Source organism: Pelodiscus sinensis, chromosome 6 (assembly GCF_049634645.1).
Source record: "Pelodiscus sinensis isolate JC-2024 chromosome 6, ASM4963464v1, whole genome shotgun sequence".
Classification (NCBI taxonomy): Eukaryota; Metazoa; Chordata; order Testudines; family Trionychidae; genus Pelodiscus; species Pelodiscus sinensis.
Window position 1 is genome coordinate 58,916,426 of NC_134716.1, and position 121,004 is coordinate 59,037,429.

The 121,004-nt window shown below is 45.2% G+C and overlaps 1 protein-coding gene and 1 long non-coding RNA gene across 2 annotated transcripts; one reads left to right on the top strand and one right to left on the bottom strand.

Moving 5' to 3' along the window:
* Window positions 1-1,073: 1,073 nt before the first annotated feature.
* On the bottom strand, window positions 1,074-72,490 carry LVRN (laeverin). The gene is made up of 20 exons (XM_014579229.3): window positions 71,537-72,490; window positions 53,627-53,769; window positions 51,134-51,273; window positions 43,677-43,803; window positions 38,701-38,855; window positions 36,898-37,011; window positions 33,224-33,367; window positions 32,103-32,168; window positions 31,910-31,975; window positions 29,842-30,008; window positions 29,101-29,177; window positions 25,045-25,184; window positions 22,602-22,657; window positions 20,327-20,480; window positions 18,177-18,268; window positions 15,820-15,927; window positions 10,990-11,160; window positions 7,040-7,174; window positions 6,222-6,291; window positions 1,074-3,110 (listed from the first exon to the last, which is right to left on the bottom strand). Exons 1-20 carry the CDS (start codon window positions 72,187-72,189, stop codon window positions 2,964-2,966), a joined length of 2,925 nt encoding a protein of 974 aa, XP_014434715.1. The 5' UTR covers window positions 72,190-72,490; the 3' UTR covers window positions 1,074-2,963.
* A 3,810-nt stretch (window positions 72,491-76,300) lies between these two features.
* Window positions 76,301-120,260, top strand: LOC142829879 (uncharacterized). The gene is made up of 3 exons (XR_012904763.1): window positions 76,301-76,433; window positions 83,467-84,116; window positions 119,675-120,260. It is a non-coding gene; the product is annotated as an uncharacterized LOC142829879 (long non-coding RNA).
* Window positions 120,261-121,004: the final 744 nt, after the last annotated feature.

Here is a 121,004-nt window from a genome sequence, read left to right on the forward strand (position 1 = left end):
GCCCTCGGCTAGCCTGAGGCAGCAGCTCCACGCTCTAAGTCCTAACCTGATGCTCTGCCGGCACTGGTTCCGGTCAGCCTTAACTTCGGTTCAGGGTCTACTCAATGTGGACATGCTAGTTCAAATTAGCAAAACACTAATTAGAACTAGTTTTTAGGTCTAGATGCACGAGTTCGAATTAGCTTAGTTCGAATTAACTAATTCGAATTAAGTTAGTTCGAATTAGTGCTGTAGTGTAGACATACCCTGAGACACTGAGAAGAAAGCAGCAGCTTAGTAGTCTACATTTGTAAAACAATACTGCAGTAAAATCTGAGAAATGGACTAGATGCAAAAAGTTGAGTTTGGGACAACTATAAAGAGCAAGTAAGCATGCCTGGGTCCATAATGGAATCAGTAATTTAGGTTTCTCTTTGCTTCATAGAAGATATTGGTTATGGCAGAAGGCTGAAAGGGCAGGGCTAGTATTAGAGAGACCATATTGTTATTTTAATCTTTGAACAAATATAAGTAATTCTCTCCCTGCTATTGTGCCTCTACAGTTATTTCAAACAAAGTTAGCTGGAAAAGGGATACATTCTTAAGACATGTTTTTGACTATCTATTCTCAGGGTAAGTCTAGACTGCAGAGACTGCTTTTCCCAGAAAAATTTCAGAAAAGCAGATGCGTTTTTTCAGCAACCCTGTAAATCTCATTCTACAAGGAAGAAGAGATGTTCTGAAAGAGGCATTTTCTCCAACATTTGGCCCAGTGTAGACGGTCCAATAGTTGGAAATGCCTCTTTCAGAAGAAAAGTGGAAAAAGATACACAAATTACGCTTTGCAATTTGCGTACCTTTTTCCAATAGAGCTTTATAGTCTCTAGGCATAGGCTCAAGCAAGAAGAAGCAGAACCAAGAGGTAAAAGTTTCGCCTTCCCTTTCTTTGAGTGGCTGTCAACATTAGGCACCAGATACTTTAGAGTCTTCCGGCTGTTTAGACTCAGGTATAAATCCTAGGAAAATCAATCACTATATTGTTGCTGTAAGGATATAAAGAATATGTTATTAAAGAAGCACACAAGTAATCAATAGTGATTTTTAAATATTTTCTTATTTACAATTGTTTTGTAAATATTTACACATTGATAATTTTAATTAAATATTTTATTCAGTAAAAAACCTAACATTTCTGTAAACAAGAAAAGGGGAGAATGGTTACAAATTGCTAGGAAAGACAATGGTTTGGATATAGTGAGTGTTGTAAGTTAGGTATATAAATCCTGAAATGAGATTGTGGAGATGGTGGTATACATGTCATGCCATTATCTTTCCATTTCATGTCAATCATGCAGGCTCTTGGGGGCCAAATCAGTCCCTGCATCCATCTGAAGTATCCCTAAGTCACGCCAGAAAGAAGCTGCTTTGCTGTTCATCATCAATGTAACAGATTGCACACCATTCCCAATCCCTCCCCATCCTGGAATGAGTGCTGGGGAAACCAGCATGTGTCTAGCATACAGGAGGGCTAGAACAATTTTTATAGTAGGGATGTTGAGGCCTATTGAACTAAACTGGAAACCCTATATATAATGGAAACCACTTCAAGCCAGGCGATGCCGCAGCTCCCCCACTCCCTTAGTTCCAGCACCTATGCTAGCACAGTGCAGGCTGCATCAGTAAATATGTCTCTCTCCCCCCCCCCCTTCCCCCCCTGCACTGTTGACAGACTCTCCCAGTACTGCCTGACAGCAGTTTTAATTACACTTTGTACCACTGGAGATGTGCAGAGGGGATTAAGGATCTTTGAGCTGGGGGTCTGATTCCCAGCTCCAGGAGACACTCCTGCACTAGTTCTGATCCAGTTAGTGTACTAAAAATAGAGTGTAGCCCCAGCCGTGGGGGAGGAGCTACCCACCCTGAGTATATACCCAAGACCAACAGGTACACACTCAGGCTGGGAACTGAACCCCAAGCTCCAAGTTTAGACATAGGCCTTCATTGAAGCTAAGCCTGTCAGTTTCCTTGTATATGCAGTTAGAACTCAACAAAGAATTTTCCAGTTTGGAAACTCTGATTTTGAAATCCTAGATATTGCTCTGTTTTGTGCTCTTTATTTCCTTTATAACATTGCCTGTTACTTCCTCAATGCGTTTCCCTAGGGTAATATAATATACTTTCTCTGACTACTGGAAAGGTGGTGCAACTTCATTTTTTCATAATGTATGTATTGTGCAAATGAACAAACTGTATGGTCTGAGGAGTTCATATTTGCTAAACCCACAAACTAATACATTTTAGCCAAAAAGCTAATATACTTGCTTTAAAGTTAATGGCCTCAGTTTAACTTGGCTATAGGTCATCTCTATTATACCTAATAATAGGCAGGAATAAAGCGAAACTTCTACAAATTCTTTAATGAAGAATTAAGTGTAGCTGAAAAAGCACCCAATATGTAATAAGTTTTTGATTCCTGTAGTGCTTTCCCTCTGAGGACCAAAAAGCATTTCACAAACATTCATGAATTTAAATTCCATAACACTGCTTTAAATTAAGTATTATTTCCTATTCTTATTTCAGAAATACAAAAACTGATGCTCAGTGTGATCAAATGACTTGCCTAAAGTCACACCACAAGCCAGAGGCAGAACAGAGAATAAAACCCAACTCTTCTAATTCTCAGGCCTGTGTTTTAACCATACAGCTGATTCCTCCAATGTTTCTGTAGATTTTTCTTGACTTTATTTAAGAATAAGTCTTTCAAGCATCATGACAATTGGAAAAAAGATAGATGCAATATGCAAATAGTTGTATTGCATCTTTTCTGTAGAATTTTCTCCTTCCATTGTGAATCACGTCAGCCTGGCTTCATGGCTAGAATCTTTGGTTTAGAAATCAAATGTTTAAATTCTTTATTAAATCATGAAACAGAATTAAAATGCTAGCAAGACATTCTAATACAGGTAAGAAACAGATTTCAGAAGTCAGTCATCTATATTTTTTCGTAACCAATCAGCAAATCGGGCTATGACTTTTCTCCTTTCCTTATTTGTAAACTTTGCAAACTGCAACATTTCAGTAGCAGAAATCCTTAGATCCTCGTGCAGTGTAGTATTATAAAAAAGCTGCAACTAAAAAAAAAAAAAAAAAAACCACATAAAAGTTAGTCTACCGCATACATTGAGTGGAAAAATGTAATGCACTTTCTACAGATGTCTTAGACAGAAATGTCTAGAAAAGAGCTTGTTTTTTTAGATTTGGGTTTAAATTTACATTTAGGCTACGTCTAAACTGGCATGATTTTCCGCAAATGCTTTTAACGGAAAACTTTTCCGTTAAAAGCATTTACGGAAAAGAGCGTCTAGATTGGCACGGACACTTTTCCGCAAAAGCACTTTTTGCGGAAAAGCGTCCGTGCCTATCTAGACGCGCTTTTCCGCAAAAAAGCCCCGATCGCCATTTTTGCAATTGGGGCTTTTTTGTGCAAAACAAATCTGAGCTGTCTACACTGGCCCTTTTGCCCAAATGGGAGCAGCGTAGTATTTCCGCAAGAAGCACTGATTTCAGACAGTAGGAAGTGAGTATTCTTGCAGAAATTCAAGCGGGCAGTGTGGACAGCTGGCAAGTTTTTCCGCAAAAGCAGCTGCTTTTGAAGAAAAACTTGCCAGTCTAGACACAGCCTTAGGGTGTAATCCTGATATCTCTGAACTCAATGGGAGTTTTGCCTTTGACTTCAATGGAGTCAGAATTTGACCTTAAAACGTGAGCTTAGGAAGGTGCTTGCTCTGCAAAGCTCTTATACTGTGTCCTAAGTGTTCAAAAGTGAAAAGAGTTTTTGAGGGCTCAGATTGGGATACCTTAAAGAGAATGATTTTCAGAATGGGAATGCCCACCACTGCTGAAAACTGAGTCACTTAAAGACAGAAGCAGGAAGAGCTGCATATCTCAGATTGACTTTCTTCCCTCATGTAGATCTAGCCTTAGAGACAGTACAGTTCTGGGGTGAGAGTCTGTGTTGTACAGCTAAGATGGCTTTAAAGCACTTTGGTACTCACCTGATCTTGGGAAAGTCTGTGGGTTGGTAAGGCACCCAGTGTAACTTATAGGCTTGCCAAAAGAGGTGTCATTTTACTACAGGATAACTAATGCATGTCAGCTCTTCTGCTATAAAATCCTAGTGCAGACAAGGCACTGTAGTCTTACTAGTTGGTAAACTAGGCAAAATTCACCAGAGACGGGGTGTAGTGCTGACATTGCCTAGTTCCTCATGGTAAACATTTAAGTGCCTTGCATCAAGGAAGATTTTACACTGGGCTAGCTAAAGAGCAAGTCATCCTACTATAACTCCCTCCCCCCTCCCACCACACACACAGCTTTGTTGCAGGGAAGACATAGCCTAGGTTATAGTAAAAGACAGTTACCTGTTCTTGTAACTGGTGTTCTTCAAGATGTGTCATTCATGTCCATTCCAATCAGGTGTATGTGCGCCATGTGCATGAGTGTCAGAAACTTCCCCCCCAACAGCTCCCGTAGGGTCAGCTGTGGAGACCCCTAGAGTGGCGCTGCTGTATCAACGCATATCAACGCATATCTACCACAGTCAACCCTACCCTCTCTCAGTTCCTTCTTGCCAGCTACTCTGACAGTGGGGATGAAGGGTAGGTATTGGAATGGACGTGAACAACAGGTAACTGTCTTTTCTTCTTGGAGTGCTTGTTCACGTCAATTCTAATCAGGTGACTTCCAAGCTGCTACGTCATGGCAGGTGGGGTTGGAGTTCAGAATCATTGATTGCAGCACTGCACTACCAACAGCTATGTCTTCCCTGGAGAATTCATTGATCGCATAGTGGTCGGTGCTGCTTGAGGCCCCTGTGCTGGTCCCTGTGCCAGTGCTGACTCCAGTGTTGGTGCATGGGAAAGGGTGGGGCTACTGCTGGTGCTGAGGATAGAGGCAGTGCCACACCCAGGACTAGGGTCGAGGCTACTGGCATCGGGGCAGGGCCATGGGGCCCTCTTGCTTCCAGAGCTGGGGCACGAGGTACCAAGGCCTCAGGGTGGTGCCGTCAAGATCCTCACTCTGTGGCCAGGTCTGGTGCCGAGGTCAGGGAAGAGGTTAACTTCATCAAATATCTTGCTGCCTCAAAGGTATCTGGAGTGGAAGGCTCCAGGAAGATCCCCACCAGGCTGATGTGTCGGCGCAGACTAGAGTGGTGCCAATCTGAGCATTCTGGTCTGGGTGCCATGCCCATCGGTGCTGTGTGCCCTACTTGAGGGCACATGCCTCAAGGGATACCTGCCCCTGCTTCTTCTGGGACACTGGGGACTGCGTCCGGTGCCGAGGCCTGTGTGGTGCTAGGGAGGCACGCGAGTGGCTGGGTGCTTCCCGCACCAAAGCCAGTGTGCTCTGGGTTGCCAGTGCCGGATCAGATGCCGGTGTCTGGAGTAAGGCTGCCTCCATCATGATAATCTTCAAGCGAGACTCCCTTTCCCACTTGGTAGGCAGCTTAAAGGCCTTGCAGATCTAACAGGCCTCAGACAAGTGGGCCTCTGCAAGGCACTTAAGGCAGGCTGCATGAGGGTCCCTGCAGCACATAGGCTTCTAGCACTTCTTGCAGGGCTTGAAGCCTTGAGGCCCGGACATGCCCTGCCGAACGCACAGGGAAAGTGAAGCTAGCCCCATGCCTGGGTGCTTAAGTAACACTAAATACAATGCTTAACAGCTACTAAAAACCTAGATAAGAACAATGAACTACTAAAACAGCAAGAAGAACTGCTAAGAAGTGCTTGCAGAGGCAGGATCTACAAGCAGTAAGAAGGAACTGAGGAGATGGAGGGCCAGCAGAGGTATATATTAGCTCCAGGGGGCTCCCCTGCTGGCCCAATGGGTATTGCTAAGGGAAAAAATTTCCGATGATGCATGTGCATGCACCTACATGGAATGGACATGAGCAATCACTCGGAAGAAAAAACAGCTTTCCGGCCATCTTCGCAGTGTTTGTTCTGGGGGGAAATTTCCCCCAGGCTGGAACCAGAACTTTAAGGGTTTGTCCACATTGCATGTGGGAGTAAGCCCCTCAGTATGTAGATACACTTAGGTTGAGTTAGTGCTCTAAAAAAAAATAGCAAAATAGATATTGAAGCTTGGAGCCTGTGGGTCTGAGCTCAGAAGGCTAGCTCTGGTCTCCACTGAAATCACAACATCCACACTGCTATTTAGCCGATGGTATATAAGAGACTTACCTCTTGGATTTGTAAATCTGTATTGACAAAATTTTCCATACTTTTCAATAGCTGCAGCAATATTCTATTTCTGTAGAGTAATATAATGCAAGAGAAGCATTTTGATTATGCTGGTAAATATACCATCTATTATTATCCTGAAATTATTGTCTAAACGGAAATTTAATAGTCTTTGTGTTCTCTCCCTCCACCATCCTTATTTAAAGAAATATTCTGAGTAAAAATTAGTGAGGCAGATTTTTATGCAGAATGAACAGTGTAGTTTATAAGTAATTCTCCTGTAAAATATTTCTCTATGGCAGTGGTTCTCAAACTTTTTGGCACATGGCCTACCTGATCAATACAAACCTATCTAAGGACCACCAGCCAACCACCCATGATGACAAAATGGGTGCAGGAGGCAGGGGTGCAAGGTAGGGTACAGGAGCAGTCTGGAGGTGGGGGGTTTGGGTGGAAGGTTGGTAAGGCACCCAGTGTAACTTACAGGTGCAGGAATGGACTGAGAGTGGGAAGTCTGGGTGAGAGGTAGGGTGCAGGAGTGGGCTGAGGGTGGAGGTGTCTGGCTCTGAGCCTCCCACCACTTCTGTTGGGCTCTTTAAAAACACAACCACTTATTTTGGTGCCTTAACTGAAGCTGAGTCTCTGATCATTCTAGCCTTTGTATATAGAAGTCATTTAAACCACAATGGAAATGCTGGTGCCTCTGAAGTGGAACATCTGCAATAGTGCTCTACAACTCAAACTTAAGGTACAGAAGAGAATCAGAAAAACAGCTACAGAAATAAAGATGAATGACACCATTTGATTACTTGCCATACCTTTCATTTAAAAGTAGCCAGTTTTCTGTTACAAATTCCCATGCAATGCGGTGGCCAATTGCAGTAGCGGCTACATTTGAAATGATTATGACTGTGGTATTCGAAAATGAATTGTTAAGGGAGTACTGCAAATATCTGTTGGAAAAATACATTAAAACTGTTTAGAACATATACAGACATTGACCTTTTGAGCTGTCAGAATGTTATAAGGTCGTGTTAAATATAAATGTTGACTGTCTCTTACTTATTGGGTTTACATTCTCAGTGTAGAAAGAGCATTGCACAGGATAAGGACATATTCATGTTCCTTATGTTTACACTACTCAGAAAATATTAGGGACAAATTATCCTTTCCCCCATGAAAAAATATCTTAAATTCTATGGATTCATCCTGTCAGGAGCATGGTTGTCATCTGCCCTTCCGGCGAGGGAGTAGCTTTTATGCTACAGTGAGGAATGTCAAGATATCCTGTAGATCTGTGGCATTTCTGTGAAATCACTTGAGTTTAAGGAGTGCTTCCCTCCCTCCAGGACAACATGGCTACCAAAGCAACTGTGTTCTCAGAGGCTGCCCACTGGTAGCTGCCACATGCATAAGGCAGATGCAAGTCACCTGAATTTTCTCTGGATGCATGCCACAGATAGGGTTGTTAACTAATTTCTAATTGCAGAATGTTTAGTTTGAGAGACAGAGAAGGCCCATTTTGACATTCTTCTAAGTGACTTTGTAGACTGACATTTCGAAAAATGCATTGGCTTCTTGCTCTCTAAGGGTATGTCTACACTACCCCACTAGTTCGAACTAGCGGAGTAATGTAGGCATACCGCAATTGCAAATGAAGCCCGGGATTTGAATTTCCCGGGCTTCATTTGCATAAGAGGGCACCGCCATTTTTAAATCCCCGCTCGTTCGAACCCCGTGCCGCGCGGCTACACGCAGCACGAACTAGGTAGTTCAAACTAGGAAGCCTACACGCGGCACAGGGTTCAAACGAGCGGGGATTTAAAAATGGCGGTGCCCCGCTTATGCAAATGAAGCCCGGGAAATTCAAATCCCGGGCTTCATTTGCAATTGCGGTATGCCTACATTACTCCGCTAGTTCGAACTAGCGGGGTAGTATAGACATACCCTTAGATACAGGAAGGAGAGGAGTAGAGATGTAGCTGTGTTAGTCTGGTTTTGTTGAAACAAAAGACAGGACTATGCAGCACCTTAAAGACTAACAAGATAGTTTTAGGTGATGAGCTTTTGTGGGCCAGACCCACTTCCTCAGATCAAATTATGGAAGAAAATTGGCATGACCATATATACCAAAGGGATACAATCAAAAAAATGAACACATATAAAATAGACAAATCAGATTTTAGAACAGAGGGGGGATGAGCCAGGGATGTTAATGTCTATGAGGTGATAATTGGGGAAGCTATCTTTGTAATGGGTGAAATAATTAGCATCTTTGTTAAGGCCCATTTGTAAAATGTCAAATTTAAACATGACAGTTCAGAGGCTTCTTTGAAATCTTGTGTTAAAGCCTCGTTGAAGCAGGATGCAGGTAGTAAGGTCGCCACCCGCGTCCTCCGGGGCGAGAAAAGCTTCTCCCGGTCTCCCTAGCGGCGGCTTTGCTCTGGTGTCCCTGGTCTGCTGGGGGTGTCCAGTGGCTTTGCTGGACCCCCCCAGCAGACCACGGGGACAGGAGCAAAGCCGTGGAGCATGCCCGCAGTGGGACAGCCCGGGCGCGCTTGGGCTGTCCCGCTGCGGGCGTGCTCCGCGGATTTGCTCCTGTCCCCCTGGTCTGCTGGGGGGGGGGGGGAGGGTTCAGCTAGTGCCCCCCCCCCAGCAGACCAGGCTTTTTTTGCCTACCCCTGGGGTAGAGCAGCTGGGGGCTGCCGGGTTGGTCCCGCAGCACCGCTCCAGACCAACCTGGCAGCACCCCAGCTGCTCTGCCCCAGGCGTCCTGATTCAGCCGCTGCTGGTCAGTTTCAGCAGCGGCTGAATCAGGACGCCTGGGGCAGAGCAGCTGGGGTGCTGCTGGGTTGCTCCAGTAGCGCCGAGGAGCCGCGCTACTGGAGCAACCCAGCAGCACCCCGGCTGCTCTGCCACAGGCATCCCCAAGTCAGCCGCTGCTGAAACTGACCAGCGGCTGACTACAGGAAGTCCGAGGCTGAGTAGCTCTGCCCCAGGCTTCCTGGAATCAGCTGCTGATCAGTTTCAGCAGCAGCTGACTTGGGGACGCCTGGGTTTCTTAAGTTGAATCTATATGTAAGTCAGAACTGGCATCCAGATTCAGCCGCGGTTGAAACTGATCAGTTTCAGCAGCGGCTGACGCCAGTTCCGACTTACATACAGATTCAACTTAAGAACAAACCTACAGTCCCTATCTTGTACGTAACCCGGGGACTGCCTGTACTCTGCTGACACCATCATTGGGCCTAACCATGTCAGTTACAAGATCAAGAACACGTATTCCTGCTCCTCCAGAAATATAACTTATGCCATCATGTGCCAACAGTGTCCGTGCATCAGACACTTTGCCAAAGAATCAATACACATAAAACAGACAGTTTCACAAAGAAAAAACAGTTTCTTGCCATTTCAATCAGCCTGGGCATTGTCTCAATGACCTGACTACCTGCAACCTGCTTCAAAGAGGCTTTAACACAAGATTTCAAAGAGAAGCCTCTGAACTGTCATGTTTAAATTTGACATTTTACGAATGGGCCTTAACAAAGATGCTAATTATCTCACCCATTACAAAGATAGCTTCCCCAATTATCACCTCTAATATCATTACCTCATAGACATTAACCCCCCTCTCCGCCCCCTTCTCCCCCATCTCCTCTCTGTTCTAAAATCAGATTTGTCTTTTTGATTGTATCCCTTTGGTATATATGGTCGTACCAATTTTCTTCCACTATTTGATCTAAAGAAGTGGGTCTGGCCCATAAAAGCTCATCACCTAATAAACCATCTTGTTAGTCTTTAAAGTGCTGCATAGTCCTGTCTTGTGTTTCAGGAAGGAGAGGGACACCAGGGAGGCAGGGGAAGCACCCAGAACACATGCTGCCTGAGCAGGTTAGAGCTGGTGAGGACAAACTCTATAAAAGTGTCAATGTCCTTAAATGACCACAGAATAGTGGAACAGCAGCCCATGAGTGCTCTGTTCTATCATGTCTTTTCTGTTCCCACTCTACCCTCTCCTACAATATACCCCTCCATCTCCTGACATGCCCCTTTGCCAGAGGAGTAGCTGCCACAGGAGGTAGCTATACAGCCTCTGCAAGCTTTATACCAGTGGTCCCCAACGCGGTGCCCGCCGACAACCCGGGCTGGCCCCGCCCCCCCGGCGCGCGGCGCACTGGAGGCGCCGGCCCCAGGCGCGTGACACGCACTGGCGCCTGGTGCGTGGCGCTCGGGCGGCCCCAGCCCCGGGGCACATGCGGGCGCGCGGCGCCGGTGCCGGACCCAAGCGCGTAGCTCGGGCGGCGGCGCCAGCCCCGGGCCCACGGCACAAGGGGCTTGGGCGTCCCCGGCCCTGGCGTGCCCCAGGATGCGCGGCCCCGCCCCCGGGCGCCCGGCGCGTGAGTGGCCCCGCCCCTGGGCGCCCGGGAGCCCATAAAGGTTGGGGACCACTGCTTTATACCAATGAAGTTTACACTAATAAAAGGGAGAGGCTCTGCTTGCATGTCTACCTTGTACTTCTTAGTGGTGCAAAATGGACATAACAGATCACAGAATCCAGCCTCGCTATAATTTTAATGAGAAGCTGCACAGATTTTTTTGACGCCATTGAGAAATAGTAATTATGGGGATTATGGACTCAGTGATGCAGTGTTTATAAAACCATTTTTAAGACTAGGAATTGTGGAATTAACATCTATTTTTGCCCTTGATGTGAGAAATTCTTGATTTACTATTAAATGCATTAAAAATATAATTTGACCAAAGTCACCTTCGAAGCAACCATGACTCTCTGGTGCATCTCAGGGCAGAGAGCATTATGTTCTTATCTAGTTCTGTGGAATTATTATGATTATACATCTTCCATGCAAACTCCCATTCTCTCTCACTTCCCATTGCAACACCATAACAACAGATAGTTCTTTTAATAGTGAGAGGAATCCTGTAAAATAAAACAGTAAATTGATACCATATTGCTCTCAAATGAAAACAAGTAGCTAAATTATGGCAGAAAATTATAACATTCACCAATTACAATTTAAAATAATCACAAAAGATCACTCAACAGAACAAAAATCTGAAAAGCAACCAGATTTGAGGACAGCGCTTTTAGATTTATTGTTCAAACAATACCACAACAGAGATGCTTGAAGGTGAACTGAATGGCTTTTTAAATATGATTGGGCAAACAGTTCATATTCACCAAAATAATCCTTATGTCAAGTGATGTCACATATTTGCATGAAAACACCACCTCAGAAAAGCCTTCTGGAAGCCTATCCCCACAATGGAGGTGATCAGAAAGCACAATCAACCTCAAGGAAAGAGCTGTATGGTTCAAGAAAGCAAGATGAGGAAAGAGAATGGTCACCTATCTACACAGCAGATTCTTTCCCTCTACTCACACTTTCATTTTTTGATGATGAATTTTGCAACAAAACCCAAATCCTAAACACCTTCAGGCTCACCTACTGCTACATTTTACATGCTGAGAGAAGAGTGAAAATATTTGTTTCTTCTGCAACAGTCAAAAGTATCACTAAAACAGCACAGAGTGTCAAGTCTTTTTGGTGTTAGCAATATCAACTATTCTAGTGAAATATTTAATACATATGAGGATCTCTATGCACTTTACCAGCACTTCGAATCAACTGGATTTTTGGTTGATTCCCTATGTCAGGAAGGAGCCCACTTCTATAAGACTCTGAACATTTTAATTTCCTAATGTCTTTGTGTTAAATTACTTACCATTAAAACTAGCATATGCTTTTTTTTATTTCATTCCTTGTTCTAAAGGAATAGGACTAAATGGAAAAAAGAAACACTATGGACAGGAAAATATCTGAGGAGAAACAAGGGGGCAGGCAACCAACTTTAGACACGATAGAATTGTATTATAATGAATAAGACCTTTCTTTCTTTGCACCAAGTTAACTCACAAGACTGCTGGTCTTTAACACTTCATATGTGGTCAGTCCTCGGTAAAGAATGGCTGTCATCTGGGGTATTTGAAAAACAAGTGCTATTATGAAGCTATAAGTGATTCAAGGGTGTTAGTAAATTTTAAAGAGAGCAAATAAAGGGGGCAAGAAGACTCCCTAAATTTCAACCAATGGATTTTTAACTCCAGATTGATTAACATCTATTGGGAGGTACAACCATTCCTTACTGAAGACTGGCCACCTATGAAGAGGACTAAAGGTAAGAGGTTGGGGAAGGGATGCAGGGTTTGGGCAGGAGTTAGGATGTAGGCATGGGCCACAGGGCTGGGATGTGGAATCAGGGAGGGAGTCAGGGTGCTATTTTTTCCTCCTTAAAATTTAATGGTGAACATATCTAAATCTTCACTTATAGATTCATTATATCACTTGTTTCTCAAATGCAGATGACAGCCATTCCTTACTCAGGACTGGCCACATGTAAAGTTTTAAAAACTAGATGTCCTGTAAGTTAACTGTGCAAAAAAAGATCTTATTCATTATGACATCAGAGCAAGTATATTTTTACTTTACCTTACTCAAAAATAGAAATTCAGGTTTTTAAAAAAATGTGATTTTGAACTTAAGACTATGCATGGAAAGTTTCAGACTGGAAGATGAATATTTATAAAACAGTAATAAGAAATAGATTCTGTCATACTGATGATAGAAATAATTAATTTGAATAAAGCCTGTGAAATTTTAGCAATTGCTATTAAAACAGATTTGATTACCGCCCTCACTTCTAGCTGAGTGACATTGTGACCTGATGTATGGGTTTCAGTGCCGCTAGGTTTGACCTATCCAATTCTTGTCTTCAGCTATAGAAGGGCCAAGTCTGAATAGCGTTGTAAGCCAGTGCACCAGATCACAATGTCTGAAATGGGAGGCAGGCTCAACCCAGAGACTGGGAGTTCCATTGTAGGTTGATAGTAAGGTGGTCTCACTCGGAAATGTACCCTCAACCCTTAGTCTCACCTTTAATAACTAGAAGATTTACCCAGTGTTTCTTATCTCAATTAATTTGTTTTTTGGAAAAATAAAATGAAAATGTGCATGTTTCATTTAAATTATTTCTCTGGAGTGAGGCTAAGAATGAGGGTTCAGTATGTAGGCTGCCCCAGGGAGAGAGGACTAACCCAGCCCTTTCTAATGATAGCCAGCATGAAGCCAAGTCTCTACATAGCCACTGCAGCTCCAGCAGGCACAGCTGTGGGAGGAGTACATGTCCCCCAGCTGGAACAAGTCCAGGTTCATCTACCTCCTGTGTTCCCCAGCCAAGAGGAATGCAGCAAACAGTGCACTTCCCCCTCAATTCCTAAAGAAGGGGAACAGCCAACAATATTCCTATATGAATGGGGGTGGGGAAGAAGCTTCAGCACTCACCTCCCACTCTAATGGGGCCTGGAGGTGAGGTGCTCAGGGTCAGAGCAGTCAATGAAAAGAGACAGCATCCACCAACCAACCCCTTTCACTTGTGTGGCAAGTGTCTCTTTTTTTGAATGGTTTTATGAGAAACAGTCCCATTCCAGTCACATCCCATTTTCCTGACACAGCCAACCCCACCTTGTTTCAAATTATAATAAAATGAATCGGTTTACCGAATCTGACAGTCTTAGCTCTTACCGTTTAGGAGTTTTTGACAAGACAAACTCTCAGCTATACAGTAGACTATAGCTGCTTTTGCTACTTAAAAGCTTTTGTGTGGGTGGATATAGCAAGAAGTAGGTTACTCAGTGATAGGTTACTCAGAAGAGTTATTCCTCTCCCCACGAGGAATAAGCCCTCTTACACAAGAACTCTTCCACAAGAGGGCAGTGTAGACAGGCAACAAGAATTTCTTACACAAGAAGCCCCTATGGTTAAAATGGCCATCAGAGCTTTTTTGTGCAAGAGAGCAACCACACTGCCATGGATGCTCTTGCGCAAAAGCACATCTCTTGCGGAAAAGCACATGCCAGTGTAGACGTGCTCTTGTGGAAGACTTTTTGCACAAGAACTCTTCCACAAAACAGTTCTTGTGCAAGAAGCTGTCAGTGTAGACGTAGCCCTCTGGTGTGAAATGTAGTAAAAATGTCTGTGCCAAAATCAGCCTTAATTAGGAACTGGAAAAAGAATGAAGAAAATCTTGCATCCTTAACTGAAGTACTTGAAACTGTCATTATACAATAAGAATATTCCATTTTGGATACAAAATAGTGTTTAACGTTTTAAAGCTTTTCAGTTTACTTTTAAAATAAATGTTTTGTGGTTAGTCATTAGAAAGCTGACCCTAACCCTAACCCTAACCCTAACCCTAGCTCCCTCCCCTGAACTTTAGTATAAATATTATAGGCTCAGCTGACTTAGCCACTGATTTGTAGGAACATATATTCAAATAGCCAACATTTTTGTTCACATTTCATAACTATACTAGAACAGATAAAATACAAATATAAAAGTGATAATAAACAGAACAGAGACTCACCAGTGCCAAAACTATCACAATTGTATAGAAAAATAAGAAAAGAGAGAAGGAAAGAGAAGTGAGAATTAACATATGCCATATGGGCTTTTCTGCAATGGAAAATTCTAACATGCTTTTGTTGACAAATATAGGAGATATTTAATTACATAAAAGTTCAACATTCGTTTTTTATTTCCATTTGTGAAATCCATTTAGGTTGCTTCTCGGTATGTTCTAACTATAGATTTATTTCTTTAACATTATCTACAGTCTTAATAAAAACCTACTAAAAATAAAACATTGTAACTGTCAAGTTTCCCCGCACAGCAATGCCATCTGCAATTGTAAAATTTCCCACGATGCCATATGTAACAGTTTACATTACTGCTGAAGCCATGAAAGTCATATTGTACCTTATGCAGTGTAACGGGGTTAATGTCCCTGTGGAAACCCTCTTTTTTAATTCCTTGCCTTTTATTCATTTACATTCTCAACCGTAACATTGTAGAAGGGAATGGATGTCATGGCAGAATGGAAGTTCTACACTGCTTATTACAATTTTGCCTGCAGACAGCAACCATATGCTGCTTACACACCTTCTTAGAGAGCCATTAAAATCAATGTGATGACTCCAATTTAGGATAACCCTTTGCCCAATCAGATCCTAGGTCAGTAATAGCAGAAAACTGTTAATTGTTAAGTAGCACATATGAATTGTTTTGGTATGGGCAAGTGCCTGTGTCACAGGTGAGTATTGAGGCAATACTGTCTGGTGCTTAAACAGTTTCCAGAACAGACAATCTTCATCCTTCATGAAAGTCAAGTTTAGGTTTTTACAATTTAGGTCTTACCAATTTGTATAGGAAAAAAGTGCACAAGGAGCCTCCCTACACTACCTGCCCCATGTAATATTAATATATGGAGATGTACCTCTCTCATAGAACTGGAAGGGACCTTGCAAGGTCATCAGGTTCAGTCCCCTGCCCTTATGACAGGACTAAGTACCATCCCTGACAGATTTGCCCCAGATCCCTAAATGGCCTCCTCAATGATTGAACTCAACTTTGGGTTTAGCAAGCTAATGCTCAAACACTGAGCTTATCCCTCCCCCCTTCAAATGGCCTATTTGATTTAAATCCTACATAAACACATCTATAATATTATAGTTAATTCTTACTCATTGTCAGGGTTCTCCATCCACTTAGTGTAAAGTTCAGAAGATAGGTTTAAGCAGTCTTGGAGACCCAGCCAACATGCTGTATTGATAAGTTTTTCCAAATATATTCTTGAAGGGGAATAAAGAAAAAGAGACACATTTTCCATTATACCAGTGAATAATTTTTAACTGTAACTTGATTTTATCAAATGGCATGATTTTCCGGAAATGCTTTTAACGGAAAAGTTTTCCGTTAAAAGCATTTTCGGAAAAACGTGTCTAGATTGGCATGGACGCTTTTCCGCAAAAGCACTTTTTGCGGAAAAGCGTCCGTGGCCAATATAGACGCGCTTTTACGCAAAAAAGCCCCGATCACCATTTTCGCAATCAGGGATTTTTTGCGCAAAACAAATCTCAGCTGTCTACACTGGCCCTTTTGCGCAAAAGTTTTGCCCAAAGGGACTTTTGCCCGAAGGGGAGCAGCATAGTATTTCTGCAAAAAGCATTGATTTCTTACAGTAGGAAATCAGTGCTTTTGCGGAAATTCAAGCAGCCAGTGTAGACAGCTGGCAAGTCTTTCCGGAAAAGCGGCTGATTTTCCGGAAAAACTCGCCAGTCTAGACACAGCCATGATGTATCTCAGGAAACAGCAAATAAAATAATAAAGATATAACCAAACAGCAGTTATGGTACAGAAATGTTTAAATGTACTCTAGTCCCACCACAAACCTATCTGTCTATTGTGGCAAGAGTCCCTTTTTCCCTGGGCAGCAGCCTTCCCCTGTTGCCAGAGGTTGGGGATTACAGCTGGTTTCTGGGATAGGGATCCCAGTCATTACTTCTGGGACTCCCTCCCCTGCTGTTTCTAGCTCTAGAACTGCTATAGCAGTGTCTGTCTCTTTTTTTATTTTATTCTCCCATTGGGAAGACTTTTAAAGGCCTCCAGCAGGTCTCTGACAGGCCTAAAGTGGAGTCAGCTGGCCCCAATCTGCTGGGCCAGCTCCCTGCCAGCTGCTCCTAATTGCCCTGAAGCCCTCCGCCCCTAATTAGCTGGCTTTTTAGCTTTTATGGACTCCCTTTTCCCCATTCTGTAGGGCTATGTCTACACTGGCGTGATCTTGCACCAGAGCTATGCAAATGAGGCTAAGCATGGAATATCGCTAAGCATGGAGCTTCATTTGCATATATGAGCCACCATTTTGTGGAAGAGGCTCTTGCGCAAGAAGGAGCTATCTACACTGCCCCTTCTTGCACAAGAAAAACCCTCTTGCGCAATGCCGCTACTCTGATTATTTTCAGGAATAACAGCATTATGCAAGAGGGTTTTTCTTGTGCAAGAAGGGGTAGTGTAGACAGCTCATATATGCAAAGGAGGCTTGGCAATATTCTACACTTAGCCTCATTTGCATAGCTCTGGCGCAAGATCGTGCCAGTGTAGACATAGCCTAGTAGTCCTCTGGCCTGACCTTGTCATACCATGTATACATATGCCACTTGCCACTGTGAGAGCTGATCTCTATCACCATAAGGCTGTGTCTACACTGGCGCAATCTCATGCAAAAATGGCCGCTCTTGAGCAAAAACTTGCTCCCTGTCTACACTGGCCGTGTGTTCTTGCACAAGTAAACTGACGTTCTAATGTATAAAATCAGGGCTTCTTGCATGAGAACTCTGATGCTTCCGCTCAGGAATAAGCCCTCTTGCACAAGAGCTCTTCCAGAAAAGGCCAGTGTAGACAGGCAACATGAATTTCTTGCGCAAGAAAGCCCTATGGTTAAAATGGCCATCAGAGCTTTCTTGCGCAAGAGAGTGTCTGAACTGGCATGGATGCTCTTGCACAAAAGAACATCTCTAGCGCAAAAGCACATGCCAGTATAGACGCTCTCTTCTGCAAAGACTCTTCCAGAAGAACTCTTCCACAAAAGAGTTTTTGCGCAAGATCGCGCCAGTGTAGACGTAGCCTAACAGTCATGTCTCAGCAGAGATGTTACAGTTGACTGGCCTTGCAAACTGAACTACACACTGATCTTTAAAAGTGGTCTGGTCAGGTTTGAGGCACAAAGAAGTAGAAGGACCTTCTTGACCTGATGCAAAAGTTCTATGAACAAATCAGAGATTTACAATGCTACAGGGCTGTTAAATCACTATCATTCTTTAGTATTAAATTTACCAAAAAACCCCAATTCTGAAAACAGAGTCAGCTCATCTTGCTGCTATTTCATTTAAAAATTCCCATATCATGCACATTTATAGTACTGTATTACAGGCTGGACCTCCCTGGTTCAGCGCCCGAGGGACTTGAGGGGTCCCAATCCAGAGAGTTTGCAATATAGTCCTTATCAAATCAAATAACTTCAAATTATATTAAAAATACTTACTGATCAAACTCATCTGCCAAAGCACTAAAATTTTGACGAATAATATTTGCATAATAATGGTATATCGGCAACATTCTCCTTAACAGATATTTCTTTTAAAAGAAGAGAAAAATAAATTACTTTCATTTAGATATGATATTGCTGTATTCATTCATTCATTCATTTATTCAGATGATTTTAAAACTGGAACTCTAGGAACATACAAAAAATGTAAATAAAACATGAAAACTGGAGTCAGTGTCCAAAATACAAAATTTTCACAGAACCGCTCACACAGTACAGGCAGTCCCCGATTTACGCGGATCCGACTTATGTCGGATCCGCAGTTACGAATGGGGCTGTCCCGGAGTACACGGGCGGCGGGACCTCGCGGACCCGCCGCCCGTGTACTCCGGGCGAGAAAAGCTGCTCCGCGTCTCCCTGGTCTGCAGACCAGGAAGACGCGGAGCAAAAAAGCTGCCCGAGGTCCGTCCCCCCCCCCCCCCCGCGGCTTTGCAAAGCCTCGGGGAAGCCGGCAGCGGAGCAGTCCAGGCGCGCCTGGGTTGCCCCGCTGCCCGAGCCCCCCCCCCCCCCCGCGGCTTTGCAAAGCGGCAGGGGGGCTCGGGCAGCGAGGCAGCCCAGGCGCACCTGGGCTGCTCCGCTGCCGGCTTCCCCAGGCTTTGCCCGAGCCCCCCCCCTGCGGCTTTGCAAAGCCTGGGGAAGCCGGCAGCGGAGCAGCCCAGGTGCGCCTGGGCTGCCTCGCTGCCTGAGCCCCCCTGCCGCTTTGCAAAGCCGCGGGGGGGGGGGGGGGGGCTCGGGCAGCGGGGCAACCCAGGCGCGCCTGGACTGCTCCGCTGCCGGCTTCCCCGAGGCTTTGCAAAGCCGCGGGGAAAGCCGGCAGCGGGACAGCCCAGACGCCCCGCGGCTTTGCTCCCTGTCTTCCTGGTCTGCTGGTCTCCAGCAAAGCCACGGAGGACCCAGGCGGCGGGACCGCAGTGCGTCTCGGTCCGCCGCCCGCGTCTTCCTGGTCTGCTGGGGTGGGGGGGGTGCAGCTAGTACGCCCCCCCCCCCCCCCCTCAGCAGACTAGGCTTTTCTCCGGACGCCTGTGGCAGAGCAGCTGGGGCGCTGCCGGTTGGTCCCGTAGCGCCGCTCTGGGCGCTACTGGACCAACCCAGCAGCACCCCAGCTGCTCTGGTCCTGATTTAGCCGCTGCTGAAACTGACCAGCGCTGACTACAGGAAGCCCGAGGCAGAGTTGCTCTGCCCCGGGCTTCCTGGAATCAGCTGCTGATCAGTTTCAGCACCAGCTGACCTGGGGACTGTAGGTTTGTTCTTAAGTTGAATCTGTATGTAAGTCAGAACTGGCGGTCAGTTTCAGCAGCAGCTGAATCTGGACGCCAGTTCCGATTTACATACAGATTCAACTTAAGAACAAACCTACAGTCCCTATCTTGTACGTAACCCGGGGACTGCTTGTGTTCTCATTACAGCTCCCTTAGTCCTAGAAGACAAGATAGATTTTGGAACTTGATAAGAAGGTTAAATTCAGATGCTGGAAGAACAAATAAGAAAGCAAGTCCCAGAAAGGAGAACTTTGGAAAAATTCCCTGCCTCCTCCATATTAAACATTCAGCAAGGTACTTAAACACATTTATCTTTAAACAAGTAAGTTGTCCCATTGAAGTCAATGGCATTAGTCAAGAGTTTAATGTTATGCATATACTTAAGTACTTGCTGAACTGTGGACTATATAAGGGAACCGTTAGCTTGATTTCCTCAAATAATCTCACCAGGTTACCGTGCAAGGAAAGTGGCAATGTGAAGTATTTTGTACCTAAACTATATAGGACATGATCGTTAAAACAAGCTGGAAGCTATTACAGATCACACGTGTAAGGTGTTCTCTAGAAGCACTGCTATGCAAGTCAATATTTCCATTCTATACTACTGGTGGTGGTTGTTGCTGCATGGATTTAGGCCCCCATTTTGTAAAAGTGATGCATGTGCATATACTTTTGACTGATCAATATACCAAAAAAAGGCTGAATAAAATTTCAATGGAAATGTGATGCACCTCATGGTACATAGTTGAGCTCTTATAAAGGACTCATGTTGGATCTTGTCATTTAAACATCCTGGAGTCTTCAATATTAGGAAAACAAAGATGATACCTTTAAAAATGGATATATTCCATACTTGTTCACAATATTTTCCAGTGGTTCAGGTATTAGGTATGACAATGCCGTATACCACACAAACAGTTGATCTTCTTTGGCAAGGTACTTTGTTAGTCCAAATGCAGACTCAATCTCAATATATCCAGCCCTATTTTTTTTAAAAAATACAGAACTGAACATATGTATTCAGATTAAGCCCGTTTGAACTGCAGTCTATTTAGATAACTGATTAAAAACATCCAGATACTATGGGATCTAGGAAAGAAGACAGCTAATGAGAATAAATATAATACAACAGTGACCAGTTTAAGAGTCTAATCCTGCAAACACATAGGCTATGTCTACACTTGCAGCTTCTTGCGCGAGTAATATGCAAATGAGGCTAACCATGGAATATTACCGAGCCTCATTTGCATACCTAATGAGCCACCATTTTTTTCAGAAGAGGCTCTTGCGCAAGAAGGAGCTGTCTACGCTGCCCCTTCTTGTGCAAGAAAAACCCTCTTGCGCAATGCCGTTACACCTATTACCTTTCAGGAAGAACGGCATTGTGCAAGAGGGTTTTTCTTGAGCAAGAAGGGGCAGTGTAGACGCTCCTTCTTGCGCAAGAGCCTCTTCTGAAAAAAAATGGTGTCTCATTAGATATGCAAATGAGGCTCGGCGATATTCCACACAGCCTCATTTGCATATTACTCAAAGAAGCCGCGAGTGTAGACAAAGCCATACTGTGGAGCCAAGGGCTTTTACTAAGAATCAATGAGACTACAAATGACATTAAGCACACTATACTAAATTGTGCTGGCAGGATGAGGCCCACATCCACTACCACCACGTAACATCCTCATAAAATAAAGTGAAGATTTCCTCTATATTTTGCAGGTAATAGCATTTTAGAGATACGGTACATTTACTGACTTTTTGAAATAATCTAACAACAGCTTTTCATTATAAACTGCTTTGGAGTAATAAACATTACCCAGAATGCATATAAACAATTAAATAGTAATTCAGGAATATTTTCAAATTGTTATTAATTACTGTAGCGTGGCACCAGTATATACTAGGATAAACTTCACTCTTTTGCAGACTGCCCACCTAAGGCCTTCCATGGGAAGCTCTGCCTTAATAACCCATATGTGAAAAGCACCATTCCACATAATTATAGTTAAATTCCTTATTATAGGTCGGACTGAGCCCTCTGGTGGGAACCATACAGAAAGTGGTAGGGGAGAGGAAAACGCTATGGTTCCCCTCACAGAGTTCCGTCTGTGTTGTTGGGGTGCTTTGATTTAAGTATCTGTGGGAAGCGCATGGACAACCAAGGACTCCTGGGCTCCCTGCTGTTTTTCTTAGCTCCCTGGCAACATGGCTCCAGTGACACTTATGCCCCCACCTGCAGCAGGACTTGGATATCCAAAGAAGTTTTCCTGTGGGGCTGGTGTGGTTAGGGAGCTGTGCAGGTAACTTAAGTCATACTATGTTTTTCTGCAGAATTCCAGCACTTGTCAATGCAAACCATCCCTCTGAGCTGTCTCTGTCCATGTCAGTAAGGAAGGAGGGAAATGATAACCATCTACAGGCAGTTGGAAGCTTAATTATCAGGAACTGAAAGGAACTGTTGAATTCAAGAGGCTATAGCTTGCAACAATGGGATGAAGTAGGAAAAAGAAAATGTAGGCTTAACATCAAGAAATGTTCCTATTGGGGAGTCTTAAGTGGTGAACACTCACCACCAGCACTCGAATCAGCGCCTCACCCTCCCTCACAGAGCTTCCTGCCTTCTGCAAATCAGCTGTTCTGCAGCATGCAGGAGGCTCTGGGAAGGTGTGAGGGCAAGGTGTACTCAGGGGAGGGAAGAGATGGAGCAGAGTGAGAAGAGGCAGGGGGTGGAGGGGTGAGAACCTTGGAGGAAGGGGTGGAGCAATGGTACGGCCTGGGGCAAAGCTGGAGATTGAGCACTCCCTGGCACACTAGAGGTGGGTGCCTCTTTGGGGAGTTTTAGAAAAATCTGCCGATGGAAGTTGTTGAAACATTTAATATGAACTGGGAAAAGTGTTAGAAAAGATACAGAAAGGAACTATTCTGCCAGGGGATGGACTAGATGACCTACTGGTTATTAAGCTGTCCTACAGTCCCCTACTGAGATCTGTCTTCTTCACAGGGTATTTGTGGAGACAAAGGAGCAAAGTCAAAATAGGAATGTGAAATATAGCAGTGTAATATCAAAGTACATTAATAATTTTCTATAAGAGATTAAAACTATACTCACTCTGCCAATGTAAAAGCATCATCTAGCAAATGCAATCTGTTGATGACTGGAATCGCCTGCAGAAAGCACTCATGTGGTGTTAGTAGATCAAACATATTTTGAGGAAAAGCATTTTTAATTACGTTTTGAAAGTCTGGGACAAAACCTGAAGTCTTCTCAAGCCAAACTTCAGAGGAAGCTTTTCCTGAGTGAGGATGACAGGATTTGGTTCTATATGTTGAGCTGAAATAATTTATTCAATGTAACTTTAAGAGTAATTATTTCTGTGTACATGGACTTAACACAAGTACTGGTACTCATTTGCAACAGCTAATGAACTGCTGAGCTTACAAAATCTTCTTAAGCATGTACAATACTGCAAATTAAAATAAAGAAGCTCTACAGTATCTAAAATCCATCCTAATTTCTTCAGCTTGACATGGATTCTTTTTTCCTTTTCAGATTCCAATTCAGAATCAAGGACTCATACTAATCTAGACTATGGTGCCTTATATTTGTTCTTAATTCTGAGTCATTCTGGCTACAAGAAATCATAGGCAGAACTCCAGTTAGTAATTTTGGTCTCCCTGGAATTAATCTACAGTCTGACCCTGCACTGGATTATATAGAGTGCAAATATTATTTATGTTGTAATCAGAATGTGTAAAAATAACTATAGGCTCCTAGTACAAAACAGACTATGCACCCAGCAGCTGTAGAAAATGCACCTATCCTTCCATCATATATGCATATTATGCAAATTCTGCACATAGAAGGCAGAGTAGGAGTACAGCTTGCCCACCCTCTTACTATATGATTCTCCACTACACTAGTATTTTTCCTCCCCATTTCTAACTACCAGAGTAGCTTCCGGATGTTTAAAGTCTATAATATCTCTTAGCATAAACTTCATCGGGCAATTTTGTGGGTTAAACCTGTGTAATGGAATTAAATTGCAAATTTCTTTTACACTGTTCCTTTGGCAGAGTTTCTCCAACAACCTCAGAAGAACGTGTGTGGAGGTGGGGGGTTGGTCAAAGGAATCTGTGGATTCCCGACAAAGCAGGTGAATCTAACATTAACCAGAGTCAAGGTCTATTTGTCTCAAACCCCAATCCTTTAGTCTGACTTCTGGCCTCTGCTTCTCTCTCTCCTGCTGCCTGCATAGCAGTATGACTTTCAAGTTCCCAGAGATTCTCTCACTGACAAAAGCCAGTGGAGAATTCAAAGCATGGACTGGGAGCCCACATAAATTTATGCTGACATTCAGAATTTACTTGTTCCGAAAATCCATTCATGTTTGAAGGAAAGGAAAATAATGCAGCTTAGAGAGGCTGTGCTCTCAATTCTGCTGTTTCCATGCTTGCCACACCCATGGATTGCAATTCTTACAGAGCAGTTTCCATAAAGTCAATAAAACAATACCAATAGGAGACATTTCCCCTTTCCATGCCTCTCCATTCCTCTAGCATTGTTGGCCATTATTTCCTTTACTTTGTAGCAGAATTTGTTTATTTGGCCATTTTAAACCATTTTAAGTGGCCTTGGTCTTTACATTTTCTAAACTTTGTAATTAAAAAGCACTCCATTTGGGTCCGACTACATCATGCAACTCAACTGAGGCAGAAGGTAAAGGTGCCTTAAAGTTCATCTCTATGCTCCCTTTCTCCTGAGCCTATGTTGTGCTCTGCCAGTTTCCTATGTTGTAAGTTAGAACACCATGAGGCAGTTCTAAGTTATATTGATGTGAATTGTCTCAAGATGCTAAAATGACAACCAGGAATTTGCAGAACATTGGTGGAGGTCACTGAAAATTGGAAATTTCCTCTGCAAAAAACCTGAAATTTTTCATGGAAGGAAAAATTCTGAACATAATTCCATTTTGAAGGAACCTCAATGAAAACTTTTTCAGCTTGTTTGTGGCTAACTCACTCCCAGGCTACTGCCTCTTGAGGCTGCCCTAGTCCCCAGAGAACTAAGCAGACTCAGGAGTCCACTACCCAAGGAATCAGGGAAATTTTTGTCAGAAATTTTGATGAAATCAACACATTCCGGTGGAATAAAAAAATTTCTGTCAGAATGTCTTCCATCAGCTGGAAGTGCAGGTAATCCCCAGCAACACCCACACACTTGTACGGTTTTGCAATGGCTTGAAGTCATGGAACAACCTCCTTACATGGAGAGATCCTTCCACAGTGGCACAATGGTTTTATAGGTAGAATGTGCTCCTAACTTAATGTAATGTTTTCAGTACACACTTGAAAAGAAAAGCTATTTTAGTCCCACTTTTATTCCTACTAAACTCAAAGTGAATTTTGTAAATAACTTTAATGGTCACAGATCTGGCCGATTTGCATGTAATGCACTAGCTTTCAATTATCAATTAAAGTAACTACTAGTAATGATTGCAATAAGAAATTGATTGTATAGAATTTATTTATATCATTGATAAACAAGTTCTCACCTTTGGGTCTCTTTCAAGCAGTTGTGCTAATCTCTTCAAATATAATGGATCATAATTAACTCTATAGTACCCAATCGTATTCATATTTAACAAGATCCAGTCATGTCCTGAATCTGATATTTGCATTTCAGGAAACATTTCTGTGGGGACATTTGAAAATGGGAAGGCTGTATCATATTAGCAATCACTAATGCAAATATGCAAAATGTAATACTCTGCTATGAAATATAGGCTCAGTTTTAATCTGAGATACATGCATGTGCATCATCACTTCATTAAATATATTGCTATTTACAACTATGCATGAGACAAAAAAGCTGAGCCAATTTCTCAAGATTTTATAAGCTGCAAGATCACAACTGAGGCCAGATTGTGCCTGATCCAGTGCACTGGGAGGACACAAGAAGAGCCCCAAACACAGCGTGACAATTGCACTCTTTGGGTGCATCTAACACAGCACCCTAAACTTGAAATAAGATGCAATTTGCATTACACAAATAGCTTATTTATCCACACAGCACCAAATTTCAAAATAGCGTGCTATTTCGAGCCATCCCTTATCCCAGGTTTACCGGGATGGCGAAATAGCATGCCCATTATTTAGAAAAATATTTTAAAAAAACGTGTGGCTTGTGTAGACGCAGGGTGGCTATTTTGGGATACCGGAGATATCCCAAAATAGCCGTGCAGTGTAGATGTATCCTTTATGTGCTACAGAATGCAAAAACGTATCCCACTTCCTAAAGGAGGCAGGTGGAAGGCTCCTGCACTGACCAAGGAGCAGGCTGGCAGGTGGTATAGTGGAATGAATGATTCATCCTCCTAATGGATGGAGACTTGCCTGTGTGTCAAAAATCTCTGGGAGAAACTATGTCCATGTGAGGATCAATACACCCTGGATTTTTCACTGGAGAGTATGCTTTTATATTGCCCCACTGTGGGTCTCTATCCTTAAGCCATAATACGGCCCGCAGTAATCTTAGATTAGAATTGCCTCCCTGCCAGTGTTTAAATAATTCTAAGCAATTGTTTGGGACAGTTTATGCAACAGTAGCAAACATCCAACTAAATTCCTTTGTTGTAAATACAAAGCCCACTCCGTTCTGTCCTTATGCAGTCTGATCACTCATCAAGGGTCTGATTCTGTCATTGTTACTCCCCTGGCATGTCCAGACTAGGAAAAAAAGTGTGATTTTAAAATTGAGTTACCAAACTCTACTTAGCTAGCCAGAGTCTAGGGTAGACCCTGAGTAGCTAAAACAATTTTAAAGGTATTAAAACTGCACCTACACAAGGTGCTTAAAGTGTTTCAACTACAGTTAAACTAACCTGATTAAAAGAAACAACAAAAACAACAATAAAATCCAATCTAGAGAAGACCATGGAGTAATACATATACAAGTAGTATCACAGTAAGTGCTATGCCCCGGGAATAAGGACTGCAGAATCAGGTTTTAATGGGTGTTTTGGATGAGAGGGAACTACAGGGCTGGAGGCGTGGGCTGGAGGACACAGGAGAAACATGGGGGGGGGGGGGGGGGTTGCTCAGACAGCAGCTGGAGTGAAGCAGTAGTTCCCCCTTCAAAGTGCCACTTCTCTCCACCCAGCTGCGCAGCCACCTTCTGCCTATTCTCCAGCCTATGCTCATGCTGCTCACCGCTCCCTGTGTCTTCTGCTTGCTCCCGAGGCTACAGGTGGGACCAACTGACTGGACAAGATGGCCAGACACCAATGCAGCAAATGGCTTCTGGGAGAGGTAGCAGCCCTAGCTCTTTCCTATTCTGCCCCTACATGCAGTTGCTCCACCCACCTACTCCCACAGTGAAGCAGGATGGGGCGCTGGAGCTGGGCAGCATAGGACACCAGCATTGTTAATGATGGGATAGCTGGGCCAAATATGGGTATTGTTGGGGGCAGCACACACAAGTGTTCCCTAGGACTGCAGATTGTACTGAGCGGCCTCTGTCTAAACTGTTCCCAAAACCACTTTTGAGCTGAAATTTTTATCATTGGTCCCACCCAGAAGTGATTTCTATTTTAGGAGAATGAGTGCAGGAGCAATTAACGAAAATTAATTTAGCTATTTGAGTCATCTGTGCAAAAAATGGGTTTTTTAAGAAAATATTCAGTTGCCTTTTTTTGGACTTGGGTAGAACAAATCAGAATGAGCTTTGTTTTGAAACTTCAGACTTCATGCGTAAGTAGCCTTGAATGAGGCCTACTGACAAATTAGAAGGCGTATTTTTTTAAATACAAGGTTACAATATTTGTATATTGTACTCAATATGTGCAGTATTTTTTTTTTCCAGACAGATGCTCCAAATGCCAGTACAAGGGGATTTTTCATCGTTCTAAGGGCTGCACATGTGAGTGTGGGTAACAGGGTGGGGGAAGGATTGAAGCCTTTCTTTAATCCTACAAGTTTAGTCTGTAGCACTGAACTCAGTATAGCTCCCTCAATGTGAGCACTGCTTAACACCCTTGTCCTGCAACAGCCCTGATCTGCTAACCTGTCACTCATGCGGTGGCTAATTGAATTTTAAATAAAAAAGTACAAGTGTATTCTGGGGTCAATGACCATTCTATTTATTTGCTTCTTCTACCCACATGTGGTGAGATGGTCACTTTGATAGCTCTATCTCTTGTTATGCAAAATAAATGTAACAACTTTTGACTTTGCCATGCCCACTCCAAAGAGAGGACAAAGGAGAACTGACATATTTATACAGAGAATTGACATATTTATACAGAGTATTATACCATCATTATTATGTACTGAAAAAAGTATTTGAAGACATATGTGATGGCCTCATATTGAGAGTAAATAGTGGGACTGAGTACAGCATAGCATAAAGACTCTTTCCAGAACCTTAACTCAAAACTTCCAAACTTTCAAATTTTTAGGTTTTCAGAACTGCAGTTATCTAATAGCTTATTTTAGTTTAAAGCAGTGGTGATTATAGCTTTATCTCTGTCTAAGGGTACGTCTAGACTACATGCCTCTGTCACCAGAGGCATGTAGATTAGGCTACCAGACATAGTAAAATGTAGCGGCAATTTAAATAATCGCTGCTTCATTTAAATTTACATGGCTGCCGCGCTGAGCCGACAAACAGCTGATCAGCTGTTTGTCGGCTCAGCGCGATAGTCTGGACATGCGGGTGTCGACATCAAAGGTATTTGTCGACCACCCAGGTATACCTCATCCCAGGAGGCACACCTGGGTGGTCGACAAATACCTTTGATGTCGACCCCCGTGCGTCCAGACTATCGCGCTGAGCCGACAAACAGCTGATCAGCTGTTTGTCGGCTCAGCGCTGCAGCCATGTAAATTTAAATGAAGCAGCGATTATTTAAATTGCCGCTTCATTTTACTATGTCTGGTAGCCTAATCTACATGCCTCTGGCGACAGAGGCATGTAGTCTAGACGTACCCTAAATGACTTTGTTTATTGGAGAATAGTTAAATGAGAAGGAACTGCACCTTTTTATGACTGAGGATGCATGTGCACATTTTAACATTAATTTTAATTCTGCTCCTTCAAATTTATAAGAACAAATTAAATTATGCATTATTGAAACGGCACTTTTTCCGTTTCCTTAGATGTACGAAGGTGTTATTTTCAGTTACTCTGTATAGTTATTTACAGTATTTAGGAGTCATATGATTATAACGCACTGATAATGGCCAAATCCCGAAGTCCATACTTAGTCCAGGAAAAAACTCCCACTGAAGTCAATGGAAGCAGCCTGACTACAGAATGAGTAAAACCTGAAGAAGGACTTCAGAGTTGGTCCCTCTGTATAAAATGGCAGATTTTACATTGTTATGGCAATCTTGCTTCAGAACATCCATTCCATTGTGTGACTGAAAGAGTACTTTTATGGTTACAACAACAGATTTTTGTACATCATTTAAATGTACTTATTTAACATGAGGTATAACTAAAGCAGAATATAGAATTTTATTTTGAGTTTTTATACTTTCTAATGTAATTTAAAATATCACTCATGTTCATATGCTTTTCTACATGTTTGAACAAGAACATTACTTACTGCTACTTGTATCAAGCCAGACTAACGGTTGTGCAGATCCATTTCTTATCCAAGAAATAGGAACAATCCATGTGTTACTTCACAAACAACAAAAACAAAACAAAAAACAAATTGGACAGTTTAATTTTTATAGTAAGAAAGCAATTTCTAAATTGATGTTGAATAAGATTCCAAGTGATTACTTAAAATTCCAGCTGTCCCTTTCCCTTCTCTGATGCACTGTACCTTTTCAGATGTTAATACACAAGTTGGGTCAGATAACAGAATCTTTCTCTGGGTATTTACTTTCCTTCTACTGTTACTTTATTCTCCTACATTCTCGCCTTTCATTACTGTTCATCCCCTTCCATACACTGTAAAACTTTCAGAATCCTGTTTGCTAAAAAGAGTTCTGTGCAGGCAAGAGACCTCAGGTGCTCATGAAGAAGCACACCAACCTTCTGCAACAGAGCACCAAAGCTACTGCTACTCAAGTTAGCCACCATTTTTAAATGGTCTCTGTTTCTGCCTTTTGCAGCCATATAACTGCCTTGCACAGCTGTTATCCAGGCAGAAGTAGTCCCTTGCAAAAGGGAATCACATGCAATGCCTCCTCAAACTCATGCCTCAAATGGATTTTTTTGGACAATTCTAGGAGGAAAAGAATAAATGGCTGTTCAAAACATACAATGCTAACTCAACATTTTTCAGTAATAAAAGGTAAGCTTATAAACTGATGCTCAAAATATGAACTAAACATACTTGTAAGCAGTATCGTTTTTTGTCCTTTTATTATAAAACTGTTTCTGACTGATAACGCCAGTGGACAGATTTAATGTTAAAATGGGAAATCCGTTTTGGCATGTCCAGGAGTCCATTATATTTTTCACTGGTGCTGGCAACTGAACTTCATTCTGTGTATCCACAACCTTCAAGAAAAGGCTGAATTAGAAACATTTATGAAACATGTATTTATACTGGTCCTTGCAATACTCTGCAGATATAGTAACATATTTAAGAAATTATAACTGCTTAGTCTACATTCATGTGTATTTTATATTGGGAATCTTTGTAGCTAATCGAGAATGGGGGAAACATTATTGTCATTATCCTGTAAAAAAAGACCCAACTCAATTGGGAAATCTAAAGTATTGAAATTACATTGCTAAAGTCTTGTAACTTAATTCTTTTACCTTTCTCTTTACCCTATATCTGCATGATTGGGTGATTAATGATAAACACAATTAGTTGTATGGGACATTGTTTATTCAATTCATGTAAACCATGTAGAATACAAGATAGATACTATGAAAACTAACTAATAAAAATAATGTAACACCTGACAACTGAGTTGGGGCTGGATTCTCAATTAGTGGGAATTGGCAGAGCTCAATTGATTTCAGTACTTAACAATGTATGCCATAGGAGAATATGACCCTCTGTTCTGAAGGTAAGACTCTGTTCTAGCATGATGAACTCTTTCTCCACAATATCTTGGTACAGACATTATAATGAAAAGTCCATTATTAATATTTCAGATATGATTGCGGTGAAACAAATATAATCATCAGGTTTCAGTTTATTCAGACTTTTGGTAAATATTACAAGTGCTGGCGGTGGACAGTTTCCCTGAAGTGTTGGGCCCCCATTCTAATATGAACAAATAAATCCTCACCCTTTAGTGAATTACATTAAATAAACAAATTTTAAAATATTGTCTGAGCCAAAATATTTACTCTATAAAAGTGAAGTTATAAAAGGAAAGGCTATTAAAGCCACATACAGATAAAGCTGAGAAAAGGTTCTATGCAGTGCTGTTGTAACTGTGTTGGACCCAGGATATTAAAAAGACACAGTAACTGAGGTTATATCTTTTATTGGACTGGCTTCAATTGGTGAGAGAAAAAAAAGCTGGAGGTTGGTTATTGCAACAACTTATAACCCACTTAAACCCTCACTTCCCAGTCCTCCCCTTTCCGCTTATGACTAGAAAAGTGTTAATGAGGTACTTAACCTTGAAAGATCCTTTAAAACACATGTAGTCCTTTAGCGCCTTAGAGACTAACGCTTAAAATACGTGTTTAATAATTATGACCAAAAAATGTGTTTCACCTTGCATTTAGCTGTGATACTCTCAGTACATTTCCTACACCTGAAGAACTCCATGTCAGCTTGAAAGATCATCTCTCTCACCAACAGAAGATCTAGGTCCAATGAAGGCTTACTTCACCCACCATGTCACTCCACTAGGAAAGTTTATCCATTTAAATGGCCCAGGGAAAGATGACAAAACTTATTCAGAGAAAGAATGATCTATGCAGGTCTGTGCATGTGAAGGCAAGTGGCTGTAAGCACACAGACCTCCTCTCTGGTGCTTTCGGGTATGTCTGCAATTAAAACTCTGTAGTTGGACAGTGCCAGCTGACTTGGGCTCACAGAGCTCAGCTAAGGGGCAGTTTAACTACAGTGCAGACATTCAGGCTCAGGTTGGCGCCCAGGTTCTAGGACCCTGCAAGGTGAGAGGGTCCAAGAGCTCAGACGATAACGTAAGCCCTAATGTGTATACCACAATTAAACAGTCTCTTAGCTCAAGCCCTACAAGCCCAAGTCAGCTGGCATAGGCAAGACAACTATACCCTTTGTCCCTCACCTCTCCCATCAAATCTCCTGCCACAAAAGACCTGCAAAAATGAGTTTGGGGGATGGGTGGGAGGAGGAACTAGGTTAGGAACAGATAAATTCCATTTCAAAGTTCCATAGTTGATATATGCCCGGAATTTGGCCCATCTCAGCCATTGAAGCAAAAGAACTAACAAGAAATGATAAGTACCATTTGTATATGAGTCCACAGATCATCTTGGCTAGCGCTTGAAAAGGAAAATGCTTTCAAGTACAACTGCAATGAAACAAATACAATAATCATTAAGGATTAATAAAAAAATCAGAAAGAGAAACTTGTTGCTGCTCATTGTTATTTTCAAATGGATAACCCCAGATGAAGAAGTTAAGTTTTCTAAACTCACATTGAGTGCTTTGAAAAACAACCGATCAGTCAGAAAGCTGGAAAGCATCCGGATAATGGAGGCCCCCTAAGGAATAAATAAGATGTTTGAACACATGAGTTATTTAAATAAACTTTAACCATTGAATTACTGATATTAAAGCCATATTCTTCATAAGTGACACTGATCTTTGACTATGAGTATTTGGGATAGATTGCAAATGCATTCATATTCATTGTTTCCTATAGATCAATAAATTTGCCATCCCCAATGTACTTGTGTTCATAATTAAACAAAAATTAGAACAAGGGAAATGAAGTCTTAGAAGAAAAGATAACTACAGGTAGTCCCCGGGTTACGTACAAGATAGGGACTATAGGTTTGTTCTTAAGTTGAATTTGTATGGAAGTCAGAACTGGCTCCAGATTCAGCCGCTGCTGAAACTGACCAGCGGCTGACTACAGGAAGCCCTAGGCAGAGTTGCTCTGCCCCCGGCTTCCTGGAATCAGCCACTGATCAGTTTCAACAGCTGCTGAATCTGGACTCCTGGGACAGAACTGCTGGGGCACTGCCGGGTAGGTCCCCGCAGGACCAACCCGGCAGCACCCCAGCTGCTCTACCCCAGGCGTCCCGCAACAAAAGCCTGGTCTGCTGGGGGGGGGGGGGGGGGGGCCGGGAGAAAACGCACTAGCTGTGCTCCCTCCCCCCCCTCAGCAGACCAGGGAGACCCGAGCAAAGCCGCACAGGCGACGGGATCCCCCGCCTCTGCGGCTTTGCTCCGGGGCAAAGGAGCAAAGCCGCACGGGAAGCGGGGTCCCGCCACCTGTGCGGCTTTGCTCGGGTCTCCCTGCTGTGCTGGGGAGTCCCCCCCAGCACACCAGGGAGACCCGGAGCAGCTTTTCTTGCCCCGGAGGACGCGGTGGCGGGACCGCTGCGCTCTGAGCAGTCCCGCCGCCGGCAAGCTCCGGGGCGAGAAAAGCCCCATTTGTAAGTGTGGATCCGACATAAGTCGGATCCGCATAATTCGGGGACTGCCTGTATTGTATGTTTTGCCATAAAATATTTTGCTAGTTCTTTTTAAATCTGTTTTGCAAAGTTATTGGAATGTACCTAAAAGCAAAATATTTTCTTTTCTTTTTTACCTTGCTGTAAGTGAAGATATCAAAAAGGCCAATTAATGAAAATGGTCCTTTGATGTTTTCTTCTCTCATTGATAACGACCGAGACGCTATTTCTTTATCTTCTCTTAAGACAGGTTGTAACATGTGATAGTAAAAGATTTGATTCTGAAAATTAAAAAGACAAATTCTCATTTCAATTAATGCCAATTATATAAACCACTCAGACCACATACAAGCTGAAATTTTCCTATCAGGTCAAAAAGGAAATTGGATATTATGAATCTGTAATCCAAGTTAATCCTCCCACTCCAAAAGGAACTCATTTTTATGCAGAATAAAGAGGGCAGAGGGCCTGATGCTGCAAATCCTCCACAGGTGGAACCTGTTGAGGGTAACAGATATTCTGCATACAGATGGATGGCAGATTCAGGTTTCATGAAAAGCACTAAAGTTTTACGATTTAAGAAAAAATGTAAAAATTATTAAATGCAACAAAAATTGCAAAATATAAAAGTGAATGATGTACAGTATTTACATTTTGAGTACAATCAGTTCTTGCTTCACTTATCTGGCAAGACTCACATTCCATGTTTTCTCTTTCCTATGTTGAAAGACTAAACACCACAATAGCCATTTGAAGGAGAGCAGGGGCTTCCAATGTCTGTGGACAGCCAGATTTTTGGCTGGTGTAAATCAGTTTTGTTCCCTTAACTTCAAGGAACTGGGACAATTTACACCAGCTTTTCCCCCAGAGTCCTGAAGCCAAGGCTATGTCTACACTACACAGATCTATCAGAAAAAGGTACGCAAATTGCGCTCCGCAATTTGTGTACCCTTTTCCAATAGTTTTTTCGGAAGAGGCTTTTCTGAAATTTGGCCTGTCTACACTGGGTCAAATTTCAGAAAAGCCTCCACTCTCGGAAGAGCCCTTCTTCCTTGTGAGAGGAGGAAGACTGGGCTTCAGAAAGAGGACGTCTGCTCTTCTGCAAAAAAAGCGTTCCCTGGACGTGGAGGAGTTTTTCTGGGATACCTCTGATATCCCAGAAAAACCCCGTCGTGTAGACATAGCCCAAGTCTCATACTCAGGTAAGAAAAAGAAGAAACTGATGTTCATCTGTTTTGTTTGAACATGTATTTGTCATGCAGTATCAACTACTAACCTGGGATCTGCAAGTAGGTTTTTTGTTAAATTTAATGTGGGTCACTTTGAGCAGCTGAACTGCCAGAGAGGAGGAGACAGGCTTTTAAAAGGTGCAAGCTTATTTATTTGCAGATTGTTTTGTATTTTGCAAACAATTTTAGGACCCAAATTTTGAAATGTCGCAGGTGCAATTTGTGCTGATAATTTTTACCTGCATTTGAATTGCAGTGAAACCCATTAGTTTTTGTACCTGACTCCAGACACAAATCTGTAGCTGTACACATAATTAATTATGTTAAATACTCTGATTTGCCACATATTTTGGGTAACAAAATTAGACACAGACTTTTACAAGGGCAAACTGTATCTACCAAAAACAAAAACAAAAAAGAAGCAAAGGCTTTTTTCTGAAAACTTAGCTCTTTACACATTCCTTTGGTATTAAATTCTACTTTAGAGAGTATAAATAATCTGTGATGGAAACCCAAAGTGATGCACTAGTAGAGTCCATGGCTAAAAATCTGATTTGATCCTCCTGGGAGAAAATGCATTTTACAAACCTATAGTAGTTTCCAATTCAGCAAAGTACATAAGTGATTGCTTAACTTTAAGCGGAAGCTTAAAGATCAAGTGGCAATTTTGGTTATGATAAACACTAATATTCATTCCTAGCAAAGAATGAAATCCTGTTTTTAAAAGAAAAACTCAACACAATCTTAACTATAGAGTTGCAATCAATGTTTCCATAGTCTCCAACAAAAGAAATTTACATTTATGTTATCAGCTGTGGAGTCATTCACACACATAATACACAGTTAACCTAAACAAGCAACAGGAATCATCTGTTGTGGAGAAGTCCCACCTCACACAGTGATGAAAAATGTACAGCTTTGCATTTTTGACAGAATCATGATTAATCATATTGGATCACTTGAAATATATAAGGCGTGTTGTAAAATGTTATGTTCTGTAATTTGATGTAATAAAACATGGTGGCTGCGTCTACACTGGCCCCTTTTCCGAAAGGGGCATGCTAATTTTCAACTTCGTAATAGGGAAATCCGCGGGGGATTTAAATATCCCCCGTGGGATTTAAATAAAGATGTCCGCCGCTTTTTTCAGGCTTGTAGAAAAGCCGGAAAAGAGCGTCTAGACTGGCCCGATCCTCCGGAATAAAGCCCTATCCCGGAGGATCTCTTATTCCTACTTTGAAAAAAAGCGGCGGACATCTTTATTTAAATCCCGCGGGGGATATTTAAATCCCCCGCGGATTTCCCTATTACGAAGTTGAAAATTAGCATGCCCCTTTCGGAAAAGGGGCCAGTGTGGACGCAGCCGGAGTGTCAGAAATTAATGAAAAATTACCACAAGCTGCATAGGTATGTACAAAAAGAGTACCTAAAACCAAACCTACTTATATCAATTAGGTATTGTGAATACCATTACAAAATGAATTTATTGTAAGACAAATTCAAAGCAAACACTGAAATGTTGTGTACATGCTGCTGAAAGAACAGATGCAATTGTGGGGCAACCTTTGTCTCTATAGTATTTACACACCATTAGAAATGGGCAAGACGTTTTGGCCAAAACTCTTTTTTTTCCCTAAACAAAAAAAGCAAATTTGGATTAGCTGAAACATGTTGTGCATCCATGATGAATGTGCAAAATTATTTTGGTTTAAAAAAAAAAATCAGAAAAATCGAAAGGTTTTCATTTAGAAAATGCTGAAATGAAATATGTGGATTTTTTTATTCAAAATTACCTTTCTGTTAGAAATTTAATTTTATTTTAGAATGTTGTAAAAGCTAAAATGAAATTAAATGAAATTAGACAGTTGCACCCACTGCTTGCTATGCTTGCCAACCCCTCTCTCTGGGGGGTAAGAACCCCGTCTCTCCCTCCGGCCGCTGGGGAGTGCCAGGCCAAGATTCTCTCCCCCTGGCCGCCAGGCCTGGCCCTCTCCCCACTTCCCAGCCATCAGAGGGGGTGGGGATGGGCCAGGCTGGGCTGAGGCCATGGCAGGCCCAGCTCTCTCCCTCCAGCTGCCGGGGGCTGGGCCAGGCCGAGGCAGGCCCAGCTCTCTCCCCAGCTGCTGAGAAGGGCCAGGCCAAGGCTCTTCCACCGCCACCAAGGAAGGTCTGAAGCCATCCCAGCCCGGTCTCTTCGGCCCTACTCCTGGCCCCAAAGCCGCCCCTGGCCCTGGCAGCCACAGATGGGAGGTGAGATACCATGGCCTGTGGTGGGGGAGCAGTGGAGGGCCAAGAGGCCCAGGCTGGCTGTGGCCAGGAGAGCTGAGAGGCCAGGGCTGGCTGTGGCCCCAGCCGTTCTCTCCCCAGCGTCTGGGGGGAAATCCGGGCCTGCCTACCCCCAGAGACAGAGAGGTTGGCAAGAGTAGTGAGAAGGGGGCACAGACCCCTAGTTTTCATTTAAAGTTATATTGGAACTGACCATGAGACCATTAAAGTCAGTAGGAATGCTCCCATTTATTGAAGCTCCCTGGTGCAGGATGAGGACAATACTATAGGTTGTAAGAAGAAAACTTGGTACTTACCAGTGATAATCTGGGTTCCATGTAACTAGCTCCAATGTATTCAAAGTAAGATGCAAATCCCTCATTAAGCCACAGATCATTCCACCAATTCATGGTAACCAGATTTCCAAACCACTTAAATAGAAAAAAAGAGAAAATATCTCATATTGTATTTCTTTGAAATGATGCTTTCATTCCTTTGTGTTAAACAGATATGAATGATCAAAAGAACAGTGTCTCTTTATTTAATGTGTATATAGGGTTGCCAGGTGTCCAGTTTTTAACCTGACAGTCCAGTATTTGAGCTTTCTGTTCATGAAACAAATTGAGAAAATATAAATGTCCGGTATTTTCTAAATAAGATGTAATATAGACTGTGATGTAATGTCAAGTGTGTCAGGTATTTTTGTTGAAACCATCTGGCAACCCTACAGTATATACATTATCACAATAACATGCTATCGTTTTTTTCCAATTGGTGGAAATTCAGTAGTCCAAAGATACAACTTGAGAAAAGATACAGAGGCAGGTCAATGGTTATATATTTTTAAATTCTTTTGTCTGAGATTTTATAACATAAGCACATACAGTGGTTTTAAAAGATTCTCCATTCTATTTAAATTAAATAATCACATATAAATTTGTAAATCTAGCAGAAAAAGCCAGACTACAGTTTGAAAACATGGCATTTCTCAAACAATAAATACAAATATTTTCCAAATAGCTTATTTCTCATTAAATTAATACTATTTTGTTTTCCCTTGTTCTTAAATGAAAGGAAAATTGCCCAGCAGATGATAAACAGACCTGGGGAAACAGCCACTTCCAAAAATCAGCAAATCCATATCCTGATAAGCAATACAACATCTACAACAGCTGTGATGAAGTATTAGTTGGCAGTTAATATTTAACAAAAATCTGATTTATCATTTGGGAATGTGTGATGTCATTACATATTATTTGTTAATCCTTAAGGTCTGTTACTTTATTTAAAAACTATTTAAGTAAGTAATAATATTTATTTTACTGGCCTTCAAGAAACACACTCATTTTTCAGATCATCAGATGGACAGACATACTGTAGCCAAGTTTAACTTTTTGCTAACTTTGTTGTTTAAACTACTTCCTCTTGGCAAATTTAAATGAAGTATAGTAAAAAATGAAGTGAAACCATTTTATCATTCCGAACCAAATAATTTTAAATTTTTAAGATCATTGTGTAAACATTCCAGATACAGATAAAAATTTGTATACTTCCCTTCATTCTACAGCTGCATAGCCCATTTACTATTTTCCTTTTCCTATAGTTACATCTTCCTGTTAAAATTCTTTTAAGGAATCTGTTCTCCCATGAATCATTGTGAGTATCCTTACTCTATTTCGATATGCATATCATGTTCATTCCTAAAATAGAGTATTTTATTCAAAGATATCCAAGTATCTTGTAAGACAATGAACACATGGTTCATTAGTAGATATTATGTGTATATACATGACCCGTTACAGTCAAGTTTTCAAATAATGGTTTTATTATATTTTATAAATTTCATTCAAGATAAAATGGATATTCAGTGGAGGTTCTTGTGTCATGCTGAAATTTGTTTCTTATATTGATCTGCCAAATTAATTTATAATCAAAGCTTTCAACCAACTGAAAATCATTTTGGTTATTGCTATAGCATTCCTTTCTCTTGTTATCACCAAGAGTTAAATCCCCACATGTAAGTCACTATTTTCCCCATGTTAAAAATTACTTTGCATCTACATCAACTTGAAAAAAGCAACTTCATAAATAAATGCATGTACAGATGTTTTACCACATGCCTGGTGTCCTAGCTCATGTGAAACAATTAGGCAAATCATAGCCTTTTTGCCTCTGAATTTATCACTTGGGTTGTACATCAATGATGATTCCTGGAAAGTCATTAGCCCCCAGTTTTCCATAGCACCTACTCCAAAATCAGGCAGTGCAACCAGATCTAAATTGATTTAAACAGAAAAAAAATAAATTTTTAAAAAGTAAAATGCACACGTGACTATTGTATGTTTATCCAATGTGCAATTACAAGGTACATATTTTAGTGGTTCTTTGCTGTCGAGTTGCAATAAACTAGGAAATGCTTTTTTGGAATTATTTTCTTGCATGTCTTTAACTATATATGCCACTGCTATGCCTCTCTAGCATTGCCACCCTTTCAATCAGAAACATAAAAATCAACTACGTACAAGCCGAGGTTATCAATAGTTTCATGTAACTAAGTATATTTAGATCTAAAATCTTTGATAATGGAACTTTTCTCTCAGCTGCTGGGAGAGTAGATTCAGTTCTCTGCACTCCTGAGTAGTTCTGGCTCTCCATTCTCTCCATCTTGCTTTTGTTCCGGTTATGGGAGCATACGGGGGAGAGGGAGAAGGTAGGAAGGGAAAGAATAAAAGTCTTTCCTTTTTTCATGATTTCTAGTTATGTAATTTCTCCCTTGTTTTTCATTCTGGCTACAATGGATACAGACAGACTAGGAGATATTTTAAATGGTTTGGTCCTATCCAGATAGAAGGCTAATGCCTTCTTGACATATTGGGTATGGAATGTGGCTTTTTCATGTGCATTTTAGTGAAAAAGCCAGGAGACCAATGGTTTGATGAATAAGAAATTCTGAAGAAACCTTAGGTTAAAAAAACCTTGGATGTGCTCACAGCAATACTTTCTCACTTGTGACTATCATAAGTGGGGATGTCTGTCATTAAGGCTCCCAGTTCTCCCAACTTTCAGGCAGAAGTGATTGCTACCACAAGGCTGTCTTAATTGAGAAATCTAATAAAAAACACATAGAGTTCAAAGGATGGTACATAAGGCAATTCAGTACTAGGTTCAAGTCCCAGTTCAGTATAGAATCTCTGATTTGTGGGGATTTATTCAATTAACAATGGCAAAATTCCTAAGCAGTTGGTAAAGCAAAGAGTGCAAAATATGTTGAGGATCTTTAAAACAGGAAGAGGAAGAAGTTAATGTTGCAGCTGTTAGGCTGTGTTGGTTAGGTGACTGAGCATCTCAACCAAACTGTAATTTGAGGACATGGATTGCTGAGAAGATTTAGGCTATGTCTAGACTGCAAGCCTCTTTCGAAAGAGAGCGTCTAGACTGCACGCGGAACTTTTGAAAGAGCAAGCCGCTTTTTCGAAAGAAAGCACCCAGTGAGTCTGGATGCTCTCTTTCGAAGAAGCCCTATTTACATTCAAGAACGCCTTCTTTCGAAAGAAGCACTTTTGAAAGAAGGTGTTCTTGCTCGTGAAATGAGGTTTACCGCCGTCGAAAGAAAAGCCGCGTTCTTTCGATTTAATTTCGAAAGAACGCGGCTGCAGTCTAGATGCAGGTGAAGTTTTTTCGGAAAAAGGCTACTTTTCCCGAAAAAAACCCTGAGTCTGGACACAGCCTTAGAGAGAGTTTCTTTATTAATTATTATTATTATTATTATAGCTTCTTGATCGTGGATTCAAGGGGCCTATGATACATTGAATATGGGGTTGGGTGTGCTCTTTTTGCCATCTGAGACCTCTTTAATCTCCTTTTATGTACAGAAGTGCAAAATCCTAGGGATTTCAGCCATAGCTCTTGAGTCTTTTCAAGCGTGGAGAGATGCATACATCAAGTCTGCAAAGTGCTTTCAGTTGTCAAAGGGGAGGTCTTTGACAGTACTCTGAACCTCCCTTGGAAACCCGGACAGCTGCTGCCAAGATGCTTTTTCTGTAGTGGAAATAGATCATGCTGCAGTATCTGTGGCATCCAAGGAGACCTGGAGTGATGTCTTTGCCAGAAGAATCTAAACTGATCTGAATGTTTTCTGGCAGATGTTCAATAAAAGTACTGTTGTATTTGGCCATGAGATTAGATGATTTGCTACTCTGAACTGAAGTATAGCCAATACATAGGATTTATGACCAAAAAGATCAAGCCTCTTATGCTTCTTCATGTACAGGATGGACTTTGAACTATGTCTGCCTTGTTCATTAATGGCTTCCACTATTAGGGAATATGGTGCTTGATGAGAAAATTGATACTCCAGTTCCCTATCTGGATCATAATGCTTTTTATCCACCCTGTAGAAGGTAGGTAGTGTGGTAACTGGAATTTGCTAAACTATTTGAGAAGGCTCCATAAAAGTTTCATTGACCCAAATGGCAATCTTCATAGATGTTAAGTTGTAAAATACCTAGCAATTTATGGTAGGACTACTGAACCTCTGCTAAGGGAATCAACAGCAAGTCAGAAATCCACTTCCTCAGTTCCAGAAATTGCCTGAAGTCATCTGCCACAGAGGTGATGGAGGCAGGAGAACTTCATCATGACATGAGGAGGAAATATTAGTAAGAGTTGTCACTTCCTTATCAGCTCTTGCACCTCAAAGGTCTTTTCCTCTGGCATAGATGGTGGAAAGGGAGCTAAGGAGAATGGGTTCCTCTCTCTTTCCTTGAGTGTTGCAAAGACTTTGATGTAAATTATTAGTGATAGAAGGACAATGGTCCCAGCAAAAGCCACTGAAGGGCCCACATAGCAAAAGTGGCAGCAGCCCTCTGTGTTCCCACCATGTGGGCATCATCTGAAGTCTATCCTCCTGTAATATGTCAGTGTAATAGAGAGAATGACGTATTCTGGAATAGATAAGGAGCCTTCACCAAAATTTGAGAATATGGTGAGTTCTCAGCCACATACTCTAAGGGGGTGAGATCTGTACCACTTGCAGAGTAGCTGAGGGCAAGTGTGGTGCTATAGTGATAGAAGAGTTGGTCACAGAGAGCATCTTGATAGAGACAAACCTCCACTAGTTCACAGAAAATACCCCAGCTCACGAAGTATTATCAGATCCTCAGGGTACCTAAACACTTGCGGTACCAACTGTATCAAAGATTGGGCTTAGTGGTATGTAGAGAACACAGCATCTGCAGCCGGATGCTCTGAGTGGCATGTGGTGGCATGGAAAGCCTGGGTGCCTGTCTGAGAGTCTCACTGAGCTGTTGGCCAGGAGCCACCCAAGTAAGCACCTCGTGGTCAGAGCCTGCCTCTAGCACCCCAGCCTCTCCGTCCTTCCAACCCTCTGCTCCCCCTCCTACACTCCTGCCCTGGGTCACAATCTAAACCCTCTGCACCCCTAATTCTACACCCATACCCCTCCCAGGCCTTGTACCCCAGCCCAACCCAACCCCAACCAACTCCAGGTCACAACCCAAATTCCTGTATCCCCCTCCTGTCCCCCTGTACCCATTCCAACCCTCTCCCAGACTCAGCACTTCATCCTGAACCCCTCCTCCAGACCAGAATCCTCTCCTGCACCCATACCCCTTCCCAGACTCCACAGCCCTATTTCCTGCCCCAGGTCACAACCCCCTCCTGCTCTAGACCACAACCCAAACCACAGCACCTCTGCTCCAGATCAAACCCCTTCCCAGAGTTTGCACTCCCTCCTACAGCCCTCCTCCACGTCAGAATCTTCTCCTGCAGCCCTACCCCAAGCTCCCTTCTGCACCCAACCTCTATCCCAGACCGCACACCTTCTCCATTAATATCATGGAAGAGTGCCGCCCTTGATCACTTATCAAATGCTTGGAGTGTTCCCTCCCATAAAAATGATTGCCCATCCCTGCTCTAGTTTATAGTGGTGTCACTCAGTTAAAACCAGTTAATGATGTGTAACACCTTTGCACAGGGTATCTGTAAAATTAAGATACTGAGATTTAAGGAATGGTATTGCACATTTTCATCAAAGCAGAAATAGAGCTTTTCTACAGAGGACTGTTTCCATCAAGGAAGGTACAGAGAGATGTTGGTGAGGTCCAAGTTAAGATGAGACACTGAACTGAAAGCTAGGAAGGTACAAAGACATGCTGGTGACTTACAAATTAGATGGGAATGTAGCACAGGAGACAAAGAAGGTTTGAAGAAATGTGGATTAATTACAGGTTAGGAACAATGTTTCAGAGAAAACAAGGTCAGTATGGGAAAAGGTCACTGAGGGTATCCCGGTCACCTCCGGTATCCTGGAAAAACTCTGCCATGTCCAGGGAACATGTCTGCTCTTCCAACATTTTTTGCAGAAGAGCAAACGGGCTCTTTCAGAAGCCCTGTAAATCTCGTATCACGAGGAAGAAGGGCTCTTCCAAAAGAGGAGATTTTTCTGAAATTTGGCCTCATGTAGACAGGCCAAATTTTGGAAAAGCCTCTTCTGAAAAAATTATCGGAAAAAGGTACACAAATTGCGCTCCACAATTTGCATACTTTTTCCTGAAAAAGAAGTGTAGTGTAGACATAGCCTAAGGCTATGTCTACACTAAAGAGTTTTTCCAGGATACCAGCGGTATTCCAGAAAAACCCTTCTGTGTCCAGGGAATGCATCCGCTTTTTCGGATCAGTTCTGAAACAGTGGGCACATTCTTTCGGAAGCCTTATTTTATGAGGAATAAGAGCTCTTCCAAAAGAGGAGATTTTTTCCCATATTTGGCCCTAGATAGACAGGCCAAATGTCGGAAAAGCCTCTTCCGAAAAAAAAAACGGAAAAAGGTACGCAAATTGCAATTTGTGTACCTTTTTCCAAAAAATAACTGTAGTGTAGACATAGCCTGCATCATGAAAGGTGCTGTACAAAAAGTAGGGAGGAAAAGGAGAGAAATTGAAGAATAAAGAGTGAGGACTAGTCTTCTCTGAATCCAGCACTGGTTAAAGAAAGAATCTGGCAAGACAGGACCCACTACTTCTGTAGATGTTATATCAGCAACAACCATTTGTTTTAAATGAAAGGAAGGTAACTCACCTGTTTTTGAAAGAGGGTAACTGATGTTAAATAAATCTTCCAGAAATGAAAAGAGTGGGCCTGTGATATTTAAAGCATAGTCAGCATACCCTTTTTTAATTGCTTCTTTCCGACCCCAAATACGTATCTATAATAAAGCAAACACTTTATTTTAGACAACTTACATTTTCACTCTTTTCTGTGAGGATAGCATTTCTGAATAGCTGTTATGCCTCGTGGGATGAGGTTTACCGGGGAGGTCAACAAATGCCTTTAATGTCAACCACGGAGCGTCCAGACTACAGCGCTGTGCCGACAAACAGCTGATTGACACAGCGCGGCAGCAATTTTAATTTAAATGAAACGGCGATTATTTAAATCGCTGCTTCATTTCCCTTTGCCTATAACCCTAATGTATGTGGCTCCATCGATGGAGCCATGTAGTCTAGACGTGCCCAGAGTGCTTCCTCCTGCACAGTCACACTGTCTTTAATGGACCAGCCTGAGCCACTGTGCTTTGCCCTACTCGAATGGCTATGGGGCCACCATGTAGCCAATGCGGCTCTGTTAAACATTAAGTGCATCAAATACTAATTACGTCTAGACTACATGCCTCTGGCGACAGAGGCATGTAGATTAGGCTACCCGACAGAGTAAAATGAAGCGGCGATTTAAATAATCACCGCTTCATTTAAATTTACATGGCTGCCGCGTTGAGCCGACAAACAGCTGATCAGCTGTTTGTCGGCTCAGCGCCATAGTCTGGACGCTTCCCTGCCGACATCAAAGGGAGTTGTCGACAACCCAGGTATGCCTCATCCCAGGAGGCATACCTGGGTTGTCGACAACTCCCTTTGATGTCGGCAGGGGAGCGTCCAGACTATCGCGCTGAGCCGACAAACAGCTGATCAGCTGTTTGTCGGCTCAACGCGGCAGCCATGTAAATTTAAATGAAGCGGCGATTATTTAAATCGCCGTTTCATTTTACTCTGTCGGGTAGCCTAATCTACATGCCTCTGTCGCCAGAGGCATGTAGTCTAGACGTACCCTTAGGGTAGGACTTTACCTGTGGTCCAATATTATTTTAGCATATGTTTTTATACCTAATCACCTTTTGTTTTTCAACAAATTAAAAAATCAAAACAAACAAAATTCAACATAATAAAATAACATATATATAGTGAAGGAGCTATAGACACAATACCACAATAGGGCAATAGTAACATGGCAAGAACATCATTTACTGCAAAGGAGAAGTAGGTTGAGGGCATACAATAGGAGCTTTTAAAAATTAAAAATTGTGCTAAGGACTTGAGGCACAGAGCTGCTCCCTGTGATGGGGAAGAAGCTCCCCGCACTGCCAGCCCCGCCCCTGGGGAGGCGCCGAGCAGCGCGGCAGAGCTGAGCCCGGGGGAAAGCGCCTAGGCAGAGGAGCGGGGGCGCGCGGCCGCAGGCACAGCGGGCACGGCAGGCGGAGGGACCCAGGAGGAGGCGGACGGGAGACGCAAGGGGGAGGGGCACGGAGGATCGAGGCCGAAGACGGACGGCCCCACCTCCTGCACCCGAGGAGGACCGAAGGTCGGGCCCGACGGAGGGCCAACCCCCACGGCTGGTTCGTGAGCGGGGCGGAGAGCGGGGGGCCCGCCAGAGCCCGCGGGCTGAGCGAAAGCCCGGGTGCGGCGGCCACAAACCCGGGGGCCAGGACAGAGGGGTCAGGACTCGGGGGCCGAGACTGTGGGTGAGGGATACAGGCCAGAGAGGCGGGCCCGACTTCACCACACTGGTGGAGAACGTGGGCACCCTCATAATAGGGTGACCCCCACCCCCAAAAAAACAAAAGGAGAGAGAGGACCCTTTGGGGCTCACGGGTGGTGGTTAGAGACCACAGTAGGAGGATAGCATGGAGGTGGGGGAATTGCTGAAATAGTTGGTGGACAACCAGCAGCAGCAGCAGACGCAGCTGATAAAACAGCTCACGGACCAGCAGCAACTGGTTCGAGAGGTCTTGGAGCAGCAGAAGCAGGCGGGGGCCGGGGCACCCCCAGGGGGGGCCAGTGGGGCAGCCCTAGCCCTACCCCTAAGGCTGGTAAAGATGACGGCCGAGGACGACTCAGAGGCCTTCCTGGTGACATTTGAGAGGGTGGCCACAGCCGCCCGTTGGCCAGAGGAACAGTGGGCAACTCTCTTGGCACCCTACCTCATGGGCCCGGCCCAGGGGGCATATAGGGGCTTAGCCGCACGAGATGCCCTACACTACCATAAAGTAAAGGAAGCCATCCTCGACCAAGCGGGGGTCACCCCGGAGACGCACAGACAGAAATTCCGGGCCGAGAGGTACCGGCCAGGGGAGCGGCCCCAGGCAGTGGTCCAATGCTTAAAAGAGGCCGCCACTTGCTGGCTGGACCCCAAGCGGCGGACCGCAACCCATGTGGTCGATATGATCGTGTTAGACCAGTTTTTACAGATCCTCCCCCCTGAAGGACAGATGTGGGTACGGCGCCACCAGCCCACCACCCTCGGAGAAGCGGTCACGATCATGGAGAACTACATGGCGGCCGAGGGGGAGGAAGACCAGAGGCAGGGAGCCAAAACCCAGAATCGGGGCCCCGCACCCTCGGGGCGAGCGCGCCCCACTAAAGGGTGGGGGGCGGCTCACCCATCCCATGGGCCCGCTGGGAGAGCGGAGGCGGACCCATGACATCGGAGAGCTCGGAGGCGATGGCACCTGGAGGGGCCTCACCCAGCCCGACGGAGCCAGGGAAGCGCGGCGCCTGCTTCGAGTGCGGCCAAGAGGGGCATTTCCGGAGAGAATGCCCCTTCATGGACTGCTCGTTTGGCCGGGCCTCAACGGTCGAGCGGCGGCCCCCACGCGTAGGACCCCCCTGAATCACTCTACCGGTAAGCCTGGACGGGCGGGCAACCTGGGCCTTAGTGGACTCCGGCTGCAACCAGACCCTGATACGCGAGGAAGTGGCACCCAGGGGAAGAGAGGGGGGGCCCCCCGTTACAGTACGGTGCATCCACGGGGAGGTGCGGTGGTACCCGACCCGGTGGGTGCAGATTGGCGAGGGGACAAGCCAGACGCATTGCCAAGTGGCAGCGGCCCCACGCCTGGCCTACCCCGTGATCCTCGGGTGTGATTGGCCGGGCTTCCGGCAAGCTATCCAGCGGTGGGGGAGGACCACAGACCGGGCGGCCTCCCCCAGGGCCCAGGAGATCGGAGACCCGGGAGGGCCAACGGAGGCCCAGGCAGGCGACACCACGCCGCCCGGAGCACACAGCGTTAGGGTCGGTGAAGGAGAGGACTTCCTGCGGGAGCAGAGGGAGGACCGCTCGCTGGCCCACGCGTGGGAGCAGGCCCAGATGGAGACACCCCCGGGACATCCGCACACTCAGAACCCGCGGTTCGAGGTAAGAGCGGACCGGCTATACCGCGTGGCCACGCGGCCGGGGGAAGGGGGCGAAAACTGGCAGCTGCTAGTGCCGGCACGGTTCCGGTGGCAGGTCCTCGAGCTGGCACACGCGAACCCCTGGGCTGGCCACTTGGGGGTAGAAAAGACGTCCCAGAGGGTCATGCAGTGCTTCTATTGGCCCGGGATTCACCGGGAGATCAAGGTTCAAGAGGTCTTGGAGCAGCAGAAGCAGGCGGGGGCCGGGGGCGAGGGGGTGCATCCTGCCCCGAGTGCCAGCGGGCCGGGGGCGAGGGGGTGCCGAGAGCCCCCCTGGTACCGCTGTCCGTGGTAGACACCCCTTTCGAGCGGGTGGCGTTGGACCTGGTGGGCCCTCTGGCCTGGTCCAAGAAGGGCAACCAGTATGTCCTTGTTCTCATTGACTATGCAACCCGCTACCCCGAAGCCGTGCCGCTAAGGAACACTAAGGCCCCGGGGCTGGCGGCAGAGCTGGTCAAGATCTTTGCCCGCGTGGGCATACCCCTGGAGATCCTGACCGACCAGGGGACAAACATATCGGGGCGGGTCATGACGGAGCTATGTAAGCTGCTACGAGTGAAAAAGCTGCGGACCTCCGTCTACCACCCCCAGACTGATGGGCTGGTGGAGCATTTTAATAGAACGTTAAAAACGATACTGCGAAAATTTGTGGGGATTGATCCCCGGGAGTGGGACCGCTTCCTGCCCGCCCTCCTGTTCGCCATACGGGAGGTACCGCAGGCCTCAACCGGCTTCTCGCCCTTTGAGCTGCTCTACGGCAGGCAGCCAAGGGGTATCCTCGACCTCCTGAAGGAGGGATGGGAGGAGCAAGACTCCTGCACGAAAGGGACAGTCCAATACATCCTGGAATTGCGCGAGAAACTACAGGTATCCGGCGAGCTCGCCCAGAGCAACCTGCTAACGGCCCAGGCACGCCAGGCCCGGTGGTACAACCAGGGGGCTCACGAGCGGACGTTCGCACCGGGCGACCGAGTGCTGTTCCTCCTGCCAGCGACGGATTCGAAGCTGTTGCTGACCTGGCAGGGCCCCTATGAGGTGCGGCGGCAGGTGGGACCTGTAGACTACGAAATCCAGCTGACGGGTAAGCGCAAAAAGACCCAGATTTACCAAGTGAACCTTCTCAAGAAGTGGAACGTGCGAGAGAGCCTACTGGCAACCAAGCACCCTATGGAGCCGGAGTTGGGGCCCTGGGGAATAGACCTCAGCCAACCCGAGGGGGAGCCGCACCTGGGGCTCCGGTTGACCGACCCCCAGAAAGAAGAAATGCGAACCCTACTCCGGTCCTTTGCGGCTGTGCTATCGACACAACCCGGGCGCACCGAGGTGGCGCACTACCACACCCAGACCACACCGGGGCGGAGGGTGCGGGAACCACTGCGGCAGCTCCCCCGGAAGTTATGGGGAACAGTGCAAGAAGAGGTGAGGAAAATGTTACAGATGGGCGTAATCCAAAAATCGCAGAGTGAATGGCAGAGTCCGATTGTCTTGGTACCCAAGCGAGACGGGACGCTGCGCTTCTGCATAGACTTCCGCAAGGTTAATGCTATCTCCAAGTTCGATGCATACCCTATGCCACGGACGGAGGAGCTGCTGGAAAGACTGGGGAAGGCCCGGTACCTGACGACCCTCAACCTCACCAGGGGATACTGGCATATCCCCCTCACGCCGGCATCCCAGGAAAAAACTGCGTTTGTGACACCGTTCGGACTCTACCACTTTCTGACCATGCCCTTCGGATTGAACGGGGCCACCGCCACGTTCCAGCGGATGATGGACCAGCTCCTGGAGGAGCACCGGGCGTATGCGGCGGCGTATATTGACGACATGGTAGTGTACAGCACGTCATGGCAGGACCACCTAGGGCATGTCCGCGCAATCCTGGAAACGCTAGAAAAAGCCCGGCTGACCGCGAACCCCGGCAAGTGCGTGTTTGCACAGGATGAGGTGGCCTACCTGGGGTATATTGTGAGGAACGGGCAACTAAAGCCCCACATGGACAAAGTCGAGGCCATACGGGACCACCCAGCCCCCACGACGAAAAAGCAAGTTCGGCAATTCTTGGGCCTGGCGGGCTATTATAGGAGGTTTATACCGCGCTTCGCTACAATAGCTGCCCCTTTAACGGACCTGACAAAGGGCGGGGCCACCCAGAAAGTACGGTCGACCCCACAATGCGAGGAGGCGTTCCAGCAACTGAAGAGGGCTCTTACCCGGGCCCCGGTGCTGGCACAACCGGACTTCACAAAACCCTTCCTGGTGCACACAAAACCCTTCCTGGTGCAAACCAATGCCTCCGACGTGGGGCTAGGGGAGGTTCTGGCCCAGCGGCAGGGCGACACCGAGAGACCAATACTCTACCTGAGCCGCAAACTGCTGCCGCGAGAACAGATGTACTCCACCATCGAACGGGAGGCCCTGGCAGTGCACTGGGCGGTAGAAGCGCTCCGTTACTACCTGTTAGGGGGCGCGTTCCAGTTGGTAACCGACCATGCACCCTTGCAGTGGATGCATAATATGCGGGAGGCAAACCCGCGTATAATGAGGTGGTACCTGTTCTTACAACAGTACAAGTTTTCGGTGGCGCACAAGGCGGGGCGGGAACACGCCAACGCAGACTTCTTGTCGCGCTGTGGGGGAGTGGGGACGTGGAAGAAAAGGACTGAGGGACAGGAAGGGGAGGTGTGTGACGGGGAAGAAGCTCCCCGCACTGCCAGCCCCGCCCCCGGGGAGGCGCCGAGAGGCGCGACGGAGCTGAGCCCGGGGGAAAGCGCCCAGGCAGAGGAGCGGGGGCATGCGGCTGCAGGCACGGCGGGCCCGGCAGGCGAAGGGACCCAGGAGGAGGCGGACGGGAGACGCAAGGGGGAGGGGCTCGCCCCTGGCGTGCCGGCCCAAAAGGGGGAGAGGCCGGAAGGGAAAGGGGCTGCCAGCATTTCTTTTAACTTGGCAGGCAACCAGGGGAGCGGAGCCGGAGGGCCGGAGGAGGGGGCCCGGACCCGCACAGCCCTTGACCGGGGCGACGAGACTTCCCAGCCTGGGGCATGGAGGATCGAGGCCGAAGACGGACGGCCCCACCTCCTGCACCTGAGGGGGACCGAAGGTCGGGCCCGACGGAGGGCCAACCCCCGCGGCTGGTTCGTGAGCGGGGCGGAGAGCGGGGGGCCCGCCAGAGCCCGCGGGCTGAGCGAAAGCCCGGGCGCGGTGGCCACAAACCCGGGGGCCAGGACAGAGGGGTCAGGACTCGGGGGCCGAGATTGTGGGTGAGGGATACAGGCGAGAGAGGGGACCGGCGGCGGCGGCGCTGACCGGGGGGCCCGACTTCGCCACACTCCCATTCAAGTCATTAGGGATGAGATTTTCAAAGGCACTTAAGAGAGCAATGCATCTAGCTCCCATTATCTTCTCACTAATTTCAGATGGGAGAAGAAATAGGGATGTCAACAATTAGTCAACTAGACAATTAACTGGTAAGCCAATGCTTATCAGTTAATCTGTTGACTACTCGCATCGCCCTTGCTTCCTCTGTATCAGAGGCAGCGGGGGAGGGAGCAGGCACCAGTGCTGGGGGAGCTGGCTTAAAAGCTCGTTCCCCCAGCACTGGCTCTGCGGTGCCGCCTTCTCCCGCCTCCTCAACTATTCTATTACTTGATATCTAATATCCCTAAGCAAAAACAGACTTACACTTTTTAAATGACAAGGGCTAAGCAGATCTTGAATTATGAAAAATACTTTGAGTATAACTTCTCACTAGGTTTTACTCTGTTCGTCTCTTCTTCGTGTTTAAAAATTACATCAGAATGTATTTATGCAATAATCCGTACAGAGTATATACACATACACTAATTATTATGAACATAGATTTTTCTGAACATAGATTTATAGGGTAAATGTTAACACTTTTGCCGTGTTATCAAATACTTTCAAAATAGGATGTGTATTCAATAAAAGTTACATCTTATAAACCACATGATACACCACAGAACCAATTTATTCTGTTAGCTGCTCTAATGAGATATGCAGACTCTCGTTTACCTCATTGCCCCTTTCAGTCCTGCTGACATAATCGAAGTCACAAACCACAAAAGCAGTTATATAAGTTGACATTTTCAGTGTGGTGTTAAATGTGGTAACAGTCCATATGCTTCCATTCTCATCTTTCATTTCAGTTTTGTCTAGAACAAAAATAATTTTAGTATAGAAACATTCAAATTATTCTTCCTATGCAACAAAACACTATTTTGCGTTTTCAAAGCAGTGTTTTACACATCTTTCATTACATTTAATACTCTGTATTACAGCACTGGGTACACATACTTTGTCAATAGAATCAAGCCAATTTTCTCACTCTGCTCATTAGCTACTTGAATTATTACCTTAAATACAAAGATTTCACTATTCCATTCCTCAGCATCTTAATAAAACTCTACAAAGCATATTAAACTATGCATTGGTTTTGGGATGAGGACAAGCATAAACATGTTCTCCCATGCTACACTTCTTTAATACGTATGTTTATATTATCGCTATTATTACTGAAATCAATGTCAAATATGCCAGAGAGTTATCAGATGCATAAATCTCACATGTCCCAAAAAATGGGCCCAATCAGACCCACCAAAGAAAAATCCACAGAAGACAATTCTGAGAGAGGAAATATGTCCAAGCTACTTTCACAGACATGTCTCACAGATTTCATAACCATTTATTTTTATTGCTTAAAAATATTTACATGCAAAATAAAATCCAACACCACGCAGATATTAAAAGAGCCATTTAAACTAAATAAAGGAATCCTACATGTTTTTAGGTTTCTTATATGAATACTATCTGTCACTCATATGGAGTCTTGATCATACATAGCATCCCACAGTAAGTCCCTGAAAATCAGCATTGAGGGGCATTGCCAGGTTAGTATACAATAGCTTGCACTGCTGCTCACCCCACCATGTGTATTCTGCAGATTAAAAGAAGACTTCAATTCTGTGACTATCAAGGCAGTTTTCATAAGCAATCAAGTGTTTTTTTTTTAAGATACACACAATCCTCCCAGTCGTTAAATAACAGAAGTCGTTTTCATACATACAACAAAACAACAGCTTAACAAGTTAGTAAAAATTATGCAGTAAAATATACTGACTAAACTTTATACAGTAAGATGCAAAACATGAATTGTTGTGCAGTCAAATATACCTGCCAGACATGGATATGTCATCATTGAATGGTCAGCAAACACCCCTGCCACTCACTTCTCAAGACAGTATCTGTGCATATTTGTCTGTGAATTTACTGGTTTCACTAAATCTCCCTATCTTTTTTTGGACTTACTAAATATGGTTCCTGTCTCAATAATCCATGTTGCAGGCCTTGCCTGCATACAAAAGTTAACCTGGAATGAAGTAGGACATAAATCCAAAAGCAGATTAAGTATTCCTGATTAACTCCATGTGTGGATATTTATTCCAAAATAAGGCACTCAAGGGGGCGGGGAAGTTTGAATGTAGAATTAATCAGGAATAGCTATTCCGAAATAAGCCCCCTGTCACAGGCTGACTTGCCCTTTAAGGCAAGCTGGACTCAGCCTTGCCCATAAGATAGTAGTTATCCTTCAGCCTTTCCTGTGAGCTAGCCAGGTAGGGGCAATTAGTGATCCCAGCTGGGTGCAATGGAATTAGAGTGACTGAAAACAACTTAAATGGAGCTAAGCTCAGCTGAAAGCAGGTGACCTGGGAAAGAAAAGGTAGGAAAGCTGAAGAAATAGAATCAATCTCTGTGATGGAACAGGGGGCAAGATCCAAGGAGAAACTTCAGAAGAGTCAGGATCCTTTTTGGAGAAAAAGTCCGGAGGGAGCAGAGTAGGTTGCTGTGTCAGGGAACCCTGAAATAGGGGTTTTCAGTGGAAGCAGAAGACTTAAAAATTATTCAGACTTGTTTACATTTCCATTTGGACTGTTTGGTTACCTCAGATAAAGTTTGAACTTTGTTGACTTGGCTGGAGGGCTGAGCCATGGAGGATCTTGTTAAAAGAAAATGTCTACAAAAGGTGCTGGAAATGATGTGACCAGTGACATTCTGTAAGGGGTGCTCCAGGAAGCAGTGTCTCCCACCTTACTATCTAGACAGACAAATCCTAATGCTTTCTGTCCTGTCACAAAACAGGAGCAGCAACCTCCTTCTTTTGGGAGAAAATGTCTTCCTCTAGAAACCTGTCGACATCAGTCTTTTGACCAGCAAGGTCTATTCAAAGTTTTTTCCAAATACATCTGAGAACCTGGCATTTGCAACCTTATGTTCTGCTAACCTCCTTCTGTTTACATTTCTTTTTTTACAGTTAAAATTCAGTCCATGCTCTGTATAATTGCTCTGTATGGCTCATACAAGAATGTTATCTAAACAGAGTTTTCCTATGTTTGATAACAATTAGCACAGGATGACATAAAATAATGGGCTACAATTATATACTGTTTAAGTAAATTAAAGCCTTTATTAAGGTACTTGGAAAAATACAAAAGTCCATTTTTAACCTACCTATAGCAGGCATGTTAGAAAGGGCCACGTAACTGGGATGATGGACAATTACGATATTAAAGGTTGCCTTCATGGCAGGTTCATCAAAGCAGGGGTAAACAGTCCTTGCATATGTTGGTTCAAGCTGAGATGCAATCAACATACTACATTGGAAAAATGTATATGATTAATCCAGCATGTTGCAGCTGATTAAAACCATTATACATAGTGCATAAAATTTTCCAAGTTAGAAAAAAGAAAATATAAATCATATACATATGTGACTTTAGAAAAGGGTTAGTCATTATTAAGAAAAGCTTATGATTCAATTGTCCCCCACAGAGCTCCATGTGCGGATTTGCATCTTGTTTAATTTAGCCATTTTTTTCTGACACGTCTTTCTTTTCTAACTAAAGAGTTCACAGTTTTATATATTTGTTGGGTTTTTTTTAATTTCACTTCTGATATGGTATTAGTCTCGTGCCAAGTTTAGCTCATACACAGCAGTCAAGTGCTCAGAAATAATGTAGCCACCGATATTATCTCAGAAGTAGATTAGGTGTGGATACCTACTGGTCTCTCTAATAGAAACTTTCTGATTTTAAAAAGTTGGAGTTTATTAAAGGATTTCAAGAATCATTGTCAGGATCAAAACATTTTCCCCATCTCTACCCAAGACAGGCACAGAAGAACCCTCCAGCAGCAGTTCCATGCCACTGGGGAATCCCTTTAGAGAGATCCTGTAGCACCTGTGTATAGGGTTACCAGGTAGACCCTTCCCCCCCAAAAAAACCGGACACACTTGATCATGGGTGGGGGGAGGGACTGGCCGGGAGGAAGGGGGCGTGAGAAGCAGAGCTGGCGGGGAGTAGGGGGCCGCAAGGAAGGGGAGGCTGGAGGCAGAGTGGGCAGGAAGCAGAGTGGGCGGGGGTGCAGCGGCACTGGCCAGGGGAGATAAGGAAGAAGCACGGGCCAGTGGCAAGCAGAGCTTGGGGGGGAAGGCTGGGGGGCTGGCTGGAAGGAAAGGGGGGGGCCGGAGGAAGGGTGGGCGGGAAGCAGAGCGGGCGGGGGTGCAGTGGTGCTGGCCAGGGGAGATCAGGAAGAGGAATGGGCCGCCGGGAAGCAAAGCTGGGGGGCGATGCAGGGGGGCTGGTTGGGGAAGATCAGGACGGGAAGTGGGAGAGAACCAGCCGGCAGGGAAGGGGGGGTGGGACTGACCCGGGCACTTGCAGATCCCGGGGCGCTGCCTGTCCCACTCAGGCTCCTAGCAACGCACGAGGGAGGCGGAGGCTTCCCTCCTCCTCCTTACACTCAACCAACTGAGGGCTCCCAGCGGCAATCGTGGCCTCGCTTCCCTCCGCCCACGCCAGGCTTCTGTCCAGTGCGCAGCCGGAAAAATCAGACAATACTGGACATTGCACAAGTCCAGTATTGTCTGATTTTTTTTACCAGACAGAGCGCAAATACCGGACTGTCTGGGTACAATACCAGACACCTGGCAACCCTGCCTGTGTGCTGTAGAGCTCTTCTCCAAGATGGTCTTGTGGCAGTTTAGAAGAGATTTTTGGAGCAGAGTGCAGTGGAAATGGCGATCGCGAAAATGGCGATCGGGGCTTTTTTGTGGAAAAGCGCATCTAGATTGGCCACGGACGCTTTTCCGCAAAAATTGCTTTTGTGGAAAAGCGTTTTGCCAATCTAGACGCGCTTTTCCGAAAATGCTTTTAACGGAAAACTTTTCCATTAAAAGCATTTCTGGAAAATCATGCCAGTGTAGACGTAGCCCCTGGCTGTGTCTACACTGGGCCACTTATTCCGGAAAATCAGCTGCTTTTCCAGAATAAGCTGCGAGCTGTCTACACTGGCCCTTGAATTTCCGGAAAAGCAACGACGCTCTACTGTACAAAATCAGCCGCTATTCCGGAAAAGCTATGCTGCTCCTGCTCAGGCATAAGTCCTTATTCCGGAACACAGTTCTGGAAAAGAGCCAGTGTAGACAGCCCAGTAGTCTTTTCCGGAAAAAAGCCCCAATCGCGAAAATGACGATCGGGGCTCTTTTCTGGAAAAGCGCGTCTACATTGGCCACAGATGCTTTTCCGGAAAAAGGGCTTTTCCGGAAAAGCAGCCTACCAATGTAGACGCTCTTTTTCCGGAAATACTTATAGCGAAAACTATTCTGTTTTAAGCATTTCCGGAAATTCATGCCAGTGTAGACACAGCCCCTGTGTTTTGAATCAACTGCTTGAAGATGGGTAACACCAAAATGAGAGAGAAGATGGATAGTGCCAACATGAGACTGAAGATGGGGATTACCACTGCCAGCATGAGGAAAGAATGAAGGATATGGAATGTCAACATCATCTGGAGATGGAGAGACTGCACCTGCAAGTCCCATATCCAGCATATAAAGTCAGACGGTCAAGTACCTGCCCCAGTGCATGGCATAGACTCCAATTTTTTTTCCCCTTGCATTAGGGAAGGGGATGACAGAGATGTGTTGCTAAACACTTTTGAAATTGGGTATGAACTGAACAAGATAAGGTAGGAGGACTCAGTCTGGTGTTTGGCTCCACTACTATTATGGACAAAGGCCTTAGCCATTTTCACCCTTCTGGACAGAGAGAAATATAAAGATCATAGACAATGTAAGCAAGCTTTCTTGCAAAAAGTTCAAACTTCTCCCTGAAGCATACAGAAGGTTTGTGGAGTTTAAAAAAAAAAAAAAAAAGGAATGTAATCTTTACTGAGGTTTCAACTCAAATTATGGGCTATGTAAGGAAATGGGGGACTGGTTGGAGGGTTTCCACAGTTGATGAGCTCTATGAATTAATGGAGTTAGAGCAATGCCCAGCATGAAACGATGGTTAGGAGACGAAGATTCTGGAGCAGTGGTAGGCAACCTGCAGCCGACAGGCCGCATGCAGCATCGCAGGGTAATCTGATTGTAGGCAGGAGAGATTTTGCTGACATTGACTGTCTGCAGGCACCACTCCTAGTAGGTCCCAGTGGCTGCAGTTCTCTGTTCCCACCCAATGGGAGCTGCAGAAAATGATGGTTGATACGTCTCTGTGGCCCCTTCACCTACAGGCACCGGCCCCACAGCTTCCATTGGCCAAGAATGGCAAACCACAGAGGAAGGGTGCCTGTGGATGGTCACAGTTAACAAAATGTCTCACAGCCTGCAGTCAGATTACCCTGATGGGCTACATGTGGCTTGTGGGCTGTAAGTTGCCCACCATTGTCCTAGAGACAGGAATGTATTTGGGAAATGGCCAGACCAATACGCGGACAGTCCATCTATAGTTGAAAGAAAAAATCAAGGGACAGGGCACAAATCTGACCCCTCAATGAAGACACCCCTCCCCCAAGAAGAGAGAATGGACTAAATCCAGATATGGGTAGGTGGCAAAATCTGATAAGGACTTAGAAAGAGAACCTAGGGAGATGCTGTGTTTTTATTAGAGCTGTCAATTAATCACAGTTAATTTACATAATTAACTCAAAAAATTAATTGCGATTTTAACCCCGCTCTAGGTGGAACAAGGGTCAAACCCAGTCCTGGGAGAGGGCTAAGACTAAGGAGCAAGTGGCTGAGGCAAACAGCAGCTAATTAGGGCCTAGCTGCGGTTGTATAAATAGGGGCTCCTGGAGAGGAGGCTCTTGCTCCAGCTGTGGAGCAGGAAGGACGTGGTTGCTGGTAGGCTAGAGAGGGTACCTGAGGCAGAGCAGGGGTGGCAACAGGCTGCCAGCGAGCCTCACCAGAACCCTTAGGTAGACAACGCTTCACACTTTAAAAAGCCAGCTGCTCTCCGCTCCGGACAGTTGGAGAGGGAGGGAGTCGGGAGACTTTGCGTGCCATCCCTGTCCCGCACCAGCAAAATCTCTGAGCTCCCATTGGCCAGTTTCTGGCCAATAGGATCTGATAAATTTTGCTGGGGACAGGGACAGTGTGGGAAGTCTCCCCCCTCCTCATGCCTGGAGCAGAGTGACATGGAGCAGCCTGCAGCAGACAGTCTGCCTCAGGTTTCTGCAGGGCTTCTGGCTGGGAGTTGTTTAGGTAAGTATCTCCTTTCTGACTACCTGTCTCAGTCCACCACCCAAATCCTCTGTAGCCCCTTTTCCCAGGTCATAACTCCCTCCCAGACCCTGCACACCTCCTACATCCCTCCCGCAAGCTAGAATCCTCTCCTGTATCCATAAGCCCTCCCTGACCCTGCATCCCAAGCCCCTGACCCAGGTCACCACCCAAACCCTTTTCACCCCGTTCACAACTCCCTCCCAAACCTTGAATCCCCTCCTAGAGCACCTTCCCCAGGACAGAATCCTCTCCTGCATCCATACTGTCTCCTGGACCATGCACCCCAAACCCCTGCCCCAGACCACAGCCCCCTCCTTCCAAGCAGGGCCTTGGCAGAAGAGGCAAGAGGCTTGCCTTCCCCAGCCCTACCTTCATCAACTGCCCATGCCACCCAGTAGGGTTGCTAACCTGTCTAATCATGCCACTCCAAAGACCCTTGTCCTTTCCCTGATGCCACACCCCTGCCCTTCCTCTGAGACCCCATCCTCCACCCTACTCATTCCATCCCTTTTCCTTCTGTTGCTTGCTCTCCCCCACCTTCACTTTCATGAGGCTGGGGCAGGGAGTTTGGGTGTATGTATGGCAGGAGGAAGGTGAGTTTGGGTGCTGAATCTGGGAGTAACTCTGGGTGCACTGGGAGGAGGGAGGGAGTTTGGGTGTGGTAAAAAGTGCAGGTTTAGTGCCAACAGGAAGAACTGAACCTGGAACCTCTGAAGTTTAGTTCATGAGCCTCTACAGATTGAACTATAAAGTCAGCTGGCTCTCAGCTAAGACCATAGAGCACCCTCATTGTTTCTCTCAGTAAGTGGTCTACATGCCACTACATAGAACAGTGACCGACACCCAGTAGGTGTGTGTTACACAGCCTCGGGGAAGGAGTGCAGACTCTGGGCTAGAGCAGAGGTTTGGAGTGTGGGAAGCGTGACAGGATCAATGCTTACCTCAAGTGGCTCCTGAAAGCAACTGGCACACCTCTCTGGCAGTGGCTCTTAGGTAGAGAGGCCAGGGAGTCTTCACGCACTGCTGTTCACATGCATCACCCCTTCAGCTTGCACTGGCCACGATTCCTGGCCTATGGGAGCTCCAGGGTTGGTTCACAGGTGGAGGCAATGCATGGTGACCCCTCTGAGACCATAGGTATGTGATAACTACTTCCAGAAGTGGCACAGAACAAGGTCAGGCAAGGAGCCTGCATTAGCTCCACTGTGCTACCAGTGGTGGTTGGGGACCCTTTTAAATTGCCCAGGTCCCTGGGTAGTTGCCCCCTTTGTTCTCCACCTCCGTCAGCAGTAAAAAGCGGCTTCTACGAGTGGCTTAAGCTATGTCAGTGTGAGAAATTCTTTCACCAACATATCAATGTGCACACAAAGGGTTATGTCAGTGTAAGTTATGTCGCTCAGAAGAATGGACTATTCACACCACTGAGGAATGTAAATTTTGTTGATGTAGGCTGTAGTGTAGATATAACCCTAGTCTACATGCACTTCTTTTTAGGGGGGAGGGAGGAAGGAACAGGGGCAATTTCCTGCAATAGCTTTGATAATCTTTATTATATTAAGTTTTATGAATTGAGCTGGGATTGTATGCAACTTCTCTAGGGGGCAGATGTGATGTGAAGTCTGGCAGCTTCAAGGCCTGGGTTGAAAATGTGCCAGACAAGAACAGATTTTTTTGGACAATAAGTATGAAGTGGAGTCCCTGGGGAATACTTAGAGAGAAGTTAATGTAAATTCCTCATTGTTGGTTATGCAAAAATTCAGGCTTTTGCAGCTAAGCCCTGAGGTAGAGCTCATTGTCTGTTGATTATTTCTTCTTAGAGACTGGAGATCTGTATGAAGAAACAGCTCAACTGTCCAGCCAGGTTTCTGGTTCTGAGTCTGAGACTATCATGAGACTGTCTGAGAATGTCCCCAGGGCAAACACAGTAGTGGGTTTTGAGGGAGTGACTTGAGTGTGGAATGGGGGGGCGAGTGATCTCTAGTAAGCATTTTTGCACACTTTTCTTGTTTTTGATGTTTTCTTTATAAGAATAAAAGGGCTTGCTTAGAAAGAGCACTGTGGGAACTTATAACTGCAAGGGAAATAGTGATCATAGCCTCTGGAAAGTAAGTAAATTACAGCAGGTGGCCTTTATAGGCAGTCCATCTTGCTGGAGATAACACACTGTATATCTGGGGAGCTGTGAAGTCTTAAAGAATGCTCCTCAGGGTGGAATAGTGATAGAAATGTAGCTGTGTTAGTCTGGTGTAGCTGAAATAAAAAACAAGACTATGTAGCACTTTAAAGACTAACAAGATGGTTTATTAGGTGATGAGCTTTCGTGGGCCAGACCCACTTCCTCAGATCAAATAGCGGAAGAAAATTTTCTTCCGCTATTTGATCTGAGGAAGTGGGTCTGGCCCACGAAAGCTCATCACCTCAGGGTGGAGTGAGGCATGAGTCTCTGCCCCAGAGGCAATGGCTGGGAGCAATGCTCTCTCTAACTTTTTCCATCCATATGCAGAATAAACTTTCTTATGTGCACTGAGGAATGTGCAGATGTGCACCACTAATAGAAACACATGCTGCTGCTTCTGGACAACTCTGGGTGCTCTGCTAATCAGCTGGGTGACATTTGAATTTTTCCTATAAGACTGCCCAAGCACTCGGCTTACAGGTAACACTAGCTGGGAGCCAGAAACTGTTAAATGGGTGCCCTAAAGGAACACAGGGCCAGTTACCCTGCAATTATGACAGCCCTCCCTTTGAGCTTCCACAGACTTAGAGAGCAGCTTTAATCGTGATGGATTCCATAGGAGTTGCAATGACATATGCTATGCAGAGTGTATCCTGAATGAGTAAATCAGTGCATAAATCTGCTACCCTAACTATGCTGTTCCCCAATCAGCAATACCCCACTATTGGGGTAGCACTTTCTTTTGATTGTCAGAGATGTTGTGGGCACTTCACACCACTGCAAACTCCCAACCCAAGTAGAATTTCTGTCTCATCCCCTTTCCCTGCTCTGTACCCCATGCCAGAATCTGTGCCAGTAGAAGCTACCAGAGAGCCTGTATGAATTTGGCACACTGCCTACAAATAATTCTCATTATAAAACACAATTATAAAGCAAAACACATGTTGGCTAAGGCATTATTACACAAAGAATTTAAAATAATTATTCCAGCAGATTTCCACATAAAAGAAAATACAAGTAAAATGAAAATACTTCATCTCTCGTACATAAACAGAGGGTGTTTCACCACTACATCAGGTCAGGCAATGGTATGAGTCACTGTTTGTTTGCTTATTTTTCAAAGATCCTAATGTGACTGAATTGCTAGTAAACTTTATCCCACATTGCAGATCTACCACATTTGTCACAAATCAGTCCAAATGGAATTTTATTTTCTAGCATTGCATACGCCAACAAATTAACTCCTCCCCTACTCCTCTTTCACATAAAGAAATGTATGGAAAATGAAACTTTTTATAAACTATTTTAAGAAATGCTGCATAACAGTGCCAGAAGTGAGCAAAAGAAAATCAAAATTAGAGTTTTTCCCAAAAAGGACAAATTGACTGTTAACTAGCTCCTTAAGAATAAGGCATGATTATTACAGCTACTCCAAATTGTATTTCACCTCATATGAAATGAACTACATTTAAAACACTAGAAATCTTTTTCATTATGTATAAAGACTTCATGTTTGGGCGTATTCTATCTGTTACTCAACAGCCATAAAACTGGAAGTTCTGGATGCCTCACCATCTCGGGCATTGACACCCTTACAGCAGGGTTTTCAGCTATATTGACTCTCTTCTCAGACCCTATGTTACCAGCACTCCTTCCTATCTTCAAGACACGGCTAACTTCCTGAGTGCCTCAGCAATCTTCCTGGAAACACCATCCAGGCCACCATTGACATAGAAGCTCTCTACACCAACATTCCACATGCGGATGAACTACTAGCTGTGAAGAACAGTATCCCCGATTATGCCATGGCATACCTGGTGGCAGAACTGTGGGACAGCCATTTCCAATGTGGGGATAATTCATACCTTCAAGTCAGTGGCACTGCAATGGGTACCCGCATAACCCCACAATATGCCAACATTTTTATGGCTGACTGTGACTGGCCCTAATGGCCCCTAACTGCTTGTGGGGTGGTGACCCCTATGTGTAAGCTGGGGGTAAGCCACCCCAGCTTATTCTAGTCCTGTTTCTGTGGGTCAGGCTGCCCCCATCCCAGCAATGAGGCTTAACACCAATGCTCGAGGGGAGGATCCCAGCCTACAGGGCCTTCCAGCTCACTGGGGAGATTCTGCTTTCTCTGGCTGCAAGTCACCGCCAGCGGTGGGTTTAAAGTTCCTAGTCCGAAGTTCAACGGGGTTGGGCCAGGTTTGTGGAGGTCTGGGTCTTGGATGTAGAGGGGTTAGCAGGGTAGGGGGGCCCGGGCCCTCCCTCTCCACCGGGCCCCGGCCCAAGGCCCTTCTGGTGGGGAGCTCTAGGAGCAGACTCCGACTTGCTCCCAGACTCCCCCTCGCTCCCTTCAGCCCTGGGCCACTTCCTACCCTGTCATATGCTGCATCTCCTCCTCTCCCCCTGACTGAGGTTCATGCGCCTTACCGCTGCATCGTCCCTGTGGTTTCCAACCTGAGACAGAGTCCCTGCCTTCACATGGCTTGCCACCAGGTCACCCCCTCCTGGGGAGTTACTTGCGGCTGTGAGTCCCCAGACCAATGATCCACCTGCCCCGATCCCTGGTTCTGGGGCCCTTGCTGCCCCCACGCTCCTGCTGCTCTCCAGGCCTGCCGCGTCTCCTCCCGCTTCCGAGGCCACCTCAGCCGCCCCCTCTGGCTCGACTTCCCCTGCCTCACCCACCTCCAGACATCCCTCTTCTTCCCCGACCACCGCCGCCGACTCCTCTGCTTCCCCATACTCCTGCATCCTCTCCACCTCCCAAGACTCCCCACCTGTATGTGCCCACGCTGTCTTTGAATGGCCCACCGGGCTGTTCACGCATGCGTGGCTAGGGTTGCCAGGTGTCCGGTTTTCTACCGGACAGTCCAGTATTTGTGCCCTCTGTCCGGTAGAAAAATTCAGAAAATACCGGACATGTGCAATGTCTGGTATTTTCTGAATTTCCGTCTGGGCACCGGACGGAAGCCTGGCGGGAGTGGGGGAGCAACTGGGAGGCAGGCCGCAATTGGCACTGGGAGCCCTGTGGCTGCGTGCAAAAGCCGGGCGGGGCGGGGCAGGCAGTGGCTAGGACTCCCAGACACTCCCCCCGCCAGGTTTCTGCACGGAACCAGAGGCCCCCAGCGCCAATCGCTGCCCGCCTCCCAGCTGGGAGCCCCTGGTTGCATGCAGAAGCTGGCAGGGGGGAGTGGCTGGGAACCATTCCCCCCGCCTCCTCCCGGCTTGTACTAGCAACTAGAGGGAGTGCCTGCTGGGGGCGTGGCCTGTTGGACTCCAGCTGCAGCCAGTGGCTGCCCCCCCCCCCCCCCGCCAGCTCTGCTTCCCGCTCCCCTTCCTCCTGGCCAGCCCCGTGGCCCCCGACCCTCTCAAGTCCAAGGTCCTCTGGCCTGAGTCCAGAACACAGTTTAAAGCTGGCCCTTTAAGGCAAGGCCAAGGCCCTCTGGCCTGAGTCCAGAACACCGTTTAAGGTTGTAGCAGGGATGCACCCCAGGTAGGGGGACCCGAGCCCATCCTACTCCACCGGGTCCCGGCCCAGGGCCCTGTGAGCAACCGGGTAGCGGGTCACTCCCTCGATGGGGTCGAAACGCACCGAGGTTCTCTGGGTGGGAGAGGAGGCTCCCGCTCCTGCCCTGGGCCACTTCCTACCTGGTTCCCTGGGACTCCTTCCCCTGTACTCGCCCAGCTTGCTGCAACCTCTGGGCCGGCGTCTCCTCGGCAGGCAGTCCCTGGGTCGCACCAGCTCGCCTCCGCGCCCCATCCAGCCTCTCCTGGAGTCTTGGGCAACAGCTGTGCAGGAGCTCCCTTCACAGGTCCTTCTCCTCCGGCTGACCTCCAGACTGAGTCCTTCCCCAGGTTTTTATAGTGGAGCTACAGCCTGGGCATACTCGGTAGGGCTGTGGGGGAAGGGCCTCTGCAGCCAGGTAACCCTGGCTGGGCCCTTTGGGTTCAGTGAGGGGCTGTCTCGCCCCGTCACACCATCCTTCAGCAAAAGAATTTAAAAAAACTGGTTACAAAGGGAGACAGCTGAACTAGGGTTCAATTGCACATTCAACACTATCAACTTAGGCCTGAATAAGAATCTCAACTCCAAGATCTCTTTCCTAATTTGGCTATGACAAATCAGGAAAGAGATCTTGGAGTTATCGTGGATAGTTCTCTGAAAATGTCCACACAGTATGCTGCGGCGGTCAAAAAGACAAATAGAATGTTAGGAATTATTTAAAAAGTTATAGAAAATAAGACACAGAATATCTTACTGCCCCTGTATAAAACTATGGTACGCCCACATCTTGAGTACTGTGTACAGATGTGGTCTCCTCACCTCAAAAAAGATATTTTGGGCTTTGAAAGGATTCAGAAAAGGGCAACTAAAATGATCAGGGGTTTGGAACAGGTCCCATATGAGGAGAGGCTAAAGCGACTGGGACTTTTCAGTTTGGAAAAGAGGAGATTGAGTGGGGATATGATAGAGGTCTATAAAATCATGAGTGGTGTGGAGAGGGTGAATAAAGAAAAATTATTCATTAGTTCCCATAATATAAGGACTAGAGGACACCAAATGAAATTAATGGGTAGCAGGTTTAAAACTAATAAGCGAAAGTTCTTCTTCACACAGCACATAGTCAACCAGTAAAACTCCTTGCCAGAGGAGGCTGTGAAGGCTAGAGTTTAAAGAGTTTAACAGAGTTTAAAGAGAAGCTAGATAAATTCATGGAGGTTAGGTCCATAAAAGGCTGTTAGCCAGGGGTTAGGAATGGTGTCCCTGGCCTCTGTTTGTCAGAGGCTAGGGACGGATGGCACGAGACAAATCGCTTGATCATTGTCTTCGGTCCACCTCCTCTGGGGCACCTTGCGCTGGCCACTGTCAGCAGATAGGCAACTGGGCTAGATGGACCTTTGGCCTGACCCAGTATGGCCATTCTTATATTCTTATGTTATGTTAACACATTACAAAGGCAATTTCCCCTTTCTGGATAGTCACATCTCTGGACCAAATGCTGTGAATGACCCACTTCCACCCTGAACTGATTAGCTTCATTAACACAAGCAACTTCTTTTTATATACTCTTGCTTCTGTATCTTCCATGCCAATACATCTGATGAACTGAGTTTTACCCAAGAAAGCTTATGCCCTAATAAATCTGTTGTTAAGGTTCCACAGGACTCCTTATTGTTTTTGCGTTTCTGCAGTAACGCCTACAAACAGCCTTTTTCCTAGAACACAACAGTGTTATGACAATACTGGTAGTACTACAACACTCTCCACCTTTTCCCCATGTCCCAGATGTATGGAAAGTAACACTTTTGAAATGGTTAACCCTATTTATACACAACTACAATTTTTAAAAAGCTTACGACCACCACAAACTCATTTGAACCATGTATGGGGATTGGCTCTTGCAGGTAGCTCAGTGTAAATCATGGTGGATCATCCTGGGTAATCCACAGTGGTCCTGTTTTTAATCCTGATGATCATTGGACATAATAAAGGCAATTAAAAAAGCAGGCATTAATGGACACTCCATTATTTGTTTTATCAGTATTCATCATTATCTGTTTTATCAGTATTCATCTAAAACTAGTGAGTCTTCAAGAATCAGTTATATTACCTATCAGAGGAAAAGGCTATATTGTGTAGAGAATGGGTACTATGCAAAACTGCAATGGCTAAGATAGTATTCAAAATCCTAAGCTTTATATTGAAATGTAGCCAGTATTTCAGAACAAATTCCACAGGGACACATACTACTCTTGATCTGAACACACAGCATTCAGTTCACAGCAATAAGAGTTCTGCATGTAGTCTGATGGTACAACATGCTTCCCAAATTCCACGGACTTAATCAAATACAACCTAAGTAGGAAGAAGGAATGCAAGAGTGTCTTTGAAACATCTTTCTATCTGCCCTCATCCTGTCAATAACACTCTTAGCTATATGGCAGCCAAGGATTCCCCAGCTTGACCCCACAAGGATAGATTGTGAGCTACTTTGTAGTGTCTGAAAGCATCCTGATTTGGGGCCAGCCTCATATTTGACTCCCTTTGGTGCTATAAGCACTTCAGAAATCTGCTTCACTCGCTATGCCGGAGGTCAAACTTCTAGCATTCGATTTAGTGGATCTAGTTAAGTCATGAGAACTAAAGAAAGCTGACAGGAGGGTTGCTCACATTGTCCTCCCACTGTGGGGACGCCGCTAAACTCAGCTTAAGGTAAGCTGACTGCAGTTACATATTCTACGTAGCTGGAGTTGCGGACCTTAAGCAACCTTCCAGGTATAGTGTAGACCTGGCTATAGTAGCTACAAATAGTGCTTTCGTTTTTTATACCCTCCATCCACATACATTTCAAGACCTGATTGTGTAACTCACCTAACTTACCATTAACCATTCATGGTCTGTTTGATTATAGATATTGTGTTATTACTTATACTGCTTCTTTTTATTTGTGAGTTTAGTGTGAGAGTACCAGTGAGCTCCAGAGATATAAGAATTTATAGCTCACACAGACATAGGTTTCCCATACCAGTTCATCAAAGTGTTTTAACTCTGATTGAACAAAGTGAGAGAAAAGTTCATTCTCAATGCCAATTAAGCCTCTTGTCTCTGTTAAGATGCAAACAGTTATGTGGATATCTAAGCAGGAGAAAATGTTAACACAAAGTGACAGAAAACCATTATCTTTTGCAAGCTGGTAAAACAGTAGCTTTGCCAAAATTACTATCAACTTCAGTTTGAATTGAAGATCCAGAGGTAAAGGGGCCTTATTATATAGTGTCTGAGCGATCCAATCCTCCACTAGAATTAGTCCTTTAATGTAATTAAAATATCCTTGTCAGGTACCTTATTAGACCTTACAAATGATTGTCCCAAAATACATCCATGTTGCAGAAGGAGGGCTGAGTTTCTGCAGTACAAACTGCAAGAGACTCAGAGCTAGAAACTGCTACAATAAGTATGAAGACTTCATTCTGAAAGGAGAAGTTACAAGATAGTGTTACACAGACCACATTCAGAGAAAGTAATTTTAAATAATGATAGAAATGTAGCTGTGTTAGTCTGGTGTAGCTGAAACAAAATACAGGACTATGGCTGTGACTATTTTCTTCCATTATTTGATCTGAGGAAGTGGGTCTGGCCCACGAAAGCTCATCATCTAATAAACCATTTTGTTAGTCTTTAAAGTGCTACATAGTCCTGTATTTTGTTTTAATTTTAAATAAGACATTACATCTAACTGACGTAAGAACAGCAAGAATGCAGACAAGAGCAGATAAGCAAAGAAACATGTTAAATTTGCAACCCATAGACTTCCTTTGATTCAGTCTACTGTCAGGCACAACTGGAATCTTTCAACCAGACTGCAATTTTACATAACATAGTTACTACAGAGCAAATTCAGGATCAAAAGGAACAATTCATATAATCTTTTTGCCACTTTGCTAGGCTTTTTTTTTGAAAGTTATACCTCAAAATGAAGTCACACAATAGAGAACAGAATGTAAATGTGTACTAAGAATACATATTGATTTATATATTTAGTGGCGTGGTAGGCTACATTTATTTATATAATTTTAAAAGAGGTTTTCCAAGGAAATTAAGTAAAGTGTTCTAGTTTTCCTTAATTCAAACTGCAAAATTAGACAAATACCCAGTGTATAAAGAGGCCCATAAAAGAAGGTATGAAGATTGTGAGAAAAAATAGAAGAAATCTGTAAAAATAAAAACTCCTTCTGTCCTTCTCTCAAGACAAATAACCTCACAACAAAAATTAGGGGAAAAAAGCAATTAGTAGAAGTTAAATTTTCAAGATTTGATATACAATGATATCACTGGAGTTAGGTTAAGTCACATGAACTTTTTTGTTTCAAAACCAATAAAAAGGATTTAACATTTTTTTGTTATGTCCTTTTACATTCTGTTCTCTATTGTGTGACTTCATTTTGTGGTACAACTTTCCAAAAAAAGCCTAGCAAAGTGGCAAAAAGATTATATGAATTGTTCCTTTTGATCCTGAATTAGCTCTGTAGTAACTATGTTATGTAAAATTGCAGTCTGGTTGAAAGATTTCAGTTGTGCCTGACAGTAGACTGAATCAAAGGAAGTCTATGGGTTGCAAATTTAACATGTTTCTTTGCTTATCTGCTCTTGTCTGCATTCTTGCTGTTCTTACGTCAGTTAGATCTAATGTCTTATTTAAAAGTCCTTTTTATTGGTTTGAGTTCATGCATGAATGGATGTTTTTAGCTAAGTGGTTATTATTTATTTGGTATATTCTCATAATTGCCAACCTGCTCATAGACAACTTAATCTAATGAATTAATCAGTAGGTTGGGACCCAACAATACCAGAATTCTGATTCTAATCCTAGCTCTACTGACCTCGAGCAATTCACTTTTCCTATTCCAAAGATGAAAAACATATTGATGTGCTCTGTTTGTCTTGTGCGTCTTAGTTTGGACAATGAAAATCAATTAAGTTTCATTTTTGTTTAATGCGTTTTCTTTCCAGATTCTTAGGATGGAATTTGCCAGTGCAAAGCCTATGCAGCAGTTATTTTGCAGGTAAATGCATTTAAAATGACTGTTTTTTATTTAACATGTACTGAGCCAACCTTAAATTGATAGTATCTGTGTACTGTGTGCATAGTTTTTTCAAAGTGCAAAGCACTGTCAATAGCTATTTTAATTTTATTGTTGCAGTTAAGCAAACACTAACATCCATACTAGGTAACAACAACACTCACAGACTGCTCCACTCTATACCTAAGTACCATTCTATTCTAACATACACATGCAGCATATGGATCTAATTCCTCAAACAAAACAAAACAAAGATATCACTCAAACACACAGCCTGAACTCTATCCTTAGCTCAATAAGATGTATTCTCTGCAGGCAGATATCTACAGTGAAGTGCATAATATGTCGTAAGTACATGGAAACATCTGAGGTCAGAGTTAAGGTTTTGCATTTGATGTGTGTACATTGATACACTGGATGTGCATACTGTCCTAGTTCCTCCTATCAACACATCAGTGGAAGAGGAGCTCTGAAACAGTCACAGCACAGAGCAGTATAACTTTGTCTCTTTTGAGGTATTTGCTCCAATGGACTAACCTTTTCTGGTTTGCCAGAGTGGAGCCTCACTCTGGAAGATCTGATAAAGTATACTAGACTAGGAGTAATGTTGGCAATGTTAGCAAGTGTGAGAGGAGCCATGCAGAATGATAAGGCTGGGGCGCAAGACTGGAAGCAAGTTCCACGACTGTCATGTTTGGCACAAAGCATGTATTTCACACACTCCCTGCTCTCTCTGTACCACCTGTTAATGGGAAGGTGCTAGGTCAAGGAAGCTAATGACATCAGAGGTGTGGAGCTTAGTGCTTTTCTGTCTAGGATTAACCTCTTGTGATTCCCCAGAAGAAGGGCACTGCTCTGACAAGCCTGTGGAATTAGGTGTAGTGCTGCCAAGGGATAGCTGAGCAACACAGCTTGGAGTCTAGGGAGAAGGCATGAATGGTATAGTAGGAAGGCATTATGGCAACTAAGGTATAGGCTGTAACAGCAAACTAGGGAATGAGATGGGGCAGGGAAGCAGAAAGTGGCCAGCAGATCTGGGCTGTTCATGTTCATTTTTGCAGATGCAAGAATAGATATTAATGAGCGCAAGAAAAATAACTTCCAATCTGTCTCACTTTAGAATTTGAACGCTGGCTTTCCCTATGTGTGTGAGAAACTTGTAGTTTATGGGATTATAGTGTTTTAGCTACTGGAGGCTGAAAGATGTCTGAGCTATGTTTTGCACTATGGTTTTGCCCACATATTTGGTTTTGAGAACAGGTCTTATGGTGGCCACCTCAAATAATATAAATAAGGGGCTCTAGAATCTTTCTGCATGCCATCCACTAGTTTGTCTTATTTTTACTGTAGTATAGCACAGGAAAGCTCTTATATAACTGCACAAGTGCTGACTATTTAGTGCTCTTTTGAGAGGATACCGGTGCCAATAATTCAGCAACAATTAACATTAACAGATACAAGCTTTTGACAAATCTGTTTTTCATAAGTCACAATGTGATTGTGAGGGGAGAGAAAGGAAGAGACATACCATGAAACACAGGTGATACAGTAATTCCTCATTTAACACATGCCCGCTTAACATGTTTTCGCGATAACACGATTTTTTTTAGGGAACTTTTTTGAATTACACAACTGTCCCCAGAATAACACGATTTCCCCAGCTTGCCCATTGCTGACAGCTGCACAGGGCTTCCCCCACCTCCCTGCAAAGCGGCAGAGGGTTCGCCGCTCACCGTGCTGTTCTCCGGCGACCCCGCCCCCCTCGCTGGACGCAGTGCGAGTCCCGGCAGAACCGTTACAGGGACATACTCCTAAACCAATCCCCCTCCCTTTTCCTCTCCTTCCCTTCCCCAGAGCCAAACACCTCCCCTCCCTGCTGTAACCTTATGTCCCAGGCCCAACAGACACCACCGCTTGAAACACAACCCCCACCTTTTCCATTATTTTCAGTGGGAAAATTGACCCCGCATAACACGTTTTCACTTAACATAATCATTTTCTGAAACATATCTATAGTGTTAAATGAGGAATTACTGTATAGGGCCCAGTCCTGCTACATTTACTGTGTTAACTTGCACTTTTCTCACACTGAAGTCAATGGAACTACTTTCATAAGTGCTTCCTTATTCACCAAGAATAAGGACACTAGAACCAGAGCTACAGATTGCAAGCCAACAGAGGGAACTTACAGTGTCTTGTTTTATAGTTCCTTGAAGTTGGTAAATAAAAAGCATAGAACAGATTAAGAAGCAATTTATGAATGTCTGTTGCAGTATTTTTCTTCAGAGAAGATTTGCTAACACATTAGCTAATAACAAACTGTGTGTTGTGTAACCATGAAAGGCTGAGGTTGGGGAGGGATATTCCTGTTGTCAAACAAGACTACTTTATTTGTATAGTGTCTTTTATATGTTCTATAGCCACAAACCTACTTTTGTTTTTAAGTCCACATAACAGACAAAAGGAGAACTTAAGCCATCAGCAAAGGAGAATTTTTATTCAGATAAGACCAGATACCAAATTGGGATACAACTGTATTCCATGGCATACACCTAGAGGAAGCTATTACCAAGATGTGTGTCATTTGTTGGACATTTGTACTGATTTTCTTAAAATGCAAGATATGATGAGGTCTGAGGGTTTTGTTTCAGCTTGATCTCTAGAAAGCTTAGAATTCCTTTTTGAGAAGAAAGGAAAGAAGAGAAATACCCGCTCCTTCCTCAAAACTCCCCAAAACAAACAACTGGGGCAATGGTTTTCAGTCTCTCCCTCTTCCCCCCATTTGCGGACCTCTACAAATTTTCAAATGGAAGTGCCAGGAGCCCTCTGGAAATCTCAGCCAGTCAGCAGAGCCCAGGTTGAAAACCACCGATTTAGTGCAGTCAAGGGCCATCTTGCCATTGACCTTGGGTTTGGATGTGAGGCCACTATCCAATCAAGCCTGGAGGAACTGGCCTCCCCTCCTCTGCCCCGCACAAAGTGCCCCACGCCCCCTCCCGCGGCTGGGTGGAGCAAGGCGTCTGGGCCAGCTGGCTGCTGCAGTCCTGCACCTGCCCGTGTCAGCGCTTAGCTCCCGCGGCGCCCGGGCGCTCACCTGCTCTGGCCCTGGTCCGTGTAGTGGGTGAGGAAGAGCCCGTCCAGCTCCTCGCTCAGGGTCCCCCTGAAGCTGAGCTGCAGCACGTAGCTGCCGCCGGCCAGCAGGCTCCGCCGCAGCTCCAGCACCGCGTACTCCCGCTCCTCCTCCAGCCACAGCTCCTCCACCTGGATGCTGCCGCCGCCGTTGGCGCGGGCCGGCTCCTCCGGCAGGGGCCCCCGCACGGCCGCCCCCCACAGCTCCAGCTGGGCGCTGTGCAGCAGCACCGTGTCCGTGTCCTGCGCGCAGCGCACCGTGATGTTCACCTGGCCCGAGAATCCGAAGGGGGCGGGCTGGCCGGGGCTCACGCGCGGCCACAGCCGCAGCTGGTAGTGCAGGGGCAGCAGCGCGCCGGGCAGGCGGGGGTGGTCCCAGGCTCCCGGCCGGCGCGTGCTGCCGGGGCTGGGGGTGCAACAGCCGGTGCCTGCCGTCCCCGGGCGGGCTGTGGGCGAGGGGGGAGCCTCTGCCGCGCGCAGCTCCTCCGCCTCGTGTAGGCAGCGCCCGTACAGAGCCCCCAGCACGGCCAGCGCCAGCAGCAGCGCGGCCAGCAGCAGGGCCAGCAGGGCGGCGGGCTTCCTGCCCAAGTAGAAGCCGGAGGCGGCTTTGGGTCCCATGGCAGCAGGCGGCGGGAGTCGGGGACTCTCCGGCCGCGGCGGCTGAGCTGGGCTGCACACCAGGAAGGCGGGTGGAGGTGGAGCCCCTCGAGCGAGGGGCGAGGCAGGAGGACGGGGAGAGAAGACATGAAGCGCTCGCGCTCGCTCCTTGCTCTGGAGGAGGGGAAAGGTAAGAGGCGGATCTGGACACTAGCCCCTGGTTCCTCAAGTCTGAATGTCTAAGACCCGTTCTAGCCCCTCCTCGAACGAAACACCGACGCGTGTTCCTGGCACGTCCTCCTACGCCACCACCGCGAAGACCTAGCCCCACTCTCTGGATCTAGCCATGCCCGCTCAGGTGTTGGCCCTCACCCTTGACATCCTAGAGCGGGAACGGAGAACCCGGGGAGCTGCTCCTAACGCACCAAAATGAATAACTCCAGTGTGTCGGGGCACGAAGTTGCTTACCCCAAGCAGTTCTGCCACAAAGCCACGAACTTATGGTTTTTCTGTGGCATTATTCTCACAGCCAGTGACCATTGTTTAGAATCAAAGGGTATGTCTACACTACCCCGCTAGTTCGAACTAGGGTGGTAATGTAGGCATACCGAACGTGCAAATGAAGCCCGGGATTTGAATTTCCCGGGTTTCATTTGCATAAGCTGGCCGGCGCCATTTTTAAATGCCGGCTTGTTTGAACCCCGTGCCGCGTGTTGCCACGCGGCACGGGCTAGATAGTTCGAACTAGCAAGCCATTCCGAACTATCTGTACACCTCGTTCCATGTGGAATGGCTTGCTAGTTCGAACTATCTAGCCCGTGCCGCGTGTAGCCGTGCGGCACGGGGTTCGAACAAGCCGGCATTTAAAAATGGCGCCAGCCGGCTTATGCAAATGAAGCCCGGGAAATTCAAATCCCGGGCTTCATTTGCACGTTCGGTATGCCTACATTACCACCCTAGTTCGAACTAGCGGGGTAGTGTAGACATACCCAAATGGCTGATCACTTCACAGGCATTTTGCCCAGAATCGTAAGTGAGCTCTGAAGAGCAAAACCCGGGGATCCATCTTCAGGGAACAGGGCATTACATTGGTCGATCTGATTGCAACAAAATACAACAGGAAGCAGTACCAGTTTTGTTCTCAGCAGTTCTCAATCCAGGCTATTTAACTGGTGTCTTCCGTCTGTACTGGGGGCTGGGCTTTAATGTTGAAAACCATTGTCCTAAGTGCTTGTTTGGGGTTTTGAGGAGGTGAGGGGGCACCAAGTATTTCTCTTCTTTCCTCTTTTCCCAAAAAAGGAATTAAGCTTTTTAGAGATCCAGATGAACCAAAACCTCAGATCTCATCACATCTTGTATTTTAACACACAAACACCAATTCTACTCATCCTATAGGTTGGTCTCCAACTGAATCTATATCATCCTGGACTGAAGGCCTGACATTAGGGCCTACAGTTTGCTTACTCCCATGAGGATGTTATGGCAATCAATAAAGCTGATATTTGGCAAAGGAGGGACAGAGAATAAGTTGCTATGAGATCAGACAGAGGTCCCACATGATGCACATGGGCATGTCCAGGCCCCTGACCCTGATGGTGCAGTGGGAGAAAAAAGTGCCAGCATGCATCTTCTGGTAGATGCTGGAGTTGTGGAATATGTGGGCATCATGCGCCTTCCCTGACCACCCAATGTTAATGTCAATGAACCAGCCTCGGTGGTCTACGACGGCCTGCAGGACCATGGCAAATACCCTTTCCAGATAATATAATTAGAGGCCTGGTGGTCAGGAGCCTGAATGAAGATGTCGGTGCCGTCAATCCACCCTCCCTCTCCCGCAGTTGGGGAAGCCCATGGAGGCAAAGCCAGTGACAGTGGGGTCCATGTTGCCCAGGATGATGACCTTGCACAGCTGGATAATGTTGATGGCCATCATCACTTGTAGAAGGAGACAAACAGAGAATCACAGGGTTGCCAGAGCCCTTGGGAGGTCCCCAAGCCCAACCTCCTTTCCCCACACCGGGACCAACCCCTATTTACCCAATCCCCGGGCAGGGCTTTGTGAAGGCAGGACTGAAAAACCTTCCAGGAGGGAGCGTCCACCCTCCCTTCCCTAGGGAACCCCATTCCAGTAGTTCACCAGCCTCTGGGACAATAGTAAGAGAGCCATACGTGCATAAGCACAGCCTTGACTGTAGATTTCCCCATGCTGAACTGGTTCCCAATGAAACGGTAGTTGTCTGGTGTGGTGAGCTTCCAAAGTGTGAAGGCGACCTGCTTGTGGAGGGGGATGGTGGGTCACATGTGGGTGTCCTGTTGCCAGAGGGCAGGGGTGATCCACTCACAGAGCTCCAGGAAGGTGTCCTTCCACATGTGGAAATTCTGGAGCCACTGCTGATCATCCCACCGCTTCATGACAATGTGGTCCCACCAGTCAGAACTGATGTCCCAGCGCCAGAAGTGGCAGTGCACAGTGTGCAGGGGGGAGCAGGAGGGGCTGTGCTGCATGAGCAACATCTGGAGAGAGGAGAGGAGGTGCCTCACAGGGAGCGATGGGTCCTGTTCCTGCAAAGCCACAAGGCAGCCTGTAGTAACTGCACCATGAGGTGCAGCATGAAGGCTAACTGGTTATTGCTTTTCAGCAGGCCTGGCCCCATGGCTGGAGTGCTGTGGTGTCTGCAAGGGCAAACAGAGCATGCAGTGAGAAAGAGTTTGCTATCCTTCAAGTAGGTGGGCAATGGAGATGAGACTGAGACACGACTGTACAGAGGTTCCCTTTAAGCATGAGCCTCAGATAGCCTCATACAGCAGTTACAGGAAGTGACTGCTGTCCTGTTGCCCTGCCCAAAGTGCTTCCAGGGGACCTTAAATGTGATTCAGGCTTCAATCAGTGTGGATGCTCTATTTCAAAATAGCTACTTCAGGAGTTTATATTCCAAAAATAGCTTATTTTGAAACAAGTGTGTAATGTAGATGTAACCTACACATGCATGTTTTCAAATCCAAAGTAGCCCTAAGGCTACATGCAGAATTTTTGTCTAAGGCGAGTTCACAGTTTCACCTTAGCTAAACAATATACTTACCTGTATTCTTTATTGAGAACATAAGAATGGCCACACTGGGTCAGACCAAGGGTCCATCTAGCCCAATATCCTGTCTGCCAACAGTGGCCAATACCACATGCCCCAAAAGGAGGGAACACAACAGGTAATCATCACATGATTCCTCTTCTGTCATCCATTTCCAGACAAACAGAGGCTAGGGACACCATTCTTACTCATCCTGGCTAATAACGGCCAGAAAATCTCTCTACAAGATGTAACATCACAGCAGAAACCTGGGACCAGCCCAGAGTAAATAAAGCCTTCTGCAGATCTGAAGGGATCTCCAAAGGAACCTCATGGCTGAGTCTCCAGGAAACTGATGCCTGGCCAGCACTCCAGCCACCACCGAAATCAAAAGTGAATGCCATCTGGTCCTGATGACTCGTTACTGTTAAGTTTTCAATCTGTTCCAGAACCTCCTCTGATGACAGTTTAAGCCACACACAGATGCAAATGAACAGTGTTGGATGTGAGATGATGCTTGGCATTTTGTCTGGAGAAAGTTAAAACATTTTGGTCATCACCTTAAGTATTGGTCTCCAACGTGGATCATTTGAACAGTCAGGCATTCTCCACACAAATGATTTCCAGATGGATCACTTCCTGCATTAGGACAGCACATGGGTAGCACATTCAATGAAAGCCCAAGCGGCTTCAAATCACATTCTTCAGGGAAGTTTCTATATTGGACATTTGCAGGGCTGCTAACTGGTATTCAGTGCATACTTTTACCAACCACGTTGCTATTATGACCATGTCTGCCTCAGATGCAAACTGCAGATGTTCTTTAAACAGACTCTAGGTCCCTCCTCCTTCTCTTACTGCTTGTTAGTTGCCTGATTGAAATATACATCTGCAACCACTCAAAGAAGGGGAAAAAACGGTTACTTACCTCGTAACTGTTGTTCTTCGAGATGTGTTGCTCATGTTCATTCGAATGAGGTGTGCGCGCACCGCATGCATGGATTCCGGAGCTTTTTCCCCAGCAGTACCCTCAGGCCAGTAGGGAGCTCCCTGGAGTAGCGACGCTATATCAGCACATATATATTCCTGCTGGCCCTACCTACCCTCAGTTCCTTCTTGTCAGAACTCTCCAACAAAGGGGAGGCAAGTGGGATTTCGAATGGACATGAACAATACATCTTGAAGAACAACAGTTATGAGGTAAGTAACCATTTTTTCTTCTTCAAGTGCTTGCTCATGTCCATTCAAATGTGGTGACTCCCTAGCTGAAACATAGGAGGTGGGATCAGAGACTAGTGGTTCTTTAACTCAGAAATTGATTGCAGTACTGCCCTACCAAGAGCAGCAGCATCCCTGGCCTGCTGTAATGTGCTGTGAAAGTGTGCACAGAAGACCATGTAGTTGCCCTGCAAATGTCCAGTATGGGAACCTGTGCAAGGAAGGCCACTGCGGAGGTAGGCACTCGAATGGAATGAGCCATGATGTGGCGTACTGCCTTACCAGCAAGGTCATAGGACTCCCTAATACTGGAAGTGAGCCATGATGATAAGCACTGGGCTGATACCGGCATGCTCTTCATCCTCTCCGCTATTGAAATAAAGACCTGTGGTGATTTTTTTGAAATTCTCTTGTCCTGTCTATATAAAAGGCCAGTGCCCTCCTGGCATCCAAAGAGTGCAAGCAGGAGGTAAATATCTTGTGACATGTGAAAGTTGGAGACCACCTTAGGGAGAAAGTCCGGGTGGGGGCAAAGCTGATCCTTGTCTTTAAAGAAGACAGTATGGGTGGGGGGAGCTGCAGTTAGCACCCTCAGTTGTGACACCCTCCTAGCTGACGTAATCACCACTATAAAATCGACCTTATAGAATAAGTGCTTTGGGGAGCATGTGGCCAGAGGCTCAAGGTGGGGCTCCACTGCTCCATCCCTGTGGCAGCTGTCCAGAGGCTTCCACGGTGGATGGGGCTCAAGCCCACAGCCCTGCCCTCCCCTCCCCACCCCACCCCATCCCAGGCAAATACCCTATCTGCTAGTCCACTCCAGAACCCACCCCGTATCCCTACCTTCAGTAGGTCCCTTATCCTCATGAGCCTAATAAGCACCAGCTTGAGGTCCCAAGGAGGCACTGATTGCCTCATGCGAGGAAACAAGCTGTCCACACCCCTGATGAACTTCTTGACCGTTGGGTCTACAAACACAGTCTTGCTCCTTTTCCCTGGGTGGAAGATGCTCCTTGAGGGAGGATGTGGAAAGACCTCCCTGTTTCAAATCGGGGAGATAGTCCAGGATAACAGGGATGGGGCCCGATAAGGGTTGTAAACCTGTCTGCAAGGTCCACACCGAAAATCGCCTCCACTTAGCAGAGTATTCCACCCTGGTTGAGGGCTTCCTGCTTTCCAGCAGAACCCTCCTCAACCTTCCGAGCAAGCCTTCTCCATCCTTGTCAGCCATAAACATTCAATGCTGCCAGGTGGAGAGAGGGCAAGTTCGAGTGGCATAGTTGGCCCTTCCCCCAGGTCCTGGGTAATCAGGTCTGACACCAGCATCAGAACCATGAGCCCTCTCCTGTACCAGGTCAAGGAGAGTCGAGAACCAGTGTTCACCTTGCCATTCTGGTGCTATCAGAATGACCTCAGCCCTGAACTGCTTTACCCTGATAAGTACTTTTTGTATCAGAGGGAAGAGCGGAAACGCATAGAGAAGGACTTGGGGCCACCTGGTCTGCAATGCATCTCCCTTGGAACCCAGTCCTGACCTAGGTATGAATAGTATTCCCGGCACTTCCTGTTCCTGTGGAAGGCAAAGAGGTCCACTTGGAGACAGCCTTGCCTCTGAAAGATGTCTACCAGCACCTTGTCCTTGTGGACAGCAAAGGACCGGCTAAGCATGTCTGCCAAGACATTCCTGTTCCCTGGAAAGGTATGCAGCCTCCAGATGGATGTCATGGGCAATACAGAACTCCCAAAGAAACAGAGCTTCCCAGCATGGGAGAAGAAAGAGCTCTTGATATAAAACATTGCCACCATGTTGTTTGTCAGAACAGAGACTACCTGGTGTCTCAGGTTGGACAAAAACACCCGCAGGCCAACCTGACTGCCCTGAGCTCCCTGACATTTATATGAAGGCTCCATTCCTTGGGAGACCACATACCTTGAATCTACTGCTCGGAGAGATGTGTGCCCCATCCTGGGTATGTCTACACTACCCCGCTAGTTTGAACTAGCGGGGTAATGTAGGCATACCGCACTTGCAAATGAAGCCCGGGATTTGAATTTCCCGGGCTTCATTTGCATAAGCGGGGAGCCGCCATTTTTAAAACCCCGCTGGTTCGAACCCCGTGCAGCACGGCTACACGGGGCTCGAACTAGGTAGTTCGGACTAGGCTTCCTATGTACCGGTGTACTTCCGGTGTACCGGTAGTTCGGAATAGGAAGCCTAGTCCGAACTACCTAGTTCGGGCCCCATGTAGCCGCGCTGCACGGGGTTCGAACCAGCGGGGTTTTAAAAATGGCGGCTCCCCGCTTATGCAAATGAAGCCCGGGAAATTCAAATCCCGGGCTTCATTTGCAAGTGCGGTATGCCTACATTACCCCGCTAGTTCGAACTAGCGGGGTAGTGTAGACATACCCCCTGTGTCAGAAGCATCAGTGACCAGTTGCACCGAAGGGCTCAGGCTGGTGAAGGGAACTCCAGTACATACCACTGCCTCCTGAAGCCACCATTTGAGGGAGTGGATGATATCCTGGGGAACTGTGAGGATCACGTCCCACACGGTATGGGACTGGTTGTGAGCATGTGCTTGCCAGGCTTGCAGAGGTCTGAGCCTTAGAAGGGCATGACAGACCTCATAAGTGCAAGCTGCCATGTGGCCCAGCAGCTTCATGCAGTTGTTCACTGTAGTGAAAGGCAAGATCATGAGGCCATGTATAATGAATCTGATAGTCATAAACCTGGCCTTGGAGAGCAAGGTCGTGGCTGTGGTTGAATCCAAATGGGCCCCCATGAAGTCTATCACCTGTGTGGGCGTAAGAGTGAACTTCTCCTCATTTATAAGGAGGCCAAGCCTGCAAAACAGACTTTTGACAAGATCTATGTGTGATAGCATCTTGAGTGTCCCCTGATTAGCCAATTGTCCAGGTAGGGAAAAACCTTAACTCTGCCTCTCCTGAGGAAGGTAGCCATGGTGGCCATACACTTTGTGAAGACCCTTGGTGCCATGGACAGATCAAAGGAGAGGTCCGAAAACTGGAAATGGTTTTGTTCTATCGTAAACCTGAGAAACCTCTTGTGGGCCGGTCCCATATGAAGAGAGGCTAAAGAGACTGGGACTTTTCAGCTTAGAAAAGAGGAGATGGAGGGGGGATATGATAGAGGTCTATAAAAGCATGAGTGGGGTGCAGAGGGTGCATACAGAAAAGTTCTTCATTAGTTCCCATAATAGAAGGACTAGAGGACACCAAAGGAAAGGAATGGGTAGCAGGCTTCAAACTAATAACAGAAAGTTCTTCTTCACAAAGCAAATAGTCAACCTGTGGAACTCCTTGCTGCAGGAGGCTGTGAAGGCTAGAACTAGAACAGAGTTTAAAAAGAAGTGAGATTAATTCATGGAGGTTGGGTCCATGGAGTGGTATTAGCCAGGGGGTAGGTGTGGTGTCCCTGCCCGAAGTTTGAGGAAGGCTGGAGAGGGATGGCACGAGACAAATGGCTTGGTCACTGTCTTTGGTCCATCCCCTCCAGGGTCCCTAGGGTTGGCCGCTGTCGGCAGACAGGCTACTGGGCTAGATGGACCTTTGGTCTGACCCAGTACGGCCATTCTAAGCTCAGGGCTCAGGGTCGGGGGTCTCAGTGGACCACCTTGATTTTCATGCAAACCTGCTCCTGGGTGGCCAGGCTGGCAGCTCTCCTGCCCTAGACGGCCACTTTCCTGTGCCTAGAGCGGAGGTCGTGGACGAGGTCCATGATGTCCGCACTGGACCAGGCGGGTGCCCGCCTCTTGCAGTCCTGGGCAAGCTCCTGGGAGCCGCCAGCCTGGTCCTGGGAAGAGGGGGAGGGCTGGGGGGCATCGGGTGGCTGGCTCGAGCCGTGCCAGGTGCAGGGTCTGCTGGCTGGGTGCTGGCAGGCTTGCACCTGGCACGGGCACCGTAGCCAGCCCGTGCCCCTTTAAGGGGTCCGGGGCCGGGAGGGGGGCAATAGAGTTTCCCTGGTGTTGGCCAGAGTGGCCACCAGGGAAACCTGGGGAGGGCTAGCCTCCCACTAGTTCGAATTAAGGGGCTACACACCCCTTAATTCGAACTAGTAAGTTAGAACTAGGCTTAGTCCTCGTACAATGAGGTTTACCTAGTTCGAACTAAGTGCTCCGCTAGTTCGAATTAAGTTCGAACTAGCGGAGCGCTAGTGTAGTGCCTATCAAAGTTAATTCGAACTAACGTCTGTTAGTTCAAATTAACTTTGTAGTGTAGACATACCCTGGGCTAGTTGAGAAAGCACAAAGATGCTCCAGCTACCATCACGGGTGCTAAGAAGGAACTGAGGGCAGGGGGGACCAGCAGGTGTATATATGCGCTGATATAGCAGTGCCACTCCAGGGCGCTCCCTGCTGTCCTGACAGGTTCCACTGGGAAAAAATCTCCAGAATCTGTGCACATATCACACACACACACACACACACCTCATTTGAATGGACATGAGCAAGCATTCAAAGGAGAAAAATTATTTACCAGTACTGTATATGTTGTACTTCAAGATACGAGTGCAAGTATTTCACAACCCACCCTCTACCTCCTCTGCATCAAAGTACCCATTCATGCCATGGGAAGGCATTAAGGGGAGAAACAGGATGGCGCTGGCCTTAAATACCCTAGGGAGGGACCATTAAGAGATGCTGCTCAATGAGTACTTTTTAGCCAAGTTCTCTGGCTTCAGTATGCAAGGCAAAGGCACACATCAGTAGACTATATGTCTCTAGTCACATAATGAAGAGCAGCAGTTACAGTACAGGTAAGTAACCCATTTTTTGTAGACATTCTTTGTAAATAAGCAAGATTACGACAAAGAAATACCTGGACTCCATCATCAATTTTTCCTCCTAAGTGAAACAATCTGCAGGACCCTGATTTTTGACAAAATGCTGAGACTGAAAAAAGACAACACTCTGTTGCTTGGATTGTGTAATCCCCATGCAAAGAGCAGAAGAAACTGACAAGTTTTTCCCTTCCACCTTGAGACTGCAAAAACTGCTTTTCCTGAGAAGATTATATCATCGAGGAATTCACTGGAGGAAACCAGAAACTCTTTTAAATACAACTTTTTGTTGTTCACGTGAGAGGAAAAGTAATGGGACATTATTCATAATTTATTTTCAAAGTCTCTGGAAACTCTTCTCAGAGCTACTCCAGATGTAAAACAGATATCATGAAACAGAGATTAAAAAAGGTATTTAGATGCATAGATACTTTCTGCAATGCCTATAGATGTTTCACACCAATACACTCACTTCTCACTATTCCTTAATTTTGAATCAAAATACAGGCAAAAGGATGCATTATGTGCAAGAGCAAAGAGTTGAAGTCCAGATATAAAAAAGATGAATTTGGTCAGGAAGGCTAATCTGATTTGCTAATCCAACTTCCATTTAAGGGGAAATTATGGGAAGTCACTACTGAGACAATTATACTGCAGAAGCAAGATTAATCTAGTGTCTTTGTTCCAGGTTTTCTGTAAAGACTGTCCAAAGTGTATGTTAAACTTAAAAAACAGCAAATAGTCTGGTATCATTTTAAAGACTAACAAAACATGGAGATGGTATCATGAGTTTTCGTGGGCACAGACCACTTCTTCAGATGGCCAGAGTGTTGGATGTTCAGAACTAAAATAAATAGGAGAGTGAAGGGAAAAAGAAAAAAATGGGAACGAGAAACAAGAAGCAGTAGGTAGTGGGTATAAAAAAATCAAGGGGAAAGCCGAGCTGGAATGTAACAGGAAAAACAAATAGTTTGTAAGCACCTAAAGACTGGATAGTCAAGAGAGGCAGATAAAAACCATTAGTAAGCAATAGAGAAGAAGCTTTCAAAGTGTATGTGTTTTGGACAGCTGCATTTCCAGGAAGCCAAAAAATCAGATGAGAGAATCACAAATAAGAGCTACAATACAGGAAAATTGGTGCAATGCAGTGTTCAGATGAAACAAGTGGCTTTTTAAAAATAATAGCACCAGATTAAGCACAACTAGTTATAAGAACCTGGACTGATTTCAAAAGGCTGCTGTGTGATACATGTGTTGTAATCTACTTTTTTGTAGTTGTCTGAAAAATACTGTCCAGAACCCAGGACTGAAGAAAACATTAGTGTCCTTCCTAATAGTTCACTAAATTGTCCAACTATCCTCCCACTGTCACAGGAGAATTTCAGTATTTTTTTAGTTTTTACACTTGTTTCCCCTCAGACTGTACTAAACAGTAAAAGAAACTTTTGTTTGTGAGATCAGAAAACAACTAGCGAGTATTAAACTCAATGCAATAACAATGATTTCAAGATTCAAATATTTTCATGCTGTATTTTTTGGCATCACTTCTATGAATTTACCACAAGCCACAGGAGAGCTCATTCTTCTGTTTTTGTAGGATGCTTCATTTTTACAGCAAAAACAAAATAGGGGAAGGACAAAAACCTATGCTAATTATTGTGACGAAGTGCTATGTTTGTAAAAGTAATGACAAGCTTGTAGAATTAATATAATTAATATTACAACGTGTTATGAAGAGAGGGATTCATTCTCTGTTTAGCTGATTTTACCAAAGATCTGGTTGAGCATTAAAAGAAAAGATTTTTTCAGAGAAGTAAAATAGCAACATGATAATGGTGCTGCCTCTAATAATAATAAACCTTAACTTCTCTTATCCAGTGTTAAGAGCAGATAAAAATTCACTAATTACAAATTTATAGTACATTATTTTCAAAGAGGAATGGACTGTTACAGTCAAGAAAAATCATGTATTTATAAAGCTTGAAAAAAGATACCAATTTTGAAGTATTACATTGTCAAAATAAAGATTGAGGTTATGTAAAATAATACTCATTTACAGAAATTTGGATTAAGCTATTTTAATGTTTCTGAATTTTGAAATCAATAAATGTGAAGAACATTTCTGAATAAGTTATTTTTAATTTAAAAAAATCAAAGGCTTTCTTTTATAAATGTCCTAGAAGACTTACCCAGCATTGCTTGTGTTTCGGTTAGGGTGCTGGGAGGTTTGGAGATGCTCCATCAGAGAAGATGAAGACTTCCTCGATAGAAGACAGTATTTAATACTGCAGGCACAGAAGGCTGAGGAACCAGTGAGGGCAGTACAGAACAAGGAAGAAAACTAGCAGCATGTAACCTCCAGGAGAAGAAAGTCAACTCAGGTATCCCCATTTCCAATGGAGATAAATAACCACTTTCAGGCTCTCTGCACAGGCACTATGGTGAAGAATTCCCTCTCAGGGAAGGGATCAGAAGAAGACCCCATTGACTGAAAGGCATGGAATGCGTAGTCCTAGAGATGGGTGTTCCATGACCACCACTCTCAAGAGAAGAAGACAGGTGATGGTGGTGAAGGACTATCTCCTAAGAGGGACAGTCATCCATGTGCTGTCCAGACTTGGAATCTCGAGAAGTGTGCTGCTTACCAAGAGCTCAAATTCAGGATGTGACCAAGAGTCTTCCAAAACTGATCAAACCTTCGGATTGCTACCCCTTCTTGCTTCTCCATGTAGGAACTAATAATATGGCCAAGAATGACTTTGAAGAGGTCACTGCAGATTATGTACCACTGGGAAGAAGGATCAAGGAATTAGAAGCACAAGTAGTGTTCTCGTCCATCCTCCATGTTGAAGGAAAAAGTCCAGGTAGGGATTGTCAAATCATGGAAGTAAATGCATGGTTATGTAGGTGATGTTGGAGAATGGGCTTTGGTTTCTTCAACCATGGGACTCTGTTCTGGGCAAAAGGATTGCTAGGAAGTGATGGGATCCACTTAACCAAGAGAGGAAAGAACATCTTTGAGGGCAGGCTTGCAAACCTAGGAGGGCTTTAAACTAGATTTTTTGGAGGATGGTGACCTAAGCCCTGACATAAGTGGGGAAGTGGGATACAGGAAAGAAATACAAGGAGGAAGGAGCAACAAAGGAGGACCCCTGATTCAAACTGAGAACATAGGGCAGTCAACTAGTTATCTAAGGTGTTTGCACACAAATGCAAGAAGCCTGGGAAACAAACAGGAAGAATTAGAAGCCCTGGCCCAGTCAAAGAACTATGATTTGATTGAAATAATGAAGACTTGGTGGGATGACTCACATGACTAGAGCACTGTCATGAAAGGGTATAAACTGTTAAGGAGAACAGGCAGGGGAGAAAAGGAGGAGGAGAAGGAGTTGCACTGTATGTAGGTGAGCAGTATGATTGCTCAGAGCTCCAGTATATAGAGGGAGAAAAGCCTGTTGAGAGTCTTTAAGTTTAGAGGTGGGAGCAACAGAGGTGATGTTGTAGTTGGTGTTTGCTGTAGACCACCAGATCAGGTGGATGAGGTAGATGAGGCTTTCTTTATACAACGAAGAGAAGCTTCCAGATCACAGGCCCTGGTTCTCATAGGGGACATTAACCATCTGTTGGGAGACCAATACAGCAGTACACAGACAATCCAAGAAGTTTTTGGGAGAATGTTGGGGATAACTTCCTGGTACAAGTGCTGAAGGAGCCACCAGAGGCCATGCACTGCTTGACCTGCTGCTCACAAACAGGGGGGAGCTAGTAGGGGAAGTAGATGGGTGGCAACCTGGGCATCAGTGATCATGAGATGGTAGCTTTCAGGATCCTGACAAAAGCAAGAAAGGAGAGCAGCAAAATACACACCCTGGACTTCAGAAAAGCCCTGCTGCAAGTCTGAGAGTTACAAGTGAGTTTGGTACAGTTGTGCAAACCAGGTGAAGAATTTCTAGGGGCACTCCAGGCTAATGATACCCCAACAATGGGCTGAGACAAGCTTGAGAAAGGGAAGGACTGATGACAGCCATCCCACATACCTGGAAGCAATTAAAAAAAAGAATACGCTGCACTGCACAATTTATTAGCGGTCATTTCCAGCTATGGTAAATGATTAGAGTGCAGCCTATCAGGGCATTTGCAGGAATAAAAAAGTGAGGCTTTGGAAGGAACATGTTCTGTGCTCCCCACTGTAGCCCTTTGGCCTGAGGAGGAGCTCTGTGCCCCCACTGATTACTGGGGGGGATGCTCCCAATTGCTCCCTCTTGTGCATGCCCCTGGGCCTAATTAAATCACATATATTCTGTCTTTCTTCCCACATGGCTAGATAGCTGTGTGTGCTGCCAGAGCTCCCCAGGATTCCAGGTGGGATGCCTGGCCGCTGCAGGCCCTGCTGCCACTGGGGGGTACATCAGGCTCCCCAGCCAACGCTTCCCTGCTGCCTGGAATCCTGGGGAGGTCCCGCTCCCACCGGAGGTTCCCTTGCCAGGGCATCTGGCTACCCCAATCCCACTGTTACTGGGGAGTCTCTAGATTCCCTGACCAGGGCTCCTTGGCCACCTGGCTCCGTTGCCACTGGGGGTTTCCCGGGTTCCCCAGTCTCAGAGTGCCTGGCTCCACTGCCACTGGGGATTCCCTGGCCAGGGTAGGGGCTCCCTGTTCGCTGCCTGACCCTGCTGATTCCAGGGGTTTCCTGGCAGAGGCTGTACTCCCCACCCCGCAAGTCCCTCTGACACCAGGGATTCCCTATCCTGGCTGGGGCTCTGCCACCTGGCCCAGCTGCTGCAGCATTCTCACAACTGGCTCCCACTTCTGGGCTCCCCAGCTCCTTGGTCCAGCACCATCCGTGGCCCTGCCAGACCATGGATGTTGCCAGATCAGAGAGTCCTGGAATTGGAAGGCTCAAATAGTATTTGTTCAGGGCTGAAATCTCCTATTAACTGTGTAAAGGGCTCACACCTTCTCCGCCCAACTCCACAGTTGTAGTGGCGGCAGGAAGGTGGCATTTCTCGCCACAGTGCAAAACACACTGAGGGTACGTCTACATTAGCCCCTTAGTTTGAACAAAGGAGGCTAATGAGGGCAACCAAAATTGCAAATGAAGTGCAGGATTTAAATATCCTGCGCTTCATTAGCATGTTCCCAGGCAGTCGCCATTTCTGGAAATTGACTAGCCCGGAGTAACTGTCCGGGTCTACATGCGGCAGTGAAACAGGAGTTTGAAGTAACCCCTTAATTCAAATTAGCTGTTACTCCTCATGGAATGAGCTAATTCAAGTTAAGGGGTTACTTTGAACTCCTGTTTCACTGCCGGGTGTAGATGCAGGCAGTTACTCTGGGCTTGTCAATTTCCAAAATGGCGACCGCCCGAAAGCATGCTAATGAAGTGCAGGATATTTAAATCCCACGCTTCATTTGCAATTTTGGTCACCCTCATTAGCCTCCCTAGTTCAAACTAGGGGGCTAGTGTAGACATACCCTTAGATTTTATGAATTCTTTGTCAGGCATAGAATGTCAAATGTCACATAGTGGATACATTGGGCCATATAGCAAACCTGGTGTATAACTCTGTTTTGTGAGTTATACTAGAGAGGAATCTGTCTCCTTTAGTTTTATCTGTTTTTTAAGTAGGCACGAAATGTTTACCAGAGCCTTGGCTCACATTGCTTACTTTGTTCAGGGATCGCTGCTTCTGCAGATTGTGATTAATGACAGCTGTAGGGTGTGTGTGCAAAACAGTCCACAATAATACAAACGTCTTTTGCTGTAAGTGTTTTTAGCTATCTGTCCCATTATCTTGTCAGGATGGATTTTATCTTTGACAATACGCCAGGTAGTCCAGAGTGATTTTAAAAACCAATGAAAATTACATAGGCCTGATGGAATTCAGGGGTGTTTTCATATTATCTTGATGGATAAGGTTTATTTTTAAGCTTTTTTTTTAGATAATCAATATAAATCTTCACAAGTGAAATATGCGGAGTGCCAGTTAATTACCAAACATTTATTTAGTGACAGTGAGATATTGTTTTTCACAGTTAAAGCTTTAAATGTTAAAACACAAACAGTCACGATCATGTCAAAGTATATAAAGTAAATATTTTTAAATCAAACTCACATTCTCATGCAACATTTTTCTTATTTTGTCCATCTGTAAATGTTGATTATCAATGGAAATATTTGTTGTTTTGTGCATGTTCAGGACACTGATGTTGACAGACATTTATCTATAAAAATTGAATCCTTCCCAACTTCAAATTAAGGCATCTATTTTTCTTATCATATGCCTTACAATGCAGAACTGATTTTCTATTAAAGTCATAATTAATCACACAGGCTAAACAATGCCTGAGCAGTGTTAGTTTGTATCCATGTTGGCAGTCAATTACAAGTGATGATTTCAGTATCTTCAAAGCCCACAGGTGACTTTTTCCCTCCCTTCCCAGATTTCTGGTATCATTTTGCAAGATGAGATTACAGAAGAGTTCACAGCAATGTTATAGAACCTTTATTAATCAGAAAAAACATTTGTGTTTCTTCACAGAAGATGGCTGTATATCAGTTGGGATCACCTTGGCCAGAGCTTAATATTTTACAGACTCTAGAGAATTCTAGGACCTCTTCCTGGCAGAACATTCATTCATAGTTGACTGGAAATATGTTGACGCTTAAGGCTGATCTGCAATGGATTACCATATGTCTCTGATTTAACCCTTTGGAATGTCTCAGCACTGGGATTGCTTTACTTGGACATATTTTATCATTGTCATGGTATAGCCAGTGGGAGCATTCTTTCTACTTGAAAATATTCTGCACTCATCTTTACATAAGAACATAAGAACAGCCATAACAGTGTCAGACCAAAGGTCCATCTAGCCCAGTATCCTGTCTGCCAACAGTGGCCAATATCAGCTGCCCCAGAGGGAGAGATCACAACAGGTAAACCTCATGTGATCCCTCCCCTGTCTCCTACTTCCAGAGAAACATAGGCTAGGGAAACCATTCCTACCCATCCTGGCTAATAGCCATTGTTGGACCTAACCTCCATGAATCTATCTAGCTCTTTTTTGAAGCCTGTTGAAGTTCTAGCCTTCACCACATCCTCTGGCAAGGAGTTCCACAGGGTGACTATGCGCTGAATGAAGAAAAGCTTCCTTTTGTTTGTTTTAAACGTGCTGCCTATTAATTGCATTTGGTGACCCCTAGTTCTTATATTGTGGGAATAAGTAAATAACTTTTCATTATTCACTTTTTCTATACCAGTCATGATTTTATAGACATCTATCATATCCCCCTTAGTCTCCTCTCTTCTAAGCTGAAAAGTCCACGTCTTTTTAATTTCTCTTCATATGGGACCTGTTCCAAACCCCTAATCATTGTTGTTGCCCTTTTCTGAATCTTTTCCAATGCCAATATATCTTTTTTTGAGACGAGGAGACCACATCTGTACGCAGTATTTAAGATGTGGGCGTACCATGGTTTTATATAGAGGCAATAAGATATTTTCTGTCTTATTCTCTATCCTTTTTTTAATGCCTCCTAACATTCTATTTGTTTTTATGACTGCTGCTGCACAGTGAGTGGATGTTTTCAGAGAACTATCCACAATGACTCCAACATCTCTCTCCTGACTTGTTGTAGTCAAAGTAGTCCCCATCATATTGCATATATAGTTGGGATTATGTTTTCCAATGTGCATTACTTTACATTTATCAACATTCAATTTTCATTTGCCATTTTGTTGCCCAGTCACTTAGTTTGGTGAGATCTTTTTGAAGCTCTTCACAGTCTGCTTTGGTCTTAAGTACCTTGAGCAGTTTGGTATCATCTGCAAATTTGGCCACCTCACTGTTTATCCCTTTCTCCAGATCATTTATAAATAAGTTGAATAGGATGTCTCAGGACAGACCTTTGGGAGACACCACCAGTTACTCCACTTGGAAAACTTACCATTTATTTCTACTCTTTGTTTCTTGCCTTTTAACCAGTTATCAGTCCACAAAAGGACCGTGATAACTTTGGTGAGGGAACTTGTCAAAGGCTTTCTGGAAATCTAAGTATACTATATCCACTAGATCCCCCCTGTCCACTTGTTTGTTGATCCCCTCAAAGAACTCTAGCAGATTAGTAGATCCTTTGCCAGGATTCAGCTCAAATACTAAAGCATTTCCAAGGAAGGATCCTTTCCCTGCCCATTCTGACATAAAAAAGAGACAAATAGAAGGATTACTGCCAAATCTTGCATGATTGGCCAATTTTGGACACTGGTTTGCCAGTTGCAGCTAGAGATGTAAATACCCTTTAAAACTGTTAACCAATTAAGGGATTAAAATTATATTGTTTAACTGGTTAATCAATGGAGGACTGGTGCACAGCAGATAGGGCTGGAGTCCCATCAGGCCTGCAGTCCCACTGCCTCTGTGGGGCAGGGGTCCTGCCTGCCAGGTGCAGTGAGGATGCTCCAGCCCGGCCTGCCCTCCACAGATGACTGTCCACTGGAGTTTGGATAGATCTGGTTAACCAGTTACCAGGTAAACGGGTTAACCGGTTAACCTTTTAAATCCCTACTCACAGCATTAGGTAACATGCCTCATGGCAAAAGATGATAAATAAAAAGCTATGATGTGCTATAGAAGGCATAATCTGAATCTATATACAGGCAGTCCCCGGGTTACGTGGATCCGACTTATGTCGGATCCCTACATACGAACGGGGCTTTTCTCACCGCGGCGAGAAAAGCTGCTCCGCGTCTCCCTGGTCTGCTGGGGGACCAGGCTTTTCTCCCCGACGCCTGGGGTAGAAAACAGGCTTTTCTCGCCACAGAGGACGCGGGCAGTCCCGCCGCCCACATCCTCGGCGGCGAGAAAAGCCGCTCCGCATCTCCCTAGTCTGCTGGTCCCCCCCCCCCCCAGAAGACCAGGGAGACGCAGAGCAAAGCCACGGAGGACGCGGGTGGCGGGACCGTGGCACGTCTCGGCGGTCCTGCCGCCCGTGTCTCCCTGGTCTGCTGAGGGGGGCGCAGCTAGTGTGCCCCCCCCCCCCAGCAGACCAGGCTTTTCTCGCCGACGCCTGGGGTAGAGCAGCTGGGGGGCTGCCGGGTTGGTCCCACAACGCCGAGGTGCGGCGCTACTGCCTCAGGCTTCCTGTAGTCAGCCGCTGGTCAGTTTCAGCAGCGGCTGACTTGGGGACACCTGGGGCAGAGCAGCTGGGTGCTGCCGGGTTGGTCCAGTAGCGCCGAGGAGCGGCGCTGCAGAACCAACCCATCAGCACCCCAGCTGCTCTGCCCCAGGCGTGTCCGATTCAGCCGCTGCTAGTCAGTTTCAACAGCAGCTGACTCTGGACGCCAGTTCCGACTTACATACAAATTCAACTTAAGAACAAACCTACAGTCCCTATCTTGTATGTAACCCGGGGACTGCCTGTATCTTTAACATCACTGGACTTGTCTGTTTAAAAAAAACACCACATGTAGACACACAACCCCATATCTCTACTCTTCTCTCTTATCTACTACTGGTGCAGAGTAGTTGAGGGTTTTTTAAGCAGGATTGTGGGTAAAGAGGGTCCTTTAAATGAGATTAGGAATAGATTAAAATTATTGCCAAGAACTAGTCTGAAAGCAGCATATAAAAAGCCAGGCTGTTGGGACTGATTAGTGGAACTAATCTTTGGTTCAGATAGTGCTCCAAATTAAGAAGAATTATGGATATATCTCAGAGCAGTTGTTAATCTAATAAAAACAAACTTCTGAGGATCTGCCTGTGCTTTGAAAAACAACAGTTTTATATGCCCAAATATCATGCAAGATTGGTGATTACTCAATATTGTAGTGGATTCTGGAGCATCTCAGTCTCCAGTGCAGTGAAAAGGACAATTGTATGACAGCAGCAGGACCCAGAGAAATCTTACTTATCTTGCTGCTTCAGAACAAGGGCTGGGATAAGCACGCTGCATTACCACCTGGAGAAAATAACTTGGGTTTGATCTGAACAAGAAACAAGCCTGCTAGCCATTCCCCAAACAGACAGCAGGGGAAACTGACCAGGCTGTTATATTATCTGGGAGGAAGTGCAGGCCAGTGGCTGCCCCCAGGAGCATCCATGAGAAAGAGAGTGCCAGCTAATCACAGAAATGATGTTCAGTGGCAGGAGGCCACGAGGGTTGAATCTGCACAGCAGGGCTTATCTCAAAATAAGCTACACAAATTGAGCTATGTCAATTGTGTAGCTTACTTCGAAATAGCTTATTTCCAAACTGGGAGCATCTACACAGAGCAGCTGTGTCTAGACTGGCCAGTTTTTCCGGAAAATCAGCTGCTTTTCCGGAAAAACTTGCCAGCTGTCTACACTGGCCTCTTGAATTTCTGCAAAAGCACTGACTTCCTACTGTAAGAAGTCAGTGCTTCTTGCGGAAATACTATTCTGCTCCCATTCAGGCAAAAGTCCCTTTTGCGCAATGCTTTTGCACAAAAGGGCCAGTGTAGACAGCTCAGATTTGTTTTCCACAAAAAAGCCCCGATCGTGAAAATGGCGATCAGGGATTTTTTGTGGAAAAGCGTGTCTAGATTGGCACGGATGCTTTTCCACAAAAAGTGCTTTTGCAGAAAAGCGTCCGTGCCAATCTAGATGCTCTATTCCGAAAATGCTTTTAATGGAAAACTTTTCCATTAAACTGGGATTATACATCCCTATTACATCCCTCAAATTCCCTACGGTGTCTGAACATAGAATCATAGAATACGAGGACTGGAAGGGACCTCGAGAGGTCATCGAGTCCAGTCCCCTGCCCTCATGGCAGGACCAAATACTGTCTAGAACATCCCTGATAGACATTTATCTAACCTACTCTTAAATATCTCCACAGATGGAGATTCCACAACCTCCCTGGGCAATTTATTCCAGTGTTTGACTACCCTGACAGTTAGGAACTTTTTCCTAATGTCCAACCTAAACCTCTCTTGCTGCAGTTTAAGCCCATTTCTTCTTGTTCTATCCTCAGAGGCCAAGATGAACAAGTTTTCTCCCTCCTCCTTATGACACCCTTTTAGATACATAAAAACTGCTATCATGTCCCCCCTCAATCTTCTCTTTTCTAAACTAAACAAACCTAATTCTTTCGGCCTTCCTTTATAGGTCATGTTCTCTAGAGTTTTAATCATTCTTGTTGCGCTTCTCTGGACCCTCTCCAATTTCTCCATATCTTTCTTGAAATGTGGTGCCCAGAACTGGACACAATACTCCAACTGAGGCCTAACTAGAGCAGAGTAGAGTGGAAGAATGACTTCTCATGTCTTGCTCACAACACACCTGTTAATGCATTCCAGAATCATGTTTGCTTTTTTTGCAACAGCATCACACTGCTGACTCAGTGTGGTCCACTATAACCTCTAGATCCCTTTCTGCCATACTCCTTTCTAGACAGTCGCTTCCCATTCTGTATGTGTGAAACTGATTGTTCCTTCCTAAGAGGAGCACTTCGCATTTGTCTTTATTAAACTTCATCCTGTTTACCTCAGACCATTTCTCCAGTTTGTCCAGATCATTTTGAATTATGTCGCTATCCTCCAGATTAGTCGCAACCCCTCCCAGGTTGGTATCATCTGCAAACTTAATAAGTGTACTTTCTATGCTAATATCTAAATCGTGGATGAAGATATTGAATAGAGCCGGTCCCAAAACAGACCCCTGCGGAACCCCACTTGTTATACCTTTCCAGCAGGATTGTGAATCATTAATAACTACTCTCTGAGTACAGTTATCCAGCCAGTTATACACCCACCTCATAGTAGCCCCATCTAAGTTGTATTTGCCTAGTTTACTGATAAGAATAAAATGTGAGACCATATCAAACGCCTTACTAAAGTTTAGGTATACCACATCCACCACTTCTCCCTTATCCACAAGACTCGTTATCCTATCAAAGGACATTTCAAAGCTTATTTTGTCCTTGCCTTGTGTATTGTTTTTGCTCCTCATCACTTTTTGGAGTTTCCTCTACGTTTTCATTTAAAATAAGATCCACATCCTCCTCTCATCTCTTCATCATCTCATAATTATTATCTTTTCCTTTTCTGGATTCTATCCTCTTATCCTCATCATTTACTGAATTTTTAAAACATAGTGAGTGAGGTAATATCGTATATTGGACCAACTTCTACTGGCGAAAGAGAGAAACTTTTGAGCTTACCCAAGCTCTTCTTCAGGTCTGGGAAATGGCAGTGTCTTAAGAAAATATTAGGTGGAAGAAATTGTTCAGCATAGGTACCTAACACATATTTTCAAGGGACCATTCAAGGTGAAGAGAAACATGGCAGCCAGAATATTGGATATCTTTTTGTTGGAGATTATTATTCCATGGCTTTCCACTGCAAGGTTCCAATATATTGGTATCTTTATTTACTTTCCCACGATATTTACTCCAGCTTTCTCTTTTTATTGGCCTTTGTGAAACTCCCTTAATTTTTCCATATGTCTTTAAATCCTTAATGTTTAGTGTAGTTTTTCTGTTCTTGGGTATTTCTTTTTCCTTGATGTGTAATTAACTTCAGTAAGTGGTTCCCTCTTCTCTGTACATTTCTCAGCTGCCTTTGGTTGCTACATTATTAGAAGCTATTCTCAGGTCTAAGCAAGAAGCTTCAGTCCACTGCATTGAAACTGATAGGTGCTTCATAGACATCTGTCAGGGATGGTGTAGACGGAGGTTGGTCCTGCCTTGAGGGCGGGGGGCTGGACTCGATGACCTCTCGAGGTCCCTTCCAGTCCTATTATTCTATGATTCTATGATTCATCATTTACTATTTTTAGATTAGTTTCAAAAAATTGCTCTAGCCATTTTCCATTCTTTTCACTTGTCCTACTTCTCCACAATCTATTGTGACTGTTCAGATCACTGCAGATAATGTAGAGACATCTCACAGCTGCCTGTACATTAACTCAGTTCCACAGCCTACAATTTTCTGTAAAGACTAAAAATATCTCAGAGACATAGTTGTTTTGGATCCAGAGCTCAACAACATTATAGTCAATACTTACTTTTGTAATCTCTACTTTGAGGTGGTTTAGATTAGGGGTGGGCAATAATTTTTTTCCAGGGGCCACTTTAGAAATTTTTGAAATGGCTGTGGGCCACACCAGAAGAGGCTGGGCCTCAAGCAGAAGAGGCGGGGCCAGGATACATCTCTGCTTCCTCACCAACTGACCCTGATTAGTTTGGGGGTGGAGGAGCGCATGAAGTTTTTACCCTCTCCCAAGAGGTTTTCCCTAGGCACCCATACCCCTGGCAGTGGGAAGAGACTTTACGCACTTCCCCTCCTGTCCCTAAGCCAATCAGGGCTTGGGGGAGGGGAAGCGCACAAAGTCTTCTCCTGCCCTGCGAGGAGCATGTGGCACTTCTAAGCACCGTGCATTCCTGGCAGGACAGACATTGTGTGCTATCCCCTGGCCCCAGCCCCTAATTGGCCTGGGGTGGGGAAGCAGCAGGGCCTCTGCAGGCCAAATCAATCTGCTTGGTGGGCCTGATTCAGCCTTTTACCCACTCCTGGTTAAGATTCTCTTTAATGAAGGTGCAGACACTACCTTTTTTATTATTATTTCTCTGTCATGGTTATATATGCTATATCTTGGGATTTTATAGTCAAGTTTTATTTTTTTCAATTAAACAAGTTTTTTATAGGCATATTATAATCAGGCTTTGTTTTCATATCAATAATATGTTTTTTAAAATCCCAACCATGTGCACGTCAGCTAAAAATAGTCCCCTCCCACCTTAGAACTTCGTTGTTCTTGCATAAAGACTCCATCCACCAACTGCCATTTATATTTCTCATTTTTTACTGCTTTCATGGTGCCTGAGATGCATCAGACAAAGTGGGCTCCAGCCTAAGAAAGCTTATGCACCGACAAATTTGTTAGTCTTTAAGGTGCCACATAACTTATTTTTGGTGAAAAAGATTAACATAACTACTCTTTTGAAACTTGATAGCCTAAAATAACTCTCTGGAAATGTCTCTCTCTTAATTAGCAGAACTCTTCTGATAATTAGCCTCTTAGGGTGCATCTAGACTGCAGGGGTTATTTTTCAGAAAAATGTCCGTTTTTCAAAAAAAAACTTCACTTACATACACATTGCTATTGCATTTTTTCAAAAGAAAATCAAAAGACCGCATGGGTTTTTCCAACATTGGTAAACCTCATTCTACAAGGAAAAACGTCTTTTTTGAAAGAGCTCTTTCAGAAACAGGTATACGTGGACGCAGAAGAGGGAGTTTTCTTGAAAGAAGATGCCTCCAGGAAAAGCACAGGTGCCCTGGTGGACACTCCGTCCACACTAATCACAGCTCTATAGTTCCTGTCTCCTGCCAGCTCTTAAAGCAGTTTTTGCCGGAGAGGCATAAGGATCTTACAGAAAAAGGGGTTTTTGCACAAAACGGAAATCTCCACACTGCTTGTTTTTGTGCAAAAACCCCTTGCGGAAAAATGGATCAGAAGAGACTATGCAAATGAAGCACAAAAAATGCTAATCTGCGCTTCATTTGCATTGCGTCTTCCGGCAAAACCCATCGTGTAGTTGGAGCCTGGCTGAAGTGGTTCCAGGTGGCCTTTTATGCGAGAGAACATCCAATTAGTGTGGACGCTTTCTTTTGAAAAAGTAGATCACTTTTTCAATGCACTTCTGCTGTGTGAACGCTCTCTTTTGAAAGAAGTTTTTTTGGAAGATCTCTTCCAAAAAAGCTTCTTTCAAAAGAAGCCTGCAGTATAGACGTACTCTATGTGTGTATCATTTTATTTTCATCTTTTCTGGTTTTATTGTCTCTTCTGACATGTCAAGTACCATATACTACTCCTTTCATATTAGTTAGTAACCTAGGTGAAATTAGCTTATTTTTAGCTTTCCTAGCAGCTGTGTTTTAGGCTTTCCTTATAGTTCTTTGATTTTGCATTCTATTAACAAGTCTTCACCAGATAGTTTCCTAGATCTTATATCTCCAACACTTTTTTTAATTCTTCTGCATTCCCTCGAGGTCTAACATCCCCTATGTTTATGTCCTTAGCTAGTAATTTTACTATTATGTAATTTTCCCTGTATACCATTCCTGATTTCTCACTTGCTACTCCTTCTTGTCTTCCTTGTTTACAGCCAATCTTCCTCAATGCTTTCCCTTGCCAGGTTTTGGTATCATTAGCTATCACTCCAACCTCCCACAGACCAGACAGTCTGAACAAAATGATACAAAATTTTCATTTTCTGCAGTAAGTCTCCTTAATTAAACCACGTACAAGAATGAAAGCAACAAATCAAGCATCAGTCATGTATTTCAACATGTTTCAAATATGGACATATTTAAAATACAAGTTAGTATGCCCCCATACTAAAAGTTCATTTGTAGTTAACTGATTTACTGTTAGAATTTGTAATATTTTAGAATGTTCATATCAGCACCATAAGCATGTTTTTTTATAAACATTTCATCTCCCTTGTTAGTTAAAAATTAAAACTGACATTTTTGACATTTTAAAATAATATTTTCAGTTGTCAGGATGAGATTAGTTATGTTTGGATGCCAACATGCTGTTTATTTTATAACAATGAAATGTGATACATACGAGAGCTTGTTTTTCTAAAATCTGAGTACATTATCATAAAAACAGTTTGTTACTAAAAAAATTTCCAAATAAAATGTTCTCCATTTTTTGAGGGCTCTACCACAAGAAAATTGATCTTAATTTAATTTGTGTTCTTGCCATCAGCTTAAAATGTACAACAGACATCACATTGATGTATCTTGTGGTCGTCACAATCGTTGAAACAGTTTTTTTAAACATTTAAAATTATAACTGTCTCTGACTGGAGCTGGATTTTCTGTAAAATGCAATAGCAAGCAAATATTTTGCAAAAGTACATAAAGATTTTAATCTGAAGTGATGTCCACCTCATGCAAAGCTCAAGAAATGGGAATGACATAATACTGGCTGTTATTGATACATCTAGTTGGTGAACTAATATTTTAATAATGGGAACAAATAGGACCATGTCAGAATTATCACGCAAATAGACAGTTAAAATCAAGGTTTATATTTCAGAAGCTTTTTCAATAAAAACAATAGTGAAGATATTGAAAGACAATAACAGTTCATGAGGTTAATGATTCATTTCTTGACTAAATAATAAATCTGTTTTGAATCAGAATAACTGCATTTAGTGAATTAAATATGTAGCAATGTTTCTTAAGAACTTCTGATTTCAAGAATATTGTGTAAAAAAACTCTTTATAATTGATACCTTTATGCTGTCTTTTGATTAGAAGACATATTTCTTCAGAATGTTTAAAAGGAAAGGATACGATACCACATAGATCATGGGATTTTAGGCTACAAAAAAACAATGTATTTCTAATTATAGAAGTAAGTACAGCAGGTGCAAGCCAGTAAGTTATTGGTGTTTCTTTAGTCTGTCAGATTCTCTCTTTCAACTATTTGAGAACAGCTTAGAAAAATAACATGACCAATACACTGATCCACAAAGCTCTGTTACAGGGGTGGGGAACCTTTTTTGGGCTGTGGGCCTCTGACCCACAGAAAAATCAATCAGGGGGTGCACACAAATGAGAAGTAAAAATTAAAAAACAAACCCTCACCAACGTGGCCCCAGAGGAGAAAGACACTCCCACGCTCCCCTTGCACAGCAGGCCCTTGGGGGCCCCAGGCTACTAGATTTTGTGTGTTCCAGCCCCATGTTTGGATGATGGGGGCTGGAGCACCAGAAATGCTGCGGGGGAGCCCTGAGCTTTGAGAGGGCAGATCCAGTAAGCCAGGCGCCACTTCCAATCCCCAGGCCTGAGGTTCCCACCCCTGCTGTGTTAGGTGCCGAGGCTCTTACACAATGAACGGAGAGACACAAGCACTTCAGAATTTGATCTAAAAGCCAGCATACTAAATGGGGAGCTATCTAAGCTAGCTCATGGGAGATGCCAAGGATTATGTGCTAAGTCCCATCTCTGCCTCAGAGCTCAGTGCCTAAGTCTTGGCAAAGGGAAGCACCTATCTTTGTTACTGGTGAATTAATAAAGAAAATAGGCATTCAATGCCTAAAGTTGTGTGCAGGACCTAATCCAAAAGACATGCTCAGAGACAACCTAACTTCACACAAAACAGCATGGGGCTAGGAAGGGTAGAAGAAACTCCCTTATAACCTTGTGGTTGGGTACTCACACTTGAAGGGAGAGAGCTCTGTCTTGAAGTTCCTCTGTACCTGATGAGGACTTTAAAGTAGGGATGTTAAAATAAGTTTATGTTTGTAAATGTGTAAGTGCTGAAATTTTCAGCAGTAAAATGTTTGTGTGTGGGGGGTGGGTGGGTGGGTGCAGGTGAGCACTTGCTCCTGCCTCTGATGGGGGGTGGGGGAGAGAGCAGCACTGCATGTAACCATGAGGTTTAAGCAATGAGCCCAGGCTTATTGGTTAATCATGTACACAGGTACACATTAACATCCCTACTTTAAACAGGGATCTGCCACCTCTCAAGTGAGTGGCCTGACCACAAGGATCTGAAATAATTCTACCACTTCTTTGGGCGCAATTAATATTTAATAATTAATATGTAAAGTGGAACAACTTCAATAGGAGAGATTGAGAGAACCCCACATCATAATCCATTGCCCAGTTATTAAAGCCATTACCTATAATGGTAGCAGTTCACTGTTTAAATTCCCTTTCTTCATCAGGCAGATTTAAACCAGCTTTCCACAGTCAGGGTGAGTACTCTAACCCTCAGGCTAAAGGTTAAATCAGAGTACCAGACTCTTCATGAGTCCTAGGTGGCCAGACACCTATTTTTCCTCTTGTTTGTGAACCATTCTGGGACTGAAGCTAGAGCCAGGCATAGGGTCCCTACAATGAGACAGTAGTGTGCATGCTGAGAGCCAGAAATGTAGGTGACTAGAGAAATTTTACTGCAAAAAAAACCCCCAAAATGTAGATGCTGACCAACTTTAGAAGCCTCCAGGGCAACGGTGCAGCCAAGCAGATGTTTTGTGGATCGCTGTGGGGTTTAAAAATGGAACTTGAATGCCTATGTACCTCTGTAGCTCCTACTTTGCGAGTCTTTCCATTGTCTTTGATGAACATTGGATGCAGCCCTTTTTCCTCAAAATCATCCTTGCAATATACTATAAGGCTATGTCTACACTGTAGGCTTTTGCGCAAGAACATTTGGTCTTGCGCAAAAACTTGCAGAGCGTCTACACTGCACACGCATTCTTGCGCAAGTAAATTTACAGTAAAGCGTTGGAAAACAGGGCTTCTTGCGCAAGTTATTCCTCTCCCCACGAGGAATAAGCCCTCTTGCGCAGGCGCTCTCCCACAAGAAGGCAGTATAGACAGGCAACAGAGGTTTCTTACGCAAGAAAGTCCTATGGCTAAAATGGCCATCAGAGCTTTCTTGTGCAAAAGAACGTCCACACTGCCATGGACGCTCTTGCGCAAAAGCACATCTCTTGCACTAAAGCACATGGCAGTGTGGACGCACTCTTGTGGAAGATCTTTTGCACAAGAACTCTTGTGCAAGAAGCCTGCAGTGTAGCTAAAATGTAACTCTCTTATTTTAAATAAAGATGGAATATATGTGTCACAGATCAATTTTCAAAAGTTAACTTGGAACTCATTTAAAGAAAGGTTGAGATTCTCTTTTCTACAAAGCAGGGGTTTACTGTGACAATCTTCACAGTGTCAGACTCAAATTTCTGATATAAAATAATATTTTACTGATTTTACTCGTATTAAAAGTATTGACTCTGAATTACTATGTAGAATGAACTGGGTTTCATCTGGCTCATGTAACATCAGCAGATTTGTTAACTAACTTGCGGTAGCAGAATCTTTATTAATAGTGTTGATTTATAGGTCAAAGCAAAGTCAAGCTTCAGCTTGTGTCTCACATCACATGTTGATTTTGCAGAGGTAGCAGTCAGAAAAGTTAAGTTTTTATTAGTCATCTAAAAGAAGTTTGCTCTGGAACCTGTTGAAAAACAATACATATATGTGAACTCCTCTTGTTATTTTTACTGATACTTCTCAGTTTAGGACAGCACTTGAAAAACAATTTCACAGGGCCAGCTTGTTCTGCATCTATTTTATTTATTTGAAGAGTAGCTGTACTAAAAAGCACAAGAAGAAAGTTAAAACTGGAGAAAATCCTTGAAATGGTGGGGAGTTTTGTGTATGTGTGTAAATTATAGATCTTTCAGGACATGTCAAAGCAGGACTATAATAGCAGAGTTTATTCCATCAATTGTCATTTGACTGGAGATCATTTGTATAGTACAATCCTCATGGATACAATACTGTACAATTGTGCTGGGTTTTACTGACTCTTGACAAAATAACTTTTCATAACCAGCACCAGAGTTGAGAGAAGCAGTTAGAAAATTGAAAACCTTGCTAGATTTTAACCCAGCCATGAAACCACATCTATTTATGGATCTGGATAAGGATTATTCCCTTCCTCTCTCCCTCCCCCCAAGTCCTGATTTGGCCACAGTTTTCATCCTCCTTTTCCCCCAACCTTGCAATAGCTCCCTGGTTCTATTTTCCTCTCTGCAAACCTGCAATTGCTCTTAGAGCCTTTTCTCCCATTTAGTGCTCTAATCACTCATTCTCTAAGTTCAATAAATACATTATCCACCACAATACATTAAGTGAGGTATAGCAGCACATCATAATAGATTTTACTCCTCTTGTTTACTCAGCTGAGTATAAAGAGTGTAAACTCAATGAATTAAAAATAAGTAACTGCAAATATTTTCCCCTAGACTCAGCCAGATACTTTTAGTCAAACTAAGGTGTTTCTGCTTCATATGTACAAAGTGCAGGGGCCCCTATGTGTTCTGACCGTGGCTACAGCCATCAGAAGATGAGTAACAGACGGTAGTGTTGTGCAATATGAGTTAGTAAAGTTCTGCTGAGAAGAATGCATCTTAGAATTACTCATTCCAGCTGCAGAAACCCCATCGGGAGCTTCAAACTACAAAACAAAAGCTGAAATTCAAAAGGTTTCTGCTGTGCCTGATGCATCCCACATTTCAAACACAAAATGATAAATGGTTCCTTTCTAAGGGTACATAAGTCTTGCCTGACCTGAACTCTACTTTTATGACTTACTCTGGGAACACCCTTTCTTTAGCCAGAAGTTTAGTTTTAAAACTAAATCTGACTCTTTTTCCAGTAATTTAGTTTTGTATTTACTTCTCAGTCTTCTCTGTAAATCCCCCTAGCCATGTACAGATGTGCTTGGAGGATAGTCTTCTTTGGAGGTGGATCTAGGCTTTAATTTTAAGAAGATTCAAAGGGACAGAGTTATTTTTCACAGTGATCCTTTCAGTGGACCTAGCATTGCGGTTTTAATCCATTTCCTTAAAGGGACTGCATGTGCTCCAGAAGGAAGTCAGATACCATGATACCAAGTCTTGTATGAAAACCTGATAAGCAAGTCAGCCTTGTGTTGTTTGATACAAAAGATGCTCATATTTCAGATACTTGACTGAGACAAGTGCTTACTAAAGTACAGAATTGTACAGGACCTCTGTGATGGTTTCCACAAACTCTGAGACTATTCTGGAATTAAATATTTTAATTCAAGGCTTCTCTCTGCCACAGGCAATAGTTCTAACAAGCTTTTTTTTTCCTCTAGGTCTTAAACTAGTTATTGGATTTGGCTTTGTGGATTGCAACACTATGGTAGGACCATTAAAATTACTTCACTGGCTGGGTGTCTACCCCTGCACATTCTTTGCATTGCAGTGCCCTGTGTCAGCAGTTAACCTTGTCAGAGGGGTCTTCAAGGGCTCAGTCCTCTGGCTAAACCAAGCATAGGCTATATCCCCAAACACACCAAACAAATAGAGAATACAAGTGAAAATGGGTTAGAGGTTCCCAAGTGAAAATGGGGTAGAGGTTCAGAAGCTGAAAAAGGAAAACAAGTTGAAAATTACTTGGATACATTTGATGTCTTCAAATCCTCCTGCAAGATTAAATGCATTTTACAATATTCAAGGAGCTGATAGAGGACGCATCTGAGCCATTATCTATCATCTTTGAAGAGTCATGAAAGATGAGAGAGATTCCAGAAGACTGGGAAAGGGTAAATATATTTAGTGCTCATCTATAGATAGAGAAATAAGGACAACCCATGGAATTACAGACCAGTCAGATTAACTTCTGTGCCAGGAAAGATGATGGAGCAAAAAATAAAGGAATCTATTTGCAAACATCTAAACCAGAAAGGAGGAGCCACACTACATAACTGGCATTAGGGCAGCAGACAGAGGAGGCAAATGGCATCTATGTTGTACAACACCCACAAGAAGGAACAGAGGATGAATATAACTAAAGGGGTAGCTATATTGCACTAAAGGAACAAGAGCAGCAGTGAGTGAAATGGACCTCTATTATGATGTCTTTAAAAAGTTTCCATGCAGCTTTCAGGGATTTGGCTCTAGTCATTGTGCCTTTTAATTTCTGTTTAACTAACCTCCTCATTTTTGTGTAATTCCCCTTTTTGAAATTAAATGCCAGGGTGCTGGACTGCTGAGGTGTTCTTCCCACCACAGGAATGTTGAATGTTGTTATATTATGGTCACTATTCCCAAGCGGTCCTGTAACGGTTATATCCTGGACCTGATCCTGCACTCCACTCAGGACTAAATCAAGAATTGCCTCTCCCCCTGTGGGTTCCTGCACCAGTTGCTCCAAGAAGCAGTCATTTAAGCCATTGAGAAATTTTATCTCCGCTTCTCTTCCTGAGGTGACATGTATCCAGTCAATATGGGGGTAATTAAAATCCCCCATTATTATAGAGTTCTTTATTTTGGTAGCCTCTCTAATCTCCCTTAGCATTTCAATGTCAGTATCGCTGTCCTGATCAGGTGGTCAGTAATAGATCCCTACTGCTAATTTCTTATTATTGGAGCATGGAATTACTATCCATAGCGATTCTATTGAACATGTTGATTCACTTAATATTTTTATTTCGTTTGATTCTACATTATCTTTCACATACAGTGCCACTCCGCCACCCACCCGGCCTGCTCTATCCTTTCTATATATTTTATATCCCGGTATGATTGTGTCCCACAGATTTTCCTCATTCCACCAGGTTTCAGTGATGCCTATTATGTCAATCTCCTCATTTAATATGAGGTACTCTAGTTCACCCATCTTATTAGTCAGACTCCTAGCATTTGTATACAAGCACTTTAAAAATTTGCCACTGCTTATTTGTCTGCCCTTCCCTGATGCATTGGATTCCTTTGTATGTGGTTGTTTGTCTGCCCTGGCCCATGGTTCGCCCTCTCCCCTCCTCTCTTTCTGACTACAGATTAGAGAATCTCTATCAATGGATTCTCCTCTAAGAGAAGTCTCCCTCCGATTTACATGCATCTCCGCACCAATCGGCTTTCCCCCATCTCTTAGTTTAAAAACTGCTCTACGGCCTTTTTAATGTTTAGTGCCAGCAGTCTGGTTCCACCCTGGTTTAGGTGGAGCCCATCCTTCCTGTATAGGCTCCCCCTCTCCCAAAAGTGTCCCCAATTCCTAATAAATCTAAACCCCTCTTCCCTACACCATCGTCTCATCCACGCATTGAGACTCTGAAGCTCCGCCTGCCTACCTGGCCCTGTGTGTGGAACTGGAAGCATTTCCAAGAATGGCACCATAGAGGTCCTGGATATCAGTCTCTTTCCTAGCAGCCTAAACTTGACCTCCAGGACATCTCTCCTACCCTTCCCTACGTCATTGGTACCTACATGTACCACGACCACTGGCTCCTCCCCAGCACTACACATAAGTCTATCTAGATGCCTCAAGAGATCTGCAACCTTTGCACCAGGCAGGCAAGTGACCATACGGTTCTCCTGGTCATCACAAACCCAACTATCTATGGGTATGTCTACACTATCACCCTAGTTCGAACTAGGGTGGTTAATGTAGGCAACCGGAGTTGCAAATGAAGCCCGGGATTTGAATTTCCCGGGCTTCATTTGCATATTGCCGGGCACCGCTATTTTTAAATGTCCACTAGTTCGGACTCCGTGCCCGCGGCTATACATGGCATGAACTAGGTAGTTCGGATTAGGCTTCCTATTCCGAACTACTGTTACTCCTTGTGGAATGAGGTGTACCGGTAGTTCGGAATAGGAAGCCTAATCCGAACTACCTAGTTCATGCCGCATGTAGCCGCGGGCATGGAGTCCGAACTAGTGGACATTTAAAAATGGCGGCGCCCGGCAATATGCAAATAAAGCCCGGGAAATTCAAATCCCGGGCTTCATTTGCAACTACGGTTGCCTACATTAACCACCCTAGTTCGAACTAGGGTGGTAGTATAGACATACCCCGTTTCTAATGATCGAATTACCCTCTACTAACACCTGCCTCTTCTTAACTGGCATTCCCTCCCCCTCAGAGGTATCCTCAGTGCGAGAGGATACCTCAACATCCTCTGGGAGGAGGGTCCCAACTACGGGATGGTTTCCCTCTGCTCCCATTGAATGCTCTGTTCCCTTGAGACTTTCATCCTCCTTAAGAGCACTAGGGCTCTCAGCCTGGAGGTGGGACTGTAATCCAAATCCTTTAACCCAAAACTGGAACCTGCACACCAACCCCCTGCCCCAGCCTGATGAAAATGAATGAGGATGGAGTGAGCAGGGGCAGGACCTCAGAGAAGGGGAGGGAGGGAGGCGGGACAAGGTTATTTATATTTGAGGTAGATCTTGGATTGCACTTAAATTCAAAAAGTGATCCCGTGCTTTAAAAGGTTGGAGACCACTGCCATATGGGATGTTATGCACTAATGCTGCCCCCCACCCCTGGACTCAATGGGCAGTAGAGGCTGCAGAATGAGAAGCAGAAAAGGCCAATGACCTGTGTTTTAACACCAACTCGTAGCTGCAGATTAAGAAAGTTCTTTAAGAGTGGCTAGACAGATTTAAGAACACTAGGGGAGAAGACAGGGTAAAGGGAAGCTCTAATTCACAATGGCCACAAGAGGATGGGGTGCTTATACAGCCTAACCAAGACTAGGGACAACAGAGAGCAAATAAGGGAAAGGGGTGGGCGTACTTCCCAACAGGCACAATTGGTAAGAGAGGAAGAAAGGGTTGAAAGGGGCAGCTAAGGTGCATAATGGGCAATAGGGACAGAAGAGGGCAAAGAGGACAAAGCAATAGCTGGTTGCTGTAATGGGCACCAGGGGACAGAGAAGATGAAAAGGCAGAAAAGGATTCTGAGGAAACAGAGTGAAGGGGGAAAGGCAAATTTCCACAGTGTAACCGGCACACAGGGCAGGAGGTGGCTATGTACTGCCCATGTGGACCTTAGAGGCACCAGAGAGTGAAAGGGCAGAAAGTGAAGTTTCTAATACATAACAGGCACTTTGGGTTGCAGTGTGAGAAAAGGAAACAGGAGCCAAAACTGCAGAATGGACACTGGGGGAGAAAAAGAGAGCATAAACGGAAGCTCTAATTCACAAGGACCACAAATGGAGAACAGAGCATAAGAAGACAGGAGTGCTTATACAGCAGGGTGGGCAATAATTTTTGAGGAGGGGGGGCATGCCAAGATTTTGGAAAGTGGCCGCACTCTTTCATGATATTAATGGAGGAGATGCAGGGTCTGGGATGGAGGTTGGGTGCAGAAAGCAGCTTGGGGTAAGGGACTGGGGTGCAGGAGGGAGTTGGGATGAAGCAGGTGGTTGTGACTTAGGGCAGGGGACTGGAGTGCAGGGGTTTGGGATGTGACCTGGGGTAGAAGAGTATCGTGATTTGAGGCAGTAGATTGGGGTGCCAGATCTGGGAGAGGGTATCGGTGTAAGAGAGGGACAGAGGGCTTGAGTATGTTGAGTGGGGGGGAGGACAGAGTTGGGGCAGTAAAGGGCTGCAGTGCCAGAAGCAGGCTGTGCTCAAGAGACTTACTTGCCAGCTGCCCAACTAGCCTGCCTGTCTGCAGACTTAAAATGTTTCCCAGCCAGCCACCTGCCTGCCTGGCATTGTGCTTCATGAATAACTGAGCCCGGGGGAGGGGTGTGATTCTTCTTAGCGGCCTGTTATTCTAACAAGCAGCTCCCATTGGCCGGTTTCTACCAGAAACCAGCCAATGGGAATGTGCTGGGAGAGGGGCAGCTCCTAAAACTTACCCCCTCCCTTCCAGTTTTAAAACAGAACTGGAGCCCTGCAGCCGCAATTCTGCACAGTGCACGGGGCAAGCTGGGGAGCCTGTCTGGGGCTCCCTGCTGCCTCTGCGGGCCGGATCCGGTGGCTTGTTCGGCTTGATCCAGACCACGGGCCATATTTTGCACAGGTCTGTTATACAGTCTCACCAAGACAATGGAGGACAGAGAGCAAAGAAGGGAAAAGGATGGGCATACTACCCAACAGGCACAATAGGCAGGAGAGAGAAAATGCGTTCAAAGGAGTGGCTAAGGGGCGTAACAGGCAGTAGGGGCAGCAGAAAGTGAGCAGGGAACAGAGGCACGTAGAATAGCAAAAAGGAGCAGGAAAGGGTGGGGGAGTGGCTCCAGTACTACCTTGCAGCCCCAAATGCCTGTTAAGCAGTATGACCCACTCCTTTAGCCTCTTCACACTCTGCTGCATCTATCACCTGAAAAGCCGCATAGCTGAGCCACACCGCTTTGGCATTCTTTATCCTATAGTGGGGGTGTTCTGCAGTATAGCTGCCCTTTTCCCCACTCTCAGTCTGCGGCCCCTACTGCCCGTTGACCCCGAGAAGGGCTAAGGACAACTCTACTGCATAAAACCCACTACAGGAGACAGAAGATCCAAGGGGAACAAGGGGCGGCAATACTGTGTAGTGGGGAGCAGAGACAGCAGTGAGCTCAGAAGGGAAAGAAGTGGCCGACCTGTATAATGGACTCTTGGGCCAGAGAAGATGGAAGGCAGACAGGGGCAGCTATAAGGAGACAGTGAAGGGGGGGGGGGGGGGAATCAGCAACGCTGCATGAAGAGCACCAGGGGAAAAAGAGGCTTGCAGGGGGGCTGCAGAGAATGAAAGCAGGGACAGGACAGTTGTAACACTCAGTGGCCACAGTAGACAACGGAATAATGTGAAAGAAAAAAGGGCACCTATTTTACCTAAAGGACACTAGGAGGGAGAAGAGAGGCTGTACTTTGAATGGCCACTAAGGAGTGGCAGAGAGCAACAAGGCAACAGGGGCACAGAGATTGCTTCACAAAGATGATCGACAGCTGAGGACCAAGGAGGGATGGGAGAGGTAAACGTTCTAAAAGGCCATCGGGGGAGGAGACTAGGAAAGGGTTGAAATGGGTGGCTATGCAGACTAATGGGCAATAGAGGCAGCAGAGGGCAAAGAGAGAAACAAAATTGTTGACCTGTATAATGGGCTCCAGGGGCCAGAGAGAGCCAACAGAGCCAGCTATAATGCATACAGGGCATGAAAGGTAGGAGAGAGTGAAGGGGGAAAACAAGGCAGCAACACTGCATAAGGGGCACCAGAGACAGAAGAGGGATAAAATATCTAAGGGGCACTTGGCTGCAGGGGCAGCTCTACTGCACAAAGAACGGATGCATTAGGAGACATAGGAGAGGGAAGGGCACAGTCACTGTACAACGCCCATTAGAGGATATAGAGAAGGAAAGAAGAGGCCTATGCTGCCTAAAGACCACAAGATTTGGAAGAGACAGAAAGTGGGCAAAGGGGCGCCTGAACAGCATAATGGACACTAGAAGCAACAGAGTGTGAGTAGAGGACAGGGATGTGTGGAATTCCAAACCAACACTTGGAGGAGGAAAAGGAAGGGACAAATTGCACCCCCTTGTTATATTGCTGTCCTTAGTGGCCATTAGGCAATATGGATGCTCCTGTGGCTTCTTGCCCTCAGGCAGCAGAAACTCCTCTAATGCCTTCCCTATCCGATATTGGGTCTTCTACAGTATAGCTGCCCTTTTCCCCGCTCCCAGTCTGCAGCCCCTACTGCCTGTTGACCCTAAGGAGGAGAAAGGGCAGCTGTACAACATAACATCCAATACAGGAGGCAGAGCTTCAAGGGGAATAAGGGGCGACAATGCTGAATAACAGGGAACAGAGGTGAAAGAGAGGGCAAAGAAATGCCCGACTTACATAAGGGGAACAAGGGACCAGAGAAGATGGAAGCCAACACATGCAGCTATATATTGCATCAAGGGCCTGAGGGGAAGGAGAAAGTGAAGGGGAAGAGCACAAAGGACAGAAGAGGCAGAAAAAGGGTGTTATGCTGCCCTGGTGGGCACTAGGGGCTGAGGAGAGTGAAAGCAGGGATGGGCGAGGTCAACAACACAAAAGGCCCTAGGGGGGTGAGAGGAGGAAAGTGTTGAAAAGGGCAGCTATGCAGCACAATGGGCAAGAGAGACAGAAGAGGGAAAACGGGAACAATGTGGTTGGCCTGTAGAAGAGCACTAGGTGACGGAAAAGATGAACGTCTGAGAGGGGCAACTATAATGCATAAAGGGCCTGAGGGGAAGGAGGAAGAGAAAGAAAAGAGGAAGGGAGAGATATCTTGAATAATGGGCAGTAGGGCGTATAGAGGGAAAAAGTGGAAAAAGGGATGTCTATAGTTCCTAATGGCCATGAGAAACAGAAGATGGTGAAAGGATCAAGGGGCAGCTATATTAAGAAGGGCATGAGGGCCAGCAGAAAGGGAAAATAAGAAAGGAGCAGCTATACTACATAATGGAAATTGGAGGCAAGCGAGGATGCAACAAGGGAAAAGGATAGCTACATCTTATAAACTGGCACTGTAAAGAGCATATGCTATAGAGTGGAAGGAAGCATCTACACCTCCTAATGGGCACAAATGGCAAATATGGTAAGACTAGGAAAAGAAGCCTTACCATAATTCCTCTGCTCTTGTCCACAGTGCTTATGCGCCAATTCCATCATGAGGTCCAGATATGGGCATCACATTTCATTTTGACAAACCAGAGGAAGTGTAGAGAAAAACAACAGAACTGGGTGAACAATCTAGAAAAAAAACCTTAGGCGGGAAGACTACACACCTGTGTAGGAAGGGCAATAAAAGCACAATGGACATTAGGGGCAAGAGAGAAGGAAGGGGAAAATGTACATCTGTCATTCCTAAGAAATACCATGGACAGAAGAGGATCAAAAGGGGTCCTTATGCTGCCCTGGTGGGCACTAGGGACAAGACAGAGTGAAAGCAGAGAAAAGGACCCTTCTAATGCATAGAAGGCACCACTGAGGGCAGAAAACTGTCAAAGGGGCCCTTATCCTACACCACGGATACAGGGAGAGCTGAGGGGCAGAAGAAGGCTATGCTTCTCAACAGCAACCAAGGGTGGGCACAGTTTGCGAAGGTGATAGATGGTTTATGCTGCTTTTATGGACACAAGGGGCATCAGACATTTCTCAGCGGATGCTAGAGAGAGCCAAGAGTAAAGGGAGAAAGGGCAGGTAGATTGCAAAAAGCACATGAAGGGCAGGAGGGTTTGCAAAGGGAGAAAGTGGCGGCTGAACTGAACAATGACTCTTGGAGGCAACAGAGGAAAAGGAGCTGAAAGGCAGGCTATGCTGTGTAACGTTCACTACAGAAAGCATCGGAAGAAAGGGGGGAGGGAAGGGGAAGGGAAAGCTATAATCAGTGAAGGACATGAAGGAAGTCAGAAAGTGAAGGGGAGAGGCTGGGGTGCCTAACATGCATTAGGGGTAAGCAGACAGAGAAGGGGGGGAAAGAGGCAGCCATCCTAATTAATAGCCAGCAGAGTGTGAAGATGCTGTTATACCACACAACAGGCACTAGAGATAGCAGACTTAGGGGGGAAAGGGGTGGGTGTACTGCATAATGGGGATATGGCAGAGCAGAGAAGGCAATAGAAATACAGCTGACACAAGGGACAGTAGAGAAGGGGTAGCCACGCTGTGTAACTGATACAAGGGGCAAGAGAGGGTCAAAAGGGGAAGGAGCAGTTTTAATGCATATGGGGCACCACTGCAGGAAGAAAACTGAAAGGAAAAGGGGCGCCTATCCTGCGTAACTAGGGGGAGCCGAGGGGCAGAAGAAAAGCTATGCTTCACAACGGCCAGTAGGGGGCAGCACAGTTTGAGGTGATAAAATACCTATACTGCATAATGGACACTAGTGGCAGCAGAGAGTTAACATGGGGAAAGAGTCTCCCATAGCACATTGCTGCTCCCACAACCCACTATGCACAATGACCAACCACTTAGCCTCTCCTCTCCAAGGCATCTGGGCTGTTATGTGGTACAACTGCCCTTTCTCCTCCTCATAGTCAATGAGCACTGAAGCTAGCAGACCGAGAAGGGGAAAGGGTGGCTGGCTGTACAGCACCATGGGGACATGGGAGAGCAGAAAATGAAAAGGGGAAAGGAGGAAGTTTAAGTACAACGGACGCTAGAGACAGCAGGGAGGAGGAAGAGGAAAGGGACAGTGACACCATGTAATGGGTACCATGGGCAAGACAGCAGGAGAGGGGCAGTTCTAATGCATATTGGGCACTGCTACAGGCAGGAAACTGTGAAAGGAAAGGGGGAGCCTATCTTGTATAACTAGGGGGAGCCGAGGGCAGGGTTTTTTTGTTTTGTTTTGTTTTTTTTTGCTCAGCAACTTCCCCTCCAAACCCCCTTTTTTTCTCAATAACTTTCCCCCAACCTTTTCTCCCCTTTGGTGTTCCACATAAAAAAATTTATTGTTTGGTGTTCCTCTGTCTTAAAAAGTTTAAGAAACGCTGCTATAGATGGCTTATACTGCATAATGGACACTAGGGGCAGCAGCAGAGAGTTAAAGAGGGGAAAGAATCTCCCATGGTAAATTGCTGCTCTTAGTGTCCACTAAGAATAATGACCCCACTTTTTACCCTCTTCATGCCATAGCTGGTGTTATGCAGTACAGTTGCTCTGTCCCCTCCTCAGAGTCAATGGGCAGTAGGGGCTGCAGACTGAGGAGGTGAAAAGGCTGCTAAAGTACTTTTAATACCCACTAGGGGACATAATGGATCAAAGGGGAGTGAGGGAATATAGGCTGCATAATGGGCAACAGATTCAGAAGAGGGAAAGAGCGAAAAGGAGTGCCCATATTGCACAGCGAGCACGGGGGGGGGGGGGCAAGAAAGGGGCAACTATATTGCAAAAAGGGCAGGAGGTGCAGCAGAGAGCGAAGGGCAACTATACCGCACAATGGCCACTCAGAACGGAGAGTGGTAAGAGGAGACAAGGTCACTTAAACTATCTCACCAAGACAAGTACAGCTGAAAGTATCGTAGAGAAAAGATGGGTTATAAACCTAATGGACCCTAGGGGCAGGAGAGGGAGAAAGGGGTGGCTATATTGAGTAACAGGCTTTAGAGGAACCAGAGGGGGCAACTGATGGCTTTACTACATAATGGGCAATAGGGGCGAAAGACAGTGGAGACAGAAAGGGGAACTTATACAGTAAAGGGGGAAATAAAGGCAGCAGAGGTGGAAGTGGAGAAAAGAATTCCCCCAGTTCTTAGTGGATGCTAGGGACAATCAAGAGTGAAAGGGAGAAAGGGCTGGTAGACTGTCTCCAACTCCATTACTCTCCATAGTGCCCATTATTGCTGTCTTTGCCTTCCCCAAGCACTGCTGCCCCTTATGGCCATTAGGCTGTATTGCTATCTGTGCCTTTACCAGCCTTTGCTTCCCCTAGTGGCCATTAGGCTGTACTGCTCTCGGTGCCTTCCCTAATTGTTGCCCCTAGTGGCCATTTAGTTGTATTGCTGTCTCTGAGCCCTGAACACTATTACTGTTCCTAGGAGCCATTATACCAGTGGTCTCCAACCTTTTTACATCCAAGATCACTTTTTAAATCTCAGAACAGGCAAAAATCTATTGCCCCGCCCCTTCCTTGAAGCCCCACCCCTTCCTTGAAGCCCCACCCTCTCTATTCTCCTCCTGTCCATCACTGGCTGTCCCCAGCCCTCACTTAACACTCTGATAAAGTTTATTTTTAAATTATGCAATATATAAAATTAAAATCACGTGTTTATAGTTATGAAATAAATGGTCTGTTTTTTATTCATGCTATTTAAATCTAAAATGAAACATTTATAACTATACATTTTGTGGGGAAAGAGTTCTGCAGCTGGGGGCAGGGGAGAGGGAACAGGGTGCTGGGAGGGCAGAGGACAGGGTTCTGCAGCTGGGGACAGGGTGCCCAGTGGAGACAGAGTTTGGGGAATGGGGACAGGAATAAGGGCAGAGTTTTGGGGACAGAATTCTGTGGCTGGGAACGGGAGTGGGGACAGAGCTCTGTGGCTGGGGACAAGGGAGTGGGGACAGGAATGGGGACAGAGTTCTGTAGCTGGAGAGTGGGGGCTGGAGAGTGGGGTGCCAGTGGAGGCAGAGAGTCCCCTGCATTTGCCTCCTTCCAGGATTCCCCCTTCCCCCCCCCCCCAGGACAAACCAGCGTGTGCCTGCCCTGGGGCCGACTCCCCACCGCCCGCGCAGGGAAGCTTCGTGTGCACGTGCCCCGGCGCCAACCCCCCGCACCCCAGCACAGGGAAGCTCCACGCACACCTGCCCCAGGGCCAACCCCTCCTCCCCACGCACCTCCCCGGGGCTGACTCACCTCTCCTGTGCAGTGCAGGGAGCCGATGCTCCCTCCCGCAGTACATCCGGCAGAGCAGCTAGAGCACTTCCGGAATCGCTGGAATTGGCGCTAAGCTGCGGGACTTCTGTCCATCCCCGGGAAGCCAGCACTACCTCAATTTTCACTTGAGGTAGGTAGTGAGACTTCTCGGGGATGGGAGGGAAATGGGGGTGGGGCAGAGAGGACGCCTTGCGATCGACTGATAGAGGCCTCGCATGTTGGTGACCACAGCATTAGACTGTTTTGCTATCTGTCTCACCCAGCCATTCCTGCCCCTACTGGCCATTGGGCTGTATTGCTGTCTGTTCCTTCCCCAATCATTCTTGCCCCTACTGGCCATTGGGCTATATTGCTGTTTCTGAGCCCCCAACATCATTGCTGTTCCTAGTGGCCATTAGGCTGTATCGCTGTCTGTGCCTTCCCCAGCCATTGCTGCCCCCAGTGGTCAGAAGGCTGAATTGCTGTTAGTGCCTTCCCCAAGCATTCCTGACCCTACTGATTGTTAGGCTGTATTACTGTCTTTTCCTTCCCGAAGCATTGCTACCCCTAGTGGCTGTCATGACCATGAGAGATGGGCAGCAGCCTGGGGACTAAGGGGTTAACTGTATCTAGTCAGGTATCTGCTCCACCAATAGAAATGCAGGTAGGAATTTCAAACTGGGACAAAGGATTTTTTGGTTTTTCTCTCCTTTGTCCCTGAGCAGTTTCTCTTCAGCTACTGAGGGAGACAGACATGCCTCTCTCCCCAAGAAAAGACTCTTCACTATCTGTAAGTAGGGTAAAGTTTAGATAAAGCTGTTAGGTTTTATTGTTTGGGAAATGGGATCTGAAGTCTGTGCATTTAAAAATGTTTTTTTTCTCTCCTTTGTAACTAAGCTTTTGGCCCATGGGGGTCCCCCATGAGTATATTAATTGGTGACTTTTCCATCTAGTCATTATGCTTGTAACAGGTGTATTGTGGTGTTAATTAAAGTTTTCTTTTTTTTTTATTAACCTGGTATTGGTTAATTTTTGTGTGTCCTGGTTTTACTTTAGGGCTGAGATTTCCCAAGTGATCTCTTCCCTGGTTTTCTTACCATTACTTGGGTCGTGGCAGCAGATTTTTATCCCTAAAATCTAGGTTTTCAAGATTTTGGGGGGAAGTTTTATACCAAAGCCTGGAAAGATGAGATTTTGGGGTACTTTTGCAGGGCCCCACTTGTGAATTCATCGTGCCAGAGTGGGGATTTAGCCTTGGCAGTGGCCGTAAAGCTTTTTTGCTTTCTGTGCTTTCCCCAGCCATTTCTGCCCCTAGTGGCTATAAGGCTGAATTGCTGCCTGTGTTTTCCTCCAGCATTGCTGCCCCTGCTGAAGATTAGGCTGTGTTGCTGTCTATGCCTTCCCCAGACATTGCTGCCCCTAGTGGTCATTAGACTGTTTTGCTTTCTGTGCCTTCCCCATCCCTAGTGGCTGTTAGGCTGTGTTGCTGTCTGTGCCATCCCCAGCCACTGCTGCCCATAGTGGTCACTGAGCTGCTTTGCTATCGGTGAATACTGGAAGCCCCAGCTCTCCTTCAGATATCTATTGTATTGTTCAGTCTTTCAACATAGGAAAGAGAAAACATGGAATGTGAGTTGTGCCAAATAAGTGAAACAAGAACTGATTGAACTAAAAATGTAAATACATCATTAACTTTTACATTGTGCAATTTTTGTTGCATTTAACAATTTTCATCTTAAATCATAAATCTTTAGTGCTTTTCATGAGACCCAAACCTGCCATCCATCTGTGTGCAGAATACCCATTGCTTTCAATAGGTTCCACCTGTGGAGGATTTGCAAGATCAGGCCTGTTGCTCCCTTTATTCTGAGTAAGAATTGTTTCCTTTTGGGGTGGGAGGATTAGCTTGGTTTACAGATACAAATATCCAAATTCCTTTTTGACCGGACAAGAAAATTTCGACTTGTATGTAGTCTGAGTGGTTTATACATAAGAACATTGCATAAAGATGTGGTCGCCTCATCTCAAAAAAGATATAGTAACATTGGAAAAGGTTTAGAAAGGGTATAAAAATGATAAGGGGTTTGGAACAGGCCCCTTATGAAGAGAGATTAAAAAGATTTGGACTTTTCATCTTAGAAAAATGGAGACTAAGGGGGGATATGAAAGAGGTCTACAAAATCATGACTGGAGTGGAAAAAGTGAATAAGGAAAACTTATTCACTTGTTCCAATAATATAAGAACTAGGGGTCACCAAATGAAATTAATAGGTAGCAGGTTTAAAACAAACAAGGGGTAGGTTTTCTTCACTCATCACACAATCAACCTGTGGAACTCCTTGTCAGAGGATGTTGTGAAGACTAGGACTTTAACAGGCTTCAAAAAAAGAGCTAGATAAATTCATGGAGGTTAAATCTATCAATAGCTATTAGCCAGGATGGGTAGGAATGGTGTTCGTAGCCTATGTTTGCCTGAAAATGGATGACAGGAGAGGGATCACATGATCATTACCTGTTCTACTCACTCCCAATGGGGCATCTGGCATTGGCCACTGTTGCAAGACAGGTCACTGGGCTAGATGAACCTTTAGCTGTTTGTATGGCTTATTTGATATCTTAATTTACAGCAAGGTAAAAAAAATCTAATATTTTGCTTTTATATACATTCCAACAACTTTGTAAAACATTAAAAAAGAGCTAGCAAAATATTGTATTATCTTTTCTTCTAAGATTTAAATTTTCGTGGCTCTATTTTTTTGTTCATTTATGAACACAAGTATGTTGGGTGTTGCAAATATATTGATCTATAGCATGGATCAGCAACCTTTTCAAACCAAAGCCAAACTACATAAAAATTCAGAACAAGTGGTCAACAAAGAGCCATATAAGAACGCCTATTTGCAGGATTGAAAACATACAACTTAATATTATTGGTAACTGGCATGATGATTAATAATAGCATAAATTAAACATTGTACTCAGACTTTATTAAAATGGGACTTCTGCTGCTGCTGGAGGTGCAGGATTCAGAGTTAACGTGTATGAGGGGCTCAGGGAAGGGGGTTGGGGTGTGGGGAGGTGTAGGGGACAAGCGCTGAGCGTGAATATAGGTGGGGAGGCTGAGGTCAGATTACCTTACCTGGCCAAAGCTGAGCTGCTGCACCTGGGCAGCAGTGGCTGGATGAGGGGTGGGTCAGGATTGCCACAGCCAGATTGTGGTCTCCCCTCCTACCCATGTTGTAGTAGGAGTGGGGCTGACACCAGCCCTTCCTGCAGCCAGATGGCGGCCTGCCCCAGGATCGGGGTTGGGGACAGTGCAGCCTGATGGGGGCCGGGCCTCCATTTGGGCCTTGTTGCCCAGGCTTCATTCTAAATGAAGTAAAATATTGATGTCCAACACAGAAGGTTTCAACATTGTCTTTAGTTATAGCAGGAGTCGGGAGCCACTGTGTCACACAAAAATCAGTCGGGAACCATATAAGTGAGAAGCAAAAAAAAACCCTCCAATCTTCCCTGTCCCCCAACTCTCACTAAAGTAGTCTCCAACTGAAACACCTCACTCCCTGGTGCTCCAGGCAATGGTGGAGGAAGGGAACAGGGAGAACTGAGTTTCAAGGCCTCAGGCCAGATTAATTCTTCCGGGGTTCCAGGGAAAGGGGTTCCATGCTCTGGAGAGGGGCCAAAAATGAGGTGTTAAGTGTGTGGGACAGGACTGCAAGTGAATGGATAGGGATGGGGGTGCAGGATATGGGTGGGATGTGGGCTCCGGGAGGGGGTGAGGATGTGAGGTCTGAGTGGGAGTGGGCTTGTAGTAGGGTGCATGGCCAGGAGGAAGGGAGAGAGGCAAGAGAAGGTGCAGGAACAGTCTGGAGGTAGTATGTTTGGCCAAAGAGTAAGGTGCCAGAGCAGGCTTGGGGTAGGGTGTCCGGGCAGGAGGGAGGTGCTGAAGCAAGAGAGTATGCAGGAGCAGGATGGGAGTAGGTGTCTGGCCGGGGGGAGGGTGCAGGAACAGACTAGAGGTGTGGGGTTTTAGTGGAGGAGGTTACATGGGAGAGTGTGGGGTCTGGGCATGATGGGAAGGGAGGCACTTACTTGTTTTTGCATCACGTGCTGGTCCCAGGCTTCCATTGGTCAGATTCTTGGAAAGCCTTCAGGAAGCGCATCCATGTGCTCCTGTTCCCCCAGGGGGAAGGGAAGTGGCAGTGTGTGCAGATGGTTTTGGCTCCTCTTCTTCCCCATGAGCCAGATTTGATAGTGAAGGCTCGGGGCTCCCCCGATCCTCTCCCCCCCACAGGAAGACAGTGCTGACGCACTAATCTTGAGGGGGCTGTGAGGCTGGAGCACCAGCACAGGCTCCCTGCTATGGGGATGTGTGGGGGGGAGGGAACTGAAGTCGAGCAGCAAAAGACCCATATCTGGCTCCCTACTGAACCACATTTGGCTTGGGAGCCATAGGTTGCCAACCCCTGATCTACAGGAAACAGTGAATATGAATGCATTTGCAATCTATTCTAAATACTCAGTGTCAACATAGAAATCATTAGTGTCACTTATGAATATGGCTTGAATATCAGTAATTCAATGGCTAAGATTTATTTAAATAACTCATATGTAAAAGCACCTTATTTATTCCTTAGGGAGCCTCCATTATGTGGATGCTTTCCAGCTTTCTGATTGAGTGCTGGTTGCTCAAAGCACTCAATGCAAGTTTAGAAAACTAACTTTTTCATCTGGGATAAGCCATTTGAAAATAACAATGAGCAGGAATGAGTGATTATTGTATTTGTTTCATTGCAGTCACAGCTGAAAGCATTTTCTCTCTCAAGTATTAACCAAGATGTTCTGTGGATTCATATACAAATAGTATTTATGTTGTAAGTACTTTTGCTTCAATGGCTGGGGTGAGCCAAATTCTAGACAAATAACTACGGATGTGAAAGTGTAACCATGTACTTGGTTAATGGATGAGTCTGGGCTCATTGGTTAATGTTCACAGTAACATGCAGACTCCCCGTACCCATGGAGAAATGGCTTAAAGCCTGCTATTGGAGTGCACCAGTTCCCAAGGAACAGCCTGCCACGCCCATGCTGCTGCCTCTGTTACAACAGCAGTTACAACAGCATTGCATAGAACCTTTTCTGAGCTTTATTACGATGTGGCTTTAATAGCTTTTTCTTTTATAAAGAGAAGTTACTCACCTTGAGCAGTAACGATGGTTTTTCAAGATGTGTCCCCCCGTGGGTGCTCCACCGTTAGTGTCGGGCTCGTCCTGGCACCGCAGTTTGGAGTTTTGATGAGCAGTTACCAGCCAGACCACGCATGCGTTCATGCCTTTTGATCTGTTGCGCGGTCCAGCTCCCACCAGTTCCTCGAGACCACCCCGTCATCTGAAAGATATAATAGAGAATCCAAAGCAGGGAGGAGGACGGGCAGTGGAGCACCCAAGGGGACACAAATCTCGAAGAACCATCGTTACTGCACAAAGTGAGTAACTTCTCTTTCTTCTTCAAGTGGTGTCCCCGTGGGTGCTCAACTGTTGGTGCATATGTAGCAGCATTCAAGACGAAAGGAAGGTGGGTCTCAGATTTATGACATGACTACGGTCGATAGGACCGTGGATGCCAGAAGGGTATCTGGCATTTGAGAGTGCAGAATTGCGTAATGCCTCATGAAGGTATCATTGGTGGACCAGGTGGCCACTCTACAAATGTCTCTAAGGGGAATCCCCTGTAAAAATGCTGTTGATGTCGCAATGGCCCTGGTAGAGTGTGCTATTGGGGTCTGAGGTAACAGTTCGTTTCTTAGGGCATAGCATTGCTAAATACATGCCACCACCAAGTTGGAGATCCTCTTCAGTGGTTTCCCCTTCGTACAATCTGAAATAGAAACGAATAGACAATCTATGTAGAATGCTAATGCTCTACGCACATCGAGGAGATGAAACTTCATCTCGGCTGTTGTTTGGTGCGGTTTCGGGTAGAAAGTGAGAAGCACAATTGGTTCATTGAGATGAAACTCGGAACATACTTTGGGAACAAAGGATGGATGAGGACATAACACAACCCTGTCCTTACTGAAGATGATATACGGTGGGGTTGACATTAGGGTGGCCAGTTCACTCACCCTGAAAGCAGAAGCGATAGCTAATAGAAAAATCACCTTCGGTGTCATTATATAGAGAGAACAAGTAGCAAGGAGCTCAAAGGGGGCGCGAGTCGAAGTATCAAGGACCATTTCTAAGTTCCAAAGGGGTGGTGGTGGTCTATGAGGTGGATATAGATTAGAAAGGCCCTTTAAGAATCTCCTTGTAGTGGGGTGCGCAAAGATTGAGAACCCCGTATAGGCTGGTGAAAGGGGGTGATAGCAGCCAAATGTACCCGTATTAATGGAAGGACCAGGTCTGCGTCTGAGGTACAAAATGTAATCCAGGATATTCTCCAAAGATGTAGAGGTTGGTTCCAAACTATGATCAGAACACCAGTGTTGGAATCTGCACTATTTGTGCAGGTATGTGACCAGGGTAGACTGCTTCCTGCTATGCAAGAGGACGTCCTTCACACATTGTGAGCATAATGAATGTCCTTGGCTGAACCAAGAAGGAACCACGCTGTCAGTTTGAGCATGTGTGGCTGGGGGTGGAGTAGAGTCCCTGATCTCTGAGTCAGCAGATCGTAGTGTAGCGGAAGATGGTAAGGTGGCTGAGGAGACATCTGGTAAAGGTATGGGAACCATGGTTGTCATGGCCAAAACGGTGCTATTAGTATCACCATGACTTTGTCTTTGCGAATTTTCTCCAGGACTCTGAAGATGAGGAAAACTGGAGGAAACGCGTACAGCAAAGGTCCCTTCCAGGATTGGAGAAAGGCGTCTCCCAGAGATCCACGCCTGATGCCCACTCTGGAGCAATACCGCTGACATTTCTTGTTTGCTCTGGAAGCAAAGAGATCTATTTCTTGTAAGCCCCATAGAAGGAATATAGGGCGAAGGTATCTGGGGTGTTTCTCCCATTCGTGATTCGGTGTGAAGTGTGTACTCAGCTGGTCTGCCATAACATTGTCTACTCCTGGTAGGTACGAAGCTATTATTGTGACATTCTTTCGTATGCACCAATTACATAAACGAACTGCCTCGGTACACAGGGAGTGTGATCAGGCGCCTCCCTGGCGATTGATATAATTCATTGTTGATACACTGTCGGTTAAAAGTCCGACTACTCTGCCAGTGATGTATGTTTCGAAATGCTTGCATACATCAAAAATAGCTTTGAACTCCAAGAGGTTGATATGGTAAGTTGTCTGTTGGGTGGACCATCTGCCTTGGGCCAATATTGTTCCCATGTGAGCTCCCCATCCCATGAGGAATGCATCTGTGATTATATGTATGGAAGGCTGGTCCCGGTGGAAAGGTATGCCTGCCAGAAGATTTCTTGGTTTGGTCCACCATGTGAGGGACTGAAGTACATGCAGAGGAGGAGTTACTCGCTTGTGTACCTGCCCTTTTTGATGGGAGTAGACTATAGCGATCCAGTGTTGCAGACACGTAGGTGGTAGCGGCCGTATGTCCCATTAGTTGAAGTCATGTGAGAATAAGGACAGTAGGACTCAGTGTAACAGTGGTAATGAGATCCTGGATTGCTTGAAATCGTTGTTCTGGTAAGTATGCTCTGTCAGAGAGTCCAGTCAAGCACCTATGAATTCTATATTTTGAGTAGGTGTCAGAGTCGACTTCTGTGTATTGAGGAGCAGGTCTAAAAGCTCAAATACTTGTTTCGTTGTAGAAATCATACGTGTTTCTTTTTCCGATGTGCCTTTGATGAGGCAGTCGTCTAGGTAAGGAAATATAACGTGGTGTTTGCGTGGATATGCTGCTACCACAGCCAAAGTCTTCGAGAATACCCTTGGGGCCGAGGATAGACCGAATGGAAGTACTCAGTATTGGTAATGATCTCATCCTATCATAAACCAGAGGAAGTGTCTGTGTACTGGGTGAATTGTTATATGGAAGTACACATCCTGCAGGTCGAGGACCACGAACCAGTCTCCTTTGTCTAATGCTGTAATTATAGTCACTAGGGGTAGCCATTTTGAACCTTTGCTTGAGGAGGTAACGATTCAGTCTGCGCAGGTC

Bases quoted from the DNA above. Each gene is read 5' to 3' on its own strand.
- LVRN (XM_014579229.3), bottom strand. From the start codon at position 72,189: ATGGGACCCAAAGCCGCCTCCGGCTTCTACTTGGGCAGGAAGCCCGCC. The intron at 43,804-51,133 runs GTAAACGAGAGT...GCTTTATTATAG, and splicing joins GGACTGAAAGGGGCAATGAG to ATACGTATTTGGGGTCGGAA. The intron at 30,009-31,909 runs GTACTTATCATT...CTTTTCTTGAAG, and splicing joins TGTGGACTCATATACAAATG to GTTGTGGATACACAGAATGA.